The sequence below is a fragment of the Pyrgilauda ruficollis genome, unplaced genomic scaffold, assembly GCF_017590135.1.
Source record: "Pyrgilauda ruficollis isolate IOZ18807 unplaced genomic scaffold, ASM1759013v1 scaffold81, whole genome shotgun sequence".
NCBI classification, from domain to species: domain Eukaryota; kingdom Metazoa; phylum Chordata; class Aves; order Passeriformes; family Passeridae; genus Pyrgilauda; species Pyrgilauda ruficollis.
The window spans coordinates 1,109,417-1,252,720 of NW_024530044.1; the positions used below are offsets into that span (position 1 = coordinate 1,109,417).

Consider the following 143,304-nt stretch of genomic DNA (forward strand, 5'->3'; position numbering starts at 1 on the left):
ACCCAGACAGTTCAACTGAAACACTTGGAGATACATCAGACCATAATCACACTGCAATTACACAGCAATTTAGGTGTAGAGATGACTGCTTTTACAATTCCCTGCAAAAGAAGAAGGAATTGGCAATAATTCTTCTTCTGAAACAGCAAACCATCTTTTCTTTCTGGCAAGCAGCTGAATTATTAATGTTTGTAAAGTATGTCAAGATCTATCAATAGAAAGTGTACCAGGAACAGAAAACACATCACCACCCATGTGTTACAGAGACCTCCCTTAACTTCACTCCTTTGAAATCCAGCTTGAATTAACAGCTACATAAAACTTTGATGTAAAGCAAATAATTGTTCTGCTTAAAATACAAGCTGGTTTTGTGCTTTGAAGATGTGTGGCAGTAAAGAGAGGGAAGTCACAAATTATTTCCATGGGAAACATATGACTCCACTGCACTCCTATCATTGCTCAGACATCTACTCCTGGGTCTTCTGATTACACTGTGAAAGGATGTGAAACCTCAGAAGTATTATTTCTTGTATATTTTTACATGTCATGAGCACAATGAATCTGCTTGCTCCCAGGGGCAAATCATAGAGCATGCTTATTGCTAAAATCAGAAAGATCAAAACCTGAGTTTAGTGCAATTAAAATAGACTATTTACAGCAAAGGTTTCCTTTTTGAAGGAACTTCCCTTCTAAAATATGAAATTTTTTTGCAATTGTAGAGTATATGCTTACACGAGGTTGCACCTTTATGCACAGTGCATTTATTGTTTGGGTACTAAAGTGCAAAAGCTGATCAAGCATAACCCATTTCCCTCTGAACATGTAGGTCTTCACCAGAGAGAACCACCAGACTCACCTGAGAAACCCACATTCCCTGTTTGCAGAAGCAAAGCACAGGTATTTTCAGGAGTAATAAAAAAAAATTGCATTTCTGATGCTGTAGTAAAACAAATTGAGTGAAAAATAACTTCCATACACCAAAAGGCAGAGAAAATGCCTAAATTTAGCAGATGACAGGTAAGAAAATTTGTTCTTACAGCTCTGTAGGCAAACAGAATAGGATTTTACATACCTCACTGGATTTTTGTGCTGTTCTAGTTCATTTTACACCACTCACCTCTCAAAGTGTCCAAACATCTTTGCAACATCTTCTTGCTCAGAGCCTCTTGGCAATCCACAGCCATTCCACAGTTGCTGCCTGCCATCCCTGCCTTTCTGGCAAGCGTCTGCATCATGTAAAAATTACTTTTGGCCCAAAATACCATTTCTACAAAATCAATTTTTAATCAAAGTTTCATTTGAGAATCCCTTCTTATCCTAGAATCTGAAGTTACTTGAAACTAATATTATTAATATATTTATGACTCATTAAATATTGACCTTCCCTTTTAAGTTGGTCTGGTTTAATTTTTAAGGTTCTCTTAGGAAAAAGAGTGATTCCTCTGAAAGAGTGCAAACAAGAGGTAGGGGTTCATTCTAGACTACACGCAAGGTGAAAGAGTGCATTGGTTCTTTTCAAGGACAAAAATAGAGATCATGTGAGGAATGTGCCAACTTTCCATAAATAGCCAATGGACAGCAGTTCAAGTTCCTAATTGCATTTCTGTTTTTCCAAGGACAGGGGAAAGAGAAGGATTTCAAGGAAATGAAACTCTCCAAGTACAAGTATCAGCATAATTATGTTTGCAATGTCTGAAAAACATGAGTTTTTCTTTCTAAGGACAGAAAGAACATGTTCTAACAAGTAACCCTGAGGTAAAGGGCACCAGATGGATTTTCTGGTTCACTCAGAATTGATGTTTTGGAGTTGAAAGATCCTCACATAAAAGGCACAGTAGACTCTCCTGATGCTGGATGGGCACTGGAGCAGGCTGTTCAATGGCTAATGCAGACTTGCTATTCCCAACCTTGGAAAAAGCAGATGAATCTGCTCTCCAGCATCATCTTCCTTATCAGTGGCTGCATGGAAGATATTTATTTCATGGCTGAAGCTCATTGTGTAAATTAAGCATTGACCTGGCACACTGCAGATGGTGTTTTACATTGCTGACCTCATAACCACATCTTTTCAATGTGCACAGAAATGTTTTAGTGGGCCCTGCATCTCTCTTTAAGGAAGTATTTCCACTACTTTGTCAGTAAATTAGTATTCAAAGCCTAACGAAGTATAGTCAAGACCACTGATTTTCTTTCAAAATTAGCTTAAGCTTTTCCAGTCATAGTCACTAAGACAGGACTGAGCCTGTGTCACACTGTGTTTAGAGGTGCAGTGTGCCAGGGAGGATGGGGGGGAAATGGGGATGGTGTGGGCAGGAGCTCTGAGACATTTCTTAACAAACCCCTTTAAAGTGCTACCTCTTATGTGGAAATTCAGGGGAGAAAAAAGCTCAAGCTTGGATATCAAGATAAAGATGTCCAGCAGGTCTGAATTTCAAAGTAACCTTTAAAGGTGGCTGACTCCCAGTTCACAGAGGGCCTTTGTATTCACTCTTTTTGAGGGCAGGACAGCTGAAATTTCTACCTTGATAGTAGTTTTTAGGTAGAAGTTACCAGAATCCAACAATTTTCTGTTGTTTTTCTGCAAAGGATGACGAAAAACAACAATTTGTTCTCAAAACATGAGAGCTTCTTTTACAGTATTGGTTATTACAGAAAATTTTTCTTGTGTCCACTCCTACACATCAGCCAGTGAACAGGACCCAGACTGTTTAGAAAACTTAGATTTTTCACTTGCAGTCTCTCAAATTGTGCAGCTTTCCTGGCTTTTGTTTAACTCAGGAAACAGAGCCAATAAGGAGCACTGTTACAGGCAAATGGAGAATTCATCATTTGAGTTGGAGTGCCACAAAGCTTAAATCATTCTAGTGATTGAAAATAAACTTCTAGAAAAGAAACTTGAACTTGCAACAAATATTAAAATCCTAGCAAGCAGATTATAACTATTTTACCTCAAAGCAACAAATTGCTTCCTACTTAAGGTGATACTTTATTGTGTTCTGTAAGAGCAGTTTTGTGACATGATAATAAGAATTCAGGTTTGTGATACTTAATGCAATTCAAAATATGTATTAGTGGTAATAAACCTGTCTGAGAATAGAAAGCACACATTTCCTGATCCTGTGAGAACTTGTAATCTGCAGTCAGAAAAGTGGACTGTTACTCTGTGCTCAGCTGTAATTGTCATTCTGATAAAACTTTACCAGTAAGACACACAAGGATTTTAGTTCCTTCTCACACCTAAAGGTAATAGTCCATACAGGGAATCTGTATAAAGTGCTTGATGCAATAGTTTAAAATGAAAGTTTACTTGAAAAAAAATCAAGCTTTAGGCCTCAAATCAATAGACTTACCACGTTTGCAGTGTTCAACCTTTAAGTTTATATACTTCTCATTCTAATAATAAACATTTTCAGAATCCAAAAATGAAGTCAAGTGGTAAAGGCAATATTTTTTTAATCTTTGAAATGCTGGATGATCATGTACAAATTTTTCCCCATGTTCATTAAACACTGTTTAACGTGTTTACACCACATCCAAGTGAAGGGATTTCAGTGCTTACACCAAAGGGTGTTTGATTTTGCAGGCATCCAGAACCACTGGCATGTACAGTTTGAGTAACAGGATGTTCCACACTGAAGAATAAAGCTAAAGCAGGTAAAAGCAAGGCACATCTCCATCCAGAAGCACAGTGTGTGTTGGTAAGGGACTTTCTTACAAGGAGATTAAAAAGGCTGTCACCACTCAGGAATTTCCTGAGCACCTTTGCTAAAAGAATCTGAAACCACTGCAAGATACTGTAAAATAATTACTTTTATCAGTGTTTCTGTATAATTGAAGGACCTGTTTGAAGTGTTTGAAGCTTCCAGACAAATTTCAATGCTTAAAGAATTTCTCAAGGGGCAAACACAGCAGTTTTGACAGCACAGTTGTAGTTTTTTTCCCCCATTAAAAAAAAGATTTGGATACAATGTCAAATGTCCTCCATCAGCTTCTCAGAGCCTAAAGCAGGGAGATGTTCAGCACAGCTGTGGCAGAGCTCCAGCAGTGGTAGGAGGAAAGCTTTGTCCTGCCTGCCAAGAATGTCAGGGAGGAGATGGAGAGCAGCGAGCTGAACTTTGCCTTACATAGTAGCTGACAAGGCCAGAGGTCTGCACAGCTTTCATATTTTCATTTGGCTTTACTTGCTTACAGAACTGCTAGCTCTGTGGGAATCCAGGGGAAAAAAGCTTTCATTGTAAGTAACTAATTCATACAGTGCTAAGCCTGTAGTCAGAGGTCAGCTTTCACTCTGGTACCCAGCTACTACAGAATTCTTTTAACATACCTTCTCAAAAAGACTTCCCACACACACCACATATTGCCTGACAGGGTGGATTTATTCATCTCTTAACCTAAAGAGCCCTGATTTGTCAGAAACACACAAGAGAAAACCTCACATGACATGTCCCATATTTGTATTTCACTGGTGAAGTTTTTTAATCTTGCTCATGAACAGCTAAGGGAACATGGGAGCCCCCAAACCTTCAACAGCCATTTTCTTTTTATCTTTACCAAAGGGCAACTTATGTATTCTTAGAAGAGTTTTATTTTGTTAAAAAATTTCTTGATTTGTTGCTATTCTGGTGCCTTGATGTGACATAACACTCATTCTTTCCATTTCGTTTTCATAAATCTTTTACCCCTCTAAAATACAAATGAGTGGGCTGGGGCTATTGCAGTAAGGAAGTTTTGGTGGGAATTTGGTTTAAATTACAGAACAGCTTCAAACAAAATACACAGATTTTCCTCTTCACTGTAGTAAAGAGAAACAAGCAACTAAGTTGCCTGGGGTCTGACATTTCATAACATTTTAATGTTCTGCTTTGCAGAGTTACTCTTGATTAGAGATAACTTTGTATAAGGCTCAGTATTTTGTCTTTCCCAAAAATACATTTTGGAGCATGTGTTCTTTTGTTGTTAATTTTTGTTGGTTTTGCCAACATCTAAGTGCTTGAGACTGACTAGACCCATGTGTTTGGGATGTTTTTCACCTAGCCAAAAGTCTCTTTTCCCCCAGCTCAGTCACTGAATCAATATCTTGTTCTGACTAATGGACACTTCACATTAGTTCCAGATCATGGACTGAAGCTGCAAAGGCATTTTGGTGCCTGACTCCCACGTGAACAACAGGAATCCCTCCCTCCACTGAGACCTGTGCTGATTATTTTTCACCTTTTCAGCGAGCACTGCACTATCAGGTCAGATTCTTTCCACCTCTCATTCCCAGCCCCTCCCTGCAGAGGAAATACCATGAAATGTTTTTCCACAGGAACATGTTTGATTTCACAGATCCTGGAAGTTGCCCACACAGGCTCTTTTCCTCTCTATGCCCCAAGGAATGGGGTGAACATGCCAAGGGGCATCAGATTGTTTTACCCTGTTGCCTGAAAACTGTGAAGGAACCGGGAAAGCTGAGTTATGGAACAAGCAGGCTTCTGTAGCAAGGAGGCCAAAGGGTTTTCCCACAGTGCAACACCAAATCAGGATTCTTCCCAGGGATGGTCCTTCACATGCTATGAGCCAGTGACCACTGAGATGGCAAAGTTAGTAAAACGAATGTGGTTCAGAATTGACCCTGCCATGGTTATATTTCATGGATTTCAGGTATCTTTAATTCAAATTAAACATCTAACAAGAATTAAAGTTTGTTAAAGAGTGCCACAGATAATTCTATACAGCAGGAACACCTTTAGTATCCATTTGACTGAGTTCTCTCACTATATTGTATAACCCAATGTTTTCCCATACTGACTCATGAGTGATGCATTAATGGAATTACTATATCACCACAGATAAAGGAAGAAAGGAAAACCATTACTAAGAAACATGTGATACCATGAGTCTTAAAATACTCTTGAGATAGGTCTGAACTACTTGCTGGCTAAGAAACTGCTGAATCATGCCCTCAGACTCATACCAAAAATAGCATTGCATTTGGCAAAGCACATACAAGCTATGAATGTTCCCTATTGTTCCAACCTGCTGATTAGCTGCTAGTCACGAAGGATGATAAAGCATTCTCTTATCTTTTCTGTCTCCTTAAGAGAATAGCAAATATGTTTTCTCTTACAGTAGTTCTCCCTTTCACAATATCAGCTTTTAACAGAAAGTTCCCAAAACCTTTTCAAAGCATTCTGTGACCTCTCTGCATTTAACACACCTCAGAACAGGTGTGCCTTCTTACCTAGAATTGATGGGTAGCAGATGTCACTCATCTCCCAGCTGTGAGACTCCTCCCTGATGAGACTGATTTTCTCAGTACATGATCTGTAAGTTATTTCTTAGAACTAAGGGGAGAAAAGAACATTTCTTGGTCATTTAAAGACTGCATTAATATGAGGAAAGTGATTCTCTCTGAGATCTAGGAAAAAGTGACTGCTTAATGCCCTTAATGAGGAGGGAAGGGTTTTAAAAAGTTGAGTTGAAAAGCTCCAGCTGGAGTTAATTATGTTCTCTAAGAGGCTTTGGAATTACTGTGTTTCCTGGCCTTCAGCATCACCTAGGTGAAAGGACAGACAAGAGCTGCCTTCTGAGCTTCTCTGTGTGCCTCATCACCTCTCCCTTATTCCTGCTGGCCTGGTGTGACAGAGCCCTAGACTGAAGTCCTGGGTTTATCAGCAGCAAGGGTGCAGTGCAGGCTGCTGGGCTGGACTTGGACACGTCTGTCTGAGGTGGCTGGACACCCCTCTTCCAGCAGCACAAGTGCCACCCTGTTTCCTGCCCCTGTGCCAGTGTGCAGGGTCCCTCACTGTGGCCCCTGCTGCCAGCCTCACCCTGGGACTGCTAAGGATAGGGATAGAGAGAAGGGAAGGAATAAGTCAGGCAGAGCAGCCTCTCATCAGAAGTGCCAGGGGATAGGCAACGCAAAATTGTAGAGGGCAGAATAAGAAGGGAAGAAATATTTTCTCAGTTTGAGAGTGCTACTTCCCACCTCCCTGGCTGACTTAACCTCTCCACAGTGGCTGACTACCATCCACGTAGTATCTGTTACCAAAAACATCTTGGTGTTTTTAAGAAAAACAGAAATTGTATTACCCTTTAAGGCCATCCACGTAGTATCTGATTATTTCCAACATCTTGGTGTTTTTAAGAAAAACAGAAATTGTATTACCCTTTAAGCATCTGCTCTGTTACCTTTACCCAAGACTTTGGGTATCACATAAAGAAATGTTCTCATGCCTTTTTTAATACAGGAAGGGTAAGAAAAACATCTGTGGTGCCAGAGTGACTTGAAGTTGCAGCTCTTGCATTTTATCTGTAACTTACCTAACATTATGTAAATTTTCTTGCAAATAAAATCCGTCTTTGAAAAGCAAAATAATCTCTAAGTAGGAATAGTGGGTGGCCCAGCTCACAATAGTGGGAGGGCAGTTCACTCAGAAAGCAGAGGGTGGTGTTTCCAGAGTTTCCTTTACGGAACTGGATCTTGCGGCAGGCTGGGCACATGGGGTCTGCTGAAGAGACAGGCTGAGTTAATTTGCTGCTTTAGCAAAGCTGCTGTATTCACATGGCATAGGGGGTTATAGGTACTCTGTGCCACATATTTCTGCTATACAGAATGAACCCTCAACACATGATAATCACAGTTAACTTGGTGCTATGTATTTCTCACAAGTTCATGAGTAACTCATTGAACTCTTCAGCACAGCTCTAACTAGGTAATTCCTCTTAGTCTCTGCTTGACAGGGTGCTCTTTCTGCTGAAATCCCCAAACACATTTTGCTTTGTGATCTTAGTCTTTTAGATTTCAACAGCAAGTAACTGAGATGTTCATAATCCAGAAAGGGTGATGCCCTGCAGTCACTGAGCCTGAGACACAACCAACCTGTAACAATTAGCTTTCAGTCAGTGTCAGTAGGATGGTACACAACTCTCTCAGTCCAGGTGACTTCAGAGGCAGCAGGAGGATCTAGAGGCAATTTACTGCAGGGGACCAAGTGACGCTTCAGAATAAGGGACCAGGGAAAGATGGGAATGTTCATGGAATAAATTGAAGGTCTGAAGGGTGCAGCGATTTAAATGACTAAAGGAGAGGTAATCCCATGAAACCAGTAATCCTTAATCTGCAGCATGTCCTGTGTCACACACTCCTGCTGGGCTGCTGCACTTCCTTCTTCCTTTTATCATCCCAGGCTCCCATGCCTCTCTTTTTATCAGTCTTACTTTGCTTCTCTGTGAAACCCAGCCAGAACTGTCTTGCTCACTTCAAACTAATGCTTGTACTTCAGCCTCCAGGACTGGCTTACTTTCCCCATCCTGTTGGTTTGTGATTGTAGCCAAACTTCTAGCATAATTTGTTTAGCATGATGTAACTTAAGAATCACTGAGTCATCCTCAAGCACATCTAATAATGCCTTGTATCACTTCCTCAGGATGATCTTGAGAAACTGGTCTTTCCCTCTTTATTAACAGTGTTATTCACAGATGTAAGCAAAGTTAGCTGAATAAAAATGCACTGTAGGAATTAATACAGTACAATTGATACTGACTGAAGGGAGGTACTGAAATGAGATATTCCTCACTATTTTGTTTCTTAAACTTTTACCCAGTAACAGTCTTCACAAGCAGTAATATATAATTACTAAATAATTTTTAATATATCTAACAAGAAGCAGGAAAGCATACTAACATCCTCCAATTCTGAAGTATTTGCAAGGAGGATTAGAATTTTAATTTTTTGTTATTGATTTTGTCTTTTAATAAAGAGAAATAGAAGACCAAAATGGTAGTAATCATTTTCAGACTATGTATTTTTGTTAATTCAGTACAACATTTGCTTGTTGTCTTCTCCCAATGTGAATGTTCTTGGAATTTGTAATAGTGTACGGAGATCTCCATAGAATTACCTCAAGTAATGCTGAAGTATGATCCCAAGCAATGCTGCACACCTTAAGTGAACTACAGAAATAAACGTTGCTGTTGCCTTGGCCACCATGTTTGACACTAGGTCACAAGGGTAGTCCATGAAAACCACTGGGAACCCTGCTGGGTGCCCCCAGTTGGCTGCCCTCTTTATCCCTCTTTTCTGGTGTTAAATTTGTCACTGAATACAAAAAGTTATCTTCAGCAAATACGTGACGCACTGGAAATGTACAGACTGAGAAATCAGCACCTATCCTGAGCACACAGGCACAGCCTCCATGGTGTGGAGCTCTGTGGATGTGGAGGAATGTGGCGAGGGTTGAGGAGAATGCTGACCTGTGCTTCAAATCCTTTGTGACATTTGGGAGGATTTGCCAGAAAGTGCTGAGGTTACTCACGTGATCTTCTAGCACTTCTGTTTCCATGCTCTGACACTGATCTAATCTCTGTCCTCTGGGACCAAGTGGGAAATGCCAACTAGACAGTGGAGGCAACATGAAAAAGAAGTACAAAATCAGCCTGAAGTTACAGCTTTCTGCCAAACATCCAGCTGTCAGCCTTGGTCTCTTCTCTTTGCTCTGTTCCATTTAGATAAGACAGCATTTAGATTTTATCACAGCTAAAGAGATAAAACAAAACTATATATTCCTATATAGCCCTGAACTTCAACTGGTAATCTGTACTAAAAATCCAAGTAAATAAGCCATGTTACCGTTTCCTTACTGAAAATTTATCCCCTGTTAGCAAAGCAGAACTGGATAAGAATTCATTATTTGTAGAGGGAGAAAATACCTAAGCAATCACCTTAAGAAAAGGATAATCTCTCTTCTTTTCTAACATGGTTGCCTTTGGTGTGAAACCAAAGACTAAGCTTCCTCAGGTCTGATTCTGCTATTCACAAAGGCTGTTCCTCCTTGTGTCCACAGTCATAAAAAAATAAAGAAAATAGAGGAAACAAACAGTGGGAAAACAGTTTCTTTTCTCTCTTTTGGCTAAGATGAGCCTAATGACACACGTTCAGGGAAAGGACTTGAAGGTGATGAGATGTATTTTGTTCTTTTGTAGCTACTGTGAATTTTGCATGGAGGCTATTGGCATCTGCCAGCATCAGGCACTAATCAGAACAAAAAAAAAAAAAAAAAAAAGGAAACAAAAAAGCCAAAGCATGACTCTACTTCTTTGACAACTGAAAATCCCTGACAAGGCTATCCTTGGATAGAAAAGACATTAAAATTATAGTTAAAGCTCCTTTATGGATGCAAGACAAAAATGGCTTTACAGTAAGATATAAGAGAAACATTGTCTTAAAATGAAGTAAATAGAGGCTTCCCAACACATACAAAGTTTCTCAGTATTCCAGAGGGGGAAGAAACTTTTCAAAAGACATTCAGGAGTTGTTCTTATACAAAACCTTTCTCCCTGGAGAAGCATTTAATTTTTTTTTTTTTTTTAACATTCCTTTGATGGGTATACACTACCAGAGCTATTCTGTGTGTCTCCCTCCAAGAGCTCTTTGTATTCCAAGAGCCTCACTGTGTGCAGGGGCTGTAGGAGAGTTTCATGCCATCCATTCACTCCACAGATACCTTGAGATTATGCTCAGGGTATCTGTGGAGTGAAAATTGTGAAATTTGCAGTGGGTTTGTGCAAAGCAGCCGTGTCTGTGCTTAGACAGCCCCTAAGGAAGCTCCACAGCCTGGATGGGGATCTTGGTGTCTCTTTGGTCCCCAGCTGTGTCACAGTTTGCTCCCATCAGGCATGGCTAAACAATGCCAAGTTCAGTACAGGATGACAGGGAATAGTATATTGCAGTCAAGCAAATAAAGCCAAAACTGTCCTAAAGAATGGATTCTTTCTCTTGATTGGTTATCTTTAGAAGATAAATGGACTGCATCACACCTCATACTGTAAACAGTAACTTGGACTGGCCTTACACCAATAGCAGCTGAACAAATATTTCTAACATGGACTTCTCCTCCTCCCTCTTTCCCAGCTGGACAGACCACATATTTGTATAACTCCCTGTCAGCTCTTACATGTGATGTGGTCTGCCAGTGGAAGGAAGCTCACAGAAATTAAGGAATTCACACATGTCATTTACTTTTTCAGCTGCCTGAGAACCAAACTGTGCTTTTCTAGAAGCTAGCCCAAAAAATACACTATCCCAATTCTCCAAGAGCTGCAGCTCTTACCTAAGTCAGCAGGATATCAACAGCTAAAGGAGCCCAAAGAAGGAGGCTGGACAGGAGATGTACACATCAAATACTGGCAGGCTCTGCACAGGAATATTATGTGAACATTCTGAGAAACAGTGAAGATTTGCTGTATTAGCGCTTGTGGTAATTGTGAAGTTTTGACAGTACTAAAAAAATGCCTTTGAATTCTTGAAAAGTTTCCCAAACATTTTACTAAACCTGCAGAAGTACTTTCAATAGCAAATCCAGAAATTGCTTATAAACTGAAGGCAAACAGTAAGAATAGTCCACTGCCTCAGCAGCAGTACTAGAGGAAACACTGAACTGCGAGAACTGCAGAAATGCATCACATGCAATTGGATAAAAACAGAGCTGGGGAAAAATGGTACCAGCTCTTGAAGATTCAGGACTGCAAACACCACACCTTGCAGAGTTTCAAGTATGCTGCAATCTGACTTGGCTAATGCTCATCTTCTTGAGCAAGATTACTCATTATTTCCATCCTCTTTTACACAGGCAGGTATGGTTAGCACTTCACCTCAGTCTCTAAATGTCCTGAATTATTTCACTCATTTCACAGAATTACCGGATGGGTAAGGTTGGGACCCCTAGAAGTCACTTGGTCCAGCCTCCTTGCTCAAGCAGGGCTCCCCAGAGTGCTTTACTCAGCACTTCCCAGAGCTCTGACTGCAGCTGTTACACTGTTCTGGCTTCTCTTTGGTTATCACTGCTATTCAAGACAGATACAAAGGAAAAATTGGATGCAAGTCTCCATTTTTTTCAATTTCAAAGAGAACAGCATCCTGTATGATTCAACTAATGAAGCATGCATGCTACAGATCACATTTCCATTTATTTTTCACATGTACCTATGTTTTCTCTTTGTTATGCTATAACCTCACTATTACTTTCTACAACAGGGGACACTGTAGGCATTCCCTACCCAGTATTTGGGGAGTCAGTTTGTTGTGCCTAAATGTAGAGCCTTGCACTGAATTTCATCTTATTTTTTTCTGCACTACTACATCAGTTTGTTACAGCATACTGTTGGCAATAGACATACTGACATTTCAGACAGGACATATTTTTACCCACTTTTTTCCAAGGACACAGAACTTACTCAATCACACTGCTCTCTGCCACCTCCTTCACTTCCTGACAAACAGCTTTTGAACCACTTGGTTAATTCCATCCAAATGTGATGAAAGAGAAAGGTCTCAAAGTCTGACTTCAGCAGGTAGGCAGAGCAGAAGCCTGGGACTGTTTGGGTTCCCCAAGGTCTTTGGCAGAGCACAGGCCTGGCAGGTGCTGTTTGTCCTGTCAGCTGGTCCATCCCTCCCCCGGAGCGCTCACGGGCCCCGCGCACACGTGGCAGTGCCCAGGATGGGAGCACGGACCCGCTCTGCTCTGTGTGACTGCCTAGAGTGGGAGCACGGACCCGCTCTGCTCTGTGTGACTGCCCAGGGTGGGAGCACGGACCCGCTCTGCTCTGTGTGACTGCCCAGGATGGGAGCACGGACCCGCTCTGCTCTGTGTGACTGCCCAGGATGGGAGCACGGGCTCCGCTCTGCTCTGACTCCCCAGGATCAGGATGGGAGTACGGCTCCGCTCTGCTCTGACTCCCCAGGATCAGGATGGGAGCACGGCTCCGCTCTGCTCTGTGTCACTCCCCAGGATGGGAGCACGGACCCGCTCTGCTCTGCCCACAGACCAGGGGAGGGGCAGCGCTGCGGGACCACCTCGCGGAAGGGACAGGATGACACAAGGCAGGGGCAGGAGCTACAGCTACTGCAGCTGGCACGGGGCAGGAACGCACAGAGAGAGAAACAAACTCACGGTTCGCTGGTGGTGCTGCTCAAGGCAGGACTCACCCTCAGACTCGAGTCCGGTGGCACTGGGAATATCCTGTTATATTGTCTCCCTCCCTCCTGACATGAACAATCACTTACCATGAAAAAGTTGGGATATTTTCTGAGCCACTCTTTAACACACGTTTTGCTGTTGTGGGTGGAGTTTTTTGATCTTAATGGGTTATGCTTAGATATCTACTGTACATTCTCTTTCCCTTATCAGCCAAACAAAGGGACTCAGATTTCGTAAATGTAACTAACTTCCCTTACATTTTATACAAAGGATTAAGAACTCTTACCTCTGCATGTGTGAAAACAGATTGCTCCATCACCCTATACCAAGCATGCTTCCCTTGTGACCACAAGAGAAATAAAGTTTAACTAGAAAGAAATATACCCTATACCAAGAGTAAAATGCACACAGTTGCATGCTTCCCTTGTGACCACAAGAGAAATAAAGTTTAACTAGAAAGAAATATTGACCCACACAAGGACAAGCTGAAGTATTTTTAAAAGCATTATTGAGCAGCCTGCACTTTGTCCATACTGCCTGCAAGCCTTTAAGCAAATATCCTTGTTCAGTTTTTTTGCCTTTCAGAGAAGCAAAATGGTGTCTTTTTAAAAGCAGAAGCTGAAGGCATAGTCTTATTCCAGGAATAAACTACTTTTTATTATACCATTAAGTTAAAGCACCCACAAGCAGAAAAGAGAATGTGTAACTACAGAGGGCAAGACAAAACAGAACTATTACTCTAACACTTACTACTAACTTCTCTAATACTAAGTAGTTGAGAAGGACATGAATGCAGAGTAGAGCACAATATGTTCCTGGAGAATCTGAAAGTAAGCCAGCCTTGAGGCAGACAGACAGGCACTACAACCTCCAGAGTGCTAGATTCAGAAAAGCTACACCCACTAGTTGCACTCTTCCCTAGCAGAAACAGTCTTTACTCTGATTCCTAGGACATCCACCACGTATGTTACAGAAGCAAATACACAAGGGACGGTAGTATTTTAAAATTACTAGATATGAACCTACTTACTCCTTTGGAATTTCTGAGTTAGATTTCTCAACAAATAAACAAAACAGTTTAAAATGAAGGGTCTGAGTTCACTGTTTTTCATTGAAGAAGATTCAACTTTCATACCCCATTACCAGTGCTCACTTTATGAAAACGCTTTTGAAAACAAAAGCAGTTAAATATTTCAGAGAAAAATACAATACAGAATGCACAATATACCTTGCCCTCCACAGGGAGGGCTGACATCTCAACTACCTGGTGAGCCAAGTAGTGCAACAAGCAAACAAACAGTGGTAGGTATCTCCAATCATTTTACCTTTGGTTGCTGAGAAGTGAATTCCTCAGGGGCTTAAACTCAGAACTTTGCAAAATGTTTACAACTGAGTGGAAAAAAAAAACCCACAAAAAAAAAGCAGTGAAACCATCAAATAGTAAATTGTGAAGGGACTTCTTCAGTATAAAGAAATACATTCTTTACCTATTAATTACACAATATCATTCACAAATATTTTTCTCTGTACTTTTATATTTACATGGGTGGATATGTATACCTACATTTTCAAATCAGTATTCTAACACTTGTCAAAACTTTAAGTGGCAGTGAAGAAGGCAAACAACCATAGAGGTCTGTTTCTAGGAAAATCTTAGTTCAAAGAGGAATGAGTTCAGAGAGCTCCTAGTGAACCAATGCAACATCCTTGTAAAGGTCAATCCTTTGTGCATACATATCCTAAATACACAAAGCCAGAAGCAGTCCTATAGGAAACATCCTGGTTTTAGTATTCAAAAGTACTTGACTACTAAAACTAAACTTTGACCACGCCTATCCCCAGAGCTCTCACCTATAGGTTGCTGCTACAGAAGGCCATCATCCCAAGTTCAGTATGGTAAAGATACATGGCAAAGTAAAATAATTTGCTTTCTGTTGCTCAGCAGGCCAAGACACAAAACTTTTATATTGCCAAATGCAAGATCCAAGCTGAGGTTGCAAGAACTTCATCTATTTACTTAGCACTGTGGACAGTAAATAAAAATCAATTCACCAAAGAGTAACAAGATAATTGAAAGATTTTGACATTTGTTATTTACTTCCTCCTCAATACTCTTTGTTTGTGCTTCATGGCAGTTTCAGCCCATCATACAAAAAAAGCTTTCTACAAAGGATCCATATTAAGTGTAGCATACCCAGATACCCACAAACTGAAAAATACAAGACAAATAAGTTTTTATGCAAATTTATTAATTAGCTTTAACAACAGTAATACATAAATCAATACTATGTCCAGCATAAGGTTGTATAATAAAATATTCTGGTAAGATTGATTTCTAGCGCGTACATTTTTAAGGGCAGTTTTCATCCAATTTGGACATTTTATTTAAAAAAATAAATAAATACAAGGCCAAGAATGCTTACTTAATGAAAGTCCTGCTAAGTAAGACTTCAGGCTCCACACTGCTTCAAAGCACTACCGAGTACAGGTGTGTGCACACATCTTGGACTCACACACAAATAGGCTGTGCTCAAGCAGCATACATTTTTTTGACATCCAATGCAGACCAATACACACAAGTTTTCTAATTTAAACCTCCTTGTTCCTCTTCAAACTAGCATTCACTTTTCTATTTTAGGATTGTCTTGCCTTCCAGCTGTGATGTGCACATATGAATCCTAACCACATCATGTTTACCAAATTCAAAGCTCCAGTCCTCTCCTAATAGTACTGCACTATCTAGTGGAACTATTTATGAAACAAATTGCTGCTCAAATTAAACAAGACTAAATTGTTCTTGGAGAAAGGGAAAAAAAAGCCTCTGGAAACAGGCAGGAACATGGCATGCTCCCAGCTCTATTTATCACGTTTTTGGAGCTTTCTAGACTTGAGAAATACATCCTCTCTGGGATGGCTGGTGCTTAGTGCTACAGCATTACATTTTAGGCACCCTGGGTTCTGTGCACTGCAGACAGCACAAAAAAAAAAAAGCTGCATTTTCAGCTTTGTTTCCCTGATGGCCAATGAGTACAAGGTATACAGTGGCATTCAGATGTTTTTCAAAGTGCAGTGTAGAGGCATTCACTGACATTTGGACTACATTTATTTATATTTAACGGTATTAAAATCTGGTCCCAATTTAAATTATATACACATGAGAAAATATATTTGGCAAATCAGAGCTATTTTAGTTACGAGTGTAATTATCATATACCACATAAAGCTATCCTTTGGACATATTTACTCTACAAATCTAGATAAGCTTGTTTTATTTGTCTTCTGACAAATTCTGCTGATGGCAAAATTCCCTTAAGTTACACTCAGGATTGAGTCACAAATTTTAAACCTACTCTAAATTACATATTTTACTTTATTATATCAAAACAAAACCCAAATGCTTGGTCAAAGTATAAACACTTATAAACCTAGTGAAAACATCCCTGAGAAGCTTTCAGCAACATAGTAATTATTAGGTTTGGTCCGTTAGAGGAGAAAAATCATTACATCCAGTTATTGAAAACTATGGGCTACAAGTGCATTGGTTTTATACTGGATTCCCAGTCATTCCATTTCACACCTCTTACAAAACATTGTATCTGAGACTAAAGCCACTAGAGGTTCTTTACATACTTCGATGGATAATGTAATTGTTACAAAATTTGTGATGACTGGCCTTGACTCAGCCCTGGTGTAACGCCTTTAATTTCAATGGAGTTCACACACTTACATTCCAGGGTTGAGTCTGGCAACATATATGACTGTCAAGGACAGTACCTAAAATTAAAAAAACCCTTAAAAGTTACAGAGGATACTTTTGACAAGTTGCTGACATTGTTTTCACATACTACTTATTCTGCAAACAAATATTTTACCAGTAATTAAATTTAGAAGTCAGACTGCCAAGCCATAAGAAAACTCAGAACACCACCAGGTTCAACTCTACTGAGAAAGCAAAGTGTGTAGCTTCCACAAAAGTGCACATCGGGTTAATGACTATGGAAGTACTGTGTTAGTACACATGCAGGGTAAAAAAAACCCAACAAAACTAACAAAAAAAAATGCAAGAACTTATTGAACAGAGGGGATGTATCACTTTCATTGCTCTGAAGTTGCTTTTGAGGGCCTCTCAATCCATCATCTCATTGGTTTAGCAGTATTTTAGAACGAAGTCAAAATTCACATACACATCAGATAAATGCAAGTAATCCACCTTTTGCATGAAATATTAACTATTTCTAAATGCAATTGTTTTTAGAAACCCCATTGAAGTCTGATATATTGGAAAATTAGCTAAAGCTGCTTGTACTCTGAGGCAAAAACTAAGTTAGCACTAGAATTTATCTTTCTGTACCAGTACTCCTGACCTTAGCACTTTCTGCTACATTAAACCCGAGCAAACCTGCCATTTGCAATTTAAAAGCCATGCTTTGTAATATTACATCACTAGCTTCTGTTAAATGAGGCTGTTTTACTCTAAGAAGTGCAACAAAAGTGTAATACAATATCTTGTACCTAACAGTATTCTAATTTGTAAGGAAACATGCAAAAAACCTGCAAAGGTGTTTCCATAAAGTTAAACCAAAACATAAAATACTATAAAGGTTTTGGGGAAAAAAGTCTGTTTATTAGAAGAATCCAAAAAGGATCATAGAATATTGTGAGTTAGAGGGGACCCACAAGGACCATCAAAGTCCAGTGTTTAGAGAGGATGTTTATACCAGTTTAAGAATAAAGGTGAGCAGAACTGCTCATGGTAATGGAATATTGGAGAAAAACTCCAAACAATCAAATACTGTATAAAAAGTGATTCTGAAGTAACTAAAAAGAAGGACAAGACTACATTTTACTCAATGGACACAAGAATTATTCAAAATACATGGTAAATTGAGTATGTATAATCACTTAACCACACTGTGGGGGCCAGCCATGGAACTTGAACAGTATTTTTTGTGATCAAACACCAGACTTGTGGGGAACCTTTGATACTGCAGCTGTCAAGAACCATCCAGGTTATCCTCTGCCAAACAGGAAACATTTACAGGGTCACTGCAAGATGAATTTTCTCTCATGGGCTTACCCAAAGAGCTAAGTTATGCATTCAACTCTAGAGAAACACCTCAAACAGGGTCATAAAAGGAAGCATATGTGCTTAACCATGGTATTTGTGAAGCAAAGTTAGTAAAGAGAAGTGGATCCTTTCAGACAGTAGATGTATTACCAGGTGGTGAACTGTCAGGGGCTGTTTTGGGATCAGGAGTGTGACAAACAAAAAGTTGTTTTCCCAAGCTTTTTTGGGCAAATCTGAAGTACATTATGTGGCCCATTGCAACAAAAGACACAGAAATAAGCACCAATAAGCCAAAAGCTTCAGGGTTTGGGGCCAAGATGACCATGATGAAGTGCAGCAAGTCAAGAAGATAATTCATGGAGTTTTGGACACCGTTTATGATGCCTCTTTCAGATTCTATGACGTTTTCTTGGAGTAACTGTGTGACAGTCAAATCAAAGGACCAAAGGCCTATGGAGAGAGAAAACAGTTATCCATACTGCTGGGCTTCCCATGGCAAACACATCACTGGCATAATTCAATTCATCCTTCCAAGCACTCACTTCTGCCAAAAATGCTCAGCATAAGACATCCTCTTGTTGACTAGAACTCATTTCACACTCACAGTGAAGAGCAATTTACATTCCTTTTACAAAAAATTTCACTAAACAATACATAAATTAACTTGACACATGAAGTTGCCCATCACATCCTATTTCATCATGACTATTGAGCCAATGTTTTACTCATCCTTTCCTTGTTTAAATAGCTGGCTTACAGCAATTTAGAGTGTATTCATGCTAGGTGCAATCACTAAAGTTCTGCACAAAAAACCACCAAACATCTTTTAAACTATGCAGAATACACAATAATTTCAGATGTGTGACATTGACTTCCATACTGGTTTAGTCTATTCATGACTCAGCTTTAAAAGCTTATCTTGCAAAAAAACTTAATACATGTGAATTAAGTATTTTATTCCTCCAGAATTCAGCAAAAACTGGAGAAATTAAAGAATGATTCTACAGATGACCATTGCTGTTCATTACATTTCTATATTTGACTGTCTATTCTGTTGACAGATACTAATATTATGCTAACCAACAATACCTCAAAAACTTAAGCTGTCATCCAAATCAAAGCTTCCCTTCTAAACACCAAGACAATTTAAATAAATTGATTAATTTAGTAAACTCTGAAATGTGAAGGTTTTCACAGCAGATGTGTTTGGTGCTGTTTCCTAGTAACAAGTGGTTTCATTTGGTTGGGTTGTGAACAAAAATAATTTAGAGATAAGCTTTCCAAAAAATACATTACAATCATCTCCAAATGTGGTAACTTTTCTCCTATTAGTGACATAAAATATACATGGAGTTAGCACTGCAGTCTTTGTACTAGTGATATTATTGCAGGATGATTTCATTTTTATGTGAAGTACAATCAACTAGCCCCAGAAACAAGATGGAACATTCCAATTATTGCCTCTACTTCTAAAATCAATTGTATTTAATTGACAGGCACGGTAACTAATTTTTTTAGACTTAAAAGCAGATATTAAACCAAATTGTAATAGAGATGTAATACTTACCAACTCTAGCAGCAATGACTCCTGCAAACAGGAGACTAACAGAGATTAAAGGCACGGGCTCAGGACTCATCTCTGGGTCACTGTTAGCAGGAGCAATAGACCCGTTTAACAAGTTGGGCATTCCAGTTGCAAAAATCATTTCAGGTTCTGGAGATGCTATAGTAGGCAATGGCTCATTTTCAAACAGCCTGGCACTGATGTCAGCAAATGGAGAAACAGTCAAATCCATAGGACTTCCAGGCATAAATACAGAGATGGCACATAAGATCAGACAAGCAAACTGAGCAACTCCAGAAATAAGGCCCGTGCGAATGAGGCCACATTTGCGCCGAAGCCAAGTGAAAGCTACTGTTCCCAGGATTCCAGTGACTGCTGAGGCACCCATGAGGAGGCTTAGCACAGAGCCACTCAGTCCCTGAGTGTATGCATAGCCTGTAGTGATACAATCGAATCCCAGGACAGTCATATAGAGAAATGCAAGGCCCATGCCCGCAAGGAATACTGGCTGGTTGTAGTACGCAACCCATCCGTCCCGGAAGGTTATGAAAGGTTCAGCAATCCGGGCAGCGCAGCCGACTTCCTTCTCCTGCTGGGGCTCAAAGCCAGCTACATCTTTCTCAATAATTAACTGCACTCCTTCAGCAGGCTTCATGTCACTCTCTGTAAACAGAAATGCAGCTGTCAGATACACTCCTGCCTGCAAAATCACAGTGTAAAGCAACAGATGATTGTTTGCCATAAGCTCGCTAGTGCAGACGTGCATCAGTCAAACTCCACTGCCAAGCTCTCTTAATTACCTAAATTAAAAGCACTTAAAGCACTCTTAAATCCTACCTGGGGAGTAAGATCAAGTAAAGTTTATCCCTATCAGTTTAATTAATTAAACAGTGATAGGAAAAAGCACTGCCCGTTTCTAGACTTGCTCCAGCTCCACAGAGAAATTATTTGCTTAACGAATGCTAGCGTGAGTTGGCATTTTAATACAGCTTTGTATGCTTAAAAGCACTGACTGAAAAAAGGGCATACTTAAACATCTGTCAGTATCTCATGTCAAGGCTGAAGCCTGTCCAGAGTCAAAAGCTTTCAAAGCTTGACTTAGAGAAACCCCAAACAAACCAAAAACCTATGCATTTCTACAAGTCCATTCATACTGCAATAAAGGAAAAAGGCACTTCCACTGATCATAAACAAAAATCCAAAAATTACAGCGCTATTTACTCTAGTAAGGAGGATAGAAATTCCACAAATGTCTGGGTGACTGAGCAGTGCTTTTACACTATTAAGTTCCAAACTAACTCCACATACAGCAAGTGAGACGCATGAAGCACTTCAGCAACTTTTAAAAGCAGAAGTCTTCTAACAAAATCAGAATACTGCAACAGCAAAGATTAGTAAGTGTTTCCTACATATTGACACTGGCTAAATGCTTCATTCCTCAGAAGGATTTAAGAGCCGGTTCCAAAGCTGGGGAGCATTCTACACTCTATTGTTCTCCGATACTCAACTGCCATCGGCCTGGTCCAACAGCTTACTGGAACAGCTGTTACCACCATGGATCTGATGGCTGGGAGGATAGATCACTTCAGTAGTTTTAATAGCAGCTTTCTAACACCATATATTGAGACAAGATTGTTTGTTAGCATTTAAACAAAACCCAGGAATTCTTCATATTTCAAAAAAACCCTAAAACACCCAATAACAAAACCCAAACAAAAACCCATCACCTATGTTACAGCTGGGGGCCCATAACATGAGCTTTCAGTAGTATTCATATACTGCTGCCTTAAAAATGGGGAAATACTTGAGCTTAGTATTTCAGCACCTGACATTTCTACTACTTCACAATAAAAAGTCTGCTTCTGAATTTAAATTTTTGATACTGAGTCTATCTAAAGTAACTTTAATATCAATTTTAGTGTTACTTATAGTAATAGCCATAGTCATCTACACTGCAAATCCCACTTGTACTGCTTGGCCAAGGAAGCAGAGCTCAAGGCCAAAAGTGTTCATTTTTTTCTCCACCATTTCCTGGAGCATGTAAAAATCATACCATCATGCCAGAATAGAAGTATGACCATCTATTCTAGAATCTCCTGAAAGCCTGTTAGTACTGTGTGTAAGCAGAGATGAGTTAGCAAGGAGTAGTCTTACAGAGGCTGTAGACACTACAGAGCCAAGGGCCTAGTCCAGCTTATCAGCTATAGTATAGATGGACAGGAGTATTCCTGATGATCAGCCTGAAGTTACAAGACAGACTTACTCTAAGGGGTTAACAAAGATAAGACAATTCATTGTTTGTCTGCATTTTATGGAATTCCTCAAAAAGCTGCACAAAGTGGTGTTGCTTAGATTAGAGTCTGTGGTATCTATACCCCAAACCTGAAATCTGCAAGCTAGGAGTAGAAAGCTATTTAGCCTCAAAGCAGTGCCTGTGAAAGACAAAAGTCAACACTTGGCTTGACTGATGCAATGAACATACAGTGAATTTGAACAGTTACATTTATGTGTTTTCAATACCTTTCTTTACATTCAGCTGTTTCAGTTCTGATGCTTCCACTTTTGCAGATTTGTGAGCCAGAGTAGGGGTTTTCTGATAAACCTTCCAGAGCAGCAGATATTCCACACACATTGACATCAGGTTCCAGCCAGAAATGAATCCACAGCCAATCATGGGGGAGCCAAATGTCATTATCTGACCAACAGCCATTGGGGCCAAGATATTGGTCAGCTGATCAATTCTTCTTATTGTGGCATTCATATCTGTCAGAAATTATTTGATGATGAAATGACTGGTGAACACTTACAGTGAAATATTCATTGACATAACTGAATTGCACATGTATGAAGGTAAAGCTACAAGTCTTGCTCCTGCAATTGCAACTGGTTCCAGAATTAACCAGAGGGACCTTCAGACTGTTTCAATATTTAAGTTCACTGCAATCAACCAAGGTGTTTGTAAGCCAAAACCCTACTCCTGCCAGTTTTGCCTGCATAAGGTCTCCCAGGTTTAGCACGCTGGGTTTACAGTGGCAGCATAGTCCTGTTCATTGTGAGATCAGGTAAAACTGCTCATCATGAGATCACTTTTACACAGCACTGACACTGTGGACTCTGAGCTCTAGCCCTGTAACACTCAAAGCTAGCATGCACAGCTTCAGGAATCTCAGAAGGTGGAAATGTTTCTTGGGAAGATCATAATCTATCTCCCAGCATTGGAACACATATTTCTTAGCCTCCTCCATTCATTTCTAATAACTGGTGGCCAAAGAACCACTGTGATAGCAGCAGAACTTTGAAATGGCTTTTACATTTCCTTGTGAAGTCACACTGGTTGATGGCAGCTGTAGGCATCCTTAGATCTTACTGAGCAAAGTCCTCACTCCTTTCTGGTCCTTTGATGTTTACAGTCAAAACAAGCAACCCATTCTCAGCACAAATGCATCTTTCATTTGCTGCTAGGGAATGCCTCACCCTCAATCTTATCTACTTTACTGTCATTAAACCATCTGGGTTCCTGTAAGCTTCCAATTAATAGTGCCATTCTTCCACTCCTACAAATTGCTAGGCAGTGGTTTCACACATGAGGCCCTTTCAGAGTCCTACTGTAAAACTAGAGCTTGTGAAGGCCAAGTGAAATTCTACATCAGTATGAAACTGCTTTATTGAATCTGCAGAGAATTTGTCCTCAAAGAAACATTTGGATTACTCAATTTCAAAGTCAATTCAATGTTAACCTAGTTAACCCTCAGCCAAATAGTTAAGTGAGATACTTGCATAATATTTGGCTTTAAAAATTCCAACCAACTAACTTTTTTTTTTTTGGGTTGAGCTATAATTCCACTCAGAAAAGGTACAAAGAATGAGTAGGAAAACTAATCAAGGGCAACAAAGGAGAAGTTAATTTTTTATTTCCCTATTTCACTGACTTGTATAACTAAGATTTCTTTTTGAGGAGAGGAAACAATGCAAAGATGAACAACAGTATTTGCTGCAAAGTCAGTGTCAGCACTTAACGTAAAAAAAATAAAATTAAGAAGTTTCAATAGTCTCCAGGTTACAGCATGGTTACACTGAAAACAAGCCTGTTCAGCCTGGAAGGGATGCTTCAGATAAATCTGTTGAACAAAGGTGCTTAATCCAGTGGTTGTTTTTATACTCAATCAAGTCATAAGAAAGCTCTTGCCTGATTTCTCAGTACAAATTGTAAGTGGTCATACAATTGTGCCTGAGCTCATTAAGCAGTCAAGAGGCAGGACTGACTCCCAGGCAGCAGCCCTCTGCAGGTGTGGTCTGTACTTTATCTCCTGTGTCTATGTAGGACAGGGATGGGGGAGATGATTTGCTGAGTAAGATCTGACACAACAACAAAGTTTTAATAGTTCTCATTAACCTAAGACTTTTACAGATAGCTGCTATTTTTCTACCTGTGATTCACATGTGTGAAGAAAGTTCACCTGTATTGCTGCTCTACAAAAGGCATGACCTAGAAAGGCACTGCAAGGTCAAAATAAATGACTGAGGACAATTTGTAGACTGGGAAATAAAAGTATGACACTTAATGCATCTAAGAATTAGCCTTTCCTGGATGAAATGGGTAAATAACATTCGTTCATTGGAGATGAACATCAAGTAAAACTCTGGAATACAGGATTGAAATTTCCAAAAGGACTCTGAACTTCACGGGCAATACAGGCAGCTTTATACAAAATTAGAGTCCAGAAGCTGAAATGCTGTCTAAGCCTGAAGGTATCTCAACTATAGAGGTGAGCTATAGAGGTCTGGGTAATGTTAAACTGCTCTGTGCCTTGTTTGCAGTTCAGTATCCGTTCCTCTATCTGAGAGGGCTTAAGTCCCCTTATGGGGTTGATTCATACAACCATGAGCCCATACAGCCTGACCAAACTCATCACAAAAAATGCTGCTTCCCACACTCTGTTACAATCAGAGGAGCAGCACAGCCAAAGACTGTTATACACCCTTAGGTGTAACTTGGCTCATGCATCCTCAGTGAGAGTCCCAATCTCTCACATCCGAGAAGTCTCATGACTACCAAGCCGCAATAGGATATAAATGGAAATTAATTCTCTCTCCTTGTAGTACCAATGCCACTGTCCAAGTGCAGAGCACAGGGGGAGAAGCAAAAAAATAATCTTTTGCCTAGGAAGTATTTTGTCTGTAGTCTATGCTCAAAAGTACCCACTGTCAAAAGAAAGCAGAGCTTCCAATTCCAACAGAGGGAAAGTTCACAGCTCTGAGTTAGACATCTAATGCTAGAGAAATGCAATGTTTCAAATGTGCCTGTATGCACAGTATTACCTAGTGGCAATTTCCTAATATACCTACTTAACTGTTCTGGACTCCATTCTCATGCATCTTTCTTTGATCCCTATGAGAGGAGCCCAGTTATGCAAGAGTTCTCTCCGTTTCATTCCAGGGACCTAAAAATAAAGTATTGCAACACTTGGCTTGTTCAGCAAGACTAGTTTTCCTAACAGAGCTTCAGCAGGACTAAGAGGAGGGCAAAACAAGTTTGGGGATGCCTAACTGAATTGTAATCACAACAGTAATTTGTGATCTCAGCAGCTGTAGTCCAGAGCAAGGAAGAGCAAAACAAAGGCTGCCATTTTACTTGACGTTTTCTCATAATATCTGGAATTCAAAGATGCACTGATCTCTGTAAAACTCTAGTCTTAAAACAAAAATAAAATCAAGCTTGGAAAGTAAGACATGCAAAGTATTATAAAGGCAATATATTTCACCTGCCAGTTTGCTTCTGTCTTCCCCTGCAACCACAACAATCCAGTCCCTCTGAATTGTGATCGCTGTGGCAGTGCTGGCCAAATTGGCAATATTTGCTATTGTGATAACCAGGATATAGCACAATGTCTAGAGAGATGAGGGGAAAGAGTTATAATGTGAGAAAACTGATGGACAACTCCACTTTCTACACAAGCAGAAAAGACTTCTATATTTGATTCCATACATTTCAGCATTATTCTTCACAAAACAAGATCAAGTCTACAATTCCTGGCAGAAAACAATCATCATCTCTATTTACCTAACAAGTGCAGTTCATTTGCCAGTTTTGGCTCCCAGAAACGTCTGTACAGATTAAAGAATTAAAGATTAAGATAAAAATTCATCCATCTCCCATGCCTCCCAAAGTTTCTTCACAAATTAATTTCTTATTAACAAGCTGAAGCACTCACAAGAAGCCATCCGTGGTATAATGTCAAGAGCTGTGTCTTAAACAAGAAGATAATCATCAGGATAACACCACACAGGATGACAGATGAATTCTGCACAATCAAGGATGTCTGAGCCACTGTTTTAAACCAAACAGAGAGCAACAGTTATGAAGATAAAAATGAGCTAACCATAGCTTTAAGGTGGACATAATTAAGGGACACACAGATTAAATATCCTTGTTTCCCTACTCTCCCCCAAAGCATTAAGTGGCAAAAGTATACTTTACAGTAGAATCTGAGTCTTCCATTGTCTTAGAGAAACAAACTAATGTCTCATGTAACATTGTAGCTCTTGATTTACACTCAGAGTAGGTCTTCTCTCAATCTAAGTCCCTGTTTAAATGTTGACAGTATGTTTCAAGTAGCAAAAACCTAGCTCAAGCCTCTAAAATTCATCTCCAACCTACCATGGAAGGAATACTATTTTGAAAATTTTTGCAAAGTAAAAAATCATTTGAAGAACTTGATCCCATTTTATTTTTAAAACAGACTAAGGCATATATACAATATGCTTAATGCAAATGCAGTGTGTTTAAACTTAAGTGAAAGGTTTTTGTATCCAGACAAAAGACAACAAAAATACAAGTGTATATTAATGTTTTAATGTAAATAGGATTTGGTTTGTAGGCCTTAAAGTTACAGTTTTTACCTTTAGTGTTTCCATACATCTCTACACATCACAGGGGTTTAGCCTGAGTAACAAACATATCATGACTTAAAACTGTTTTCCTCTTGCCTTTGAGAGTATCTCTGTATAACCGTCACCACTCTGAAACCATCTGCCCCTCTTAGAAGAGATGAGCAAGCCCCATTCTCATATTGGGCTCTGTCAGCTTCACCTTTTTAACATGAATTTGGAAGGTAAATAACCTGCTCTAGGCATCTAACCTTTGAGCCTGGAGTTCTTGTCCACCCAGTCTCCAATAAGGGCTCCCAGGAGAAGCACTGATCCCGCCACAACCAGGCCATAGACCGCAGTCAGGAGCAAGCTGTTTCCATAAAGTTCAACCAGGAACACAGACACAGCAAAATGCCACATACGATCTCCCTTAAGAGTAAGAGAACATACACAACATTACTGGTTGCTCTTTAGAGGTACACAGGTTCACTATTTTACTAAAGCTCTGTCAAAAGTCTGGACTAAAATAGAGGTTTGTCACATGTACAGAGGTGGTGAGGGGTTTCTGTAGTTGTTGGTTTCTTAGGAGGTTCATTGATTGATACATCCTGTCACCATTCATTTTTTCCCAGTGTCATTAAGATCATCTATCCTAATCAAGTGGATCATTACAGTTTGTAATACCACAAATCCAAAAACCCAAGATATTTTCTATTAGTATATTACTGGACAAAGTCTGTCACCAGCCACATCCAACAAGCTTCAAAAAGCTTACACAAATTCTCCAGCACGGATCAAATATTAACAGATTTACCATCACTACTTAAATAACTTTTCAAGGCAGCAGCTTGCTCTTAGATGATCAAAGCTTAACTGCAGCTTTACAACACAAGAGTGAGTCAAGTGGAAACAAGCCATCATACAATTCAGGACAGATATAGGTAAATGTTAACTGAAGTTTCTAAAAATCAATGGACTTCAGCTGTTTTTAGTGTTCAGCACTGGCATATTACTCAGAGGAGTTAGAATAGCATAGCTCATTTAACCTGTTGTAAACTCACAGCTGTTCAGCCTATTGCTAATTTAACCTAGTGCTTAAAATAAAACACATTCACATCCTGATAACCACTTGCTACGGGTACAAAAAGGATGCCCAAATTGTTAAACACATCCAAGTGAAGTCATTTTCATTCTATTCAAAACATTCTTAGGTTTGCTAATAAATACATGGAGGTTTTTTTGTCACATCTCACTTAACTTTTGAACATATTGCAGCATTACATGACAGAAAATCCTTTCTGTAATCAGTAAAAAAAACCAGATGAATAGAAATCATTCATACCATTCTGGGGCACACAGGTTGTTTAATAAGGGTCCCTAACATTAGTCTCCTACAAACCAAACATGAAACTGTTTTCTTCTGTTGCCTTATCTTAAGCAAATAGTTGCTATGTGATACAGCAAAGAGTACAAATTTCTAAGGACCTCAAATATTCAGAAGGGCTGGAGGAGGTGTAACATAAAAGAACTTTTAAAAATAAAAGCCAGCCAAATCTAACTTACCATGTAACACAGCAATCAAAAGCTACAAAAAAAACATACTATTTGGAGGGTCAAAATAACTGCAAAGTGTGATTAGCCCTCAGTATAGTACAGACACAAAAAGCACTTGCCTTTTAAAGTTATTTGAGTTCACTGGAGTTTTCTGCAAACATTGTAACATGTAAACTTTGATACTTGTTTCCTTAAACACAGGCTGAAAAAAATTATACTCCAATCATGGAAAGAAAAAGTCCATGTTTTCAAATAAAAACCCCAGGGTATTTTGTATCTTTTTTTAACTAAATCCAATGACAAATGCTACTGTAAGCATGATCATCTTGTGTCTCCTCTTATATATTATAAACAATTTTTCACTTAAGAGACACCTAAAACCTTCTATACATATGTTCCACTTACATTCCGTGGTTAGTTAGTAGAAATATACATAAAATATCCTAGCAATGAATCCACAGGCATATAATTCCCTAATTCCAGCTTTCACTTAATATGACCTGAGATGCTACTTTATAAAATTTGACTTAAAATACATGCAGGTGAATTAACCCAGATAACTGTTTATTCAGCTAGAAAAACGATCTGAAAAATACTTTTATATTAAGTTTGGGTTTTTTCTTTACGCACAGATGTTTCAGTTACTGGAGTGTGACAAAATGAAGGCATTTCTTTAAAAAAACCCTATGTATATGCAAGTCAGTGCCAGTCACTACTGTTGGAGTGAAAAACTGAATCTCACTTCAAACTCATGGAAAGGTTCCTCTGACTCCAGAGACATCATGGTTTTGCTGTACACTTATCTGAGCACCTGTGAACACTGTTCAACTTTATCCAACACATTTACCCAGAGTATTTTAATCAGGTCAACCCACAGAGAAAATTTTTGGGGAAACCACAGCTGTTACAACCAGAAAGTATGATTTTCTTTCAAGAATTAAAAATCATAAAGAATAGATAAAGGAGAAGAACAATATTAGTGAGTTGCAGAGCTTTGTAGCAGGTATGTAATTTCAAGCTAAGAGCTACTGAAATCTGAACAGCAAATATTGTTTTCAGAAACAGGCAGATCCTTGATTACATACACTTAGTCCCACCTTAAAATGTCTCAAAATGTAGTGTTTTGAAAACTTGTAAATAGCTACAGCTGTTCAGCATCACTATCCTTTTAAAGACAGCTCTTCCCCTTCTGTAATTATAACTGCCCTTATAATTACCTTATACTGAATGTATACAATCCATGTCAGAACCGAAGCCAACAAGTTGAGGAATAGCCAGGCTACCACCTACTGACAGCCTCCTGAGGGGCACAGATAAGGCTGGGAAGTTGCAATCAGCTGAACTCCTGGCAAACATTAGGCCTGACACCAACAAGGTGAAGCCAGTTCCACACTGCTCCCTCTGTATTGCTGAGGATAGACAGCAACAGCACAAGGTCTGAGACTCCAGTGCAGTATTGCTGGCCAGACTATTAAGATCCCTGAGGCCAGGCACACATTCAAATACTTGACTGAGCAAGGGCCCAACAGAGTCTAGACTTTGTTGAAGTCTGAACATTTCTGGAGATATAACATGTTTAATAATTTACAGCTTCTCTTGGCATTTGGGAATGGCATAGTAACACAAACATAATCAGCTCTCAATTACAGCAAAACCCCATTTCTCTTGGGTTTTGTGTTGTATACAGAGCCATTCTAAAACAAAGATGATCTATTACTTCGTGCTCCGAAGAGTCCGGTATTCTGCTTCTGGTAGCAAAAACCTGCACATTACAGGAACACCAAAGCTTAGGAGATACAAAAGGTGAAGTCCCACACTCAGTTCTGTCAAAATAAGCTAATGCAGAATAACTTCTGTTATTTGAGCAGATTTGGTTGCTGGTTTTTTTTGAGTCAAGCTTTTCAGCACAAAACCCAACAGGACCTGACCAGGTTACATTAATATTGCTAAAGAGACACCTTGTAGTCTATCTAACTCTGCTTTGCCACCTTCAGTCAGGGCCTCAGAACAAGCCCCCCGCAGAGCTGTGAAGCACTCACTGGTCAGAGAGGAGTAAGCAGGGCTGGCCAAATTGCCAGTGAGGCACTTTGTGAGCATGACTGACAAAAACTGTGGCAGGCAATAAGCCCTGACCTCTGAAAGAGCTGTTTGGCTTGCTGCTTTTTAATACTGAAAACTGCCATAATATTGCATTTGTTTAAACAAACATTTGATACCACTCAGAGACTTCTTTCATTAAGAGAAATATCAGTACAACCTTTCAGGTTAGCGAAAGCAAGAAGCCCCAGAGTCAGGCATGCGCTGTTGTAACTGGAGATCAGCCATTTGTTCAACACATACATCAAACCAACCCCAATGTTCCAACACACAGAACACAGAAAGTGGGGGGAACCTTCCATTTATTTTTGAACCAAGCCATTGTATGGAGACTTAAGATTGTGTTAAAATACACACATATTCTTAATTTTATTCTGTGGAACAGAATCAGACTATTTTTAGTGCACATCTTAAGGTAGCTTCTTTTTAGTATTCTTTAAGTGAGTAAATCTGGTATAGTAAGTTATATTAGCACAGAAGGCAACCATTTCAGGAGGCAAGTGATTTTACACAGGCCAACACCCGATGCTGTCAACAAGTTAGCGAGTGAGCGGCAGTATTGAGTTCATTGTAAACACTGAGCATTTCCCATTAGTAAATATGAGTCCTTTACATAAAATGCTGCAATGGGCTGTCTCTCATTCTGCTCCTCTATAAGGAGTCTCACTAGGTCTATAGTTATTAAAAAACATTAAAAGGTCAGAACCAGTCCCACCAAAAATTTGGGACTTTTGGGACTGCACTACTCTGCACTAAAACTAAACATACTGCAACACATCTTGTAAAGATTTTGAACTCTTAACAGCAAGGTGTTGTAACAAGACCTCTACGGTGGTGGGCTAATTTGTAAAGACTTTTGCAAAGCATCAATAAAGCTCAGGTAAATCATAGCCAGATTAATAAAATCCTGCTTCTACCAGGCCAGTATTTTACTTACCCAAGTGGACAGTGCATGTCCAAGATAAAGAAGAAACTTTGCAGACGTAAAATAGGCAATCACAGATCCTAAATGAGAAATAAGAAACAGATGCTAAAGCAAATGCGGCCACATCCACCGCATTTCGGTACAGCAGGCACAGCTCGCGGCCGTGGACACCGTTCTGAGAGCGGAGGCGCCACCGGGACACGGTGCGATTTGGTGCCCCCCACCCGCGGGCAGCCCCGCCCGGTCACCCGCGCCCGGGAGCCGCTCGGGAGGCGGCCCGTCCGCACTGACCGCCGCGCCGCCGGCCCTCCGGCTCCGCTGCCCGCGCCATGCCGGCCCGCTCCGCCGCTGCCCGCTGCCGAGAGAAGAGGGGGGACACGCGGCTTCGCTCCGTGTTGCCTTCCCCGACTTAGCTAGCACTGTAGCTGAAGTCGGAAAGCCTTGGCCTTATGCGCCGCGGGCGGCGGGGACGCTCCGCCGCGGAGGGGCCGAGCGCCGCTCGACGCCCGGCTCGGTGCTCTGGGCCGCCGAAAGCGTCGGGCTGGGAAGCGGCGGCGCAGCGCCTTTTGTACGCGGCGGCGGCACCGCCTCCGCCCGGCCCGCCCCGGGGGCGGCCCCGGCCCCGCCACCGCCGGTGCCCGGCGGAGCAGGAGGGGCTCCCGGGCGGGCAGCGCCTGGTGCCCCGGCCTCGGCTCCCGGGCACCGCGGGTGGCACCCCGGCAACCGTGAGCCCGGCTTTCCGTGCCGCGGGCTCCTAGTGCTGCCTCTGGCTCGGCTCTCTGCTGTTGTCTTTTTGTTTTCTGGCATCTTAAAAAACGTGACGCCTTGAATATGCACATTCAAGAAGCTGGGGTTGTAAGAGAAGCGCCAAGCCCCTCAATCCTGCGGTTGAAACACTGCCAAGGACAGTGCTCTCAGTTCTGAGCTTCCAAGAAAAAAAAACCTAAACAGGGTACCAAAATTTAAGCTATTTAATTGAAATAGATTTTCTATTCTAATGAAGATGTAGATTTGACCTAGTTGCTGCTGACTCAGGCTCTCTGCTTCGGATGAAGCATCCCAGTTCCTACCATACTTTTTTTGCACACTATGTGACCTACTTTGGTCTTGACCACCACAAAAATCCTGCATGTTTATATAAATTAAGAAACAGTCAAAATGTCAAATGGTCAAATAAGCTAGATCTTTTTCATGATACTATGAAAATATTTAAGAATTATCTGTCCTTGTGCGGCTGAAATCATAATGATTGTTCTTGGCTGCCAGAGCTGAGATTATATTTTCCTTCTGTAATACTGTGAAGTTCTCTCCTCTGTGTGTAAAATTGCTTTTGGTTTGGATTGTGGGTTTTTTTGTTCGGATTTTTTTTTTGGTTGGTTGGTTAGTTTTTTTCCCCCCAAGTATATAGGCCACCCCAGAAGCAAATGCCTGACATAACAGACCAATAACCTGTCCTGGTGTTGCTACTCCTGTGATCTTGTTCAAAGTATTCTTACATTAATTAGATGACTTTCTATGCATGAATCATGGATTATACTTTGCATAATGGGAACTATACCTTGGGAAAAAATAATTCAGAAATAAAATTCAATATAAACATAGGAAGCCTAAAATTGCTATTTTAATGGGATTGGTTATCTTAGGTGAGTTAAGTGTTTCTTCTTATGATATATTCCTTAAAATTTTGCAGAAAATATTTTCTCAGATTGGCATCAAAAGCAGAGTAAATTTTCTTGATGGTTTTTCTTATACAGCCTTACTGCTTAAACTGTAACTCTTCTTTACTAACAGCTAAAAAGATAATTACTTTTCCTAAACCTTAACAATTTCAGTATTATCCCATGTTAAATAAAAGCCCTACAGCATATCAAAACTGATATTTAGTGGTTTTAATTCTCTTAACTGTCAGTTCTTGCACTTCTACTGACAAGGGCAGTGTATTCCACAGGTAGACACAGAGATGAACTCGGGTCTAAGCCCGGGCTGTTACTTGTATCTCAGCAGGAAGGCAGCACAATCTGGAGGAGCTCAGTGTGACAGATGCCTGCCCTGCTCCATTGCAGACTATCCCATTGGACTCACATCTTTTCCAGCCCTGTCTCTGGTGGCACTTGTGGCCACTGCTGTGGTTTGGTTGCTGGATTGATGGGGTCTGATCTGGTCTGTCAGGTACATAATGCATACATACATATATGTGATACAGCAACAGTTCATCCAGAAACACTTACCAGCACAGTACTGCTGGTTAGACCTTTTTTTGTTACTAGACAACAATGTGCTCTCTAGTTTCTAGTTCTCTAGAATTAGAGTTTAAATAATCATTTCTGATTGTTAGCTGAACTTTCTACAAGGGCATTGGATTATATAGGTGAAATCATCATCTCGGCAATATTTTTTACTGGTAATTAATTGGGTTTGGGTGATATTTAAGCTATGCCAAGAGACAAAGAAAACATGGACAGCATCCTTTGGTTTCTGTATGTCTCTGGGATTTCTTGCATGGAAGAATGTGTGCCCTGTCCAGTAGGACACAGAGTGAGCACAGTGTGAGTCTGGAATGCTGCTCTAGGGGATGTCAGGGGAGGCTGCATCATGTGTGCAGTGAGGTCAGCCTGTCCTCAGTGCACAGGGGGTGATGCACAGGACTGCACGGTGCAGATAAACCCTGCAGCTTGTCCACTGCAGGTCACACGAGTCCCAGCCACACCAGAGTCACACACACAATGACACAGGGTACTTGCTGCCAGCAGGCACCAGCCAGAATGTCTTACATCCACAGGCATGTATTTTATACCCTTTTCTAACAATTTCCCTGCTGAATGTCAAGAGGAGTTAGACATATAGCTAAAAGGCCATGGCTGATTTGTGAGGTGTTTCCAAAAGCAGGGGAGTTGGCAGGTAGGGGAAATTGATAGTTTTTCTCCAAAATTTGACACCACTTTGCTGATGATCTTCCCAACATGCTTATTAAAGTAAGTCTGTGCTCAGGTTTTTTTCTCTTACAATACTGATGTCCAGCGTAATACAATAGCTTCAGCACTTTGATTTTTACATCTAAGATGCTGCTAAAAAAAGCCTCAAATATTTTATAAATACTTCACTAAATCCAAATTTTATCAGATTGCTTTGTGAAGCCCCTGTAAGCATATTTTTAAAGATGCAGGTCTTTTTTCAGGTTGACTGGCTCAGTGGAGTCTTTTCACAACACTTACAGATTTCTGATGTATTTAGGATGTTTAATAGCTGAAAGTTGTACAAGAGGAGTTGCCAGTTTTACTTGGTACACCCCCAACTCAGCAGTCTTGCAGCAACAATTTACACAATGGCACGGCACATCAGCCATGAATTTGAGACCAGGCCTGACTAATGGTCACTGGCAGAACGAGCATGGGCATTTGAATTAACAAGACATATTTATGTTATAGCCTTCCTAGCTATAGTTTTTTTCAGTGGATAAATTCCACAAGCTTTCTTAAAAATATATTAGTAATATAATTTCTCTAGTTATTATTTGAATGAAGAAATATAAAAACTAAACTAGTTTTAAGATTTTTAAAGGTTCTGATTTAAATTTTAAAAATTCATTCAAAAGGCATTCTTCAAAGTATTTCTAATATGACAGCTGTCTAGAACAAAAAACCCTCATATTTAATTTTTCTGGCAACAAGGGCAACAATTAAACTATAAGATGTAAACAACTGAAAATATTTTCATTATTGGTAAGTGCATAACTATGATGTCAGTAATAGTCAAAGATACACTTCCAGGAAAGACACAGCTTAAAAAATAAGAGAGGATGTATTTTGGCTTTAAACAACTGCCCACATCAGTGGCAGCTTCTTTAAGCAGTGTGCTTGTAATAGAGCTGCTGAATGTAGAACAATAGCAATTTTACCAAATAATACTCACAATTGTCATCATGGTTTAACCAAAGAGGCATGAATCACAGTGAGAGACCTCATGCACACTTGGATCTTACACTCAGCTGAGAGGTTTCATGAAGTTTAATTATCATGCTGTTGCCATTCTTCATTAAGACACACCTCTTGGTGTGCAAAGTGGTTTTTTATTCATTCAGCTCACACAAAGCCAAGCAAAACTGCAAAGAATATATATAATCTGTGTCTTTTGAAGGGTGAAGCTCAGAAGGCTCTACTGCACTGCCCCCTGCTATGACTTAGGCATGGGAAGCTGTGGCTCTGCTGCTCATAACCCCACGCATTCTACTCCCATCTCTGTATCAGCTGACACTCCAAGTTTGCAATGCTCTTGCACAGGGAAACAAGCAGAGGTGGGATAGAAAAGTCTGCCAGGTTTTACTCCAGACTTGTTCATGTCACTTACATGTTAGCAGTTTGAACATCTATACCAACTAATGGTCATTAACTAAGCATCTACTCCTTCCCACTTTCTCTAGGATCCACAGTGAGATGCTCTTATGGGATCAGTTTCATTCGGACTTCAAAGCTCCTGTCTCTCAGGGCTAGATGACAGATCAGTTGTTTTAACCTCAAACAATCATTATTTTCAGGACCAGAGCTAGACTCCTGTGACAAACTCTTGAGAGAAAACCATCCAGAACCTCCAGCAAATTCAGAATTCAGAGGGTTGTTTGGAGAAGCTAGAGTTATCTAGCTTATACACAACTCTAGCTCAGGGAGCTGAACCAGCTCTGTGTTCACATAAGCAAGCAAAACGTTTGTAACTGATAAGTGATAGCCTGACTAGTGACCAAAACAACTTAAAATCATACCTTATGTGTTATGCCATATGTTATAGGGCAACTGGTTTCAAGAAGAGACTCCTTTTGTCCAATCCTTCCCAATCATAAGAAAACCCTGTACCCTAAACTCAAATAAAGAAAACATCTTGTACCAAATGAGAAAAAAGTAATTAAAAGAAAAGAAGTCACCACATCTACTTAGGGACAAGTGTATGTTTTGCACCCAAATGTCAAGAGTAACATTTCTGCAAAGTGCCTATATCATACTGCACATTCACTCTCAAGAGAGGGAATTCTTTACTTGAACTGGAACACTGTGTTGAGGAAGGGACTGAAATGAGTCTGGAGGGTAAGATAACAGCCTATCTGCAATTCAAGCTCATTTGGTTTGTTTTCTTCATTAAAACTTACTGCAGTTTGTCTCCTATCGGGTGTCATTGTTCTCTTACTAAACAATAAAAGGATGCTTAATAAACAGTATTTTGTTTCCTGTGTGTATTTTAGTATGCAATATTAAAAAGCTGGGATTTGTTATTTTTCCCATGGCCTTCTAATACCTATGAATTTTGCCTTTATTCCTTAATTCATTGTTAAGGAATTTTGATACATACGATAAAATCAAATATGAAAGCAAGTCAAACAGCATTTGTATCCCTTAAAAAAAACCAAACTCTTAGAAGTAAAAGGTATCCTTCTCTTAAATAACTCATGTTGGAGGTTATGGTTGGCCTCTTTAAGACAGTCAGATTTTGATATTCCTGTTCACCTTTCTGCAATGTTTTATTCAGATTCTATGCCAAGAAAATACTTAAAAACACATTTTTAACTTCGGGCACATGTTTAGTTCCCATTGATTTTAATGAAATAAATACCAAACAAAAACATTTCTAGATTTAAGACAGTGCTGAAAATCTTCTTGGAATAGAAGTGAATCAGGGAATACAAGTTTCTTTTGACCTGCCACTAGCTTGAACGGAACAACCTGTAGTATCAGTGATCCCACAGCAGGAAAAGGGAAGAGCTTCAGTTGCACTATCAATTTCTGTTTCTGGGTGTCTCCAGAACAGTCTTTATAAAAACATGTTTGTCTTTGGAGACCAAGATACAGTTATGTTCAAACCAGCCACAACTTGAAAGCAATTTTTTGAAGGTAAAGCACAAAGTACAAGATGTACTTAGAATGACGTGGTGAAGTAAGCATATGCCAACAAACAAAATCATTTATTTGAACTGTTCTGGAGTTATGCAAATAACATGCACCTCAACATCCATCAGTTGTGTAGCCATCAATCTTGCAGGTAGAGCCCTTCACCCATATACAGCAACCTGTGTGAGCAGGGCTCTGCACTGGGGCATGACACTGAGCCAAATCCATCTTTAGTAAAACCTGCAGAAATGAGTCTGACACACAGTTCTGAGTACCAGAAAAAACTCATACTACCACCTGCCTGTATTTGATGTTAGACAGTGATTAACTAAGTTGCCATATCTTATTAAGAATAATAAGCCAATCTTTTTCCCTTTGCAATGTCATTACCATAACCCTTTGATGTTAGTGCTATATTGATTATTTACAATAATAATGACAACATAATAATCTAGTACTTAGTCATCATTCTACAATTACTTAGCCTTCAATTCTCATAAATCCTAACCTTAGCTTTCAAAGAACAGTTTACCCATCAGACTCAATCAGATACCTTCTTGTCACTGATGGCATATGCCTTCACTAACGCAGCAAACTTCAGCTTACAGCCAGGGAAAGCTGTTCCCACGAAAAACTTTGTCCACCTTCAGGCTATTTTCTTTAAGGGTGGCAAGCATAATAATCAATTTTAAAATTTTTAAAAACCCCAAAGCCTGAAAAATTCAGTTTGTTCTGAATGTCTTTTATAAGGGCTCTAATAAGAACATTCATATTAATATTGTTTTGTTAAGTTTCTAACTAATCTGAAGTGAAAGTTAAGACAATACCACAGCAAGCACTCTCTCTGTTTCATTTATGACACCCAGCGCTTGAATCATATTCTGGAGATACTGCCAGGGAGACCCTGCAACGTCCAAAATGGAATGTGGAATCTACTAGCAGAAATATATTTATGTAGTGTGCTCAGGGACAGGACATAAGCTCCTCTGCCTCAGAAAGTTTTTCAAAACCTTTGGCCCCAGAGGAGGTTTTAGTCCTCAGTTTCAGCTCTGTGCAAACACTGTTCTAGCAGAGCTGGAAACATGGCTTACCTGTTTCTGCAGAGCTCTTATTTTTTAAAATATCTTAAGCACAAATCTATTCAGTACCCTTAATCAGCTAACAAGAAAACACACATATGACTGATAACTTGCTGTTATCTAATACTTCTCCACCCTATTATTATGGCTAGCACTCCCAAATGGATGAAATGATCATTAATAAATTAAAGGAACTGATATGGTAAGTTACCAACATCATAGGGTCCTGGTCATATGAAGCCTGGCACGTGAGCCTTGAGGTAAGAAAAATCCTTTCCTGACATAGTAATGTCAGGAAAAAGGGAAAATATTTTCAAACAGCTTAAAACAGCTGGAGAAAGAAAAAAATCTGAAGAAGACTGTATATTACTGCTACTGCAAAGAGCAGATGTATAATAGCTAAATTCTTAAACTACACCATGTGGGTTCACACAGAGAAAACATAAAACAATGGCATGATCAAAGTATTTCAAATTGTCTCAATACAGTACATTGGGTTTTTTTTTCTGACTTCAGCTGGGGCTGAGGGAAGGCTCTTGCTTCACTGCAGAAGAGGTTGACTTAAGTTGCTTTTCAAGGTAAATTTCAAGAAGTCTTTTAAATCTATGGGCTGCTCACTAATTATGTCTTCAGTCCTTTAAAACACATAACTGCCTATTACTGTATTTAGTAGAAATACTCAAACATTAATTATGCACGTGCTTCCAAGTGTTTTCAGGATGAGAATCCATGCCAAAGTCAATTAAGTATAGGGCTCCAAAGTGGTTGGGAAATTATAAAGGATAAACAGGCAGAGGATGTTTCTTAAGTGAAGGTGCAATTCTAGATGTCAGACATGGTCAGAAGTATTGTTGTGATGTGTTTAACCTTGCGAGCAAACAGAAGAGTTGTTGTAACCTATAATTATGAGAGACAACGTTGTCACAATTAAACCTCTAACTAATGTCTATTTACACAATATTCACATCCATCCTGAGGAGCACAGGTTTTTCATTTGTGAATTCCTTTCTTCTGTAGTCTTTCTGTTTTGACCACATTCTTATTGCCAGCAATCGATTTCATACCTCCCCTTGCAAAACAAGTGTTTTGTTTATGCTTTGTCCATAACAAGTTTCAAGACAGTGATTAATTTAGATGAAAAACTTCACAGTGACTACATGTTATGTAGGGTCAAAATAAGTTGCCAAACAGAGGCATCTAACTCAAGAGATCATGTGAAAGTAAAACATCCAAATGGCAACTACAACATAGATCCTGTAAGAGAACTGAGCTCTAAGGTGTATTAATTGAGTGGCAGACAGGATAGCCTCTGTCATCTCAGATGGTAAAAGATGTCTAAACTTAGAAAAACAGATCAAATTCCTACTCTATAATAACCTTACTGAGGTTTTTGTAACTTCAGGACAGCACGTGTTTATTATTAGTATGGCAAACTTTTGTCTTTTCTCAGAGGACTTTGCCAATCTTTCTACACTGAGACTCAGCAGCACTTTTGCACTAGGTTTTACAGCAGCTACAGGGAACAACATAGGTTCAAGGGAGATTGAGAGACAACTTCAGTTTTCCCAAATCTACTTCAGTCTTTGTGTCCATCATGTTCCAGTGGAAACCCGTCCACACAACCATTTGAAACACTATCACGTGGTAGCAATTTCTATGGTCTGAGTTTGGCCAACTGTCTCCAGGATGATACCTTGGAGCCAAGAGCACCTTTGGATGGACTCTTAGTGGGGAACCTGATTGGTTTTTAGGAGGCAGTCTGAAAGAAGAAAATGAGGCCTCTACAATATATGAGCTTCTGCTCTAGCAGTGAATTGTAACTGGATAAGGTACTGACCAAGAAGGTAAGAATCATCCCAAATTGTCCAAGAGAACATGCCTGTCTTCACAGTCATTACTCCTTAGATAGTTAAAGACATGGCTGTAGGCTGTGGAAATCACTGTTTGGAATAAAATAGTTGAGATCCTTAACATTTTCTATAGGAACGTAGACTTGGAGATTTATAGAAAACCATCAAAATAAGTTTTTCATTAATTGATTCAAGACATGAGATCCATTCTTGTGATTTTTTAGGTACAGCCATTTAATTAGAAAAATTACATCATTATGGTCTCATATGTCAAATTAATGAATGTAAGATTCAGTCAATTCAAGGTTTATTACTTTCTCTAAAATGCACAGTCCAAGGATAGGGCATAAGGGGGCATTTACTTAAGTAGGAAGGATGAGGGAAGAAAGAAAAATGAAAACTGTACCTGCCAATTTGCACATGATCTGATCTCCAGTGAGGCCTGCAGGAAGCAGAAGGCAAACGGGAAGAAAGCCAGCAAAACAAAAAAAATCAAATCTTTGGCACACAGGAAGACAAGACCACGAAAGAGACTAAAGGCAGCGAGTGACCAAGAGCGCGGGTGCCGGGCCCTTCTGGATTTTGATCTTAGATTCCGTGCTGACTCACCACGCGGCCAACCAATGGCTCCACCTTCGTGTTTCAGTTTCTCCTAGGAAGGCTGCTATTTATCTATTAGCCTTACGGACTGCTGTAAAGATCATTAATAAATGTTTGGAAAGTACTTTGAAGATGAAAGGCCAAATTCACAGCAGGAGGGCATTGAGCTGATTTGTTCATTCCGTTGCATCAAGAACAGTCTATGCTTAGGGAAAGCAAGCAAGAAATTGCCATTTGTTATTGGCATCTACTCCCTTCTCTACCTATTTTCACCTATTATTATACTCTGTGTTTAGTTAATGTTTGATTCAAGTAAATCATATGGGTACAACTATTTATCAGCTGATCATGTGCCCAACTGATCAGATTAGATTCCAAGTGTAAATAATATACAGGGGACTGTCGATTAGCATATATATGACAAATATATTTAGCATTGATCATCAGCTCTCTGAAATTAGGACCATTTTTAAGAGTTTTTTCCTACCTTAGCATCAAACTAAACTGTTGTTTGTTAAAATTTTGTATTACTAAATATATTCATAAAAATCACCACAATCTGACTTTCCCTAACAGTTCCTCTGCTCAAGACTGAAGTCTTTCAGGAAGGCAAAACAGTCTTATCTGTTAGGCCACTAGTGTTTTATGGGTGCCATAAATCAACGGCAATTTCCATCCAATTTAATATGCCTGTCTTTTCTGTGAGTCTACTTAAGGTTTTGTGTGTCAGGTTTTATAGATTCAACTATCTATGAAATCACAACTTGACCTAATTTGGTAGTGTTGCGTAACAGAAGAAAGCTCACTTGAGAAAACTCATTAGCCATCCTGAAATAAAGTTAATTTCTAAATTATTCAAACAAATTATTTCATAAATATTTTGAACTATATTTTTAGTTTGTTGAAAATTAAGATTTGCTGTGTTTGGTCAGGTATTGCCACTGACTAAAGTATACTATCCTGATCTAATATAAGAATAGAAAATCAGTTTTTCAGTGTGAATTAGTACATGAAATACCAGATATGCCACATTAATTAAGTGACTAGTCCACTTCTGTTTCTGCTCTACATAATCAGTGAATAAGCCATATTTTTAATTCTAAGAAGAACTAGAAAGCCTGATGAAAGGCCAAAATATTATTAAATTCTGAGACAAAGTTTACTTCTATAGCTTAATACATTTGTAGTTCAAGGCAAGCCAGTGAAAAATAATTTTACATCTCTGCAAGATGTTCAGATGGGAACACAACCAAGGACACATAAAGATTTTGTAAAAAAACTACAGCAAGTTGTACTTATTTAACAAAAAATAACAGCTAGTTTAAAAAAATACAGGCTGCATCTCCAAACTATAGAACACAATTGCTACTTTTGAAGAACAGCACATATAACATGGCTTGAGAAGTTGCAGAAAGTGACATTGCATCTAAATCTTCACATGTGAACATGAAAGAAAAACAAGAATATTTTTGTGGCTTAACTGGCTTAACTGAAAGCTGGATGGAAGCACTGATAATTCACTGCTTGCTTTCTCCCTGCTGATACCAAAATGAAATTATATAGCAGTGTGCTAACCAGTAATCCCAGTAATCTTGGATTCCTCTACCTGGGGGTCTTGTCACTGATGCAGGGGGTGTCTATAATGCTGTCTCTCTCTCCAATCTGGCACCATGGAGTTGAGCAGCAGCTACAGAGCCTGCCTAGGGAAATAGGGTACAGGCTCAGAAAGCTCATGGTAAGGTTTATACTGCCAAACCTACTGGTACCAATGCTGAACTCATGCTGCACAAGCTCCCAACCCCAGGAAAAACGTATCAATAGCTTGTCATACTTTCCTTTAAGTTTTAGCAGCAGCTCAGTGTCTGCAGAGTGAGAATCCACTGATCAGCCTACTTTTTGTTCTATCACAAGGGGGTTTTTGTGTCTTTCCAAACAAGTGCATTTTTTGTCTTAATTCCCTGTGCTATAAAAAGAGGGAGATTTTCTGAAGTCTTCTAAAATTTGTGGATGAGTAGTGTCCTGCACAGTAAATTCAGAGCACTGCCATATGCAGGCATGTCTAGTTTGATGTCCTCCAATTTTCTCATCTATAGAATGATGATTATTCTATGTATCACTAAGATGTTGAATTAATGAGTGTCAGTCAAGTATTCTGAAAACTTGAAAATGGAGACAGCACTCAACTAGTTTGCTAATTAGTTCCACCACATGCATACTTCATGAAGTTTAACTCTGCAGAGAGGCCAGGGAGCAGGAGCCAGGGAACAGTGATGTTATGGTGAGCAGGGTGATATTAAATTAATGACCATTATAAGCAGATGATACTTTATCAACTGACTAATATTGGCTATTTGTTGGGAATTGGTTTTACAGAAAATATGTAATTCAATTTACAGATCTATTGTACTAAAAATGAGCTCCTCCCTCAGTGTACCAGTCAAGTTCCTTTGTGGCAGAATGCTGAGCCCTTCTTAAAATTCAAGCAAGAAAAAAAAAAGTTTGCAGGCAGTCTGGGCAGTTTGCAGGATTGACATGTCATGATTTGTCACACTGGTAACACCTAAAACATATGTTTGCACACTGTCCAGAGTATTGGCTGCTCCTCAGGACACAGAGCACATGGACAAAGTATTGGGGCTACCACTGTATTTTTCCTGACCTGGTGGGTCAGTGTATATATATATATATATATAGTAACCAAAAAACTACTGACCAGCTAATATCCTGTGTGTCTGACCTCACTGTAGTTCCCCAAGGAAAAAAGATTCTTGTGTAATGAGTAAAGAGGCGCTAAGTTTAGTCAGACATCACTTTCCCTGAAGGTTCTTCAGAGCCCTCTCCCCACTGCATGTATTGCAGGCGTTTGCTGTGTGCTTTCTCATATGCAACAGCTTTTTGGTGGGCAATCTGCACAGGGATTGTGGGATGAAGTGCAGCTGTTAGAGCAGTGACTGTGCGGTCATACAGCAAAGCTCATAGCTGCAGGATCAGAGGGGACAATAGGGAATGTGGAGTGAGTAACAGTAACATCTGAAATGCAAGATGCAAGCCATTTATTTTAGGTATTAGAAAAACATGGAAATTAAAGAATGGCTGGAGCAGAACAATGGAAGTGGCTTCACTGACCAGGTCGAAGCAAGCAGTGTGATAAAAGCATGAAAGGAAGAAAAACAGATTAATTGATCTCACTAGTATTGTCAGCATGGAAGAAGTAAGGAATTGAATTTCAGTAGTTAAGCATGCAGAAGACAATAAGGTATACTGCAAATAAAATGCATATGGTACACACTGTCCTTGTTCTCTCTCTTCACTATAACTTCACAGCAGTCAAACAGAATTTTTGTTGCAGCCTTGGGGCCAATTGATAAGTATAATCTTTGTATTGGAGTCCGTGGCAGATCAGTAAATAAGGGAAATGGGGTTTAACTAGCATTCCACACAGGTCATCTCACAGAAGCAGGAGATGTGAGCAGGCTCATTGGAAAGAGGGGTCATGGATTAAAGGAAGATCTTGCTGGTAAACATTAGGCTACACTGTGGCAGGTTTTGTGGACCTTGTGAGATGCTAGACCCTTTCAAGCTTTTCATTATCTCAAAAAAATTTCAATACTAGGACAATTCATATTGGAAAAGAGCTCGGAAGGTCTCTTCCCGATTCTGCTGCCAAGCAAAGTCAGCTATGAGATCAGGTTGCTCAAAGCTTTATCCAGTTCCAAGGCTGGAGACTGCAAAATCTCCCTGAACAACCTGTTCCACTGCTTCTCTGTCATCATCTGCATCTTCTTTTATCTCATCTGAGAAATTAATTAATGCTTCTAGTTGCCAAATATCACCTATATCTGTTCCTGGTTCGTCCAATAGTGGCACCTTGGAATTTTTTATTCTGCTAAGGAGGCAAAACTATCTGTTTTGGTGGGTTTTTTTGTTTTTTTGTTTTTTTTTTTTTTTTTCACTGTTCATACAGTATGGACTGTGACATTGTGAGGAAAATAAGAGCCAAGGAAGATGATGCTGTGCTAAAAACTTAACCCCTCACCTTTGTTCAAGGAATGATAAAGCATTAGAGGATGGCCATGTTATGAACAGTCTCACAGTTGGTGTATTTAAATTCTGTAGGCTAAAAGGCTCTAGTGCAGTGCTTTTAGGAGAACCACCTGACTTCTGTACAAGCTGAAAACATTCTCACTGTCATCAGAACAAAGATTTCAGTCCCCAGGAATGTTTTGTGAAAAAAAAGAAGCAGCTGTACAAGCATTCCTGCCAAAATAATCAACAAAACATAACTATCAGTAATTGGAGTACATGGCTGTATATTTTGCACCCTGAGAACCACAGGGAATCAAAATGAGAGCAACAGCTGTGGAAGAAGGCATTAAATCATAAGGGAAATAGAAAAGGACAGCAAGACACTCCATGATAAAGATTTTTATTAATTTTGAGGTATGTCTTTGTGCCCTCTGAGACGGAGGTCAGGCTGCTCATCACCTCAGCAAATTAAAAATCAGCAACGTCATTTGGGTTCCAAACCAAACAATGATAAATGTTCTTCCCACACCTATGCTCAAGGTGTGGCACTCTGATCTTTCATCAAATCTCTGTTTGCAGGAAAACAGCTTGCTAGATAAAGATACTGCCTAGCAAGAGCCTTTCACAATGATCACTCTACATCTGGCCAGGTTACCCAGGAAATTTCCTCCAATGAATAATCCTTCCTGTCTGAAGTTGGCATGTTTTGTATAATTCTGCAGACACTGCAGGGTGCTCAAGGACAGAATATTGGCCTGATTACACCACACTCCCTCCTCAGACATAATGCAGAATTTTCAGTCAGGATGTTGCAGCTGTTCCACCGCTGTGCATCGCAGTGTTATGCAACAATTAAGGCCAGGAAATGGAGATTACTTCATACCTAGTGCAGAGTGGGTGATGACTTTTAAATATCCTCAGAAGTACAGTTTTATTTTACAATTAAACAATAAGCAAATAAACACACGAAGCAACGGCACTGAAGTCAAGCAGGAAGTATCTTAATGACTTTCAAATATGAAGAACTGAAAGTACAGTCTAACATCAAATCACAGTAACACGTGGAACATGAATTAACCAGAGCTAACTGAGTTTACCAGAAATATTTCACCTATTGGATCATACAGAAGATGCTCCACAGGCAGTGAGAGCTACTTGATCCAAACACACAGTACACTGATGAAAAACAAACCATAAAGAATTAAACAATAAAATGCTGCTAAATAATTTTGCTATGCATGAGCTCTGTTCTGAAAAATCAGAATTTGACAGATATATAATAAATAAACCCTTTCAAAAATACCTATTTACTAGATACAGATATATTGCAAAAATCTTACTTTTAAAGATGAAATAGTTAGAAAAACCATGAAAAATTAATTGTGTTAATGTCTAAGCAGAATGCCCTGCAGTTGTATCTCAGGAAAACTCTAGTAAATGCTAGAAAAAAATGGATAAACAATGGAAAAACAATGTTCCAATGCTAAAAAGCAAATGTAACAAACCTCAGGGAATCCAGTTATTTTTAATTAGTCATGCTAATTAGCACAGTGAAAGCCTCAAAAGTGAAGATGATAACCAAAGCTTAGCATTGCCAGCTGCCTGTCTTCTGACACAAGACAGCTGAGACTATACTGGCATTTGTGCAATTGCCTGAATACTGAACAGCCAGCAGTAGTGAGCACAGTGCAAGATACTCTGCCTTTTTGCTGTTGCTGTTCACTTCTTAACAGGAACATTTGATCCTGCAGTATAAGAACTATCAGATTCACCTAAGTTCCTGACATTCTGGCCTGACCTGCAACAGCCGGTACTACACACACAATTACAGGAGACTTAGGGACTTAAATTAATTCCCTTCCAGCAATTATTGAAGCATGAGATTTGATTCTGCTTATTTATCTGTACTCTATGACAAAAAAATACTATTAGTGCTCAGAAAATTAGTGTATTTAAAAAATCAGCATTTTAAAACTAGGAATTTCTGTGGCATTACATTTCATCAACCATGGGTGACATAAATATTTTCAGTTCTAAATATATTAAAACCCCACCACTCAGTGTTTTTTGTGTTATAAAATTAAATTTAAAAGAGACAACAATCTCTACTATTTGGATGTCTCTTTCAACCATTTTTCCAGTTCTGACAGAGTTGTAAATAATTCTCCCACATGTCAAACACACAGTATCAGTGAAGTGTCAGATCAGAAAGATAACTACTGTCAACACTGTTAGCAAACATCTTGCCAATTATCTAGCAAGTATTTCCTCATTTTTGTGCTGCAGAGGGTTAGATATGCAGGCAGAATAGATGGTGCAACCTGTCATTAGAAGCTTTGCTGGGAAGAGGCTGAATACTACAAACCTTCTCTTCCTCCACTTCCCTATCTACATGTTGGAACACAAAACCTTTACCCTCAGTCTCCTCAGCTTTGTCCTCAGCATCAGAATATGAGACACACTCAAACTCTGCAAAGGCTAGAAACTGAATTGTTCAGTAACTAGAGTGAAGTGTTCAGCTTTCTTCATCAGCTACGTGCATGATGCAGCCTGGCCAAAGAAAAATACCTTCAGTCTGAAAATCTACAAGCAGCTTGAGCACTGACTATACTGTCAAGATAATATATTGAGGCATACATTTAGTACCGAATATGCTTGCCAGGATACATACTAAGATATCCTGCATGGTTTTGGAGTGGAGTAGTGCCTGAAAGAAAATAGAAAGCTGCAGTGGTATCAGATGCATATTTAGGTCTGATTTATTACATGTGAAATTTCCTCCTTTGCAGTTCTGTTTGTAGGAATTTTAATTTTGTCCAAGTGTTAACTCACCTGAGTTTAGGTTTTAATGACTTCTGTAAACTTGAAAAAATATTATTTGAGTTATCCATGATGACTTAAAAATCCTTTTCAAAACAGCATCTGGCATCCTCAAAGGTCATCAAGCCCAAGACAGAATTGTGTATCAGCAGGCAAGGCAGATCAGATGTGGAGCAAGAACACCATCTCTTAAGGTATAAAGCTATTTAAAATTCTTTGTGGGTTTTTTTTTATTGTTTGCAGGGGTTTTTAAGTGCTTAATATCATCTAACTTCCATATTTGCCCTTATTTGACAACACAAATACATATGAAACATAGAATTCTACAATATAAAGAAATGCTACTAACAATAAATAGAATATCTAGGATTATTTAATACAGTAGGTTTATGTGCATATATATAAACTTGTATTTCTGTATTCACAAACTTCCACAGTTAAATTTATATAGATGAGACCTGAAATTTGACTAAATCTAATGAAAATCCTCCAGCAGCAAGATGTTCAAGACTCTGCTGCTTAAATTCCCTGCAAGGAGAATGCAATAACCCAAATAGTTCTTCACCACCTAAACCATTATCTACAATTATCTACAAGAGAAAAGCAGCAGAATTTAGCTTTGCAGAGTGCTATTCATTTAAACAAGTAAGATGCAGATCACATATCCAGGTTCTTCTATAATAAGATGATAATGACTTTATTACAGTTTAAAATACTAAATACTAGAGTAAACAAAAAACAATCCTTTTTTATCATTCTTACTCAGAACAAGAAATGCATTGCATTTCCCAGTGTCATCTCTGAAGAAAATTTTCCAATTTTTCAGCTATTCAAATAATATATTTTATTCTCCAGGGTGTTAGTTGTTTTATTAAAAAGAAAAAGGCAGAGCACTGATGGAGGAAGCATACAGTCTGCTGGAGTCTAGTTTAGTGCATGATTGAAAATAAGCCTGGCAAAGTCTCCTGGCAACACTTTGTGGAAAACACAGTAAACAAATAAGTGTAAGTTACATTAACAGTAACTGAATGCTAAAGCCTTCATTTCTTAGCCAAAGTACTTCCAATGCCTCTATGTGCAGCTGAGGAGCTGTTGCATCCATTTCAGTAGCAAACAATATAGGCTGTATGCAGTGGACATACTATACAGAGGATTAAAAGTCTATTAAATACTTCAGATAAAAAGCAAAATTAAAAAAAAAAGAGCGATTATTGTCTTCCTCTGATTTTAAAGAGATCATGACCTCCTTCTAGTTAATACCATTTTTAATCAGATACCTTAATGTAATCTCTGCAGTAGCTGTGTAAGTAATAGGGTAAATCTGATAGTTGCAAGGACTGTGGGGCCTTTTCAGGAGGTGTTGGCCAAACCTGCTCTGCTTTAATTGTGCTGATTACTGTATAAATTCTAGAACAGTTGTATCAGATTTATTTATCACTTTAACTCTGCTTACCATTAAGCCAAGCACAGCTTGTGACATCACTGTTTAGGGGCTCAGGGTTTTTTCCTACTGGGACAGAGAACTCAAGAACCCCTGCAATCAAATCTTAACCATACTCTGTGTTTAAAAGTTGCTTTAAATTTTTAATTGTCTTTTGAGCTCTGAACACTGCCCATAAGAGGATTGGACCAATGCATTATCTCCTGGATAATAATTTTTCAAGATTTCATTGAAGGTGGAAAGAGCAGAGGAGTCTAAGAAGATACAAAGGAAGTAAAAAATAGTTGCCTGTTTTCCCTTCTTGAGGGAGGACTTTCATCCTTTTGGACTGGACTGGAATAATTCCAGAAATGAATGTTCCTTCATTACAATTTATTGTCATGCCTCTCTGTTCTGGTCTGGAGAGAATCAAATGTAGTCACATCTTGCCCATGTTGCTAGCAATTTTACCACTTTGCTAATGGCCACTCCAAATTTTCCTCCTTTATGCCATGTAAACTGATGCTGACAGGACTGTCACTTCAGCCTACTGAGACCTCTAAGCAACCTACAAGTAAAATTTGGCAAAGCTTGTTTATTCTAAATTCAGTATTTTTATTTCTGACTTTCACTGCTAACCAAGGTCACTACTTCTCAGTAAGTCTGTCAAGTTACACTGATACTGTCATATTTATAACCTTGTAAAAAGGTTTTAAAAGTTTGCTTTAACAGTATTAACTGAACTTACATTGTGTGTAGGCTGAGATATTAATTTCCAAGCATCTAGTGCTAGTTTGGGGTTGTTTTGTTTTCCAGACAGCTACTGTACTGATTTCTGGAGTGTTAAATACCAGCACCTTTCTTTAAAGAAATGTCAGATTATTAATAAAAACGATGTTACTCAGATGCTCAATGTTACAAAATTGTATGATTTATATAGGCTACCTCTCTCACGTGTGATAATGTATGTCAGTAGCAGAAAGACCTTAATTCTATTACCTAAATTGCAGTTAAATTCAGAGTCATGGGCAAGGTTTCACTAAATATTCAACAAATAAAATACATACCAGGAATTATGCAATGATACCTCTCCCTCCCTTGTGGTTATTCTTGCTCCAAATGATGAATTAACATTTTAAAAATCAGCACCGAAAATACCAGGCATGCAGAGAGCATTACTGCATTTTAAGTAACTGTAGCAGATACAGATATGGCAAACATTCAAAGCCTATCAGCATTTTCCTTGCTGGTTTCTCTGTTCTAGTGACTCCACCTTGAAAGAGAAGGAAATCTTTTGAGGGCTATTAACACTACCTAAAACTTGAGATTCTTACACCTCACAGTAGTGAGGCACCTTTCAGCCTGCCCTTTTGTACAGCCATAGGCCCTTCTTCCTTAATTGCAACAGCTGCAGTTACTCCAAAAACTGTGTTAAAGTGGGAAACAGTATAGGATCAGTGATGGTGTTTCACAGGAGAGTATTTGGGGAAAACAGTTATATCTCAGTGATGTTTAGACTTTAATAAGATGATAATCATTGTAAAGCTTAAGGCACAGCAACTTGCAAACAGGGAATTTTGCCTTTTTAAATTTTATGACAACGTGACAAATAGAAATGTTTTGTTCTGTGATAACCCAAAATAAATGTTTCACAAACTCTTTTCTGTGAGCTTTTCTGTCAGAGGTCGCCAAGCTGTAATTCTTAGTCTGCTGCCCCATGAGAACTTGATCAGAATATTTTCTTTCCAGCTACTGAGATGAAAGGTCTAGGTTGCCAAGCAAGGATGGAGGTTTAAAGCAGTCAATATAAAAACTGTGATAAAATTAAAGTAGATACTCATTTGTCATTCAGTGCAGTGAATATTTCTGCCATGAGTAGCTTTCTGACTGTGACTTCATAAAGCAAAACCAGCCCAATTTTGAATATGGAAATAGTAATTTAAACATGGAAATACTAATGTTCATAAGTGGAACATGAATAAAAGCCAGGACCTCCAAGTTCTGCTTCTCACACTGCCAACTCACACAGCTTTGGCTTAGATTTCCTCTCTGTATTCACTGATCTCAGTCAGGCATTTTGAGTTCTAAGGACCTGAAAGCACTATGGTGAACAAGTACAACCCTCAAGACTGAAAGTTCTACTAAGGCTTCGGTTTCTTTGGATCCCAGGTTGTTTTGCCATGTGTGCAGGCACCAAAACTTCTGATTTGTACCAAAACTTCTATTAGAGAGAAGAAAAATAAAAACAAAACAGGAGAGGAATAAGGACAGTGGGTGATGGCATAAATGGGAGGGCCTCAGCACAGCCTAAGACAGAAATAATGCAGTTTTAAAATAAATGAAGCCCAACAGGCTGTTTGATAACACGGCCTCTGGCGCATTAGAATTTGAAAACTTTAGTGTTTCCTTTCAAGTAACTCCTATCTCCAAACCTGGAAAAAAAGAATCTCTCTAGTGGCTCTATTTGCCCAGTGGTAGGAGCGAAGTCCAAATGTATGTGACAGTAAGAACAAAGGCACAAAAAGCACATGAGAGCTACACATTTAATAACATAACCTAGGCAAGATCCTAATCCAACTGGGCATCTTAGAGCAAACATCCTTACCTTCCCTCTTGCCTCAGAGAGCCTAACAAAGGTATTATGCATTTCCCCCTTTCTCCAGCCTGCTCAGACATGTTCTGTTCTGTTCTACCCAAGCTCTCACTTAGGTGTCTGTTGTGTGCCTATGGAACGTGCTTTATGGAGCTGTAACCTATCTCAGCCAAAATTACCAATCTCCTGATTCCAGGAGACCCATATCATGGGAGCGAAAGGAGGCTGCCTCTTCCATGCCTTCAGCCCATCCTGCTCAGGCCTGCCTACTCCTCCAAAACAATCTAATCTCTGGGTTTTATCTTCCAGAAAATATCAGTTGTATGTAGTATTGAACACAGTACTTACTGTCATGGAGGCACTCCCAACAGGAAAGAGAAGCAAGGCCATAATTATCCCTCCAGTCTTCTCCAGACTTCCTAAGCAGCTTCCAAAAAGCAGACTTACTGGGCAGTAAGTCTTCACTTGAGTGACTTCTTGACTCTTCACTCAGAGTTTTTGGTGCAGTTCTCTTCTCCTTTTCTCATTAGGCAGAAATATTAGCACTAATTTGATTTTATATCAAGATGCCCAATCCAAGATAATCCAAATGAGGTCTATCCAAAGTTCCTGAGCAGTTTTAAGCCTCTCATATGCCTGCTCTTTGGTGGCACCAACAGAAGAGTTTCCAGCATCCAGGCACCAGGCTCCCATCTTCATACTGCAAACAAAATGTTTGTTTTGTAAGACACAGCACTTGATTTTTTAAGATCCCTGAACATTCTACTGCTCAAAATGTGCATCTGGGACTCTGATACCGTATTCAAAGTAGTTACTGCAGTAAACCTGTGCTTTGGTTATTCAGAGCATGTGAGGGACTGCCCTGAAACAGACAAACCCAAATCTTCTAGTTCTGCATTTCTAAGTTAAACTAGCACTAACATGAACTTAACTCTCTTCTAAAGTCTAACAAAGTGCACAACAAATTGTTCTGCACTAAGGAAGGAAAAATAATGAAAATTAAAGGTCAAACTGTCTTCTCAACTACAGCAACATAAGACCTTGAGAAAGGCTCTCATTAGAGCTACTTCAGTTTTACACTCAAGAACAGAGTGAACTTGGAAAAGTCTATTTTTAAATCCTCTCTTACTTAAATCATCAGATGAAAGACTGCTAGGAGTATTTTACAAATAAGCTGTTCAGCACTTTTAGAAGCTTTGAGGTAAGCAATCAGATTGTAAAAACTAATGAGAGTGATGATAGTTCTCAGCTATTTTGACAATAGCCTTAAAATCTTCCATGTGAAGGTGATGAAATTCTGCTTTTAATTAGAAAATCAATTATAAAAAGCCCAGTAATAATACTTGTTAACTACACAGAATTTTTGTGCAAACAAGTCCTGAGATTGCTTTAACAGTGTGTCAGAAGTGCTGAAAAAGCTGACTGTACTTCAAGACCATAAAAGTGTTCAGATTTCTTGTTTTACTTGCAGTGACAGAACTTTTTAAGTAGAATGATTATAGGCTTTGCAAGGTTTCTTGTGTCATTGATAATCTAAGTACTTAACCTAAGGAAACAAACCACAACTTTGCCTAGATTCCAATGTATATATCCAGATCCTTGTCTGTGTAAATTAACCTAACTCCCTTCAAATCCTGATGTCTCAGACAAATTAGCAGAAGGATTACCATAAAGCAAACTCAACGAATTTCAACAATTTAAATTTTCTTAGATCAGTATAAATTAGCAAATTATTAAAATGTAGGTTCACCTGTGAAATTAACACAGAGATTGATGCTACATCTCAGAATCTACTTATGTGGATTATGACGATAGAATATCTGAATAAAAAACAACGCAGGATCAGAACTGAGGATGTTCCAAAACAGACAAAAACCGACATAAATGCAATACCCTCTGACTGTGCTCTCCCCTTTTAGAGACCTCATCCACCTGTCTAACATGGCTGGCCCCGCTCTTTCCTTGACTGTCTCTGAGCAGCCAGCACAGTTTCAGCTTGCTCCCTTGTGGCCAACATTAGAGCTACAATAGTCCTGGCGCCATTCCCCTCCAAGGACCTCTGTGGCCCGTTCTTCTAAAGCATGACGAGTTTCCTCAGAGTACAGTCACTTCCAGCTGACCCTCAGACTGGAACCCACAACTGATCATGATGGCTTAACATGTTTCCAAGCATCAGCTGAGAGATACAGAACTGAGTACATGTGGATTTCCAGCCCACAGCAAAAACCAGGGAAACTCTGAGGCTGCTAAACCTCCAAGGCAGTATCAGCCTTACCCTGTGCTTCTCACAACTGGAAAATTCTCTGACACAAATGTACTGCCAACATCACGAACAGAAGTCTTCAAGACTTGACAGTGTTGTCACAAGGATGGCCTCACCTCTTCAGTGTGGTTTTAACAGCAGCATTTTGGAGCTTCAGCTTGGTTATTTAAAGGTTACTGTTCTGGCCATGCATTTGCTAACAGGTTATGACAACTTCAAAGATTTTCTGGTTTCAGTAACTATTTCTGGTTTTTAGCTGTTTACATGACTTGTTGGGTAATTTGTGCTATTTTTTATATTTTTAAAGATGTCAGATATTGAAAAGGTGAGGGCTTTAAAAGACTGAAGTACTCTTTGATACTTTATTAACATTGTGTCAGGCATTATTAACATCCAGAAATAGTTTTATGCTAGTAAAAGAAAAATAGTTTAGAGCACCAGAGGTGGCACAAGTGCACAGACACAAGCAGAATGACCAGAGATGTGTCACTGAATGACATTTCCCAGTTAGCTGCCAGCCAGATGAGCTCTAAGTGCCCTCCCCAGCTCTCAGGAATAAAAGTGCAGGCACACTGCAACACCAGAACTGCAGCAGCCCTGAAAGGAGCTTGAATGGAGACGGCACTGCCCTGCACAGGGAGTGAAAAGGTGCCAACCTTCTCCTTTGCTGAGCTGCAAACACAGCACCTCTTATTGTGGGTATCACTGTAATTTCAGGAGTGATCTTGTCACAGGAATTCATTCATTTTAAAAGGAACTGTTGAAAGCCCACGCCATATCGGTAGAAGAATCATCAGTTTGCGGTAAGACCAGAAGTTAAAACCATTCCACATTTGCTATTATGCCTCAAAACCATTATCATCACTCTTCTGAAACAGTCAATAACACTGAGTGATGGGGTTTTGATTAATAAACATTAACTGCATTTATTACTGAACATGAAAGGGATAATCAGTACAGGAATTATACTTTGACTACTGGGTTACTTGATCATCAACCTTTGTAACATATGAAGAACAAATAAAACCTGGGCAGGAGAGGGTTGGGAGTTACTCAGATTAAACACATTACTCACCAGAACAACAGTGACAAACTACAAAGCACACTGAGCAATAGCACCAAAGCTGATCTGTGTGACCCAGATATGTGTATTTCTTCTAGAAGTCAAAGGACAAGCCCCAGAACCACTCCAACCCCTGGGCAACAACTCCCCAGCAGCTTCAGCTGCTGTGCTTTGGGACTGCCGGAATCACAGCAGCACTGGGCACTGCTGAGAAAACAGATCAGCTCCCTCACCTGTCCCTCCACACAGCCCCACAGGCAGCCATGGTGGGGCAGGGCTGGAGGCACAAGTGTGTGCTTAAAGGCAGAGGGAAGAGCAAGGCTGACCTTTCAGGCAAGTGTAACCTCAGTTTCTCTCTCTGTTAAAAGCAAATAAGCACAACTTTTGCAAGTGTATTGCCAAATATTCTTATAGCCAAATTGTCTTTCTTCATCCTTGTGCTAGGAGCCAAAATCCTTGTTCTTCCTATGGTGCTGACAAAAATTTTGATCAACGTCACAGACATTCCAGCCAAGCTCATGGATACAAGCAAGGTGCAATCTTGCTCACAAACTCTAAGAATTAACAAAATATTTAATATGTATGATTATGTGAGATTAAATCAAAAAAAGTCAACACTCCTGCCTCTCTTACTAAAGTTGCAAAAATTTCAAATGGTTCATGAAGATTTGAACTATATTTGCATTGCAGTCAGTATCACAAGTGGGATAGAAATCTCATAAAATCCTACAACTGAGCAATTGGTAGCAGTCTGTAAGTTTGGATTACTCTTGAGTGTTGAGAATAATTATACATTATACATTATATTATATGATGTTTAAAAAGAAGGAAAGGGATAAAAATGAGACAATTATGCATTTATTAAGACAGGTAGACATATGCATCACTGTGACATACCTATAGTAGAATGGAAGAGACAAAGAAATGTTAAGATAATCTTAGGTGGATGGTCTTAAACATCCATCTTGTACAATAATAAAATCATAGAATCTTGGAATGCTTTGGGTAGGAAGGGACCTTAAAGATTATCTTGTTTCAACGCCCTGCCATGGGCAGGGACTAGACCAGGTGTCTCAGAGCCCTGTGCAAGCTGGCCTTGAACACTTGCAAGGATGGAGCTGCCACAGGTTCTCTGGGCAACCCGTGTGAGTGCCTCACATCCTCCGGGGAAGCAATTTCCATCAAGTATCTAACCTAAACCTGCCCTCGGTCAGTTTGAGTCCATTCCCCTTTGTCCTGTCACTACATGGCCCTCTAAAAACTCCCTCTCTATCTTTCTTGTAGAAACATGTCCTAATAATGGACACAAGGACATATGGACATATGACCCTAATGTCTGTAAATAGTGTATGATTCATAAACTCTTCTGGAGTACCTTTAAGCAAACCGCTCAAAGGGGCTTGAGAGCCCGACAGCAGCCCGGGATCACACCACACCAAGCCGACATAGTCCACAAAGAGCACAATTTCCAAGCCTCATTCCAAACATCTTCTCCACCTTGGGCCGGTCCCGATGCCCTGCCGGCTCCCAGGATTGCAGTCCCGCCTTCCCCCGGCCGGGGGCGCGAGCCCCCCTCAGGATTCGCGCCTCCCGGCGCGCGCCCCGGCGCGTGCTCGGCCGCGCCTGCTGATTGGCGCCCCGTCAGGCGCGCGCTCGGCCGCGCCTGCTGATTGGTGGTGTTCTGCGCGGCCCCGCCTGGTGGCGCATGCGCTCTGGCGCGATTGGTTTGGGCGGCTGTGTGTCGGAAGCGGGGCTGTGGCCGCTGTCGGGTGGCAGCGCCCCGTGCCCGCCGCGGCCATGTCGGGCCGCCCGCCGCGGCAGGAGGATGGGGAGAGCGCGGCGCTGCGCCACAAGGAGGAGCTGAGCCGCCGGGTGAGCGGAGGCGGCCCCGCGGGGCCCTGTGCCGGGCTCCGGGCCGAGGCGCGGGTGGCCCCGGAGCCTGTCACCGGGAGCGCGAGCATCGTGAGGAAGAGGAGGGCGGGTGCTGTCAGGGACCGGGGCTCCGTGCCCGGGGCTGCGCCCTCGGAGCCTGAGAGCGGCCTGCGTTTAGCGAGCCCGTGTTGCCTCGCTGATAGCTCCCTTGTCAGATTGGTATTTTGGGTCTTACCGCTTCAAATTGAGCGTGAAATGACAAGTGAGACGCGGTGAGGTTTTCCTCACAGAGTATCTTGAGTTTCAAGAGACGTCCAATGGTCGAGTCTAACTCCCGCGCTGCGCAGGACACCCCAAGAATCACTCCGTGTGCCTGAGCACGTTATCCAAAAGCTGCTTGAGCTCTGTAAGGCTGGTGCTGTGACCACTTTCCCTGGGGAGTTCAATGCCTAATCACCCTCTGGGTGAAGAACCTTTTCCTGGTATCCAATCTAAACATCTCCTGACCCAGCTCTAGGCCGTTTCCTGTGGTACTGTCACTGCTCACCAGGGAGAAGAGATCAGTGTTTGCCCCTCCACTTCCCCTCCTAAGGAACTTGTAGAATGCTGTGAGATCTCCCCTCAGTCTTCTCCAGGCTGCACAAACCAAGTACCCTCACCTGCTTCTCTTTCTAGTACCTAGTTCAGCTTTATGTGTCCAAAATGTCCCAAGAAATTTCAGCCATAGAGGCTGGTGCTCCTCATTTATCCGCTCCCTCTTCCCTGGTGCCCACAGCTTTGTTCAGTATGCAATCTGCCAAGCCCTGTGGAACTTTCACCCCAAAAAACCTCATAGCAACCTGCCAGTATTCCAACAGGGCCTACAGGGAAGCGAGAGAAGGGGCTGTTTGTCAGGAGCTGTAATGATAGGACAAGGAGTAATGTATACAAACTGAAAGAGGGCAGATTTGGGTTAGATAGTAGGCAGAAATGCTTTGCTGTGAGAATGGTGAGGCACTCACATGTTGCCCTGAGCAGCTGCGGATGCCCCAGCCCTGGAAGTGTTCAAGGCCAGGTTGGATAAAGCCTGCAGCAGCCAGGTCTAGTGGGATATGTCCCTGCGCATGGCAGGGGGCAGGTTGGGACTAGATGATCTTTAAAGTCCCTTGCAACCCCTTAACATTATGTGATTATATTAAAAAAACAGTTCTGCAGGGCCACGTATAGAGACAGTGATGGTTTTGATTGCCTGGAAGCTGCAAAGCTGGGACATCACAGAGCTACAGCTTGTCACTTCTGTTGTGCCTAAGTGGCTGGTTTAGTCCCTAGCAGAGGATGGCTCTGCTGCTTTGCCTTGTTGGTGTGTAGATACAAGAGATTGATGGAGCTGCTGGAAAAGTTGCACTTTCAGTGTGGCCAGATTCAGTTTGGCTGACCTCACTCTGTGGCAGCTTCCTACTGTTGCACCAGTTCCAGGAGACACAAAGGAAGAGCAGGGAAACCCATGTTGTTTGCTTCTAAGAAAAAACAGTGTACCCTCTGGACAGATTTTTTTTCAGATTTTGGCTTTTGCAACAGTCCTTCTGATAACTTATCAGCGTTCACAGCTGCCATTGTAAAAGAAAATGGGAATATCTGCCACATCTGTCAGTGCAGAACAGAGTCGTAAATCCCACTAAGGAAGTTAATGTAAAAATCCAGAGCAATAGAAAGGCTCCCATTGCTCCTAATACAGTTCTAGAGTATTAGAGTATTTGGATTTCATTAATTTCATTTTGAATCTGGAGCATACCTGTGATTATAAAGTGTATTCTTGATATTATGCTATTTTTTACAAGTTATTTGATGTTGTATTACTTGTGTACATGTTCTCTTCTAAGGGGGAAAAAGCGTGCTCTCTGATTATAAATATCTATAGCTACTCTGGCTTCCCAGAGGCTTTTGATGGGAGGAGAAATACCAATGCATGCAAAATAGGTGTTTCTAGAGAAATTAAGTATGTAATTTTTATACTTTCTCTGTCTTCAGTGCTTCATGTGGAGAACAGCAACTATACATGCATGTTGCTGTCTTAAAGTATCTGTAGACATGCTCACCACTGGGATTATAACATGTCTTGTTTTTATTATTAAATTCAAATGAATCTTTTGTCTTTCAGATTAAAGAGCAGAAGGTTGTAGTTGATGAGCTTTCTAATTTGAAGAAGAACCGGGTAAGGTTTTACAAATTTGCTTTTAACTATTTCATTTTAGCAGAGAAATAAACATAGAGACAAGAAGGGCAACAAAATCAGAGCATGCTATCTTTAATTTGTTGTAATCCAGATTTTAATAAACATGTGGTCTGCTGTGCTCAGAATAATTTGTCTTACAAATTATTTGATTATGTATACTTGGGCAGTGTTGGGGTTTTTTGGGGTTTTTATGTTTTATTTGTGTTATTTCATTAAGATGTTTGAGTTGATCACAAGGGTTCATGATGTATTCTTACTTTTTCTGTGCATTTGTTTAAAATAGGAATGTGATCTCTTGTGGATGAGGAAAAGAGAAATTCAGAATTGTCTTAGGTTGAGCATTAAATGCTTTTGATGGTACAGCATTAGAATGCTGATGTTCACAGGGCAGAACTTACCCCTTCAGTTTTATACCAGGAGTGTCTCTTTGGACCCACACCAGCTTCTGCTGCAGTGTGGTTCCAGAATCTGCTGCTTTGACTTCATACAGTGTGGGTTTTGTTTTACAGAAAGTTTATAAGCAGCAACCCAACAGCAACATATTCTTCCTTGCAGACCGGACAGAAATGCTGTCTCAGTGCAAAAGTAAGTTTGCAGTGTAAAAGTATCTCAGATAGTTAATGTTTAAAAGCTGTATTTGTAGCTGATTTCAAAGGTATATTAAAATGAGAAAATTTCAGCTGTGTCCAATGCAAAGTAATAGGAGAATGGATAATAGAGGTGATGATGGAACAAGCATTAGAAGAGTATAAATTTAGAAGTATAAATTTCATTTTCTGGAGTGAATAATTGCTGATTCTCTTTGCTTTGCTTTGGGTTAATACCATTGCCATTTTTATTGTGAGTTCCCTTTTCTTACTACAAATGTTGAAGTCATACTGATTATATAGGCAGGAGTTGGCCATTCCCCTATTGCACTGTGGCTTTCTTCTGAAAAATCATCTTTGTATAATCAAAGAGGAATATGCTACAGCAAGCTTATATAGCTTGTGTTAGTAATGATGGAACACAAACTAGCTCTTTGCTTAATTAATGTTTTATGTTTATCACTTTAATTGAACAAGTGGCTGGAATTAGTAATTCTGTAGATAAACACTTAAACTTACCTACGCATAAACTTTCCTGTTCATGAAACTGATTATTTGTGTAATTTTCTCTTACACAGACACATTAGATGAATTAAAGAAGGAGCATCAGGAGCTGGAAAATTCCGAAAAGACTAAAATCAAGAAGTAGTTGATGTGAATTCCCCGTTGCAATGTGTGGTATTTGCTGTATTGTTACCTTGTGCAGCCAGCGTGCGATTCATCATTTCCTCAGTGAAGACATCCTCTGCCATCTGAGAAGAAGAGGACCAGACAGTAGCCAACAGTTGATAAAAACTGTGCCTGATCTCTCTTATGAATGTCTGTTTTCAGGCCATGTACTTCACTTGAGGGGACTGGTGACTCCTCAGCCTCTGGAAGATGCCAGTAACAATGTTTTTCTTTGGAATGGAGAAATTTTCAGTGGAGTGCATGTAGGAAACCTAGAGAATGACACTGAAGTAATGTTTCATCATCTGGCTTTATGCAGCAGTGAAATGGACATTTTGTCACTCTTCTCATCACTTCAGGGTCCCTGGTCTTTTATTTATTATGAAGCACCCAGACACAGTTTATGGTTTGGCAGAGATTACTTTGGTCGTCGTAGTTTGCTTTGGCAGTTCAGTAATGAGGTTGACAGTGCTTTCTGCCTCACATCTGTAAGTGGTTGTTCTGAATCAGGCAACCAATGGCAAGAAGTCCCAGCATCTGGAATTTTCAAAATTGATCTCAAAGCTTGTGCAGCAACTAAGTCTTTGTCTTTAACATTGTTTCCATGGAAGTACTGCTGCAGAGAGAAAGCAGTAGAAGAGACATGCATTAATGTTCTTGACCAAATGTCAAAAGATTTACCAAACCACGTGCATCTCGTGGTGAATGAATCAAAGCTGTGTCTTAGAGCACCAGTTATCCCCTTAAATAAAACGGTTTCTAAAGCCTCAGGTGCATGTCCAGGCTCTAATTTTAGCAACATTAACTGTGTGGTTTCTGTAGAAACCCTTCAAGAATTTCTTGCAGAGGAGCACAAGAAAAAATTAGCCTGTCAGTTTATTGGTGTTTTAAATGAAGCAGTCAAGAGACGAGTTCTGTGTCTCTTTAGAGATCCAGATCAGATAACAAGTGAAGTTCCAAGCATGTCCCATAAGAAAGCACATATTGCAGTGCTCTTTTCTGGTGGCATTGATTCTATGGTTATTGCAGCCCTGGCTGATAAACATGTGCCTTTGGAAGAACCAATTGATCTTCTTAATGTAGCTTTCATGATGAAAGAGCAAGCTAAGCACAGGGGTACCACTAAAAGACATCCTGGCCATGAAGTCCAGCTTGATTTGCTTTGTCCTCAAGAAAGCTGTCAAGATCTTGCTGCTGACCCTGGTATTCATTCATCTTGCTTTGATGTTCCTGACAGAATCACTGGTAGGGCAGGACTGAAGGAATTAAAAGCCATTAACCCTTCAAGAACCTGGAACTTTGTGGAAATTAATGTTACACTAGAGGAATTGAAAAAAATGAGAAAACAGCGTATTAATTATTTAATCTATCCACTGGATACAGTCTTGGATGACAGCATTGGCTGTGCAATTTGGTTTGCTTCCAGGGGAGAGGGCTTCATTAGTAACCAAGGAGAACTGAAACCATATAAAAGTCCTGCAAAGGTACTGTTTTGTTTTGTTTTCTGCCTAGTGTTTGACTTCTGAATGTAAAAACAGTTTTGTTGATTTAGAAACCAGCTGGGATTTTTGCTATTCTATTCATAAGGCTTCTGAAATTCAGTGTCAGAATGTAGAATATTCTATAATTATAATATTTGTGTGATTCTAGAGTAAAAAAATCACAGTCAATTCTTTTGCCATGTAATATGCATGGCTTTTCAGTGAACTTGGATATGCAATAATATCCAATGGAAACAAATAACCACCATCTATCATTTTTTATTCTGATTTCTCACATCTCTGTTCCTGATGGTTTGTGTAGGGAAGAAGGAAATGTTTAATTTCAGCTGTTGAAGGCACAGTAATGGGTCAGATGTAATAGTGTTTTTTCTCTTGATAAAACATTTTACTGTACTTTACTGGGTAGTGTAAGCCATTTTTACTTTGAGTAAAGTAGTTGTTACTAACTAACTCAGTAGCTGGTAAATGAATAGTACTCTGGGTGTACATTCAGGTAACTACAACATATGACACAGTCTTTGGCAATAATTTTTAAAGGCTTGTGTTTAACAAATGCTGCTTATTATAGAAAGTAACAAAGACATTCTTCAAATATAGTGATGTATTCGTGATACACATGGCATTGTTTTGATGCGTTTTCCTTGCTCCACTACCAAGGTTTGTGTGTACTTTAAGGTCTGATCATTTAAGTTAAGTTACCAGTGACTGTGCTGGGAATTGTTTGTAAATGTGTAAGGCACAGCCCATTCTGATAGCTAATATCTTTAGAAGATGTGTATTTGTTTTCCTTGCTCCACTAGCAATGTTTGTGTGTACTTTAAGGTCTGATAATTTAAGTTACCAGTGACTGTACTGGGAATTGTTTCAGGCTTTGTAAATGTGTAAGGCACAGCCCATTCTGATAGCTAATATCTTTAGAAGATGTGTATTAAAATTTTTCTCCTTAAGATGTAGTTAAACCTTTAAGGTCTGTTTCATATTAACTTGCATAGATACTAAGAGTTCTTATATTCTGTTTCCTCAGGTTGTGCTTACTGGAATTGGAGCAGATGAGCAGCTTGCTGGGTATTCTCGACATCGTGTTTGCTTTACAAAAGATGGTTTAGAGGGTCTTAATAAAGAGCTTGAAATGGAGTTAGGGCGCATTTCTTCTCGAAATCTTGGTAGAGATGACAGGATCATCGGTGATCATGGAAAAGAAGCCAGGTATTACTGTTTTAACACAGAGCAAAACTGGTTTTGCTGGTTAGATGTAGTTTTTTAACACCCCTAAAAATTCTTAATTGAAAATTCTATATGTTTTACTGTCTCTAGTTTTATTGTCTCTATTGTCTCTAGTTCTGCTGCAGTTTTGTTAATGTGTACTGTGTTCTGCAGTTTTTGGTTTTGTTTTTTAAAAAAGTGGTCAGTAGTATATTGTGGAAGAGTTTACTTAAGGAAATTTAGCAACTTGATTTCCATCTCAAAGTTTTAAGAAGCAACAGATGTTGAAATAGGCAAATTCTAGCTGGTTCTATCTTTTTAAGCTAAACAGTCTTTTGCACAACTTTGAAGTGTTCTGGTATGGACCTTTGGGGAGTGTCTCTGGAGAATAACAGGAGCTGTGTATTCCTATCCCTGCAGTAAAGCATAGTCAACATCCACCACATTTCCTGGCTGTTAAGTCTGAAGAGTTGAAGAATCATTTTATTTGTGCCTACTTCCTCTACAACTTGAAAAAAATTCCTTAGGTGTTGTCCAGGAGCAGAGGCCACTCAGGTGCATGAAAGGTTTTCTCATGTGACCTTGTGCCGGTATTTTTCCAAATCTGTTCTTAGTTGCATGTTTTCAGTTCAGCACAAGAAACAGTTGCAGTGGTGGATGTGCAGTGCTCCTTAACCATGCACATGATTAGGTATGAAAGCCTGAAATTCAGAATGATACCAGCATTTGGTGTGTAAATCTTTTTGTTTCGAAGTTACACTGTAGTTTCACACGGTCTTTGCATGTGGTTAAGGGGAAAACCAAGATTATTCCTATGGAATTTTTAAAGGGTCTTTCCCCACGTAAATCTCTCTTTCAGGTTTCCTTTTCTTGATGAAGATGTTGTCTCATTCCTCAATTCTCTGCCTGTCTCAGAAAAAGCTGATTTGACTTTACCTCGAGGAATCGGCGAGAAATTGATTCTGCGCCTTGCAGCCAAGGAGCTGGGCCTGACAGCCTCAACTGTTTTGCCAAAAAGGGCAGTACAGTTCGGATCTCGGATTGCAAAGCTGGAGAGCAACAGTGAAAAAGCATCTGACACATGTAGCAGGCTGAAGTTACTTTCAGTAGATGAATTATAGAGCTGTATCTGGAGATGTTGCATTTATTCTATACACAGAGTCAGTAAATCAAATTTTCTTAGAATTTTTGGTCTGGGATTTTTTACACACTTGGGCATAATTATTAATAATCAGAGTTGTACATGAACTCACTATGAATGCATTCTACTCTTTTAAATTTGTTTTAATACTGAGAATGCTTAATTTGGAATAGTAACCAGAATCACTTTGGTGATAACAACACAGCATTTGTTCCTCTGATAGATGATTTTCAACGCTTGTAATCCAAGTATTGACCCTAACCATAACAGCATTGAAACAGTTTTTATTGATCTATTTATTTTATTAAGTTACTTTTTAAGATGCCAAACATCGTATCTCTTTTAATTTTGGCACCTTGATGGAATCTTCTTCAACTCTTTTTGAAATATCAATTCCCAGGGGAGCTCTAGAAAACAAAATTATGTATTTGTTAAAAATGAACATCGTCAGTGCCATATCACACAGATGTACAGCTTCACAGACCTTTTTTTACAATTAGCACAAGAGTCAAAATATTTCAGTACATTCCCTGCCCTTCTAAGACTTGTGACCATTAAAATAGGCTGTACCTGGAAATATCTTTACAATGAAGAAAGATTTGCATTTGTAGCCATTCCAAACTCTAGAAACAGAGTTGTGATTTCAAAGCCATCTTCTGGGCCTGTTTTTGTATTCAGATTCTGATTTTAGTTGATAATTCATTTTAGGTCCTGCTGATGAATACAAAACACTAGAGATTCACAGGTAACTCCTATGATAATCTTAAATAATGCATTGTCTACAGCAAATAAAACTTAAGTTTTTTATTCACTGAAATATATACAGCAAATTATTTTTGAAGTAGCGTATTTTATAATTTTTCATGTGAAAACTGTAATACAATTTTTATTTTTGTATTGAAACCATCCAAGTCTGTTTTTCTGGAAAGGGAAAAAAAACTGAAAAAAAATCCAAAGTTTAAGACTAGATGGTACTTTTGAGATATCCACATTTTGTTTGGCCTTAAGCCTAACATCTACACAATCATGGCAGGAAAACACATAGAACTGTTATGATGTATGATAAATTAAGTTTCTGAGCCAAAACGAATATAAATGGTCATTTGTATTTAAAACTGCCTTGGAAGGTAACTTCTAAAATTTCTATGTGCTGCAGAGAGACTCCTCAGCAGCTTGTGCCTCTTTTTCACGTGACCTGCTCCCCTTTCACAGCCCGCAGTGAGGACAGAGACTGGGAATGAGCAGTGCCTTACCTTGGCTCGTAGCGGATGCCAGCAGCACTGTCAAGGACCCCCAGCCCTGCACGTAACCTCTCAATGCCATTCCTGAGCAACAAAGCAGTTACATAAAAACCTGCGTCACAACTCTGCGTACCCACACATCGTTCAATCAGCACAAAAAGAGCTTCCTGACTCTCATGTCAACTTTGCTTGTGCTCCTGTAATATGTGTTAAAGAGAAACAACTCTTACCATGCAATCATAACGCCATTGTCAGTGCAGAGCCTTGGAGGAGGACACAGTAAAGCAAAATTATTTGCATCTGCCAGATTCTGTAGAACTTTTCGGTAATACTGATTACTTGCAACTCCTCCTGATACAACCTGACAGCATTTCAAAAAGGAAAAAAGGCATTAACTCAAAAGTACTTATGGGTCACACACAACTAGCATCATGTTTAGAAAAGGGTTATCAGTTGATATTCTGAAGACAGCAATAAATGCTGCATTTAAGATTAAAACATACCAGAAAAGAGTATGCTAAGGGAGCTTATTATGCAAAAAGACATTCCTGAAGCACATCTGTCTAATGGAAGGTGTCCCTGCCCATGGCAGGAGGGTTGGAACTGGATAATTTTAAGGTCTTTTCCAAGCTAAACCAGTCTATGGTTCTACTGTAACTAAAACAGCCATCAAGTACTGGACAGCACAAGGGCAAGTTGTTATGGAAGGTTAGATTAGATGGTTAGAAAATCTCTAGCTTAAAACCCAGCCAAATATTTATTATGACCGTTACTTTAATATTGTTGGTATTTTAACAATGTAATACATACTGAGATCTTGTCAAAGGTAGCATGTACAACAAGGCATCTGCATCTTCAAATGATGTTATAGAGTCAGATATAAAAAGGGAAAAAAAAGCATACCCACCAAAGTGGCATTTTTTGATGGTAATATGCTGTTTTTGATGCAGAAGAGCATGGCTCGGTACGTCCTCTGGATAATATGAACAGCCACTGCGTGCTGTACAGCAGCAGCAACATCCTTAACACAGGACAGGATCTCACCTTCCTGAATACCTATAAAAGTATATCATCAAAGGGGGCTCCTGAGTGTAGGTCATCAACAGCTCAGTTTGTATCTGACTGCCTAAAAATACCTTCTTCTTTTTCTTTCTGTACAATGGCATTATAGACAAGGTTTTGAAGGCCGGCGAAAGAGAAGTCGCAGTTCCGATACTGCTGCATGGGCAGTCGGAGGGTGAGCAGTTCCTGGTTCCCAGACTGAGCCAAGTGCTCTATGGCCTTCCCCCCAGCCATGCTGTGGCACTCTGGGTGTTTTCTTAGGGACAGTCTTCGTGCCACCTAAGGAGATGACAAACAACAGACTTGGAATCAGTTCCTCCTGGAACGGCATCACTGTACTGCAGTCCATGGAGTAAAATGTGACACCAAAATATCCAATTCAATGTGAAATTACAAACAGGGCATGGTAAGGGTAAGACATAACATCAGCCCAGCAGGGAATTTTTTTTCTTGGAGTATTTAGAAATGCAGTTCTACAACAATCTGGGCAAACAAGGTTCAACAAATTTTGCAGGAAATATTAATTACTCCATTTTTAAGCTACAGGAAACATATCGTTTGTCATAGTGTATTACCGGATAGACAGAAACAAAACTGGTTTCAACTTTTCAAAATCCCCTTTATGATTCCATGCTCTCCCCCCATTTTTTAATTAATAAGCACAAATACTGTTTAAAAACAGTGCTGAGAACAAAGCCATAAGTGAACAATTTTACAAACTGTACTCAGGGACCCAGAAAACTTAAGATTGTCAAGGCCAAACCATGCTTTTCAAACTCCAAAAGCTAAAATTAGTTAAGAAATGCTTTAACACGCATTATTTTAAACCTGACAGCATAATAATACCTCTGTAAAATACCTCTATACAACTTCTTTGTATAATCAGTGTCAATGAAACACCCAACACCAGTTTTGGTTATGTTGCCTATTTGCTAAAATATAATTAATGTGCATATGTTACAATTGATGCTTTGTGTACATTTTTAACAGTCTTTCATTCCTTAAATCTACAGCATTTCAAAACAGAAAAAGAGTTACATAAAACTTGTATCGCATTGAATTGCTGTTCTCAGGCTGATGACATTACTACCATTATGTAGTATAAATGCAATAAAAAGAAGAGGACAACTAAAGAAAGGTAAGGAAAGGAAACATTACCTTATCCAGCATGTCACCCGGTGCGATGTCAATGGACTGTCCAAGCAGGAGGAAATCTGAAACTCCCTGTGCTACTGCCAAGAGACAGTGGCCTCCAGAGATTAGGAGAACTAAGAAGGGAAATTCCAGGGGATGCGTGAGCCTGATGGTCAGTGCGTGAGCCTCCATGTGATGGATGGGGATGAAGGGCTTCTGGTGCCTGCTGACCAAGCTGCGGCTGTACTGCAGCCCCACGCCCAGGCTCAGAGCGAGCCCGGGTTTCACTGTGGTCGCCACAGCCGCAAGCTCGGCCACAGAAACACCACTGGCACTGAGGGCCTCTTGAACCACTTGGTCGATGTTTTCTCTGTGAAGCTGCTGTGCCACCACGGGAATTATTCCTCCTGATCTAGTAAAACCAAGGAATTGCAATGCATGGGTAGTTTGTAACAGATAGAATGCCATAAAAATAGTTTTCAGGCACCTCTTAACCTTGTTGTATCCTGCCTGTTTCCTTAGTGCATTCTCAAATGCCTTGTTTAGTGTCAAGGGCACTGAAGGGAGCGTAATTATCAGTGGAAGGCCAGAAAAAGATGCAACTTGCCTTTTTTTGGTACAGATGCTTTTTAAATGTATCTCAACACTGTTCCAAAACAATGTAACTTAATATTCACAACCCCTCACTTGTCAGCTGATGTTCTTAAACCACCAATGCTTATATTTGATTTTCCTTTTTAAAAGTCAAGACATTTGGTAATTTTAACAGTAGCAATGATTTCATCTTTTATTCAAGCCAGAGAAGTAATCTGTCTCTCTTCGAAAGAAAATACTGGAGAAAACTTGTTAAATACATTTATTTCCTCCCCCTTAGTACTATCTCAGGCAGTATGTGTTGAGGCCAAAGTGATACATCTTCACACCTACCCACCATTTACTGAGTTTTATGGGGCAGGGAAGACTTTTATATGGGTGATACTATAAGTAACAATAACAGCAAAATCGTTATTAAAGCAGAAGCCTTGAGAGAAGTCTGTTCTTACTGTAAATGAACTTCCTTCTGACAGTGCAGTGCTTCTCCCAGAATACAGCCAGCTTCATCCACCACAGCAGCTCCAGTGTCGTCACAGCTCGTCTCTATTCCCAAGACCAGCCTGTGAAAACGCTGCTTCCCAGAGTGAGCAGAGCTGTTCCTCAGCCACGCAGCTCGCCCGTGCTTCACTGACTGCAAAACGCTTTTGGCAATGCTGTTCATTGTTTATAATCTACCTGGTGGTTATGTCTTGAAAAGAACGGTATAGTTTATTATTAGTGGAGGGTTTTCAAGCACGTGCTCTGCTCTGATTTTCTGAAGGGCTTTTAAAGTCATGAATGGCCACACACGACATTTAAAACCCTAACCAAAAACAGCTGGGAGGCAACGTCCTGTTTTACCTGAATTACGTGTGAAGACAGTTCCTCAGTGCGCTTGGTGGCGGTGCTCTCGCAGCCCTAAGGGAGGTCCCAGCCCGCCTGTGGCCCGCAGCAGGAGCGCTGCCGTGCGGGCAGGGCAGAGCAGGGCAAGCCTGGCCGCTCCGCCGCGCCACGGGCTCGGCCCCGCTCCGCGGATCCTCCGGCCGCGGGCAGGGGGAGCTGCGGCCGGAACCCCCCGGTCCCGCCCCGCCCCGCCCGAGTCGCGGGGCACTCGCGTCGTCCCCGTGTCGCGATCTGCCGCTACCCCCGGCTCTCGGCCGCCCCGTCCCGGGCCCGGCTCCGCCCCGCCGGGGACGCGGGCGGTGCTCCGGGCCGGCGCAGCCGCCGTGCCGAGAGCGGGCACTCCTCCGCAAGCCCCAGGCACCGCGGCCCCCGGACACCAAGTTCGGGCCGTGTCTTGCAGTCCCTGCCCCTCGACAGCGACTGTCAAAGCCTTGGGATGTCCATTATTTAAAAATCAGCCAGTTACCGCTTTCTATGCAAGCAACAAACAGAACTAATTACGCCCAATTGCTAAAAAAAAAATCGTAACTCATTGCCCTTTTCTTAATGGCATCTTTATCGATAAAGGGAATAGCCAGAAAATTGCTGTTGAAAAAAAATAAGTACACCACTGTAGGCTTGTCTTTTGATATTTTTAATTTTTTTTTTTCCAGCTCACTGGCTGCCACTGCAACCAAGATGTAAATCAAGTCTTAAATGGAGTCTTCCGTTAAATCTGAGCTGGTTTGGGCTGGCAGACACACAGCAGACTTCAGAATTCATCCTTTTTTCCACGACAGAGAAATAAGTGCTCAGAGCAGCAGATGTACCTCCTTCACTCTATTTCCAGAGCTGATAATATACAAATTACCCCATACTACACAGTACCCCTAAAACACAGCATTCCTCCACATTTCCAAGACATGCAAGTTATCTATACCTTTTTCTGCAAAAGCATAGTTAGTCCATGTGATTTGCCTACTCACCTACTTCTAGTTCAGCTTCTATTCTAGCTTACAACCTACACAGCTTCTGTGTTCAGACACTTGCTCTGTAACAGAACACCTTCTGCGACAGCAGCAAACCTTTCCCCACCACCTCACAGGCTTCTCAGCTACTGAAAAATAACCCATCAGTGAATATCAGATAAAACAGTCAAAAATTCACACCTAAAAAGAAACTGCAATTTTTCAGGATGTCCCACTTACACATAGAAAAGTCAGTATCCTGGTAAGCAAAATGAAATAAACACAACAGTGGCAACTTGCAAAAGCGTTCATAAACGGAGCTCTTGAGTTGATATGGAACTCCCCTGAGCTGGCAGTTAAGGACTTTGTTCAGTTATTGTGACCAAAAAAAAATATTTAAAAATAAATCACAAGAACAGAGAAGGCAGGAATTATACCATCAATTTATGCTGGCTGTCACAGTACTTACTGTGGGACAAACTTTTACAAAAACAAGCACAACCACTTACAATCCATTACAGCAGAAACTACCTAATTTCTCTTAATCTAAGAATGTGGCCTCACCAGTCCTTGGCATCGAGGATTCTGGATTTATATGTAAAGTTACCAGCTGCATTATGGATGATGGGTATTTGTGAAACTCTGCTCTGCATTTCAGCTGTTGCTTGAACCTTCCTTACAAGCCACTTGCATCAGCCACACGTACAGTCTTAGTGGGGATTAGGCTTTAGAGCTGGGCCTGCCCAGTTCTTCATGAAAATCTTCCACACATTTCCAATGCACATTGAAGTATCTGAAGGCATCTTCTTACAAAGTCGATTTTCATCCCAGACAATGCTGCAGGTAGCAGGAATTGTATCTCACACGTAAAAGCATCTCTCCCCAGCTATGATGAGCTACTCAGCACAGCAGACTACTCGTTTCCTTCACCTGGGGAGCAGCAGTAGCCATGTCAGGGGCAGCCAGTGTTGAACCTTCTGCTCAGTATTTATTGATGCCAAAGATTCGAACCCCATGCAACTGTGGCAGCTTGGGGATAAGCACGGTCAGGAGAGAGGCTGTGTTGAGGATAAAGTGTGTGGGATCATACTTTGTATAGAAACTCGTCAGGAAGTAACTGCAGGAGAAAAGGGAGCAAGCTTAGCTGGTGGCAGCCTTGTCTAAACACATACAAAGCATAGTTGAAAGAAGTGCTTTAGTGATTAGTAAGATTTTACTGGTTAACATCTGCATCTGTATTAAACATCTCACCTGAGGCTCTAGAGTATCTACAGCAAAAATATGGTCTAAGTCTCTTCTTCCCATACCCCCCCAAGGTGCTAAAAAGCAACTCTTAGTTTTTCTTCCAGCACTTCTCCCCACCCTGAGGAGTTATATGTATTTTCTCAGTTTCTGTCCTTTATGAGCCAACTTTCTAAACATCATGCAGGATCTTCCCTCCCCTCTCACTCTGCCATATAAGTGGACACATAAATTTTCTTCAGGGACAAACAAAAGAAAGACTTTTAGAGTTGGATATTAAATATGTATCTGATTTTTCTTAGTTACACAACCACACTTTTGTCAACTGAGACAGGTGTATAGAATTCCTACACCATTTGCATAGTGTAAATAGAAGACAATATGTATAAAGCAAAACTGACACTAAATCCCATCCACTGAGGGGTGACACATTTCTAGCTCACAAGTTGCAAAATGGTTAATAAATGCGGTCACAAAAGCAATTAGTTTAGATTTTCAATATTTATGACTTCACAATCTCTTAAAGAAATTCAAGAGTTAACAGTAAGTTTTCTACACAACACTTCCTAATCTTAAAACCTGCCCCATTAATAACTGTTTACAAACTTTGACTTCAGTATGTGGAGTGTCAAAAGCAGAAGACTGTTGATTACATAGCCTGTAAATAAATACTCCCTACAGCTGTGATGTAGAAATAAACAAACAAACAAGAAAAAAAGACAGAAAATGCTTTTAGACTGTAAATTGCAACCCATTATGTTGCAGCTTTTGAAATAATGGCTTTATGTGTCAATTTATCTATAACACAGTTTTGAACTCACAGAATTATAGGAGAGATTGTGAAGAACTTCCTTGAAGATGTGAATTGTACTCCATAATCCAGTTGTTCCCAGTGTGTTAGTAGCCTAGCTTTCCCCTGATCAGGTGTTTCAAAAGGAGTTCCCTTTACTGCATGCAAAAACACATACATTCCCTGGGGAAAACAAAAAGTGAATATAGAGGCACTTTTAGTAATATTTTAAAATAATTGTTACAGTGTTCAATGCATTATAAAATTAAAAAAATAATAAAAAAAAATTGAGTGAATTCTCACCCAGAAGAGCTGCTAGCCTGTAATGACAAATTATTGAAGAGGAAGGAAGAGACAAGAAGTGATTTGCCTGAGACTGTGCAGAGTCAGAATTAAAGCCCAAGTCTGAGTGACATCCAATCCACTCCCTTGCCATCTACACTAGCAGGCAAAAGTTCCTTGAATTCAACAGAATTTTAACAAGCACTGTAACAAGTGTGGGGCTGATGATTTGTATCACCACCTTCCTAGCATGTAGTAGATTAACAGAGTGTGAGTAGGGTGTGCATAAAGCAAAAAACTACCTGCAAACACTGACAATATCACACCAATTCCTGACAGCTTTCTCAGCCCCTTACCAGCTTCAAATCCTTAGAAACTGACTAAGCATTCTGCTGAATACCATCTGTCCACCTCTTTGCTGCTTCTCCTTAAACATGCTGGACTTTCCTTGTGACTGTTCCTGTTTGATGGGAACATGCCATATATGGTTTGTTCTGAAAGACCAATTTGGGCCTCTTGGTTTCAAACAGGAGAGTACACCTTCTTCCAGTTTTAAAGAACACTTGTTTTCTATCAAAGAGAGCACACCAACTCCAGGAAAGAGTCTCTATGAGACAATATCAAAGATTTCCTTCTCTTTCTATGCACATACAAAAATTTTCATAAGAAAGCTTTATATAGAAAAAAAAATCACATTTCTTCCAAATTCTTGTAATGGAGGTGAAATCTCAGCAAATCACTTCATGTCTCCTTCCACTCTTTTTTGGAACAGCCTCCAGACCAGAGCCCTGTGAACCTAGGACAATTGACTTGTTTAATTAATTTTTTGATTCATGACGTTTGCAGTGTCTATTTTAATAACCATAAAGACACTTTTAGGACAGATCCAAATGCTTACTCCACATTTTATTTCCCAGTGGTACTTGCAGAAAGAACAATCAAAAATGCTTTCAAGGTTAGCTAAGAGTTTTCCATTAGTGGAAATCCAAGATTTTTTTTTTTTTTTTGTCAAACCATTTCAGGATTTGTTTCCAAAAGAAGTGCCATTTAAATTCTGAAATATCCAACAGTGCAATTTATACTCATCTTCTTGTGTTCCACTACAAAACTACTTGCCAGTGCATGCTCTCATCCCTGTTGTCATTACAGCTACTTGCAATGAGTTCAGTAAGGCATGTGGGAAATATTTAGTAATACTTGTCTCTGCCAACATCTTCTGAAGTCAGACATGTCTGATGCTGTCAAAGATAACACACAAAACGCTCTAATGACAGTTACAATTCCACCAGTAGTTTTAAACCTATCTACAAAACCAAAAAGCTCAAATGAAAATTAAAACTTTACATTCAAGAGGGTAATTACCCATCCTCAGTCAACTATCATTTTCCTACATACGGAAGGAGCTATCTTTTTGTCAAGTCTTCTTTGCAGGCAATGTTAGAAAGCTGAGCTAGCAAACCTCAAGTATGATCTAAATTGCTGGGTTATGTCCCTCTTTGCTCTAAGCATGGCAGGACCAATATAGATAGCTGCACTGCTTTAAGTGGTTACAGGAAAATGATAGTATCCTGGGGAGAGGAGCAGAAAGCAGCTCACAAAATCTTTTGCATACAAAAGTCATCATGCAAGTCACAACCCACTGAATAACAAATGGTTTCAGGGCTGAGGTCAAAGTAGTTCAGTTTTTCCCACTGCTTTCAAGCGAGATTTCTCTAATGTCCTGTATGGTGACAACATTGTATGCTGAAGTCACTCTGAGTTATGTAGCTTGGCCAGCATTAAAACTAGAAGAAATAGAAGACAAGCATTTCTCTTAAAGAAAATAGGTAGGCTGCTAAAATTAAACATTTTGGGATACTAAATGTTAGATTTATGTGGAAAAATTAGTAGATAGTGTCCAAGAATTAAAAATGTGGTAGTTTATAGATTCAACACAGCTCCCTTTCACAGAGCACTGTTAAAGTTGGTTAGCATGATGATTTTATGTCTGCAACCTTCCAGCCTAATGAAACGCCATTTAAAAGAATACATAACTACATAAAGAATATTTCATGTCTTTCATGGTTAAACTGAAAGTGGCTGTGTGTCACTCCTCCTCCCCAAAACAGCCAATCCTTTGTGGACAGGCCAAGGAGAGGTGGTGTTTTGGATAGCAGGATTTCATTGTCCATACAAACTGGCTACTTTCCTCTTCCCTTGCTACTGAAAATAAATACTTATGAACAACCACTATTCAAATGCTGCTCCAAGAGAGGGTACTCACCAGGTTGTGAATGACATTTGTTAAAGTCCAGGCGACAGGGACACTAAAGAAGGGAATGCTGAGCAGGACAATGTGCAGCATGCCGACTCCCAGCGCGTATGTCAGCCACATTCCACGGCTGTTCATCACTCGAGTGTTGGGATTTACCTCGCTGTGGGCAACTCCTACGTTCATTTTTACCCTATAAAACAGATCTGTTTCAAGACTGAGACCGCTGTTACAGAGGAGTACTTAACATATGCGATTTTCAAATCTGGGAAAAAGCTGCTTTAAAGAAGCAGGTCTGGAGAGAACACAGCGCATAAAGCAGGATGTACCTCAAGATCTTTAAGCTATGGTTTATAGAGAAATCAGTACAAAGGGACAGTTGGCAACCATTTGTTTAAAACAAGTCTGAACAAATAAAACTCACAAGCCTGCTACAGAAGGGATATTTAAAAAAAACAGTAAGCTGTGATGTCAGAAGCTAAAGTTGCAAAGCTGTAAGAAACCAAGCTAATAACTTTTATCCTCTGTATTAAGTTTCGCCATCCATGACAATATCCAAAGCTCTTTTCCACTTCCCACATCAGACAATCTTCCTCCTCTTTCTTGTTCATGTAATGGTTAGTGAAGAATTCTGCATACACCAACTGCACAGCCATCTACTTCTAGAAAGAGCAATGAAGGAGTAATGTACGCCTCTTTTTCTTGAAGCAAGTGCAGATTTCCTCCACTCCCCATCTATTAGTTTCCAGACAGATATTTTCACCTTCTACATCTGGCTGAAATTTGAGAAAAGGTTCAAAAGTTTTCTAAGTAACAGACACATGCAGAGATACACAGGATAATTTCACATGCTGATATAACCAGGAAATTGACAGAATTTATCTACAGTGCCACTCTCGTCCTATTGCAGTAAAATTTGTAATGATAATTTGAGAAAAACCCTAAACTATTGCTTATTTCAAACTCACATGATCTCTGTGACTACAGATATTCATTTATGGGAGAAGGATGAAGTGGATTTTTTAGCAATCATCTGAATCAGAATACAAAAGCACTGTTTAACCACCAAAAGCAAGCTTGGTTTCAGTAGGAAGTTTGTTTCTCACACTTACTTAGGTATAGAGTATAAAATAAATACAAAACACCCGAATATTCTGCAGTACGAACAGCAGTAGACTAAAAACGCTACACTGAACCTGAACCCGAACCGGGGCACTGCCGACCTTACCCAGTACCTGTGGCAAAGCATTCCAAGCCGTGCACTTGCAGGGCACACATTACCTGCGACGGGCGACGCGAGGCTGTTCCTCTCTCCCCGGGATGCAGCACCCGCCGAGCCAGCACCTAGACAGACATCTTGACGTGACCCACCATCCCTTCCCATTCCACGCCACGATGCCAGCCCGCTCCGAGGGGCAGCTCGCTGCACCGCCGCGTTTCCTCTGCCATCCCTGCTCCCCTGCCGGCCCCGCTCCTCTGCCGCCGCCCCGGCCCCGCCGCTGCCACAGGCCGCCCGTGCCCGTGGCCTTCTCCCCGGCCCCGGCGCGCAGGCGGCCCCGGCCGCCCGTCCCTCCGCCCCCCGCCGCGGCCCCACCTTTCCGCAGCCCCGCGGCCGCCGAGGAGCCGGAGCGGAGCGTCGGGCGCCGGCCGCAGGTAGAGCCCGCGGTGCCCGTGGGCAGGGCCGGTCTGGAGGAGAGCGGAGGGGCCGGGCCGGGCCGTCCGCACCGCCCACGGGCGCGGGGCGGGCGCGCAGGTAGCGCAGCCGCGGGGCGGGAACGGGAACGGGAACGGGAGGGAAGCGCCGCCGCCTCGCTGAGGCCGCGCCGGGGCCCGGGCGCCGCTTCCCGCGGGCGGCTGGGCCGGGGCGGCCCTGGGCAGAGGCCGGGCAGGCCCCGGGGAGCGGCGCCCCGCCTCTCGTAGCGAGAACCGGGAACTGCGGACGGCTCTGTGGTTTGGGGTAAACTAGAGGGCCCGTAGGGTTTATCTGCAGCTTTTCGCCCGTTTTTTCGTCTCGTAAACCGAAGAAATGCCTCAGTGCGTGCTGAGGGAGGGCCCCTGAGAAAGGCGGTGCTCGGAGGCGGGGTTCTTGGTGTGGCTCCAGACGTCTTTGGGGCCGGAACCGTGAAATTTAGGGAGATTTTATTCCCGGTTTAGCTGAGGATGTGTAGAACCGCAGTTGTTGGCATGTCGGACTTGCTGAAGAGGGTTAGGTCAGTGATGGAACTCCCACGCAGAAAATGCTGCGCTTTGCCACAGAGCACAGCTGCAACGCCTCTGGTCCGTGAAGAGTCACAGTAGTAAGGTGGCTTGAGCTGGGATGCGTCTCTTAGCTAAAAGGCATCGTGGGCTGGGTGCCTTTCCATGGGTAAGACGTCCCAGAGGCCCCTTTGTACCTCCCAAGAGGTGTTCCCGAGATGTGGCCAGCATTGCGTCCCTCAGCTGGGGCCCAGAGCAGGGGACTCCACATGGCCAGGAGCTGATTCCTCTCCCAAGCTGCCTGCATCAGTAACACCTCATAGAAAATTTGTCTTTGAGGTCTGCAGCGGTTCTGTTCTAACATCCTCCCATATCTTAGTCAGTGTCTTTTGATGGAGAGAAATCCAGCTCCCATCTGATTTACTCCCATGAGTAAATCATGAAGCACTTGACACAGGAGTCCCGTACAGTGCGTGAATGCCTCAAAACCTGCCTCTCTGAACACGTGTATATTATATTAATATCTTCACCTTTTCTCCTGCTCCTCTTGTTTTCCAGTTGGTGGAAAAACCATTCATCGGATCCTTTCACCACATTTGAAAGGCAAACTCCCTTTGCAATGTAAATAACAATAATAAAGACAAACCCCCTTTGTAGCTGTTCCTAGAAAAGTTTCAGTGCTGCTTGTACTTCATAGCACTGTACTTCCTCCCCCTGCCCCCCCCAACCAAAGCCAAGTAACCACATTTTTACTTTGTCTTTTATGTTTAAAGAGTAGCTGTCTTTGGAAGGATGTTGAGGCAGAGAAATGTCCTGTAATTGTTGTATCAGCTGCATACACCCTGCAGGGCAGTGGTGCTTAGGGGTGTTGGCTGCAATCCCTCACCAGGACCTAGCTGTGTCAGGAGGAAATCTGTGCTTGTTCCATTCCTCCACGTGTGCTTATATCCTTGGGACAGGTGCTGAGTGTGCACTCTGTGTTCCTCAGCAGATACCTTGATCTGAATCAATGAGAATGCCAGGACTGTTTGCCTTTCAGTGTAAAGAGCATTATATAACATAAACCAGAGAGGAGAAGAAACCTGTCTGAACCATCCCCCTGCCTCTCTCATATGCATATAAAACTGTGGTTGAATTCTTTTGTGATAAGCTACAAGGATCAGCAAAATAGTTTTCCTGGGGCTTGGCTGTTTGTGTTAATGTAGGTACTTAAACAGAAATGCATGCTAAAATTCACAGATCAGTGTACAGTCTCTTCATGGGAGAGTGTCTCTATAATATAGCAATAATTTTATAACCCTTGATATTTCCAATAATTAAAAAAAGAAATCTCCACTGGTTTATAAGGCATCTTCATTTTCAAGTGAGTGATAGACATAGAAGTAAAATGAACTGCCTGAGGGCACATAGTACATCAGATCAGAGAGGCAAAACTCTAATGGAGAAATTTTTGGGGTTTGGTTTTTATTTTTGCCAGAAGATCCCATTGCTATTGAATATGGCTTTTCCTCAGCACCAGTGTTTTCCTCAGCACCAGTTGCCTTCCTATTTCTCTCCCAACACCTGTTGAGGAAGCTGGGTTCTACTGTGACTTGAAAATTTCACTTTCCAGCCATAATCCTGTGTTTTTCTACATTTCAGAGTTCCTGTGAAACAGTTTCTTAGAAATGTGTAATTGTAGTGTTCCTTTTACATTCTTTTCCTGTTATTTTTCTGTGCAGCTGAATCTTTCCACCATGAAACAGCTGCCTGGAGAGACAATTCGGCTCCTTTCAAGTTCTCAGGTGATTACTTCAGTTGTCAGCGTGGTGAAGGAGCTGATAGAAAATTCCTTGGATGCCAGTGCTACAGGCATTGATATTAAACTGGTAAGTCTTTCTCTCAGAAAGAATTTGATGTAAAATTAGATGCCAAGAAAATTGTTCCTCTGCAAATGTGGTTTTTAGGCTGTTGTGATTTGGGGAATGGCAATGATTATTATATAATTATATGTATATATTTTTATCTCAAGTAAAAATGGTACAAAATTAGTTTCCATTTGTGTTTTTGAGGCTCTGCTCTGAAACAGTAAGGCATATTTGTGCTTCTGAGTGTATCGTGGGGAAAAAAAGCTGTCAGCTTTCTTAATCTTCCTTTTCCCACTTAAAATTTGTTTTCTGACTAATAGCCTGTTTTAAATGTTTTAAAAGTTGTTGGACTTAGGTTTGCTGTTAGGCTGACATATTTAATTCTCATTACAAAGTATTGTAGGAAAGGTGAAAATGGAGACAGTGGAAAAGGTTGATGGCCATTCAAAACAAAATATGTTTTTGTAATACAAATCACCACCCTATCTCTAATTAGCATGGTGAACTCTGGCTATTTCTAACTCTTTATAAGCTGTTCAAAAAAGTTGACATGTCATTCAGGGATAGTTTCTGACAGTTGAAAATACTACTTTTAATAAAGAATTTGACTTTTTTTTCCCAACAAATTGGTTGAAATGGATAACTGGTCAGTTCCTCTTGCTGTCCTATGTCTGCTTTTGCAGTGTTTTGTCAGCAGCTGTATAGTAGCAGTGACTCCTGCTGCTGTATCCTGTGTAAATGTATGTATTCAGAATTGGATCCAATTTCCTTTCTGCAAATAACAGTGAATGCGTAGGATATTTCTCCTGCTTAGTAAGAAAGAACTGTTGCTATATCCTGTGTACATGTATGTATTCAGAATTGTATCCAATTTCCTTTCTGCAAATAACAGTGAATGCGTAGGATATTCTTGAATTAAATCTTAGACAAAATGCTCTTAACTAGGAGGGCAGTTCAGTTTCTCCGTGTTTATTTGACCATGTCTGCTATATTTTCTGAATGACTCTAGAGATGTTCCATCTGAGAATGCTTTCCTGTAGATGCCTAGGAACACGTTTGTTACTGCTTTGAGTGAGCTGAAGATGTTCTCTCTTTGCTATGGTCTCTCATAATCTCTGTCTTCTCAATATTTAGATTGCAGAGTGTCTTGCTTCTTGAGTAACTCCAAAGTGTGTAGTGTGTACACAGTTGTGGGGGTAAAGGGTATTGGGATCAGATCCTGGGAGCTGATCAGTAACTGCAAGAAGTGAACAGAAAGGTTTTGGAATGTTCCAGAATGGTTGGAACAAACCTTGCAGAAGAGAGAGCCCTCTAACTAGTGTGGGTTTCGCAGCACAGTAACCAGCTTGTCCCAAATCAGTGAAAAAGAGCATTTTTAACCATTTTCAGTGCATGAGTCATCTGCACTACTCTTGCATACTTGTGTCAGTCCAGCCCAATCCAAAACACTGTAGTTCCAAACAAACAAACATGGCTTTATGCATGTTGTCAGCAATTAAAAGAAATGTGATGATTGTTCTTCTGTGGGTAATAGGGGAGAAGAGAAAACCTGCACTCTGTACAACTCTAGACAGTAATATTGTAAAACAATGGATTTTTTTTCTGGTATTTTTAATGGGATATTAAAATAACTCTGACCATGTAATAGAGGTCAATGACCACATTAATTCTGGATTAGTTCAGAAGCATAACAGAGAAGAGAAACTTTGAAATTACATTTTACAGCTTGATGGGTTTTGCCTGAAATTGCAGCATTTTCATTGTTTTAATCTTTTTCAGATGGAATAGGAGGACATAATTTATCCAATTTGCCTGAACAAAGATAACAGTTCCTTTCTGACAGACAGACAGGAATTAACCTGAAGATGGAATGGGTTTGAGATAAGAGTCATGGCAGTGGTGAAGTGTAGTGGGAAGCTTTGGCCGGTGTTTCAGTCTTGATTGGCCATAGGTGATGTTATTTGGCATCTTTGCACTGTGTACCAAAGCTGAATCATACTGATTGGCATCAGTGAACTGGCAGAGCAACTGAAACATTTCATGGGCTCATAACCTTGGTAAGATTCAGCTCATGAAGGAAGGTGTTACAAAATACAAAGGTTAAGCATATTTACATAATATTTACATAAAACACGCACAAGTAAAATTTAATAAGATTAGAAGAGAAAGAATCATTTATGTAACATTTTGATTCAAGATAAATCTCACTTTTCTTAAACAACCAACTGGTCAGAAAGTAAAAATTAGAATGGCAAATAGGGGTTCATTGTAAAATTCTCAAACCTTTCATTAGCACATACAGCAGCAGGGTAGAGGGTTTCCTGCCTCTATTTCCTTATGTGTTTTTGTGCTCAGTTGAGGTGTATTGCTTAGTTCTGTTTTGCTGCCCAGTAGGAAGTTGACTCAAACATGAGCAAAAGCATGGTTTTTCACCAGAAGACAGCTTTTGCACCATTCATTAAACCAGAAAGGGAAATGTACCCATATTTCTGTTGTTTTTTGTGTATTGTGGTTCTGAGCCTACCTCTGAGGCTTTTGATGTTTCCTAAATCAGATTATGTGTGAATGCAGACAGTTTCTTTAGATACCTTTCTTTTGTTTTTGATTGCATCCTTTTTTATTACTTCAAGAAATAACCTTGTGAGTGCATTATATTTTATATATATATATAATTTTTCTTAACTGTTTTCAGGATAGGCCCAGGTAGGACAGCAAAGTCTGCTCTGTTTAATCAACCTGCTTTCAACCTGCTTTAATCAACCACCGCATGCTCTGTCCAGCATCAGTGATGGGAGCCACTGTTTTAAGATAATTTTTCTTAGCAAAACTAGTTGTAAGGTCATCTAGATGTATTACACACTACAGCACATTCTTGGTGTGTTGCATCACAATCTTTTCAAAGAGCCAATCTTGCTTCTGTGGAAGAAGCTTAGTTAGTGATCCTGCAGCTCTGATTACTTTCTCCTCCTTTCTTGTGGTTCCTCCTGGTGCTGCTCACTTGTGCAGACTGTAATGTAGCTAGAAAGAATAATTTTTTCCTGCACTTGTTTAAGATGTTACAGAACCTAAATTTCATCTTTTATTTAACTGTTGTAAATGAAACCCAGATGGGTTTCAGAATTTTACCCTATTTATGCTGGTGCTTACTGGAATGACATATTTAAACTGGAATTCAGTAAAATATGCATTGCATGTATGTAGAGCTAAATCACAAAAATTGAACTTTGCTTCCCTGAAGGTTGTTTTAAAAGAGCCTCTGGGAACCTTTACTTCTTTTTGTAAAATAGTGTATATCTTTACAAGCTTTTTATTACTCTTACAATTCATGTCTTGCCCCACATTAGAATTTCAGCTTCTGTGTATTGAACTTGGAATCAATCAAAACTGAAACTGAAAATGGTGTGAAGTGAGGGTCTACTGAATTCACTGGATGCAGAGCTGCATTCAAGTGATTTAAAAAAAATTGATACCAAGTAGGTAAGAGAGGTGAAGAAACAAAAAAAATCTTCAGCTTTCCAGTTATAGGTTTCCTTTTGAGCTTATATTTTGCTGTTTCTGAATCACAGGAGATAAATTATGTTATTTAATTAGAGAAACCATCGCTGTTATCCTAATATGGTGTATTTTTCCTTTTCTTTTTTTTCCTTAAACAAATACATTTAATGGTTGCCAGTTCCTCCAAACAAGTAAAACTTCTGCTTCTCTATGGATAGATAGAAGCTGTAACTTTATCTGCTTCAAAATTACATCTTAATTAATTCGGTTGTTTTGCTGCTCCTTTGTGTTTTGTTCTTTTTTTAGGAGAATTACGGGTTTAGCAAAATAGAAGTAAGAGACAATGGCAGTGGAATCAAGGTTGATGATGTCCCAGTTATGGCAGTTAAACACTACACCTCAAAAATCAGCTCTTCTGAGGACCTTGAAAGGCTGACAACGTACGGTTTCCGTGGGGAAGCTTTGGGATCGATTTGCAGCATATCAGAAGTGAGCACTTGCAATAAATGTGTAGCATTTGTGTTATGATATCTGTTGCCTGTGTTGATGGAAGTTTTATTCTGTGCAAAGAGTTTACATGTTTCAGCGACTTGCCAGGAATATGCTTGTGTATGCTGCTTTTCTCCCTAGCCCCAGAAGCCATGTCATACAAATTTCTTGTTTGTGTCAGTCCTGCCTTTCTGTCACACAGGTCACACAGTGCTCTGTTTATTTTGCTCAGTCATAAGAGGTAACAGACAGATTGTGTTGTATTCTCTTTCCTTTTGTGTCAGGGAGTATCATGTCAAAGAGGATGGCTGACTTTGCTACTTGAATTAGGGTAGACCAAGAAAGGAGCAGCAGGTGATGGCCAGGAGAAGTAATTTCAGGGGACTGATGGCCCACATAGCCACCATTCCAGTAATGATTTCTGCCTTGTTATCTAGCTGATCAGCAGTCATGGGATCTTGCTGGGCTCCTTATTGCTCTTTGACATGTATGTGACTGCAATTGCACAAACTTTGTCCCTGTGAGTAAACAGGAACCTGCTACCTGACCTGTCTGAGTCTGAGCCATATGTTTGTATTAAGAGGATTGGCAGTGTACTGACATTTGCTACTTAACTTGTTGGCTAAAAGTAAATACGTTTGCTCAAAACAATCTGAAAAGTGTTCAGGCTGATAAAGGCACAGCATCTGCCAGGTCTCTTGTGCTCTCCCTTTCTGAATTCATGCTGCACCAAGGTCAAGTTTTAGGTGCAAGTCTGCCGAGGATTAGATCATGCAGGAAGATACCAATGCCTGTCTGGTTGGAACCATCAGCTGTTGAGGTCAGGAGAGATGATGGTACAGCTTCACTCCTTGGTACCTTGGGCTGCATTCACCTTGCACTAAGCAGGAGTGGGTCTCCATGTGTATTTGCATGGAGATTTCCAAAGATGCTTTCAAAAGTGTTGGTGTTTTGATAGATGATGACAGACCTCAATCATTGGTTCCTTCTAATGAGCTCTCAGAGCAGAATGCCATCTGTTCAGAGCTTCTAATCAGCTCTGTGGTACGTTTCGTAAGAGATGGGAGGTGGCCTGAGTGTATGAAGTGCTTTAATAAGTATTACTCCTTGTATCAGTAATTATGTTAATTAACACTCCTGGCATTAATTGTGTTCTGCCTACCCAAACTGCCCCCTGAAATTTCAGTTTAAAGGTACTTTGCTATTGGCCCTTAAGTAGGTCTGCAATACTGTAATTCCCAGTTAATCAATTATTGTTTTTCTCTCCAGGGGCATGACTGAATGCTGAATGATTCATGAGAGACACTAAAATAAACCAAAATATCCTGAAACTCTGTATGTGTGTTAAACTTTGTCTTGCAGGTGATTAAAGGGCAGTGGTTCTGTTATTCACAATGTTGGTAAATGAACTCTGATTTATGACTGCTCTTGCTAAAGCAATCTGTGAATTACCTTAACAGCTTACAAAACTTGCTGTGACTGATTGCCAGATATGTTTAGGTGTGGAAAGAAAATATATTGTTTGTTTGAGAGTAGTCTTTAAGTTAATGGAATCTTAAATGAATTTAAGTTGTCGTAGTGTATTTGTCTCACAGAGGGTAAAAATGCAGAACTGTCAATTGATAAAGTTTATTTAATCTGTGCTAGAATAGAAAATAGAGCAGTGTGTGTTGTAGGTAGCAGGAATTGCTGTGCTTTGTGAATCAGCATGATAGAAATGCTTTTAGTTCAATGGCAGGAAACATGCAGAATAATGCTGAATGTTTCTGTGCCTGTAAGAAATACCTGTTCAAGAAAAATTTTATAAACTAATTTAATGTAATTGTGGTGACTAAAGTAACAGAGTGGTGTGGTGAGTGTGGTAGCAAAGTTTATCTAAGCTGATTCTGAACTTTGTCTATCCCTGATTAACGTAGGCTTTTTTTACATCACTCTCTTCAGGTTTTGGTCACAACAAAGACAGCTGCAGATGATTTCAGCATTCAGTATGCTCTGGATAGCAATGGACGTGTAACCTCTAAAAAGCCTTCCCATCTTGGGCAAGGTAGGCTATCACTGTTCTGGTGTTGCAAGGTTACAGGTGTATTTTGTGTTTCTCTGAGGCTCTAGCTGATTTAAGTACCCAACAGTTGAAATACCTGTTGGGTACTTAAAGGCTGAGTATGAAATCTTTGCAGCTGTAAACGTTTCTTGCCTTGTGTCTGTCAGCTGAGAATGTGTTGTCATAGTGTAAGAAATGATACGTCTTGGAAGTTGTTCTAGATTGTAATTATAAACTAGTTTCTCCTTCTCTGACTCACTTCTTCAAGCTGACAGTGGAAATAAAACCTGTAAAAATTAAATGCTCCAAGTCTGTATAAGTATATGAGAGATTTCTTCAGGACCAAAGTAAGTATGTAGCAAAATCCTTGCTTAAAGGAGGAAGAGCTGCCCTGCTGCCATACATAGGAATTGCTGGAAGCAGAGTGGCTGTAGGACCAGGCAAAGTCACAGTTCTTTCTAACCTGCAGGAAGGGTGTGTACCTAATTTTTACTATGGGTTCTTTTTAAGATTTAGCCTGTATAGTGTTTTCCACAGCCAGAACACCTGCAGGTTGCAATGCCTTGTCTTTCATTGAAATGGTTGAGTTCTCTGACATATCTAATGCTTTGCAATATCCTTATGGGCTAGGAATTTATGTGTTTATGTTGGTAGATGAATATTCCTCCTCCTGCTGTGTACTGTACCTTGAGCAGAGGTATTTGGCTTCAGGTACTACCCTAAAGCAAGTGCTTGTGAAGGCCCTTAATGAAGCACAATGTTCCTTTGCCTCCAGATATGTGTGATTAGATTCTAGTCTGTTAATTAATTATTTTGCTAATGAAGGCTAACTTATGCATTGAGACAATCTTCAGCTTTATTTAGTGCTGGTGGTTGCTATTGTTAGTGTGTAGGAAAGAAAGCTTAATGCTGCATTCATAACTCTAAATAAAGAAGAATCAAAAGTCTTGAGATGCCTTTTTGGGGGAAATGACTGCTAATTTTGGTATGTTTCTTCTCATGCTAATAACCTGATTTAGTGCAGCAGCATACAAACGTGTATGTTTATGTAAAAATAATTTCCTCAATATCCCGTCAGTGATTTGCTTTCAGTGTAATTTCTACTTTATTTTTTATCACCTTCTTGCAGGTACTACAGTAACAGTCCTAAATTTGTTTAAGAATCTTCCTGTAAGAAAGCAGTTTTACTCAACAAATAGAAAATGTAAGGAAGAACTGAAAAAAGTCCAAGATCTACTGACAGCGTATGGTATCATAAAGCCAGACCTGAGGATCACATTAACACATAATAAGGTAATAATGAGGGTTTTTTTTCTTTCAGCTGTCTTAAGGATCAGTTTCTGATGAATCCATGCAATTCATGTAATACTTATACAAAGTCTTTGATTCTTAAAATTTTTCTTTCATCGTAGCTTTGTTTTGGACTTCCACTTACTTTCTCCTTTCGTAGGTGAATATTTATAATGGCTACAGATTTTGATGTTAAGCTCCTAAAACTCAGGCTCAGGTATTTTTGGTCTCTTGTAAGAGATGCCTGGCTAGATATGTGAAGTATAAAAATTATTTTACATGCTAGTGGTTAATAAAGATGGTGGTGATGTTTTGCAAACAAAGTGAGACCTTATGAGATCGCAGGGCCTGATAAAGAGTTAACCAAAGCCACCTGAAAGAACTTGCAAAACTTACTATTTTAGACAGTCTACCTGGATAGAAGCTATAGTTCATACAGGCAGCATACTGTATTCTGAGTCATAAGAGCTCAGTACATAACCATGGTTTTATTTTAAAAGGCTGGAAAGTTCAAAACAATTTGTGTTGTTGGTGTAAGAGCAGTAACATGTTATAACAAGAACATTTAGTTGAGCTAGTTGCTCTTGATTAAACTTGGGAGGATGAATGCAGAGGTTACTTGGAGATTACTTCAACTTCACTGCATGCTGAATGGTAATTCTACATCACAGCTACAGAAATGACATGTTGAGCAGTTCATCTTAGCCTGACCCAAATTTAACATAACAGATTTCATTGGCTGTACCCTGGCTTTTTACACCTCTGAGGGAGAGGCTGTGCTAATGAGCTTCCAAGTTGCCACAAAGTAGAGAGTGACATCTCGTGGCCAGATCCCTCAGTAAGTCTGTTTCTGTTCTAAAATAATGCTGTTTGTTGATATTTGTCATACTCATTGAGACTTGATCGGTTACCCCATCAATCAAACATTCACGCTTCAGTTCCTTTGCAGTGGGAGTAGGAAAAGGCACTGTGTGCTTTTCTGAAATGACACGAGATTTCCCTTCCTCTTCTGGACTCGTTTAACATGCTTTGATTGTATTTATGTATGTATTTTTAAATATCACTGTGTAGATACTGTAAAAATCTAAAGCTGGCTACAGAATTAGTATTTCAAGGCTGAGAAAGAGTAGCTACTTGTAGTCTTACTTCATTGAGATCACTGAGAATTTGAAACCAGACATCTTGGCAGGGTCTGCCTCCAAGACTGTATTGAGCTCCTTGACATATCTACCAGTGATTCACAATACTGATGGTGGTCAATAAAACTAATTTTGTCGTCTTGGTGGTTTATTTTTGCCTTCTTCAGCAAGTCACAAATGCTATTTTCTTCATAATATTTTGATTTCATCCCTTTGATCAGACTAATGAGTATCTTGGGATGTTTTTTTCTCTGCTTATTATAATACAGTGGCAGTAAGGTCCAAGAAGGTGATTACCTGTATTTTTCCCAACACTTCCTGCAGAAAGGGTGTGGAGGGTGGCATGATAGTTGCCATTGCACATTGGTTTTTTTTTTGAACCTCACTTATTAGCTTCAGAGGTACATTCTTCAATACCTAATTTTAGGAATTATATGAATGGGTAAAAAAGTTTAATTCATTGTAATGGTAAAAATGATGCTGGTTTTTTTGTATTTTTCATTTTGCACTGTCAGTCTTTTGTTTGTTTAATTTATTTTTTAAAAAGAGGAAAATAAGCGAGAAAGTGCTCAAACATTTCATCACAAGAGGTCGCTCAGTAGCCATTGCTGAGACAGTAAAATTTAAGGCCTAAGTAGACAGAAAGTATAGTCTGTCTCTGTGCATGTGGAGATGCTTTAAAATAGTCTGAAAGTTAAAAACTGAACTGAACTTCATAAAATTTCTATTCAGATTCCTGTCTTTCTACTGCCGTTGGCATTCTGTGCAAAATAAAAAGTTACCTGTTGTATCACATCTTTTAAAATATTTGAAATTCTGCTTTTCCAGTGTGTAGCAACTTGCGCTAGGTCAATGGTGAATTTGTTTTACCTTATCACAGAATGTGAATATTCTTTATTTCTTTTGCCTTTATATGCTAAATATTGTTGTCATTACAATAGCTAATTTGGATCAGGAAAGTGTTTTTTCCATATAGACACTAGAGAATATTTGTGCTATAGTAATACTCTGCTGAATAGTGTTCTGGGTGATTTTATTTGTTTGTGTGTTAGTTATATTTTTGTTAGAAATGTACTAGGAGAAAGAATCAACTTCTTAGAATAGCTTTTTTTTTTTTTATGTAGCTCATAGATAATGTGTTCATTTAAAAGACAAATTGTATATGCAGTTATTCAGAGGACTTCTTAGAATCCCAAATTCTTGAGGCTGAACCAGTACTTTGTGTTGCAATGGAAGATAATACACGTTGAGGTACAATCAGGTTCCTGGGCTTAAAAGGGCAAGAAGATAGCAGAGATGAGCTATTACAGGCGGAGACAAGGAAAGATGAATTGAAAAACTAGAAAGGATAGTAAGTGAAAAAAGTGTAAATAAAAATGTATTTCAAGGAAGTTTTCTAAATAAATTACAAAACCAATACTTTTTTTTTTAAAAAGCCACACAAGAAAACAAAACTAAAAACAACCCTCCCCCGGAAAAACCAAATCCCCCAGTTTTTAAAGTCTTGTATTTTATATGAAGTTGAAGGAGAATGGTAGGTTGGATGGGGTTTGAGCAGCTGGTCTTGAGAAACATGCCCATGGCTGGGGAGTTGGAACCAGATGATCTGCAAGGTCCCTGTCAACCCAAACCATTCTGTGAGTCTGTGAAAGCATAGCCCTGGCTTTACTGGGGAAGAATGTAGTAAGGCTGAAGCTGCCATAAAGTATCTGAGGTTAGACATCTGAAAATGGTTGCCTGATGAATTCCAGCAGAAACTTATTTTGGCAAGTCAGGGCTCTTACTGAGCTGTTGAAGTATAGATGGTTTTAGGATGTATGCTACATTGCATGTTGAATTTCCACCATGTCTGAGTTTTTTCAAAAGGTGGTGTCATGCTTTTGAATGAAATTTCCACAATTTTTTTCTTCTTCCTACATTTTATGTCTGTGTTAGTTTGGAAAATATTGATTGCTGTTAAGTGTGGTTCTTCACAGAGGAGAAATCAGATGATTGTTTGATTTCTCTTCCAGCCTTTGGTTGATTTTTAGTGGGTAAGAAAATAGATACTCTCTATTCCTCCTCAGATTTATTTATTGTGGACTCTCCATCAGTGACTTTCCAAGATAGGAAACACTCAATTGCTCTTTCTGCTCAGAATGTTTTGTTTGTATTAGCAATAAATAATGAATCACTTTGCAGATCAACCCTTGAGGTACTATTGCTATTTTGACAACTTGGATTAGCTAGTGCTCTTTCTTTTTATGAAGGTTTATCCTGCCAAGACATTCTTTGAATACTGATAATGTTGATCCTCTTGCCAGTATGGTTATGTTAGAAAGAGGTATTTTTCTTCTTTCATCACCATGTTCCTTGAAAGCATATTGAATAATGAGACAACCAAATGGAAATAATTTACATGAGTATTCAGCAAGTTTATTTAAAGTTAATGTTATCTGAAGGCGTGTTAAGAACATTTCAAAGTCAGCTACTGCTTAAACTGCCTCAAACCTTTCAGCCCCAAATGCTGTGTTCTAGCAACCTGTGAGCTCTGGCTTTGTTTTACCCAAGGTGGTAAAACACAGCTTTTAGTAGTTCCAGCTCTTCTCTAGAACTGCAGTTTTCACACTCTGCTCTGTTTAATACCAGTAGCCCTCAGCTGAGTCACTATAAACCACTGATGTTGAAGAAATAGAAGGGTATTTCATCAGTGTTTTGTAAGACTGTTGATATGGAATGCTTTAATTCTGTTTCAGTTGCCTTTATTCCACAAATGCCAAAATGAGCGAGGGTATCCAGTAACTATACCTATTTTAACAATATTAGATATAGTAGATCCAAAAAAAAATTCAGCAACAGATGGTTCACATGGTGCCTATCAGCAGGTCATACTGTGCACAAGTGGTCCCGTGTCTTCTGCAGAGTACGGATGGGCCATAAGTAGGCTCAGTAAATTTTCCAATTCCTGTTGAGGAAAGCTTGGCATAAGTGAATTTTTTTTCCAGTGTTTTTCACACATAACATTTGAAGCTTGGTCACACGCAGTTCTGCCTAAAATTGTTTCTTGTTTGTTTCTTAAGAAAGTCATGAGTCAGAACTTGCAGATGCAAAGTCCATTTGAAAAGTCTTGTAGTAACTGTGGGTAGTAGTCTTCCCCAAAACCTCTTTCATTGGTGGTGTTGACTTAAAGGATGCCATCTTTATCTTTTCTTTACAGTAAGTCTCCTCTATTTTCCAAAGTTGCATAATCTTAGCCAACAGTTTTTATGAGATAATCCAAATCCAGGATTTTTTTCTGTGTCCCTGTCTTTGTAATAAGTGTGGATTTTTTGAGATCGAGTGTGTTAGGGTAAATTTACCATTTTTAATAATGTCAATACAATTTGCATTCATTCATTGTGCTTCCAGACTCTGCTGTAGCTGCATGTTGAAAATAAATCTGAATTGAGCAGAAATAGCAGCACATAAACTCTGTCTTGAGTTGGAAAGGCTACTCTGTTTAATGTAATGATGATGAATTAAATCCCTCCCTAATCTGTGTGTCTTAAAATATATGAAGAGGAATTACGATTAAGAATCTGCAGTGCTCTGCAGCCAACATGCTTCCATTCTAACCTGGAATACAGCTCAGTCTTTGCTTCTATTTGTTGTTCAGTGGCTTTGCTGAGAAAGCCAAACAGAGAGTTAATTATGGTGTTTTTTTGTGCTGAGGACACCTGTCCACTAGGAAATGCGCTGAGACCCTCAACTCAATTTACATCAGCCAGAGAACAGCTGCCAGATGGTAACTACTTTTGGTCACTACCAACCTGGTTGAATTTGAACTGGTGACCCAGAGGTGAAATGCTTTATATCCTATTACTAATTCCTTGAGGTTTCCAGTTTCTCATCCATCACTTTTTACAAATGACAGCACAGTATATGTCAAAAATCTCAAAACAATTACTGTTTCACATATGCAGCGTGTGTTGCAGAATCTGAGATGTGCCTTCGCAAGGCTTTTGCACTCACACTATCGGCTTAAAAAGGTAAATGGAAAAAAGGATGTTTCTAAAGCTACATTTTCCCTCTTCTTTAGCAATGTACTTTGTCACTGTTATATATGTTATTTTTGTTAACTGCTGTTTTACAAAAGGCTTTTAAACCTCCCTTTGTTTAAATAGAATTCACTGTGATGTACGTTTTCTGAATCACAGTTTTAGATTGGAAAGTGGGTTTTGACAGTAGTTTGATTGTTTAGGAGGCTTTATTTATTTATTCTTTCCTCCCGCTAGGGAAATGGAATTAATAGAATCTTAGAATATCTTGAGTTGGAAGGGACCCACAGGGTCCCCAAGAATCCCACCATGTGCCTGAGAGTGTTGTGCAGATACTTCTGGAACTCTGTCATGCTTGGTGCTGTGACCACTGCCATGGAGAGTCTTTCAATGCCCAACCACCCTCTCAGGGAAAGAACCTTTTCATAGAACCTGAGAATCATTAAGGTTGGAAAAGACCTCCAAGAGCATCAGGTCCAGCCTTTGACCAAATACCACCATGCCCACTAAACCATATTGTGAAGTGCCACATCTGCTCAGTGTTTGAACATGCCCAGGGACAGGGACTCTACCACTTTCCAGGGGAGCCTGTTCCAATACCTAATCACTTGCAGTGAAGAAATTTTTCATAACACCTAACCTGGACCTCCCTGGTGCACCTTGAGGCCATTTCCCCTTGTCTTGTTGCTGCTTGCATGGGAGAAGAGCCTGACCTCTACCTGGCTATGACTTCCTGTGAGGTAGTGAGCAATAAGATCACTTCTGAGCCTCCTCTTCTCCAGGCTAAACACCCCAGCTCCCTCAGGCTCTCCTCATCACACTTGTGTTCTAGCTTCTCTGGACACACTCCAGCACCTCCATGTCTTTTTTGTAATGAGGGGCCCAAGAGTGCACAGAGAACATGGGGTGTGGCCTCACCAGTGCTGAGTACAGAAAGACAATCGCTGCCCTGGTCCTGCTGGCTACACTGTTCCTGACAGAGGGCAGCATGCCATTGGTCTTCTTGGCTGGCTTATGTTCAGCTGCAGTCAACCAGCACCCCCAGGTCCTTTTCCAGTAGGCACTTTAATAGCCATTCTTCCCCCAGCCTGTAGTGCTGCAGGGGGTTCTTGTGATCCAAGTTCAAGACCTGGCACTTCATCTGGGGCCACCATTGGCCTGGGCCCATCAATTCAGCCAGTTCAGATAACTCTGCAGAGCCTTTCTGCCCTCCAGCAGATCAGCACTCCCACCCAACTTGATGTTGCCTGCAAACTGGCTGAAAGTGCACTCAGTCCCCTTCTCCAGATAATTGGAAAAGATGTTAAACAACTCTGGCCCTGATACTGAGCCCTGGAGAACACCAGTAGTGACCAGCTGCCAACTGCATTTCATTCATTCACCACCACTCTCTGGGCTTGGCCATCCAGACAGAGTGCATCCAAAAAGATTGCGCCTGTCCAAGCCATGGGCTTTCAGTTTCTCCAGGAGAATGTGGGAGACTGTGTCCAGGATTTTACTGAAGTTAAGGTTACATTGCAGCCTTCCCCTCATCCACTAGGTGGGTTACCTGGTCATAAGAGATCAGGTTCTCTGAACACCCATGGCTGAACATGTGTGATTAAAGCAATCAAAAAAGCATATGACTCTCAGTAGTCTTTGGAATTCTTGAAAGGCTTTGAAGACACGTGTTACCAGATGAAGATCCTTGCTTCCTTGTATCTGTTAGCTCCTCTCCTAACTTCCAAATCCAAGCATTTCTCCACTGTCATGCTCAAGAAAGTCTTTTTGTTGAGAGAGTGCTCTCATGTCATGAAAGGGAAATCTAAGGAATACACTGGAATTTGTAGAATGAACAGTGATATGGAACATGACTGTCTTTCAACAAATCCCCTTGATAGCTCTAATATGCAGTGCCATGGGATAGACAGGTATGTAGCTGCATCTGATGAGGGGAAAAATGGTGCTTTGAGTTTCTGTGCTGCATATCTCCACTGGTAATTGTCCCAGCATCACATAAAAATGGAGGGGGCAACTGATTCCTTAGGGATGAATATAAAATATCTAGGAAAATAGTTGATTAGTTGCTTAATATTTTTATAAGCTAAATTGAAACATTTTTGTGATTTCTGTTTTCAAGGGAAGTTTATGTAAGGGTTTTCTTTTGTTAAGGTAACTTACCACTGGTTTTAAAACAGGACACCAGTTAAGGCGTGGAGCTGAAAAACAGCAGCGCTTTTCAAGGCTGGCATTCTAAAGAATGTGGTGAGGACTTCACATTGATCAGTTTTGATTTTAGCAGATGGGTTTTCTTCCACTGCAGAGAACGTGCCAGACCTTGGAACTGGGTCTCTGTGCATCATTAAGATGAAGAGGTTATAGATACAGTATTGGAGGATGTGGTTTTGTTTCCCTTGGGCTCAATTCAGTCTTGGGATATTGCTGCCTAGTTGTGTTCCTGTTTGTGTACTCTCTTAACAGGTAGACAGCAATGCTTCCAATTGAAACCTAATAAGGTTTTAAGTCAAGAAACTAAGGAACATGCTGGCCCAAACAGTTATCTGCAGTGAGATCTCAGATGCCAGGGTGATATGATTTTTGAAGCATGTAGCACAAAACTAGAGAGACTGTGAAATGCAGTTTTCTTTTAAAGAGCTAACTCAAGTTACACTACCAGCCCACAGCTCATGTACGACTGCTTGCTCAACTGGACTTTTACACCCCCAAACCTTATTACAGGGTGAGTAACATGACTGTCATGAAATAAGGAAAATAGGTGTGGTTTGGGTACTCAAAGTCTACTTTAAGTGCACTGCCATTATGTAGTAATAAGGTAAACGGAATGAGTCTGTTTAATTCATAGCATCATAATTGTGCTGAAGTAGCCACAGCTGGAAACAGCATCTGGTCCCAGCTCTCATTAAGATTTTCCTTTTATCTGGGATTGCAAATCACTGTAGCTGCTGGTAGAAATTCTAAAATACAAAGGATAGTTAGGGATGCAGAGCAACTGCTTTTTTTTTCATCTGTTCTTCCTTGGGGTCTTTGAAGAAACAAATCCTGAGCAGCTCTTAATTCTCTTTCTAGTCCTGTATAGCAGGGACCCCAGTGGGAAGAGGTTGCACGCTCTTTCTCCACACTTTACACATTTTTCAAGGAATCCTCCTGCACTACACGTGTTCATCCTGAAATAACAGCTGCCTAGTCTCTGTGTGTGTGGAGTCATACAATCATTTATGTTGGAGTGTACATTGTCACCCTCCACAAAAGTATGCCTGTGTCCTAGGGCTGCATGGGGTGGAGGAATAGGTACACACAAACGCACACATCATTATCCTCTGCATATGTGCAATAGATTTTATATGCATTAGGACATTTTGTAAGATCTGGATCGTGCAATCCCCTTCAATGAAACAGAGAGGTGGAATATATTTGGCTAGCTCTTGCAGAATCTAAGATGGGCTATATGTAATAATATATCTTTGAGTAGGCTGTTTCTGCAGCGTCATCATACTGACTAGAGTCAGATTCTTCCTTGGCTCATCCTAGACACCCGCTTTATATGACCTAGAAAAAAAAATATGGAGGGTGTGTAAGAGGGGTGTATTTTTAGCTAAACTAAAGGGTATAAGCAAGGTTAAAAAAATAGGGTAATGCAGAACCTCATGGCAACACTTTCCAAAATAAATGAAATGGAACAGGCATTGTTTCTCTGATTTTATTAGTGCCTGTTGATACATCTGGGGAATATAGAAAAATAATTTTCTGTAAATTACCATCTCTTGCTATGTTTTTGCTTCATAATGTTTAGTCAGGGCTAGAAATGAATACACGCTCTATTCTGTCTTTATATAGTATAGAAATTTAGGAGTTGTGTGGCCTCTTTAGTTTGTGGCTTTAATTTAACCTACAGTGGTAACTATTTCCTAAAATTCTGTCTTTAGTACTGAACATCTGGTGAATATATGACTATTTAAAAAACTAATCTGAGCCTATTACAGTATCTACTTTTAGCAAGTTTGTATTTAATAAATTCTCATTTTCCACAGCTTTGTTAAAACCACCTTAATCAAATGATCTTTTCAAAGATCTGAGTATCAGCCATTCTAGCAGGTCAAGCTGTGTAATAACCTTGTATTAATCAGCAGCTAAGATTTATATCTGTACCTGCAGCATCACACTAGGATACCCGAAAATAAACAGCATGATGTTTATATTAGTCATGTAACAAGTGTCTTTCTCAGTTTGGTCACATGCATTTAATTTAAAATACATCCAGTAAAGAAAAAAATCACTTGGCACTTTCTGTTTCCATTTTAAGTAATCAATTTTAAAATAGAAGCAGTACAGGATATGTTTTATAAGAGGAGCTATAAAGAAGAGGACAGATTCTTTCATCACTCCAGAATGTCTTTGAGGAGGCTTAGAGCAGGTGTAGAGGAGAGAGGCTGAGGCAGCCCTGGGCTGTCCTTCACCTCTGCCGGCTCTGGAGCATGGGGGGACTCCCTGCCAGAGCTGTGGACACCCAAGCCGTGGCTCTCCTTACTCGTTTCTCCTTCTCCCCTTTTTCTGTTTGCTGCCTCCTCAGTGTAGATTGTGTGTTGTTTGAGGGGTTCACCTCACTGTAGAATAACCAGGCTGTGATCCAGCATGTGCAAAGGGCTGTCAGGCTGCTCTCTATGAGATGAATTACATTCAGGCAGGACTAAAAAGCCCCACTTCAAAAATGCTGCAGAATGTAGTAGAACTGGAAAAGTAAAGATTTGGGAAATAGTTTAGGGTCAACAGTCTCAAAGCTTTACAATTCCACCTGTCCTGTAGGAAGGGAATATCGTGTTCCAGGAGAACTGTGTTCTTCTGTGGCATTCACCCCTGAAGGCCAGCAAATATTCCACTGGACAGGTGGAATTTTAAGGCTATGTATAGCATTTCTTGAGATGGGTGCTTGTGTATTTTTTGCTCTCTCACCATCCTTTCACTTAACAGCCTGTACTTGAATACTGTGAACTCATTTTGAATTTATTGGACACCTGGTACCTACTGAAAGTATAAATTTCAGCAGCACTGTAACATCCAATTTAAAATACAACATGCTGCATTATTTTTCCTTTTGTATTTAAAGGAAAACATTGAACACACTCAGGCAACTAACAGTGACAAAAATGAAGTGGACCTGAGTGTAGCAGTCTCAGTTGCCTAGAAGCAGAAAACCAACCAAGGATAATGTTTTTGTTTTTGATACACATCAAAGAAAGTCAGCAGATTCAGAATTAAATTTGTGACTATTTGGCATAGGACTACTCATTAGTGATAGACAAAATTTCACCTCCCAAAAGTAAGTAATACCTTCTGTATGCATAAGTGGACTTGACAAGTAACTTCTGTTGCAAGTTGCAGTTCATATTGCCTTACTGCATTTATTAAGTCTTTGTAATTACATTTCAAGACATGTAGCTAATACAGCAGTTGGTCCTTCACCCTTCTAACTTGTAAAAGTTTTCATTAGACAAATAACTGTTTTCCTAATATATAGTTCCTTAGAAACTGCTTTTCTTTCTGAATGGCAGACTTATCATAGACCTAGAGTATCCATGTGAGAGCTATGGATGGACAGCTAATAACCTGATTTCTGTTGAAACAACATCTTTGCTATAAGTAACTTATGCATTGCAGTGCCCACCTTCAGATATTGACCAGCCTGTGAAAGACCTGTCGTAAACCCTCACTTTAACTGCTCAGGAAAAGCACAAATCCCACTGCTGTATATCTAAGAGGAGAAGTAATATTTGTATTGACTTGGTTTTAACAGTTGCCCTCAGGTACAGAAGTCCAGAATAGCCACAAAACATGCATGAATACAAGCTTTGCTTAGTTTTCCAATTGCTGTGTGTCTAAATAAGTAATGCAGTATGAGAACACGTGTCAAAAGGTACCATATCGAGTCTGTTAACACTGGAAGTTGTGATTTTCAGAGGGTCAAGGTACAGAATGTTACATATACAGTGTGTGTGCAGTTGCATATGCATGTTCATAGACATGACATGAGTTCAACAAATATAATGTCAAAAATTTGACTCTGTGCCATTTGTTTCAGGCAGTTATTTGGCAGAAGACCAGGGTATCAGATCACAAAATGGCCTGTATGTCAGTTCTGGGAACAGCCATTATGAGCAGTATGGTACCTTTTCAACACTGCTGCGAATATCCTGAGGTGAGTTTTAACTTCCTTCTCCCAAATTCACTTCAGGTCTGTCAATGAAGAGAGCTAAAGAAATACTCAAAAGAAAGAGACTTCAAAAAAGAAGGTGTGTTTCCAGATTGACATCTGATTAATGCATTTGATTCTATTACTGTCCTCTCCATAAAATTAATTGGTTTGGTGATTGAAAATCCACTCCAAGAATCACCTCGTCAGGACTCATGTGGCACTGATCAAATGGCAGTAAAAACAGTTGTGATGACAAATGCAGAATTGCTGATTGCTCAGAGCTGTCTCAGTTGGGATTCCTGGCCCACAGGCAGGTTGTGCTCTCATTAATATCTAAGCATTTAGATGGTTCTCATCTTCATGGCCTCTTAGCCTTGTACTCTGAAGAGTATTCCCTCAATTTCAGTGGGGGCACCTGAGCAGTGAAAGAAACACATACTTAGAAGGGCAAGTTATGCAAAACTTCCACCAAACCTGTGTTTCAACTAAACACTTTCTGGTTTTCAAAAAATTCTGTGTTCTTGGCTTCTTTTTCCCCTTCTGATAATGAGCGAATTCCCCATGATACCCTCCTTTGTCTAATGTTTTCAAAAAAATTTTACTCTACTTCCATTTTTGTTGGAGAAATTTTTTATTAAAGGGGCATCTTGCTACCTTGGAACCTTCTAAGCTGCATTTTCCTGTATCACATAGTAATACCTTGACAGGACGACATGAATCACTGTAAAGTCACAATGGCTCTTAGACAACTTACCAATGCTGCATTCAGCATGGTGCTTAATATTATTCAGACTTTAAAGTCTCACTGTTTATATATGCAGTTTAATAGCATTATTCAGACTTAAATCTTGAGTTTGCCCGAGTGCTTTTATACATGCAGTAGAATGAGGGGGAACAAAGCAAAGTCACTTCTTGTACTTTACAAAGTTTTAGTTGTTTATGTCTGAACTGAGCATCCAGAGCTATTCTTACCTGAATGTCGCTTGGATGTGCCCCCAGGACAAGTGCAGAGGGCTCCAAAGGGAAGATAAGGGGGTATTTAGAAGGGACTAGCTTGGAGGAGGCACTTAGGTTCTCACATTACTTCTCTGCTATATCGTGAGGCATCCATATTCCTTGAATAGAAGTTGGGGAACATTCCATCTCTCTCTCTGTCTCTAAATAGTGTGTAAAATACCATGTGCATCATTTATAGGTGTAGAAGTGATCCATGCATAATGTTGACGTTCAGAAACTGGACATTTCTAAACTAGGCAGCCAAACACTATGGACTGACAGACTGAAGTTGCGTGTGTAATCATTTTTTCCTCCCTTGTGTGCAGGTATTGGAGCAGGTATTTAAGGGCAAGGCATACACTGCTTTTTTCCTTCCCATTCAGTCTGTCTCTCGTTTGCTACACAGACCAGAGGGCAGCTCTTTCATTCTTTTAACTCCTATTTCATTGTGTAGCTTCATGCTCCTTTGCTGCAAAGTCTACTCTGAAGACAAAACTAATCTTGCTGTTCCTTACTGCAGAGTTTAAAACTTCAACAAGTGATCCAGGGATTTTAAATTCTTGCCTTCTTGAAAACATCTCCATTATGGGCACTGAATGAAACAGGAACACATTTCAAATTAGCTTTGAAGCATGCAAACTCAGGAGCTATGTGTAAAATAAAAATAAACCCAAGAAAATAAAGAACCAAAACAACTTTTTAAACTTTTCAGATTCCCAGTCTTGTAAATGGATATAGATTCATTTGGGCTGAAAACTTTCAGACAGAAGATTTCCCTAGTGTCGTCTTTTCCTATGAAGGTTAAGTTTAGCAGCTATATGTGCCACTGGGAGAAAGATAAGTATAAAAGAAAGGCATTCTTCTGTCCACCTGTCACAGATATATTTTAATGCTTATAGAAGTTGTGGTTTTTATTATAGTGTTAATTTTGAAAACAGTTGATCTAGTATGAAATCAAAGTTTCATTAATATTTTCCAGTCTCTGTAATTTTGTCTTCATACTTCATACACTTTCATATATGAAAATTCTACTAAGACTAGTTTTATAAATTGTAGATAACTTTTAATGAGCATACTGATATTCTACATGGCTGTAAATAGTAACAGCAGTCAGCCATTTCTAAATCTGGCAACTTGTTAAATGAGTTATTTAGAGACTTTCAGTTTTGCTTTAATGTTTTCTGTATATAAAAATATTGTTGGAAGTGAATGACTTGTACAAATATTTGTGAATTGGAAAAAGAGCTTGAAGCGCAGAGAAGGAACATTGAGGGAGGATGTGCTAAAGTTGCAGAATAAAATCTCAAAGTGCTGCATGTTGTTTTCTGATAATCATCCAACAGATACTTGACACCTCTTTAATTTGACCAGTGGTGTTTGGTTCTTTGCGACGTTGCTGACCAGAACACGCCAGCTTTAGCACAGAATGCTTGGTACAAGGTCAAGAGGGAATAAGGGAGCACATGAGCAGATAGCTGCGTGACGTAGATGAATGGGAAGGATAGGCCAAGTCCCATGGATCTTAAATTCCATTTCAAATGCATGATAATTTGGATTTTAGCAAATACAAGGGGTTCTGCCAAAAGCACAGCTTATGAGGACTCATTTCTGTGTTCAGTGATCCACCCTGCTACCAGAACATTTTCCAGACTTTCTCATATCTCCAAAATCCTTATGCTACCCCAGTGTTCTTTCACCTGTTAGTTTGGGCAGGTGTAGAAGGGCAATGTGTGGGGCAGGATGTGGGCTGCCCAGGATGTCAGTTTTTGCATGCTGCTGTTCCTGGCTTTTGAAAAGTTACAATTGCCTTTTCTTCAGTAATGTCATTATCTTGAGGCTGTTCTCTCCAAACAGCTGTCAGTTATCACAGGAATTGTGGAAATACATCTTTGGGATTTCTACTTCTTTATCAGATTGATTTGAAATCCATCCAACGGTTTCAAAGTTCCTTAGTGAGGGAGAGGGGGAAGAGATGGGACAAGCAGCACAAGTCATTGGCCTTATTTTGACCTGAAAAACCTGTTAAAAGAATCTCAGCAGAAAAATCTTAAAACTTGGAGTTCATGTTAGGTACACAAATCATGTGCTGTTTCCAAGGCTCCCTGGCAGTGCTGTGCTCACAGGTTCTGCTGCAGCCTGTGAATCGTGGGTGCTCAGCACTCTTGAGAGTCAGATGATTTGGATACAGGTGGCGTAGGTAAATTTAGGTGCCCTGAATAAATGCCCTGTGACAGGCTATTTAAGGTGCTCTGTACATAGAGAAGGAGGGATTGTGTGTTTTGGGCTTTCCCTGTAGGGGTGGGTTACTGCTGCCCTGGCCAGGTTGGGCAGCACTCTGTGCCTTTGGCTTGGACAGGGCTTAGGTTGGCAACCCCACGGTCAGCGAGCCAAGAGCTGCTGGCCTGGCTCTCCACAGCCTCAGCTCCAGGCAGCATCCTGCTGCAACTGGCCGTCCAGATGGGAAATATGTCAATAAACTGATCAAGGGAAATAGATACAAACCCATCTTTCTCAGCCCATTTTTTTTTCTCTAACTGCCTTTGTCTTTGTATGTTGTAGCTGTTGAGAAGCAGTGCATACATTTGAATGACTTGGACTCCTGTACAATTTTGTTTTACTATCTCACCTTTATAAAAAAAAACATTTTGGGTTCTTTAAAGGACTTTTGCACTGTATTTGTTTTATCATTGCAGATAAATCTTTCTGGATTTCTCCCAAAAGCTGAGTCAGACACTTCTTTGACAAGCCTTTCAAGTTCAGAAAGGAGTTTCATTTTTATAAATAATCGTCCAGTTCTTCAAAAAGAAATACTGAAGGTAACATCCTCTAGCTTTTAATTCAAGCAATAGAAATGTTATTTCTTTGAGGACGGAGGCACCTAAGCAATCTATAACTTTTTTTCCCCCATGCAATAGTTTAGAGTATTACAGATGAAAATACTAGCATTTACAACAGAAAGCCCTTCCACAAGCCTGACACTGCTGGTGCCTCAGTTCTATTCCATTTGCTGCAGTCAGACCACAGAGCTGGAGGTTGTATTTTTGGCTGTTTAGCAAAATTAATTTCAGGTGCTCTATGCAAGACACCAGAATAGCTGAGTCTTTGTATTAGCCTGTAGAAATCACTGTGCAATTTCCCGTAAGGGAAATTTATCTAGTTTGTTGTAAGAGAATTCCTCTGTAAAATAGTTTTGATTTTGACCACTTCCAGCTGTGGGCTTATCAAGCAAGCACCCATGCTTTCCCTTTAATTTTGTGTGTGCATTGGGTAGAAATGAAAGTGATAGTGCAGCAGCATTGGCTACAGCTAGGCATCATGTAGGCAGAATTTGATACTCTTGGGTTTCTCTCACTACTGAACCTTGCAGCACTTCACTTGGAGCAGCCTTGCTGTCCTAATCCTTGTCATCACCAGGAAAGAAAATCATGCTCATGCCAAAGTGTTCCTGCAGGTTTTAAAGTGGACACAACGATAGTTTTCAATTGGCAGGCAAAGCTTTGTATATGTAAACCCTGAACTTATGTTGGTATGTTAAATGCTGAATAAAGGTAATCCATCTCCATGTATTTATTATTTGATGTGCCTGGCTCTTCTGGGAGTTCAAAGCTTACTTTGAATCCCATGACAGTGATGGCTCCTTAACGAGAGCAGGGAAGCCTGGATTCAAGGTGGGATTCAGCACACAAAGTAAAAATACAGTGCCCTGCATGAAAAATAGGCTATATGTCACATTACCTCCATGCAGTAAAGGCATGGAGACCACCAGGAACTGGCCTTTTGGTGATTATTCTGGCATACGTGAATATGAGGACCTTTTAAGCATTTCTTTAACTTGAAAAACCAACAAAACCAGCAAACCAGTTAAGCTTTTATAATGTCAGATTTTGTTTCTGTGTGTTTTTGTCTATTTTACTGCCTTTACTGACATCTCTTTATTACATCTATGTCTAGTTAATTCGACAATACTACAGTCAGGTGACACAAAAAGACTGTACTCGTTTATATCCTGTTTTCTTTTTGAGTATTACTGTACCTGCCTCTGCTGTGGATGTGAATATAACACCTGATAAAACTCAAGTTTTGCTGCATTATAAGGTAATTAAGGTTTGTTCTGTTTCTGAGTCGTCCGTCCTTATATAAGCATGACAAGGGCCTTGGGACTACCAGAATGTTCAAACATAAACACTGTCACGGAGGTTTTGGGGTTTTTTTAGTTACATGACAGCTTGCCTTTGTCAGAGCACTGTTTTGATCAAAAAGTACTGAACAGGCTGGCTGGAGGATTGTTCAAAATTAGTTTCCCAGTTCATTTAAAAGGTTTTGATGCTGTCACATATATGCGTGTACCACTTTGGTTTCAGATGGCTTTACAGTGAGAGCAGCTAAGTGGAATTATGTTATGTGGCCCTGTATATGCTTAACTTCATATTTAAACCAAGTAATCACTATTTAAACACCACCATTAAGGTGAGAGTAGGCAGGAGGGGAGTTGATTTCTCATCAAAGTACTATTTTGTCATTATGCGTATATATTATCAATGACATCAATTAAGTGCCACGAAAATTAGAAGGGTTTCATTGGTGGTTATTAATGTGCATATTCAAAGTGAATATAGGTAGTCACACCGGTATGTTAATCCTCTTATTCATAAAAACCTTTTGTATTTGTCTGTGTTATTCTTGTAAATGTCCTGCCTGTTAAAGGTCACTTGTATGAAAATTAATACAGCATTTTTACATTTGATCTACTTTTCCTTTGGCATTAGAAAAAGGGTTGGAGTTTCTTTTCTCTCTTTTCTTTTTCTTTTTTTAAAATTTATTTCTATTTTTTGGGGTTTGGCTTTTTTATCTTGCTCATTTCCGTCACTTGGTGCAAAGTTGAATTGGAAACATGGACCATGAAAGTAACTACACAAGCACATCCACATGAAATTGGATGTTGCTGGTGCACCTGTTTTGGCTGTAAACTTCTAACTCCATGTAAGGTAGGAATAACTTTACATGATACTGGTTTAAGAAGTCAAACCCCCCTGGTTTAAGAAGTTATAAAGAAAACATTTAATTGCCTTTGTGATATCAGAGTAAACTAATGAAGCAGAATACATGTCACAAAATATTTGAATCTGAAAGTGTCCAGTTCAGAATCTTTCGGAATGTGTGAACAACTGACATGCAATGATCTGCCCAAATTTGTCTAAAGATTATTCCAAGTACGAGCACTTTGCATATTGTTCCATATTCTTGGTATCTGGCAGTTACATTTTCAGGTGCACTTGTGTGTATGTATTTTCTTTTTTTTTTTTTCCAGGAATCTGTCTTACTTGCAGTTGAAAATGTGTTGAAATCACTGTATGGGCCACTACCTGCTGCAGTCCCTGGTGAAAGTAATAAAACAGATGTTATCTCAGAAGACATGTTTGTTCACAGAACAGACCAAACAGATGTGGCTGTTAATGAGATGGGACCATCTGGAAATGATGAGCTACATGCTCATACTTCATTCCTTTCACTCAGCAGTGATGTGCAAAACTGTCAAGCAGGAAAAAACGCAGAGATCTGCTTAAATCATCAGACATTTAGTGGTGATAATGTACACAGTTGCCTGGACAAAAGAGAGGTTTCTAAGAGTGATGCCTTTCCAGACAGTTCCTTAAATTTATTGTGTGAGGAGGAACAGAATGGACAGCATGTGGCTGATATTCAAAGTAATAGTGTTCCTGTGGACTGCGAGTCTAAAAAAGCCAATGAGCATCTTTTGAGTTCTGATAATATTGACAAAATAGATAAAAATGAGGAAGTCTTAGTCCCTAGGGGCTTGCCTGAGATCTCTGCTGATAGCTGGAGTATGGGAAGTGCATTTAAAGATATTCTGGGAGACAAGCTGGAACCTGTTAAAATCTTGATTCCTGAAGTTAGAGGGACAACTAATAAGCAAAATGAATACACTGGTGAAAAAAGCAGTGAACAACAAAGCTCAAATCAAAGCATAAAGAAAAAAAATGTGATAAGTGAAAAATTTGGACATGTGACAGCTTATGACTTAATTAATAGCAAAATAATAAAGAAACCAAAGTCTGCATTTGAATTTTTCACACATGAGTGTCGTCCAAAATTGATAGATGATAATCCAAAGACCAGCATGAATGACATCCTGCTGACAATTGAAGAGCAATGGAAGAATTTGAATGAAGAGGAAAAACAGAAGTAAGTTCAGTCTGTGTCTTGCTTCTGAATCTGGAAGCTACCAAAGAGTCACTTGTAATAAATTTTAAAAAAATGTGACATTCCAGTTATTTATGAAAAAATATATAATGAATTTTGACTTCTGAAGATTAGAATTGGTATTGTTTCACGTCAGAGTTGTTGTGTTTTGCCGTGTGCAGTTGTGCACTGCAGATTGGAATTACTCCTTCTGCCACTGTGCTGTGCAGCAGTTGGATTGGGGACAGCGGTAGTTAGGGACAGTTCTGCTGAGCAGTTATTTAAGATAACAGGCAAGAAATTGACTGTTTGAATCCTACAAACTTCTAAGGGCAGCCTTTGCAGTATCACTCCCAATGCACTGTCCTTGAAAACCAGCACGGTGATGGATGAGGCACTGTAGAGTTCTTCAGAGGTTTTTCAGCTTTTATTATTATAAAGTGAGAATTATTTTTTAGGAACTTTGGTAGTCGAACACTGGGTGAATTCCATTCCTCTAAATTTCATTTGTATCCCAACCTAGGCTGCCTCAGAATTGTATTTGCAAAACCCAGTCAAATGACACAAGGAATTACTTTTTCCCCTAACCAGCTGTTCCATTGCTGGTTCAGAGACTATAGCACAGTCTAAATTTTAATGTTTCAAACAAGACACAAGTCTCTTCCTGGATTACAATCTGTATAATTAAATCCATATTTTTCTAAAATGAATTGTCACTGAGTTTTTGAAATCCATCTGCAAGAAAAGGAAATATTTTAATAAGACATCTGCATTGTTCTGAATGTTAGCTGTATCAGATTTAAGTGAAACCTTTTCACCCAGCTTCTGGTTTACCTAATTTAAAGTTTACTATGCAAGCAAATGCATGCCATGATCACAAACCTATATATGTGAGAAAGTGTTTTGTCCATCTCTGCATAAGCAGAAATATTAATGTAATAGTAGAAATCTACTCCAATTATATTCATGCTTTTAATGAAATGAAACAAAAGGTTCTGCCAGCTGTTTCAGAAAATTTTAATTTGCTCTGCTTTAGCTTTTGAGATTTCATGGTTGCTTTCCTGGTACAACTGTTATGTTAAAGAGTGTGCCTACAGATTAACTTTGCATTAGTTCAGGATGGAGACCTCACTGGTAATCAAGTTTTCCTTATATGTAGGACTGAATGCAATATATTACACACAGTGTATATATACTTTCCTTATACGTAGGATTGAATCCCATGGCTGTTGAAGGAAATGAAGAATTCACCACTAGTTGTATCTACAGATACCAGCTTTCGTTTACCTTTCCACATTTATGATCTTAAAATTGCCTCAGAGAATAGCAAATAGGAGGAGATACACAGACAACTTTTCCTGCAGAGCAGAAATCCAGAAGGACTTGTGGCAGAGAACATAAGTCTTGCCTCCAGGTACTCTGGATAAATTGGGCCACCTAGAGGTAACAACAAATGTAAATACATCAGGGCAGCCGAGTGCCACAGCTCTACTTCATGCATCCTTGCTGGCACAACCCCACATTTCCTGGGCTCCAGTCCTTCATCCTTCTGTGATAAAGTCCTGCCTTGTGCAATGGGTGTGCATGGTTTCAGCATCTCTGTTTCTCTCCGTGGCCCCTCCATCGGGTCTCAATTAATTTAAATCCCTTTTGGGAGTAGTACAAGCACCAGATGTCTTGTAGTGACACAGGATGGCCTTTTCAAAACAAGCCAGCATTTATTACACAACCGGAATGTCAAATGTTATGGTCTTTAGGTTATAATAGAGGAGGAAAGCTCCATGCATGTCCATGCTGGCAGCATCACATATCTCCCTGCTTTGCAAAGGATTTCATTCCTTGCAGTCACTCGGCTCTTTCTTAATACAGCTTGCATGTGTTTCTGGCCTTCATGTTTCCTGCATATCAGGCTCAGGTAGGAGTGGGAAAAATCCTTCCAAGTGCCATAACAGTGGCAGGAGTAGTTACCCTGAAGGTGTAGGAAAGGTTCAAAGTTACACACATTGTCATGGGACTAACAAATCACCTTGTCAGCACTCTGCAGTAATTCTTCATGAGTAGATTTGTACCTTGGGAGAAATATTTTTTCAGGTAGCATGGTCTTTGCTGTCAGAGTTTGCAACAAATACTCAGATTCAGATTATTTGTCTTATAAGGGCTGAGAGACATATATTAAAAGGGGATTTTTAGTATGCTTATTATTTTGTTTGGGTTTATGTTGCAAGGGGGAAAGAATCTATCATTGGTCCATTTTTCTAGTTAAACCAAAGCTGCCTTTGAAACTAGACTTTGTTCTACTTTTCCACTCTCTGCTTACATCTAGTTTTGCAAATTTTCTTGGCTTTAGGTTTTGTAGTGTTAGAAAAAGATCCCGAATTTGCAGTGTTAATTCACAAAGCAGAGAAATGCTGTTCTTGTAGCACTTGTTGATTATATGTTCCTCTGTGGAATAATTTTCAGAAAGGCAAAGGTGTTCCCTCATAGTTTGTAAATCTGCAGTTTTTCTTTGATTCTGGGCAAATCGCTGATATTGATGTGTATGAATTTGGAAGATGCTCACAATCAAAATTTGTAAGATTAGAATTTTTCTGGTGGTAGCCTAAACTGACAGGCAAGTTGGACTTTGTTTGGAAGTGCTTTCATTTTGGATTATCAGTCATCACTAAAGGCTCAATTCTCCTACACTTAAATATTTTCCTGTATTACAGTTAGGTCTGTTCAAAACAAAGTATTTATTGATCTGGTCAAAGCTGTAAATGAATTTGAGATTAAAAAAAAATTCTGTTCAAGTGATTTCATCCATTCATTTTAAAAGTAGCAGATGTTTTTTATCTTAATGTTTGCTCCATATTTTCTAGGACGTGATTTATTGCAAGAAACTATTTAAGCTGACTTTTTTAGTTAACTAAATATTGGTACCATATGTGAATGCTAGCACATCATAATTAATTGCAAATGGTGACCCTTTTGTTGACCTTAATTTTCCAGCGTGCATACACATAATTGAATCAAACTGTTCCAGCAAGTAGCAATAAATAAATATGACCAGCTAAAATACTTATTTTCAATACTAACATATGATAGTACTACTTTTTTTTTGGTTTTGTTTTAATTGAAGATTAGACTGGTTTGAATTACCTTCTAGAATTCAGACTATCAAATATGGGCAAAAAGAGGCAGTTCAGCAAATCGCAACCTTTGCTTTCAGAAAAGTAAAATTCATAAGCAGTAGACAAGCATAAACCTGGGACCTATAAAAGTTTAGTTATCTCACTGACATTTATAAACTCATTAAGAATCCATTCATGTTGTAGAGGTTTAGTATGTAGTAATGTTTTAACCATTTAGACATCATTTAGGAGTAGTTTTTTATTGACTGTTTTTGAAAAATCTGTAAGATTGATTATTACTTACATATATATCCTCTACTCTTACACTTCATATGGCTAATTTTAGGCCATTTGAAATCATATAGGCTTTTAAGTAAGTAATACCTGGGGCTTGGGAAATTATTCAAGCTCCAAAGTCCTGCCAGGCCCCATGGCCTCCCCTGGAAGGCTGTAGAGTTCCAGAAGCTCAAACTGCTTTGTGAATTGAGCTGGATGTGCCTGTGACAAAAAACTCCTTCCGAAACACTATATTTGATTGCGAATTAAACAAGGGACTGAGGTGAAAAGAACCTTGCTGTAGATCTTTATATTGTGCACTCTATTCCTTGCAGTAATAGTTCCTCCCCCTTACAGTAATTGAGGTTTTGCTGGCTGTCTTGATGAAGGAAAATTTCCAGCTTTTGTTCAAGATGTGATGTAAGAGAGGCACAGTCACCATCTCCATTGCAGTGGGCAGCATGTTGATGTGGGTGCTTGAATGGACCATGGATGTGGTTCTTGGCTCTTGAAATGATGACCTTTCCTTCTGCTTTAGTGTGTTAGGGGTTGGGGTCTGGAGCTTTTTATCTGCTGATGCTACTGGTTTGTTTTCTCCTTTAAGTTATGAAATAAAAGCCACTAAGGACCAGGAACGGTACAACAGAGAGGTCAAGAAAGCCAATGCACAGCCGTTGCACCGACCAGCAAAGGAGGCAGAAAAACACAAACCCAAGCTGAAGAGTTCTGTGTCTGACCAGCAGAAGCTTGACAAGATATTTCATAACCAGATTGAAAAGAAGGGGAAACTGGAACAGCCTGTGAAAATTGTGACAGTGCCTTTTTCTCTGAGTTCCTGTAGACGTCACCTTCAGAGGCAAGAGAGAAACGTTTCAGATGAACATGAACTTTTCCTGATCCGTCGCCAGAGTTTTCCTGATGTCTGGATACTTGCTTCTGAAAAAAATGTCAAGTTGCTGAATCCATATAGACTGGAAGAGGCCCTGCTGTGTAAGAGATTATTGGTGAACCATAAGCTTCCAGTAGAGAAACTGGACAATCCAATTGTGTTAACAGACAGGTATAGTACTATTGAGCAAAAATGTGTATGTTACTTGAAACACCAGATGGTAATTATTTACAGTAAAACTCTGGCAAGGCCCTGTTTGCTAATGCTGTGCTTATTTGTGCACTCATTTATCTATTAAAACAGAGTTTTGGTTTTTATACATTGATCTTGAAGTACTGAGCACATTTGGTCTTATTCTAGTGGAAATAAAATTTTGACCAGTTTCATTGGTAGTGCAGCAAATACAAATTTCCTCCCCTGGAAGAAAATTAAATGCTCCACATTGTCACAGCTTCACTTCAGCTGACTTTCCTCCAAGAAAATCAGCTGATAGAATTATTATTGCTGTATGCCTAAGCTTGGTCCCTTCACTAAGATAAGTGAATAGTTCTCATTTTATTCCTTTAAACCATTGCTTTTCCAAAATACTTTATAAAATCTTGGTGACTCCTTATCACTTAATACCTTTTTCTGTGGTTTTTGCACACTTGTAATTTTCACATAAGGGATGTTGGTTTTTAACACTTTGGGGATTTTTTTTTCCAGTCTTATTGGTGGATCTCAGTATATGGCTGCTCTTTATAAAATGCAGAAGAATTACCAGAGTTTCCGTGGATCAGGTTATTTGTCAGATCCAAGGCTTGTAGCAAATGGATTCCAGATAAAAGTGATAGAAGGTATGATGGTTTTAAAATCTATTAGTTGCATTGGAGCTTGCTTCCTATGATTTAATGATGTAAATTATTGTTAATGTGGATCATGTTATTCTGCATCACCTTGTCTTTTAAAGCACTAGCATTCTGTTTCCTTAACATTGAGATTTTATTTCTTGGCAAAGAATGTAATCTTCCACATGGAACACTGAGTATTGGAAACTGATGACTGAAGAGAAGACTTTAATAGTATTTCAAAGAATGCTCTGAAATGTATGTTTTCCTCACTTCTTTCTTCTTTTCTCAAAATGCTCAATGCCCATATCCTTAATTGCCATTCTGATATAATTTAGATTAAACTGATAGGAATTCCTCAGCCCAGGCACCTTCTGCAAGTATGTGCTTTAGCTGACCTAATCCTGTACTGCTGAGAAATTGAGGTAGTTCAGTAAGGAGCTGGATCCTGGTTAATGACATACTTTTCTATTAAAATTGTAACCCAGAGCCCAAAGGGGCCAGCAAAGAGATGGTCAAAGGATCACCACACCTTTTCTCGGAGTTTGATCTGAATACATTTTGAAGGATTATATTTTCAGTACCTCTGTTGATCACAGAAAAATGCATTTTATATAAGACTTTTTTACTTTATCAAGAAAGCTCAAAGGTCTTTACATCTTTCTGAAGAATGCTTTCTAGGGATGCATTGGAAACACAGGGGTGACCCAGTGGAAGTTCTGCAGGTCACGAATTCTATAGCAGAATTCCAAGAAAAGCAAGCGTCTTTGGGGGTAGCACCTAGCTGACAGCTCAGGGAAAAGATTGGCCATAAGAGCTGTTAGAAATGCTATAGCTTTGTGTGTTACAGATCCCCACATATGTACAGTGATGACAGATGTACTGTAACATATGGGATCTTTTAAGGGTAGATACAAAAAAGGGATGTAGACCAACTCCTTCACTCAGAGGCTGGCTCTTGTGAAGAACAGAGCCAAAGCTGTTTTCCTTACTGGATCATGCACAGCAAAAACAGAGAAACTTCCTTCTGACTGACTAAATCTCTGCATAAATACTAACATTTTAGTAGAAGAGGTGTTGATATTAATCTTGATAATAATCATGGAGTGAATGATTAGGAAAATAATGCATGTACTGTAAGAGGCTGCTCTTACGTGGTTTACTCAGACAAGCAAATCAAAAGCTGAGGAGGTCTGTGATGGGTCCTTAGGCAAGTATGGGAGAGAGGGATTGTGGCTTAGCACTTTTGCTCACCAACCTTTTTTTTTTTTAACTTACTGATATTCTAAGTTTGCTCAAAATCTAATTAATTTTGGTTTCTAGACGTGAATAAATTGAATGTGAAAATTTGAAGACAAATCATTTTTCATGAGTCTTGTCAGTCATCTTTATAAGCTTCTGCTGATGACATTATAGCAGTTACAGCCTTTTTAAATAAATGAGCATGGCACTGTAGATTAAGGTAGAAACAGCAGCAAACAAATGGAATTTCTTTCTTACCGGCTTTTTTCCAACTGACCCAAGGATTTCTTCTTAATCAGTTCCTCCTCTTTTTCTTAAACTTGCCCCTGTAATACACTATCTTCTACAAATACTTATTAGAGTTGATTTTTAGACACAAAGGTATTAATTTTTAACATTCCTAATGTGTCCTTCTCCGGGAATTTCACTATGAAGTTTAAGGTTATTTAATTCATGGATTCTTGTATAATCTTTACAGAAAGGGACCTGCATACCAGGAGTGATTTGTCCCCCTCAGACCTGAATATTCTGTAGGATCTCTCAGCTCTGAAAGAACCAGTTTGTTTCATAAAACATCTTTCACAATCCTATAGAAACATTGCTTTTTTTCACTGTCTGTATTCAGTGTCTGTTTTTGTGGGGATTTTGAAATTCAGACACATCCTGAAAGAGAGACATCCTGATATTGTTGAACTAGAATTTCCTTCAGAAAAGTTACGTTTCTTCAGGATATATTGTCAGGTTTTTGGTCCAGAGGTTCCTGCTTTGCATGGTGGATGATGCTTGCTGTGGAGAGGTCCTGGAGTGGAAATGTGCCATTAACCCATGGTAACTGGAGAGTTTCTCCTTAGCAGCATCCATAGGAGCACACCAAAATCCCATTCTCTGTGCATACATTTGTAACTAATTTTTTCCTAACTTTTTGGATTAATTGGATCAGTCCTTGTATTTGCTGTTTCTCAGCTGAACTGAACTATGAGCTCTTTCTCTCTGTCAGGGTCATATTCAGCAGCAGCATATTCAGAATTCTGTGTTTTCCTCTGGGTTTTCAGCCCTGATATGGTCATAACAGATACTCCTTTCTGTCTGCTGATTGATTTCTCATTAATAAACACTTACTAGCACTTGTTAATATGCATGGCTTCCTTTTTCATCCTGAGTGAAGAGTTTTATTTTCTGTAGTAGAAAGTTTACTTTCTCTGCCAGAGAGATCCTCTTATGTCTCAAATAAATTTGCTGATTGATTAATTGATTGATTTCTTAAGATTTGAATTTCAATCTGCAAGTGGTATTTCTAGTAATTCCTTTTTGCAAAATAACAAGCCTTTCTGTTGATCTATGCAAATAAGTCTGTGATGCCATCATAGCTCTAAGATACCTCCCAAAACAAGAGCAAAGGAAATTTAGCTGCTCCAATTTGCCATTCAGAAGTTTTAGTCATAGAAGAGGCTTTCCTTGACCTGTGGTTGTTTCTTAAGAGGACTGTCAGTTTAGTAGGTTACACTGATTATGTGTTCAAATCTCTACAGTTACTCTTCTACCAAATAAGAGAAGGACCCAGAGTATTGTTGCTCATTACCATGTATTAAGTCTACTCGTAATACCCAGATGCTAATTTGGAACACTGGACCTCTTGTCTTTGGTATTGTGCACCCCACTTGGACAGTTTCCTAGATGACTATGGATGCCTTAAGTTTTAGCTTTCATATTTTTCAGATTCTGTACTGCCTTAGTGTGTAACTCTGAACTTCAATATAAAGTGTGAGCAAGTTCTCCTCACAGTTTAGTCAGACTAAACAATCCTTTTCCAGCCTGAGAACCAAGGACACCACTGCAGCTTTGGGCCCAAAAAGTACGAACAACAGTGAACTGAGGAGAGCAATCTGGGAGGATGGGACTTCATACCTGAAGCTGTAATTGGACAAATAACCCCAATATGTAAATGGATCAAAACTTATAAAAGTGTGAATACTCATGACTGGTCATCTATCTTGGGTCCATCTTGGGTAGAGGCACAGCCAGGCTCTTGTACTGCCCAAGGTGTATCCTTTGAAGGTCTTTTAATAAATTCCTACTTTATTCCTTTAACACTGTCTAGCCTCTTCCAGGTAGCCTCTCTATGCATCACTATAATGATTTAAATTTAAATATAGGACCGTAGGTTTATTCCTTATTTCCTTGTGGTGTTGGCGTGTTTTGCAGACTGACTGCTTATTTATTAAAAAAAAAGCCCTGAGCAGCTGCCTTAATTTGGAAGGTGACCAGTAATTCCTGTGTTGCATTAGGTTTGCATCTCAACTGATGTTTTTTAAAAATGCTTCTTTGCAGTTCAGAATCTTAGGTTCTGGTAACCTGTGGCACAGAGGGATTTTTAGTGGAGATTTTCATTCTTATGGTTTCTTACATGAAAAACAACCCACCCAGAAAATATTAATTTTTCCTTATTTGGGTGACATGTTAGGGGCAGTGTCATCCATAGGATAAAAAATTACTCATTCATTAATCTTGCATTAATCTTGGGATTAATACTCAGAAATTGAATCTTATTTCTTTGCAGTGCTTGGAATTCATAGAAATACAGCTCTGTTCTTTAATGGCCAATACACATTAGCTAGTGGGGTGGTTCTGATCTTCATTTACTTTCATAATTTACCAGGAGTCTTTCTCACAGGCCTTGCTCTGAACCCCATGGCACCATGTGGCACTTGGTACACTACTCCTGGTAGGTTTTTGAAAGGTCTAATTAGCTGTTGACTTCCTGAAAAGAACTCAGTTCCACATGAGTTTTGTTCTTGTTCTGCCATTTTGGTGGGAAAACTCCTTAAATGTCTGTATTTTCACAAATGCACCTTTGGATGTTAATTTTTGCAAGAGTGTGGGAGTTGAAGGCCTTGCTTGCCTGTTGTTTCATTTGAGGATAAGTCTGCCTCTTGATTATGTTCTTGCTAGAAGACAGAAAGGAAATCTACCTTTACTCTCTTCAGAGACTCTATATGACTGCAGCCAGAGTTGTTCTGAGTATCCTAGATTTTAGAAGTGTCCCATCTGCCTCATGTTTTTGGTAGGCTAAGGTCTTTGTATTGTCTCCCTGTTTCTCTTAATATTAACTGCTCATCAGTCTAAGGAGTTTTCAACTAGATTTTTCTCTGGATAGCTCACAGTGAAAAACATGTTGTGAAATAGCCAAGAAAATACTTCTTGCTGTCAGTGTGTCAGTTAAGCAAAATCAATGGTTTCTTTGTGGAATGTGCCAGTTGTTGTAATTTGCAAAGCTGTGACGCTGAGCTCCAGTCTGTCTTCCACTGCCCTCCCACCCCCTCATGTTCTGGCCTTACTGAGGCTTCAAGTGATGCTACCTTTGGGAGAGCAGTCTGTTTGCTTTTACTTAATAAAGCAAATTACTTAATACTCAGTGTTCTGGGACCTGCCAGGCATTTGTTTGCTCACAGTGACCCCTACGTGCAGGGAACACTTCAAGAAGTAAGATGGATTACTTTCTGTCCAGTTCTCCTTAAGATGTGTTTATTATATGTGCCTTCACTGCACATCTGTCTGTTTGCCTTTGGGAAAGGCCTAGAGAGAGATGGGAATTCTTGGCTGGAGAGGAACTGAGACCAAGGAACACACCTTAGCTGGTATTGTATCAATGCTGGGTCTTGGGCCATGCTCCAAGGCAGGCTTTTAGGGTAAATTTGTCTGCCCCATGTAGTCAGCATGAGTATGTCCAAAGAATGTGCTTATAAGGCCTCAAAGAGCAGTAATAGGTAAATAACCCATTGTTCTTGGTGATACAGACTGCTTCAGCTCTTGTAACCCACCAGTGGAAAACCATGCTGCAATTTAATTTCAGTTTGATTTTGACCATAGACTGGGAGATAGTGTTATGGTGTCACCTAATCCAGGTGGCAGCTGGAAGGGAGCAGTTTTTCCTGGCCATCAAGAAGGAATTATCCAAAGATGATTGTAAATGCTTTGTTTGGAAGGAGAAAGGGGAAATTTGTAACAATGAGAAATCCACATTTTTACTCATTTGAAAGCTAGTTTATTTGTTCATGGAAACACTTTCCTTGGAAGTTGCAAAGTATTTCAGAGAAACTACTATGGCAACTGTTTGAGAACTGCTGTTTGAATACTCAAAAATCCTAATATATATTTTGTCAAAAATTTACAAGTACACTGAGGCTTGGACATCTGCTTATATCATCAAGTGTTGCCAATATCAGAGTTCCTGCAGAGGCTTGCAGATAAATACTTGTTAATCAGCATGCAGTGGGGCTACTTTGCAGTTTAAAGAATGTTAGCAGAAAAGGAGAGTGACACACAAACAGAAATACCAAAGAAATAAACCTCCCTTAGCCAGGGTTTGTATTGTTTGTTCTTATGTTAAACTTTCAAGTCCACTTTGACTTTCAGATGGAAGAGGAAAATGGTGAAGTCAAATCTGGCTGTCAAAATTTGCAGATGGAACAATGGCTATTGGTGAAGCTGAGGAGTATATGAGGAAATGTTTTGCAAATTCAGAACCTCACTGTCATAACTTTAAAAGGAAGCACAGGAAATACATGTTTTTAAACTGAATGTCTAAATACCTGAAACTTTAAAAATTTTGTGTCCTGTCTTGGGCAGCAAATAGAGGGCTAATTATTAAAAGGTTTTCAAATAGACTAAGTCTTAATTTTAGAGAGAAAGCAGCATAATCAAATGGTCTGGAATAGTTCCTCAAATCTAATCTGTAATTAAATCAAAAATAAGACAAAAATTAAAAGAAAAGAGCTGAAGGAGATATTAAAAAGAGATTTTATCTTTTCCTCCTGTTCCTTACTGACAGGCTTGCCCATGGGGAAATATTCACATAGAGTACATCATCTTTTCTCACCTTTATATCTGGGAAACTTTCATATAATTTAACATTTTGCTTTAAGCTGAATCTGAATACAGGCTTTACAGTATTATATAAAAATATGTCTCTGCTTCCTGGCTGCAATTAGGGAAAAGCAGCTTGAAAAAGAGAAGGAAGACAATGCTGGGTGAAAAATGAAATAAAGTTTCAGATGTAAAGCAGTGTTTAATACATAGCTGGAAGAAGGTTATGTGATTTTTGGGGGGAGGGGGTATGAGGGGCTGTTCCCTATATCAGATTCCCACTGGTCAAAGTATCTCATGCCATGAAGCTTAAAAAGGCCCAAGAGCATTATTTACCCAGTGACACACCCATATTTAGGGAAAGTTTCAACCTGCACAGTTATCCTGATCATCTTATTTAGTGACTGTCAGATAGTGCCTGGACATGGATAACTTGGCTTCATTCTACCAGCTCATGAAAGTGCATCATGCTGACTTATGATGTATATATATTTTCTCTCACTTCTGAAATATTTCATGTTTTTGTTTGGATTACGATCAGGAATTATCTCTTCTGAGAGTTTGGAGCAATCTATTTGTCTCCAGCTCTTCTGACTTTACAGAAACCATTTATGGCTTGAGCTGAAGGTAATTTATCCTACCTGGACCATTACATGAGAGTGGGTTTATTTTCATTAGTAATTCAGTTTTTCTATGTCTGTGTCAAAGTTTATACTTGCTAGACTTGTAGGGGTGGAAAAGGGAAGGTAGCTGTGCAGGTTGGGCTGAGGTTTCTGTGCACACAACATGAATGAGAGGATAGTCTGAATATGTGAGCCTGGCCACCAGAGAACTTGCTTCTAACTGGCAGTGGAAAAAGTTGCTGTACCAGAACAACTTCAATAAATTTTTCTTTCCTGAAGTGTGAACAAGAAGGGAAATCATACAGACCTCAACGCTTGAATAGATACTCTGTTAGAAAGGCTGTTTAATTTTTTATTCATCATTCCTACTCAGAGTGTTACTTGCTCCAGCAGTGGTACCATATGAATGATAATATAAAGTTAGTCACAGAGCCTCTATAGTTTTATGGGTTTGAATTTTTCCTCAGATGTGGTAGGAGAAAAAACTGCTTTTTATTTCAGTAGAATCCAAATTTATTATGATAACATTTGAACTCTACAGATGTTTAAACCACTTACATAGGAAATAGTGCCAACACTGTTTTAATTTTTTTCAAACTAAATTGTGTTTTATTGCTAGCTTCAACTTTTAATTTTATGTATGTTTAATTAAAGTCACAGAAGCTTTAATTAAAGCTGTGCTCAATACTAGGAATGTTGCAAATGTTTTAAGCATTAAACAGTGCCAGCTAGGATTTGGATTAATGTAAGCTGAGACATTTGTGATGTGAATAAACACACATCATCATAATGAAACATTGTGCAAATAAATGCTTTTCATTCCAAGGGAGGAACAAAAAAGTTTCCTAATTGTGTTGGACTAAAGTACTAAATTACTTTGCATCAGTTTAATTTTCTGTGAATTGCTATAGAATAGAAATCAAAGCAGTGCATGAATTACTGTTTTGTTTTTGTATTTTCAGGTGTTTCGGCTACAGAAAGTCATCTGGAAATAGAAGGGATGGCAAATTGTCTGCCATATTATGGAATTTCTGATTTGAAAGAAATTCTGAATGCAATAGTTAACAGAAATGCAAAGGAAGTATATGAATGTAGACCTCTCAAAGTGATAAATTACTTGGAGGTGAGACAGAAGCTTTCTTTTAGTATTAGCCAGATAAACTTGTAATAATTCCTGAAAGAGCTTGAAAATCTTTCTTCAGCTTTGTGTTTTAATTAATTCCATTGTGTTCTAAACAGAAGTTACTCTTGAAAAAGAGAGTCCTCTATCCTCTCTGGGTTGTGTATTCCTTACCAAAATATTTCCATCAGATATACCCAAAAACAGTCACCCAGTGTGATATAACACATGCCAAAAGGTGATTTTCACAAAGTGTTTCCACTGTAAGACACTTTCCAAGCTGGAAAGGCATTTCTCCATATTAGGATACAAAACTGCTACAGAATGGCAGTAACTCCTGTTAATGTTTTCTGTACAAATAAATAAATTGTGCATCCAGAGACAATAATGGCATGAAGTTTCAGAGATAACTAATAGATGTGGTACTAGTTAAAGCTGGAGTAACCAACAGCAATAGTAATCACTTCCTGTCTAGTTGTTTCACTAATTCTCTTCAATTCCAATTCTCTTCAAAAAGGTTACCAAAGTATATGTAAAGTCTCTTTTTGCTTGGGCATTTATAAGATACCTTCCTGAATTGGGTTACTTCAAACTGGGACCTAGGCACATACTTACACAGGGTATGAGTTTCATCTTTTAAGCATTATTACGCAAATCTTTCCCTGTCTTGTGAGGGTGATGAGCTGCCTTTGCAGCAAGTGATTCTGTTATGTACTACTGAACCACTCTCATGCACTCAGGAAAGAAGCTTAAAGAAGGGATAAGTTCAGTGGTGAGACAGCAATGGTTTGTAAAAAACCCCAGATAACTATAAAAGCTGTTATTCAGAAATAAGCACTGAATTTTTTGACCATTCTGGGAGTGCCATTCATTGTCATGTTCAGAATCACAACTTTAATCATTCATTTCATGTTTAAGCAGGCAGCATGTCTGCAGCTTTTGCTGTCTGTAGATGGATGCAGAAGAAAGCACAGGTTGAAGCAGCAGCCTTACAGGGTATTAAACAGTCCACAGTGATCCTTTTTCCATTTGGAGGAGTGGGAGAAAATCTCAGACAAAGAAAATGAGATGATTTAGATGAAATAATTATGAATGGTGCTCAGGTTTGTACAGTATGAAGGGAGGCTGTATGCCACATACATTTCTGTCTAGGTAACGTGACTTAAGTAGAGAAGTCAGTGGCAGGAAGACCCATCTTGGAGGAGGAAACAAAACTTTTTCAAGTTCCTTAGTTGTTTGAGGGTGGGTGCTTTAAGCAGTCACTTCTGCTTTCTAGTGTTAAGTAAATGCAATAAACCATAGTACATACAAATTAATCTATGAAGTTTTGCTGTAGTATTTTTCAAATTGTACTTACTGACTGCTTGAATTAATTTATGATACTTCTAAAGTTTGTGGTGTGAAATGTGTCTTGTGAACTGGTAAACATGTACAGCTGATGCTGGTGACAAGAGGAAATAAGAAACACAAAGCATCTTGCAAAAAGTAGGCTAAAAGACATAACCAGGGGGCTGACTGTGCATGCCTCCATTTTAAAAATGTCATGAACTGACCAGTAAGAAATGGTTAAAGGTATATTTAGATTTCTGAAATTTGGAATATTTAGCAGCAGAGAAGGATGACCTTTAAACAGTGAGATTTTAATTCCTGTTTTCTGGTAGCCACAGGCTGATGTGCTAAAAAGTGGTACTTTAAAAACTATTGGGGTTTTGATTTTGTTTTTCCTTTCCACAGGGAGAAGCAGTACGTTTAGCTCGGCAGCTGCCCTTACATTTGTCAAAAGAAGATGTGCAAAACACAATTTACAGGATGAAGCAACAGCTTGGAAAGGAAAATAAAGGCTGCGTTCATGGTCGTCCTTTTTTTCATCACTTAACAGATATTCCAGAAGTTGACAAGCACAACTCCATGGAAATTATTCAGTAAATGGAACATTTTGTTTGGGGTCATACTTCTCTTGCTTAATTTTGATCACTACTATGTAATTTCAGTATGTTTTGTGCAAAATTTTTGTTTAATGACTTTTCATTGTTACATGTTCACCTCCTAAAGACTTCATTTAAATAAAAATGCTATTTGAAAACAGAAAAAAACACTGTAGAAAAACAACTCACCACTATTTTTTTAAAAAATTTATTAAAGAAATGTTCTCAACTGGTTTCCTCCTTCTCTTATTGCCGCAGGTTTAAGAAATACCAGTATGTCAGAATTCTTTAGATGTGAAGTGGTTAGAAGTTGCTTTCAACAGAGCATGGCAAAATTTATTATACTAAGGACTTCAGCTGTTAATATTCAAAGGAATGCCAGATAGCTGTAAGTATTTGAGTATGGCATTGCCATATGCAGTTATTATAGTTAGATTTCTGTGGTGTTGTATTTCTATTTGGAAATTCTTAGCTCATGTAAATGAGTATTGACAGTCCAAGTGTCCAATCTCCAAAAATTCTACACTTACAGAAGTGTGGTTCTTAAAAGTACAGTACAAAAGTTTAAAAACTTCACATCAAGAAGTTCCCTTGAAGCATAATGGATGTGAGTCACAGGAGCACAGGTTGGCACTGAAATCAGGTGCTCATGGAAGTTTATTGGTGTAGCAGTGCTGTACACAAATTGTTTGGGGGTGGGAAACATAAACTGTCCTCCCTCAGGGAGAATGTGGCATAACTGGGGCATAGTCTGCTATATAGAGAGCTACTGATTTTGGTAAACTGGTTCATTCTCTTTCTACCAGAACACAATGTTTACTCCTCTATTTCAAGTAGTGGCCTACTTCTGTAAACCTACCCCCCTAGGCCTTCTGTGCACAGCAGATGCCTTGTCTCTGGAAGAGTGTGTTTTAAAAGTTTCAAGCTCACCTGAAAATTCCTGTTTATTCCCAGCTGTTGTTTGCAAACCTTGGCACTATGAAAATGTGGTGGTAGAACCTAGCTTTGTAGTGTTTCTGTGGCTGCTAGGTAAATGGTTGAAGGTTGCTGAAAGGCCCAAGTGCAAGTTAGTTTGTGGACAGGAGTGTTGGACCAGACAAGCAAATGTAGTGTTTGAATGTGTAAATCACTGATGCTGAACTGGTGAGCTAATTTAAGAAATCACATCACAGCCATACATCACAACATGTAAATTCTGACCTGAAAGGCAATGATTATCAATTCTAACCTGAAAGGTAAGGATTATCTTTTTCACAGAGCCTGTTGCAACAGAGCAAGAGGTAATTGTTTTAAACCAAAGGAGGATTGATCTATGTAAGAAGGAAGTTTTTTACAATGAGGGTGGTAAGGCACTAGAACAGGTTACCCAGACACACAGTAGATGACCCATCTGTGGAAGAACTCAAGGTCCCGTGGGATGGGGCTTTAGGCAACTCGATCTAGTGAAGATGTCCCTGCTCACTGCAGGGGACCTTTATGATTATTTCTTTATGCCATTAAAGTAAGTTTGTCCTTTTCATAAAGAGCAAGGATAATCAGAGGACACAAGCAGGAGATCTTTCCAAGCTTAAGGGTAGCAAGGTACAAAATGAGAATGTCACTTGCAAACTGGACACTTGGCTCTAAATGTCACTCAGTGCAGAAGATGTGAATTTTTAGAATCGAAGTGAGAAGGTGGATGGAGATAGAGAAAGGAGACGTGACCCTTGGCTCTGGTGGGGAAACAGGATCCCAGCCTTGCATGGGATACAGAAGGTTATAGTTTGTTTATTTTTATTCTTGTTGGAATACAAATTCTGAGAGTTTAGAGAGGTGCCATTACAGTGAGAAAAGCCAGAAGCAAGCTGCAGAATGGAAGTTTATCTCCTGACTAAGGTTGTTGGAAATTAAATTAATGTGTGCACCACTTTTATTCAGTTTGGAGTATAATATACAGTATTTAATGAGATTAATAATTGCTGCTTCTTTTCCAAAGGTAAGATAGCTATATCCTAATTATACTGAAGCCAGTATGAGTATCTTTTGTAACACTTGAGTCTACATCAAGAGGACAAGTGTTAATTGGTATTTAGGCCCTAGACTGAGGACAAAACACGATTGGCAAATGGTATTCACAGGTGCCAGGGTTTAGTTGCTATGGAAGCAAATTAGCATCAGGATTTTAAGTGCAGGTGCAGCAGGTTAAGCAATTGTGAGCTGGGGCTTCCCTCCTTTACTTGCTGTGTTTGCTGGACACTACACCTCAGAGCTGCTCTGGAGTTCTTCCTTAGGTACGTGTACATACAGTTTGCTTTCTGTCTCTGGGGGATGTTGTGTGGCTGGGTGCCAGCAGTGACTGCTGGAGCACGGCTTTGGAGCTGTAAGTCTGGGTGTCTCCTCACCACAGTTTTCATGGTTGGGACTGCAAGCTGAAATTGGGAGTTATGTTGTTGTTCTGCTGATGGGAGATGGCTTTACATAGGACAGAGTGGAGGTCTCTCCTTTTATTCAGTGTGAACAAAAAGAAATGTTACTTTCTGTTTGTAGAGATGTTCTCGCTGATGCCATTTTGTTCTTTGTTTAAATAATAGAAATACCCCAGTTCTAGGTTTCTAAGTTGGAAGAAGATAAATGGTGTGCCTGAGGTAGCAGTTCTGGAGAAGGGCTTCTGCCATTGCACCATCACGGGGTGCTACACAATGAACCAACCCCACGAAGCTCTCGGGGAAGCGCACAAAGGCTGCCTTTGCCTGCAGTCAGTCCGTCCCCAGCTCCACAGGCAGTTTGTTTAAAAGGAAGAAGAAAACCTGAAATGTGTAACGTTGGGTGGAGTTGCCTATTGCCGTACTTGACCTCTTCCCACGGAGGAAGTGCTGCGAAGTGGGGCGTGGTGGGTGCGTGTCCCAGGGCCAGCGAGTGGCAGCCACCTCCTCGTCCCCCACGAGTGGCCGGGCTGGGGCACTCCAGGGACTTCCCGTATTTGCGCTGCCCTCTGCTGGCATTTCGGATTTGTACAATTTGGACTTAAATTGAGGTCTGGGGCTGACCATGGATGAGCATCATTCTTTCCTTCCTTCGCGTCCCCGGCAGGTCAAAGCAATATCGCTTTCCTTGCTCCTCGTGATGTGTGTGCTTGTTTTCCTAAAACACGCCTAGGGCAGGTAGCAGTGCTCCCTAGGGGAGGGTCAGGAGCTTTCCAGACTCATAGGAAAACTTCTAAAGCCTTTTGCTTGTACGTAGCCTTGCATTTTGCAAAGGATCGTTTGTATCATTGGTTGGGGCAGGTTTGGTTCTGGTAGTGTGTTTGCAGATCAGGTGTCCCCTTCACCCACATTCTGAGAAGTTGCACATTCCTGTAATGGGAAACAGCTGAATATAAATTTGACTTTATAAATAGAGGAAAGTCTCACTGAAAAAACAATTCTTTTTCCTTGCAGATAGATATGGGTATGAACATGAAATTGAGGTAGCACCTTTTACATGTGTCTTTTCTGGATGTAGTAGGAATCTTATTAAAGAAGTTTCTGTTTCAGTTAACCAGTGTGTGTGTGAAGGAGTTTGGACGATTTCTTGTTTGTTTTTTTTCCCTTCATCATGAATAGTACAGTTCAGAGAACTATAGCAAAACCAGAGGAACATTGATGTTATTTCATGAGCACCCAGCAGTCATTGGCAACAGTAAAATTTGGAGTTTGGGATTTGTTAGAATGGATTCTGCTCTATTTCCATATTCTGATATGGAATATTTTAAATACCTATCAATAGGAGCAATATTCCCAAGCACTTTATTTAGTTATACAAGCAAACATTCCCTAGTCTCAAGGTTTTCATTCCTTTTTTTTCTTCTGCAAACTTACTAGTATTACTTTAATGAAAGTTAACTTTAGCAAACAACTTTTTAGGTTTTTGAAAGGGTTGTAATGTTTGGTCTTCAGAGTTTGTTTTATCTTCTATAAAGCAGGTCAGGTTTTTGGTTTTGTATTGAAGTTTGGTTTCTTTTGCTAAATAAACTTATAATTCTGAATTTATTTTTTGGCTGCAATAGAGTATTGAAGGGTTTTTGAGAATTTTGTTTCATTTGTACCCAGCATTTAACAGGATGGGTTAGCAATTGTAAGAAACTTCAGGTACATCCATTTAATTTTGCAAATGGAAGGCTACCAGAACTTGCTTTTATTTTTTTTCCCCTCTCTCTGTAAGTATGGAGTATCATATCTGAAATTATGGAGAGTATAAATGTGGAAATGTTAAATCTTTTGTTAATGGCTTCGAATTAAGCACACATTGTTGCAGATGATTTGGAGGACTTATTTAAAGTAAATATACAATTTCAAGCTCAATTATCATTCATAGTTTAACCGAGCATAGTGAGATATTCAGCCTGTGAATTTGATACAGTGTTACTTCATAATTACGATGCTTTTTTACAGTAAATTTGATATAGAACAGTTGCTAAAGGAAAGCTGCTGAACAGTGTGACCAACCATTTTATGGGACACATCTGGTGCATTAGTTCAGGATGTGCAGTGCAGGAGAACAGAGCCTTTTGCCCAAAAGGAGAAGGAAGCTAACTCCACATGTATACGTTTTGGGGACATGCAGAGAGGTTAAACAATTACGAGTTAATTGTGTAAGCTAATAGGAGGGGTGTTTGTAATGTCATTTCAGAATAGCTAAGGAGGAAACAGAGGAGAATTATTGTTTTAAAATCTCAAATGAATGGTTTACACCTGTTAATGTTACATTTAGAACAGCTGTTTCTTTTATTATCAGTAAACAGATGCAGAAAGTAATGGAATGTTTTAAAGCAATATATTAATCCTCTCTTCCACTACTGAGTATTCTCATAATGTCATGATTAAATATTAACTGTACTGCTGCTGTCATCTGCAGTTAAAGAATATTTACTTACTTTTTTAATCTTTTTATCTGAAGTTGTAAATGTTTATCCAAAGTTATTGTAGTCTTTCATCAGCCCAGCCTAAATGTTTTTTCACATCAGTAATTTTATTTAATTTCATTGGACTGAGCTACTCTGTCAAAGTTTTGGTTTTATTCAAGGGTTATTTCTGTATTTGAAATTTCAGCTAAAATGAAACAAGCTATATTTATAAGGGGTGGGGTGGGAGAATTGCTCTGAAGGGCCAAATCTAGTACATATTTTATATTAATTCCTTGTGAAGTTGATTATATGTGGAGCTTTCCCAGAGTGTACTCAGGTTAAGCACTGCAGTTGGAATAGTACCAGTTAGGTGGTACAGGAGAGGTGTTTTTTTTTTTTTTTTGGGTTGTGTGAAAATAGTTTTAGTTCATTTATTTTCAAATGTGTTGTGCTGCCTCAGTTTTAAAGAGAAGCTATGAATCTGAAAGTCTCTTGGAAAGAAATACCTAAAAACTGCAGACACAGTGTCGTGTACTTAGAAAACAAAACCAAAACAAGTATTCCAAAATGTTTACAAACTAACGCCTAAACTGACCTGAAGTTTCCTAAAAACCTCTAGTGTCCACTAGATGCTCAGAGGTGACAGTAGGAGTTCTTCAAGTGGAAAATGCATGTCTTAATCTTGGAATTGCAGTGTGTGTGAGTGTTGTGAAGCGTGCAGCGCTGCAGTGACCCAGCGCGCGGTGGTGGAGCATTGCTAAGTGACCCTCGAAGAACGGAAGCGCAGCAGATTCATGCTGTATGACTTGTTTGGCAGATTAGTTTTCAGGAAATGCACAGACCAACGAATATGGCAGCTGCATTATTAAAAATACTGTATTCGAGCCCAGGTCAAATTGTTCATTCATGCACGGAGTAACTCAGCATTAATTGAATCATTGCATTTTTGACATATTTTAGATCACTGATGTTTTTTGCTTCAGCACTTGAAATGCCTGATAAATTACTATATTCACAAGGGGCAAGCATTTTGACAGAGGAATGCTTTATAAAGCGTTTATGTGTGAGTGTTTGCTCATCAGGTCATTCATTGCAGTAATGAGAATGCATTGGTAGAACTAAGATTCTGTGTTAATTCTAATGTCAGGCAGTCTAATTTTGGAGGATTTCAAGATGCTTAGGTAAAAATGTCTAAAATTATACAAAATAATTAAAAGGGAATGTCTTCCTTACTTCTTAGTAGCTTGATACTTCTTATATTAGATAAATTAGAGATATTCCTGATGAAGGGAAAGAGTTTATTTTCTCAATTAAAAAAACAAAAGTGGGGAGTAGGGATAAACCCTCTCATGTCCATTAAGTAAATTTAAGACTCCTGTCGTCTCACTGCAGTAGAATGGAAAGGAAAAATCTTTGTGAAATAATTTCAGTTTTTCATATAAATTAGTTTTTGAAAGGCTAATAATTCCAACCTGTGAGGAGCAAATCTAGGTGTGATTCTTGTTAGACTTTGCTAAAACAGACTAGTGGTAAATAGATTATTTCAAAGGAATGTTTTGTTGGAGGTCTATTCTTCCCTTAAGCAGACAGAGTAGAAATATTATTTAGTCAGTTAACATTTCTGATGCTCCCTGATACCTTAGGTGTGTATAATTTAGAACAGGAACCATTTAATAGTCACTAAGACAAACTATAGAAAACTGTTCCCTCATCAGAGGAATTCACTCAGTTACTTCTCCCACAAGAGAGTTACAGAACCTTTCCCTGAGGCTTCACACTGAGCTTCAAAATGCCATTTTCCAAAAGTGGTTGTCCCAGATCCCATTGCCATTTAGGAGAGCCATGTCTTCTATGCTTTATTTACAATGACCTTTGAGCAACTGAAAATGCTGCCAGCTCCTTTAGAAAGTGTGGCTTTAAAATTTCAATTTTGATCTATGTTTGTAAATGAGCAACTGTGATTATGCATCAAGTGTAACAGGAGTTATGGATACTGACCTTTTACAATAATAGTGTTTAATACTCTTAGTGAGCTTCCCTGTAGAATCTGAAAATGCTTAATAGTACACCAGCCACTTGTAGGTTATGGAAATTATAGAAACAGCTCAGTCAGCCATGAGAGTGATACAGAGTTTACAAGAGTGAAGGCTCCAAATGCTGCAATTCAGATGTACATTTGTATTTTTACTAGGATGAGCATGAACCTAATGTTTAATGGGTGTGTGTAGTTCATTCTTGCCTGATTGCAAACTTCTTGTGGAGTTCTCAATATAATTTTTTTCTATTAATCCAAGTCATCAGAAGTTATGCATCTTTTCACTGTTGTTGTGTCTTGCATCTTCTGAGTTTATTTAGATGCTCCATAGCAACAAGGCATTGTTAAATTGTTTAATTATGTCAAGTAATGAAGGTTTCAAACACCATGAGATTTTTTTTTATTTTATTTTTTTAAGCCTGTGTGGATGCAGAACTAATAAAAATCAAGTAAATTTTAAGAAAGGTTTGAATGACAAAATACAGTGCAATAACTCTCTTGCCAGTTTTCTTCTGGTTACCAGTCTAAGTCTTTTAACTCTAGCTCAGAAATCTGGAGCAAGTATTTTGGCATTGCAGTTTGTTGTAAGGAAGATTTAATAGCTTGTTATGTCCTATTTCTATAAACAGAAGTCATTTAGAGTTCAACAGATATATTTAGAATCAGCATTTGTGCTGGTAGTTACAAGCTGAATAAAATAATCTTTGAAAAGCTCAATATGCAGAAGGGAATATTCAGGTTCAAATTTACCTCACAACACATTCTCTTTTAGGAGACTTAGGGATTTTCACAAATAGGAACCTACAAAACTGAGTATCACACTTATTACTTTGTTTTAAATCTTTTTAATAATGAGGTTTTGTTGTGTGCAAATGTTCATAGTTTTAAGAGAACTATGTGGCTACTGCTGTTCAAGAGGTCAGGTCCTGTACTCTTTACTCTGGCAAAATTCCCTAACCTTCAGAGAGGGACATATCCCTGTCTCAGGGAGTAGAGAGTAAGGCCCAATAAAATGGACAGCCAGCAGCTTTGGAGAGGTCACCTCTACTCTCAGCTGGTTTGGGACAGAATATTAATACAAGTTTACTCTGAGTGATTTGTAATCTAACCTCTGATTTGGTGACTTCAAGGTATGCGTGATAACTGAGAAACATATGCAAAGTCAGTTTAAGAGATGAGTTTTATAGCAAATAGTAAATTAAAACCATAGTGACCTTTTAGTCTTGCTGATCATGTGCAGAAGGATGTTCATGTGGTGCCCTGTACTAATCACAGTAACAGGGCTCTTGCTCAGAGAGCAGCAGGCACAAGCACTACTCTTGTGTATTTGTTCTACTACATTTTTAATTGAAAAACATTTTGCAATTAAAATGTTATACCTTGATGCAATTTTTGCATATTCTGTTCTGGAGAAGATAGCACTTCTTTTCTTATGAAAAAGGTTTTTACTTAGTGGTGCAAATAATCATCAATGCCCTAGTTCAAATTTCAGTTGCTGTCCTGATTGCTGGCTCTGGCCATGTTTGATACAAAGTCTAATAATTTTTATTATAAATTTTTTATTAGAACAATTCTTGTATAAATTTTGCTAGACACTCCAGGAGCTTGAAAACTACTAATTAAAAGCATCTTAGATATTTAATTTAAGTATCCTTTGCTTCCTGTATTTTAACACAGTAATAACTGCTGTAGTTTATTTTATATCGAGTGTCCATGCTTTCAGCATCACAAAAAATTGCATCCAATCATATGATCACCCCATCCTTAAAGAAGTGTCTTGCAAGGATGGGTTTGCAAACAACAAAAACCTTCATTTTCTCTTCTTATATCTAAGCAGGTAGTTTTTCAGTTTTTATCATGTTTGAATTCTGATTGCTGCAATAAGCCTCAGAGAAGCCTTCATGTAGGTGTATTTTTTTAAATGTCAGTGCTGAAGAGAGAGAAAACAGTACTTTTTCCCCCCATGTTTTCATTCTTTACCATGTTGCTAGCTGTTCACCCAAGTGTCAGAGGAGTGAAGTTTTGTGCACAAATGATCCTTATGATGCCCCTTTGTCCCCTCATCAAACTGGAGCATTGGGAAGAGGACTGGCAGTGTGGCTGGCTCTTGGCATATTGGGTAGCTGAACACACTGATGAGAGTTTCCCCATTTTAACTACATGGGAACTCTACTTTAGGGGGAAATTATATGCTGGTACCAAATGATCTATATGATGTGCAACACAAAAGTTTTCCTGTTTTGTGGGGATTTCTATGACATGACCTGTGGGCTAACTGAAGAAAACATCACTGGGAAAGTGCTCCATATACAGATACAAGTGCTCCTATTGATACATTATTTTTCTAAGATTTTGCTGAGTAAAGCTCTTTCCATACATAAGCATTTTGGCCATCTGCAACTGCTTGTCAGTGAGGCTGGTTTGAGAACACTAGCTGTAATTGTAACCTCAGGAATGTGTGACCAGCTCGCGGCCAGCTGTGCATGCCCTGACTTTTCCCAGGTGTTAAGATACATGGCCACTTTTGTTCCCCTTAACCAATGGGGCAAAATACAGTCCTTGTTTTTCTGCACCTTGTATTAAGCCTAAGAACTGCTGGGTTTTGTTAGTTTTTCAATAGGTCATAGCAAACAACTACATGAAGTTGTCCGTGTTGTTTAATTATTGGGCATCTGTGACACAGTGTGCTGCATCTGTAGGATAGCATGTATTTTCAGAAATACAAAAAGGGTACTCAGTTCACCATGGCCTTGCTATAAATTAGCAGTGCTGACCCTGCAAATCACATAAGTGCTCCTTTTTTATTGTTGTTGCTTGGAAAAGATTTTACTTATGTTTTGATGGCATAGGTATTTCTAGAGTTTAAGCCTCTTGAGCCAGAGTGAGTTTTGATGCATTTTTCAGTTGATCTTATTTTAATGACCCATTTCATGTTCAGAGGAGCACTTAGCTGTTTGCTGCAAAGGAACCTAATTGGAACAACTGCTAAATCCAGCCTGGAGTTGTCTGCATAGAGTGTTCTGCATTTTGTAATTGCCTGTAATTAAGTAGAAAAGTACTTTGTTTGCTTGTGTAGCATTTACTATGTTCAAGGTGAGGCACAAATAGCTTGAAAGCAATGTGTATGCTCACAGGTCTCCTCCTTAGAGGTAGTGGGAGGGACAGCATTTCTAGTAATCATGAGGACAAAAATTACTCCATGGCCTTTGATACTTTAGTCAAGTAAAAAGTGAAAACATGAGATTAAATAATGTACGTGATAATTTGCATGGTGTGGTCATTATAAAGGGATAAATCCACGTCTCAAGTCACTGCTTTTTGCTCTTATTTGCCAACAAGCTGACATGATCTCTACATTGTAGATATGGAAAAGGAATTAGTTTTTAACTTAGAACAATTCTTTACATGGTCAAAGTTAACACATATCATCTGTAAAAGTAACCTACCTATTTATACCAGTTTCTATGTCCATGGAATGAACTCGGACCTCAGAACAGATTGTGCTCTGTAATACATTCTGAGCTCTTGAGTTACAAATTTCTGCCTTTTATGCACTTTCAAAGCTTGCACTTTTGGGTTTGGTCATCTTTGAACATAAGAAGGGGACACAGATTCTAAACCAGCACTGGAGTTTTTCTAAATGCTCAGAAGCCAGGGATGAGCACATGTGAAAAGTTTCATGTGCCTAAATACCTTCCAAAATCTAGTTCTTAGGGACTCAAAAGAGATCATGTCTTGAGACTCAATGAAAAATATTGGGCTCCTAAACAACCCTTGAGAAATATACCAGAGCTGATTGGCGAGGAGAAGAGGAGCACACCAATCCAGTGCTGAGACCTGTTTGAACATCAACACCTGTAGCAAGGCAAGTTCTCCCTTACAGCTGCAGGGATATGGAGCAACCTTGCATGATGGGCTTACAGAAAAGAGTGAAGGATGTGCTTTTTCAAAGGTTTTTCTGTATTTAAAAGTCCTGGTCTGTGAATCCTCTTAAAAAAGCAGGGGCTCTCCACTCTTGCCCAGGGCACACAGAGCTGATGAGTCTGGGATAAGACTGCATGATACAAATCACTCATGATTTGTGCCTCTGACTGACGTTCCTCCAGCGAGGACTCCCAGATATGTACCAGCATTGTGAGATTCCTGTAACCACTGGTCTTCGGTATTTCCTGTGAAACTTAAACCTAATGTTGGAAATCTGCATCAGCACTGAACTGTTCTGCCCTTTGTTTTCTGTTCGTCAAGGTGGCTTTTCTAATTAGCATAAATCACAAAGCTCCTGCAGCAGTAGTGTTGTCCATGTGATATACAGCATCTCTGCTGTGCCCAAGGAATATTTACAAGCCAAAGGGCTCTGCTTTGCTTGATTTGGAGAAGCCTCTTGTTTCTTCTTTCAGTTTCTCATTATAAGATAAAACAAATAAGGGGCTTTAAGAGAAAATAATGTAGAATACGATGATACTTTTATTATTAGCCATGTCTGAAGTGAACAAAATAAATCAGCTAAAGGCAAAGGAAATACAACCCTGGGGGCATTCAGAAGTTTAAAAACAATGAAGTAAAAAAATCTGCACTACATTACATCAGACTACAATAAAAAAGTTAAATTACTCTGAATTGTGTGTAATCTAGTTGAAAAATAAGACACTTCTGTGGGGTATGGATACATAATGTAAACTATTTCAAAGAGTATTTGTCAGTCTCTTGGAATTTGCTCCAAATGCTTTTCGTTCAATGGGAGTGAAAAGCCATGCTCCATTACAGCCTCACTTGATATTTTATTTTAGAGAAAGACGCTTGGAAGCAAGTCTACTTTGTTGGTTTTTTTTTTTAATTGCTTTAAGGTAACAGTGGCAAAAAAGTAAGATGAGTTGCATGCTTGTGTTTCTTTTACCTACTCATCTTTCTTATTTTGATTGTTGCCTTTTCTTTCACTTAAAAATGAAAATGTACATGCATCGGATATATTAGAAAAATTGATGACAACTGCTCCCTTCATTTAAGAAACTAACTGATCTGTACACATGCTTTATTTTCATGCTCTTTCTCAGAGGCTGATTTGTGAGAGGGAATAGGTGTTTCTGATGTTGTATTCCTAACCTGTATATCTTTATAATGTTTATTTATTGTTATACCATCTGAGATAATCTCGAGTGCTTTGTGTGTGAGGAGTTAGGACATTTTGGAGTAGGAAACTTTTTTTTTTTCCTCTATGGCTTTAAAAAGATCCATTAAGAACAGCTCTGATTCTCTGCACTTTTCATTCCTGTTGCCTTCTGCTGCATTTTCATGAAAAGTTGCAGCCTAAGTAGTATTAATCTGCTTAGTAGTTGGGTGGAAGCAGAGAACAGCTAGAAGTTGATTTTTCCCCGTTTCCTGCAGCGCACAAACCCAGTTGAGCGGAGCAGTTAGCCTTGCTCCTGAGGGCTAATATAAATTAAAGGTCCTGAGCACTAGGGGTTGTTAAAATTCTCAGAGGGCTCTTTATAAGATGTTAACCCCCGTGGTCTGGCCAGGCTCCAAACGGGGTAATTACATTCTTCCTACCTAAATTCCCCCTGCAATTGCAATTCGATGTGCTGGTATTCCTCACTTCCTCTCCTCTGCCGTGCCCCGTGGAACAGTTGTTGCATTTCATCCCAGAGGTACTTGCTTTCATTGACTGATGGAGTGATCTGTGTGTAGAGTCTATAAAGCATTTTAAGAGCCTTTTGGATGAAATGTAATTTATTATGCCTAATTTTATCATTTTTTAATTATCTCCTGTTTAAAATGAACTGGGTTAATCTGAGTCCTGAATGAGTGTGAACTGTGTGCAACAGATCTGGAATGAGAAAGCATCAACAACTGTTCTCGTTCCTCGTTGAACTTCTTCCCAGAATTTTTTTAGATAAAAAAGATAAAAGATCAAACTAAAAGTACAGGAAACCTTTCTAAAGGGTTCATTACAAAATAGGAAGAATATGAGCTATATAAAAAGGTTAATGTGACTTTTGTCTCATTTGAAGTGTATATATATATAGATATAACATTCCTCCTGCTTAGGCATTCTGTTGTAACCTTAAGAGCAGCAACTAAAAACTCATGTTCTAAAAGTTACTCTTTTTCTACCCCTTTTTTATATCAGAAAAGCTTTTTATTATAAAGGAACTGTAATTTTCATTAAGGTATTGCATCCTAATTGTAAGTAGACTCATATAAATTTAAGTCCTGCTTATAAGAAGAAAAATATGTAGCTAGCACTCAGTGTTTAACAAGATAGTGGGGAATATCTATATGTGCCAAATATACAGAGACTTCAGTTACATACTTCTCTAAATATGGGATTTGCATGTCAGATATGTGCAATGCAAATAGGGTAAACATCTTTCTGTTTAACACTGGTTTCTCTTCACTCTTGGGGTGTCTCGTACCAAGCTTAACTGTACTACATGGGAAACCTTTGTACAGATGCTAGCCTGAATGTGCTAAACTCTTCTTTCAAGAGGTCTCTTAGTCTGGTCTAACAGCCTAAAAGGTTGTTTATATCAGATATTTTTCTCCTAGAACATTGGCAGATAGAAACAAAAGAGCAGTGTTGATCCATGCTGTAATGTTCTCACTAATTAAGAGACATGCCTGAAGGTGAGTTGCTCCCCATGCTGCAGGGCAGGGTGAAGGTTTTGCAGGTGACGTTTCTGGTAGCACAAGAAATGTATTTCCAGTCCCAGATGTGAAAAAATCAATATATTAGCCTACACAAGTGAATGTGATGCACTCTCTGAACTCCTGAGGGGATTCTTTTTGTTGCCTTCTGAGTGAGGATGCTTGCAGATCTGCACTGACCCTGCAGCAGCCATTTTCTGGTGCTGCTGAGGAAGGTTAAAAAAGTAAAAACAGCCAATAAAGAAACTGAAAAACTCTTCTTTACATAAAAAAAAAAAATCTAAATACATCTCTAATACAATACAGAGTTTGAAGGCCTGAAGCTTCAAATGTCCTTGTGAGGTCTTCCATTGTGTTTTAGTGAAAAACTACACTATCACAAGCATATCTTTCTTTCTGATCTGCAATAAAAGCTGAAATAAATTTAAATATTTGGTACTAAATTTAGCCCAATGTGCTCTGTTGCTCGTTGCTTAGAAAGGAGCCTGCAATAACTATACAGCCAGATGTTCTTATGAGCCATACCTATATAATCCCATTCAGTGTGGCTTTAGTGGATTTTAACTTAGAGTAAGAAATTTAGTTCTCTTGCCTGTACTCTGTTCTGACATATTCTTATTTAAAAACAGATTGCCATTTAGAATGCAAATAAGCTATTTGTATAATGTTATTACTGTAACCAATGTGCTTTTCTAATTGCACTGTGTGATAGTAAATATTTGCATAAAATACAGCTGTGCTCTGAAGCATTTCTCTTATGATGCTTTCTAGTTGCTATTACCAGCACACTTTAAAAATACATTTAGTTTGTAAATATATTTCTTAAGGAAACTTATTATTTTTAGTTAGTTTGTGTAAATAAGTATAAATAGCTTTCTTCACACTGATGGTCTCCTGACAGGCACAAGAGCTCTGTACTTGCTCTTCACATCTACACTCACATGTCTTCACATCTTCTAAGCATCCTGAAGTGTTCATGTTATTTTATTTGTAAGAGCTTTGGCAAATCAGCTTTTGGCGTATCCTCTTATGTTTTATACTAGGTTCTGTTGCCAAGATGAGATACAAATTGCTGGAAACATTCATGCAGAAAAACAAATCCATGTATTTTAATACTTGAGGAACATTTAATTTATTGAATCATGTTTTTAGGTAGTCTGTTAGAATAAGGTGGCAGAGGCTTTATTTAGATGAAAGGTGACTCACAGCAGGATATTGCAGAGGTGCATAAACCATAATTTTGTGCATTTCTAGCTCTTTTATGTTTTGTATTTTTTTTCTTGTATGACATGTGCAACTGTTTCCATTAATTGAAGTATCAAATTTAATTTTTCATAATCTAATATCAAAAAACCAATTTAATAAATCAGTCTGTATTTTGAATTATTTTTAATCCTGATATTCATTCAGCAAATAGTCTCTGCTGTTTGTGCTTTGCCCCCCAACTATCACACTTTATTTTTCTCTGGTAAATTCTCTAGTTTGCTTTCTGTTGGATATTCCTGCTTCTTACATCCTCTTCCTCTGTAGAGAGGAATGTGCTCTTTTTTCTCCTACTCATCCATAACTTTTTCACTTCTGCTCTTTCCTTTTGTTACCCACAGCTGTCTGCATGTTCTTTTTAAACTCTCCATCTACAGCTTTGTTCCCCATAGCATTCTCTGGCCTAATTAACTTTAATTACAAATTCCTTTTTGTTGCACTCTAAATTCAGTTTTATAGCACTCAGTAAAAGCTTTCATATCCAGGGCTGAAGAAATAGGGTTGTTCCTATTTCACCCAGTCTCCTACCTATTTCTTCTCTATTTTTCTTTTTTTTTTTTCTTCATTGATACCATTTTCTCCTTTATCAACCTGTATCTTTAGAACTCCAAACTCAAATTTCCTTCTGTGGCTGTATTTAATTGAAGACACAGTTTGATAATTAAATATTCCAAAGTATGTTTAAAGATAAGTGAATTTGCGTTAAGGGGTTTTGGGTTTGTTTGGGGGATTTTGTTTGTTTTAATTTTGTTTTGTTTAGTTTGGTTTTTGGAAATAGTTTTCAGTACCAGTGTCCTAGTCATTGCAGGAAACATACTTGAAAATTTTCAGAAAAAGCATTAAAGTTAATTTTCTCAGAGCCCCAACCTCTTCATACTTAGGAGATTATGTAGTCTACCCAGAATAATAGATTATTATTGCAATTCATTAGAGTGAAACTGTAGCAGTATCTGTAGCTTCTCCAAAAATTCATCATCATTATGGGATGTTGTCTTTAATGACTGCTCTAAATTCCGTTTCTTTACAAGTATTTCGTTAACTTGGTTGTGGAGACAGGTGGATTTTTACACAAAAATTTTGTTGTGCTCTTGGGGAAACCAGCCATGCCAGTAATACTCACTTTAACTGAAATTGAGATGAATAATCTGAGGGTGACTTACTTAAGGTTTGAAACAGTTAACACTCTCTTAGGAGGAGATGAGGAGTAGATAAATGGTGAACAACTGGGAAGCTGGCTCTGAAGGACATGCTCGTGAATTTGGACACCGACTAATCTGTTTTGGCTGTTGATGGCATGGCAAATAACAGCCTAATGCAAAACCTTCCTGTTTCTTCCCACTCTGGAGTTTTAACTTTCCACTGAGGGCAAGCAGCGACCACGGGCCAAAGCCTTCACTGGCAGAAGTGGGAGCAGCAACCTCCCTCTCTCCCGTGTGGCTCTTCTGGCTCTTGTGCTGAGCAGTGCCCAGCAGAACACAGACTGGGGAGGTTTCCCCCCTCTTGGCCAGCCTGGAGTCAAACTGGGACCTCAGCTAAAGCACATGGCCTGGCAAGGGGTGTGGGCTACAGCCACGTGGCTCTTGTGTGGCCAGGAGCAAAACCAGACACCTGTAACTGTGTTAGGTTGTACCATCTTCCTTGTTTGCCTTGGCAGAGCTGCTGGCTCAGAAAATCACCTAAAGAGAATTGCTAATGTGGAGGTGCTGCCATTCAGGATTGTCTCCTGCTGTATTCCTGTTAACTTCTCCCACTGTTGAGTGCTGTCAGGTTTAGGGGTTGGGTGGCTGTTTTTGCTTTTGACTGTCTATGAAGATGATGAGCTGGCTAAATGACTTGATCAAAAAGCTCATTCACTCGAAAGAATATTATGGGCTGCTATTATGGGCTGCCTTGCCCTCAGGTCTGATCATCTCCTTAATGGTCCTGTTCTTGCCTTATTAGCACCCAATCCCTTTTTAGCACTGCGTACTCTTTTGGCTTTGTCCTATAGAGCATTTAAAGGAGATGTTCACTGAGGAGCTTCTCCTCTTCCATTCAGCCTGCTTTGGTGGTTCCCTCACCCTCTGCTCAGTGTAGGTACAGGACAGAGTCCATGCTGTCCTTGTCCTTTCCAGATGTTCCCAATTGCAGCTCTCTGGAAAGCCACAGCGCCATCAGTCTGGCAGCCTCTGGGGACTCTCACGTGTCTGTTGTGTCACTGGACTGAGAAACCCCTTACCCCTACTGGGAATTTTAAATCAGTGGAGTCTTCTATATGGCTATTGCCTCAAATCGAAGAGATACTACAGAAAGGATCTTGTGGAAAATATTTCATATCCTGTGTTGTGGTAAAATTTAGGTATGTTCGCAAGTTTCTAAGATAGTTTTAGGTGTTCAGTGTAACCAAATGATTTATCTTTCCCCCCCACCCTCTCAAAGCCCCTGTTTTATTCTGAACTATGCTAAATCTTGTTCTTGCTGTGTGGAAAGATTTTTGTGTTTCAGTGTAGAGAAAAATGAATTTTCATTTTTTCCTAGAACTTTTTCATACCCTCCATGTCTTTCGCCTACTTCATAAAAGTAGTAAGTTTTACCAATCCTGTCTTGATAAAGTCAGCCTTCATCTGTTTCAGGCTCTTCTAACTATATTAAGACTAGCTATCAAATAACAAGGAGCGTGTTAAAGTCCCGTTCCTCTGAGGCTCAGACAGTCCATGCTGCTTCTCTTCAGCAGTTCCTTGGAGTTTTTTGGGTGTTGCTGTTTAGAATCAGATTTATGCATGAAATTTTTACCTGTTGATGCAGAACTGTAGAAAGGATTTGTAGTCTGCTCTCTTCAGTCTTCAAATTGCACTGTTTTGTCTGAAGCTCAATGTGGAATGCCTTTGAGTCCCATAGATGAGCGTCTGTGGGGAATAAATTTCATTTTTGCTGCAACATGTACATACCTTCCAAGTAAATTTGTGTATATTTGCAATGATCATCTACCTCTGTCACCCACCCTGCCCCATCATCCCAATTAGGTGAAGAAAGAAGGGTTAAAAACTCTGAAGTCTAAAAAAAGTTTGTCTTGTTCAAAAAAAACTCGACTCATCAGCCAACCCTCCTGAAGTGCAGTTAAAGGTCTGCTACCCTTTTAAAGCAATAGGGAGGGCAAACAAGGTACAGTCACACTCAAAGGAATATTCATGCCAAGAAAATCTAATTGCAGACATCTAGCAAATGTGCAGTTCATACAGATCAGTGTAAGCAAAACATTTTCAAGACCTATTCCTCTATAAATAATTTATTTTTTTTTCTTAGCACTTCCCATAAGAACAGGAGATATTTTGACAAATTAAGGGAAAATAAATTGATGCTGACTGGAATTGATCAGAATCTTGGGGTGGTAAAATTCCTACATTTTCCTTATGGTCCAATTTGCTCCTTAAATAACCTCCCATCCTTTTTTTGTTTTAGTAATGATGTCAATATTTTGGACAAAGCTTATCAAAGGAACTCTATCAGTTTTAAATTTTCCCAGTAGTTCCTTACATCATATCATGGCTCCCAAATAACTAAATTTTGTCACCATGTTTGGTTTGTACTTTTGATTTCAATTCCTGAGTTGAGTAACTCTGTCAAAACAACTCAAGCCTGACTCAAACTTCTGGAGCAACTGTGATACTGCAAATGAGAAGAGGGATTGGTCTGTGTTAGTAGACCATCCTTTGCTTTTATGCCTGTACTTGCAATGATGCTTGTGTAAGTTACTGACACTGAGGAGTAAGATCAGAAGAAGCAGACAATCCTTAGGGATGAGGTTTCTGTTGGAAGGGGCAGCTGAGAGAAGTTTTATGTATGTTTGGTGTAGGTCAGCAGATGGGTGGCTTCAAAGATCTTCAAGGAAATGTTAAATGAATACATATTTGGGGTTCTTTGAATCACAGAAGATTGGGTTTGTATGGTCTTGGCAGTGTGGGTGCTGCAGTGTCCTACTCTGATTTGATTTGTGCTGAATTCAACTCACTTCCTCAAGTTGTGTCTGTTTTGCCTGTGATGGCAGTGGGTGAGTGATCTTTTCTTGCCCTTCAGATGGTGAACCTTTTATTATATTTTGTATTACATTCTGTCTTCTCTGTCCAGATGAGGAGGGGAGTGATAGAGCAGATTTGGTGGGCACCTGGCATCCAGCCAGGATCAACCCACCATGCTGATGCAGGAAAGCAAAATGGCAAGGGTTTTTGGGGGTTCTCTGTCATTGACAAAGTGAAGACCTAAGACATAAGAGGGTATTGAAGCAGGCATAAAGGAAAGTGAGTCTTGCATGAATGTATTTAATCAGATGTAGAGTCAAGGTAATGATAAATAATGCTTAAATACATTTGTAAACAGGTGCAAAACAGTCTTTTCCCCTGCCTGGAGATCTGTTATATGATAGCTTAATATTTCAGCTAGAACTACAGCTGAAAGGCAATGATATTGAGTGGTTTTCATTATCCATTCAGTGTGGTTGAAATGCTCTTTTCCCCTGCCTGGAGATCTGCCACTGTTACATGATAGCTTAATATTTCAGCTAGAACTACAGCTGAAAGGCAATGATATTGAGTGGTTTTCATTATCCATTCAGTGTGGTTGAAATGAATATAGCCATGTAAAATAATACTAGAATAAACTCATCAAACAGACTTTGCAAAACTGGAACTCTTTTTTTATTTTATTTTATTTTTTTTTTTTTGAAATAATGTGTATTTGGGGAAACCCCTCTAAAGAGCTCTGAGTTTCTGAATGAGTTTCCAGGTAATTTTTTTAAACCTGTTTAAAACTGAGCTACAACTATAAAAGTCCTTACCCCTGAATTTGTAGCTTCTGCTGCTCTTCCATGTGCCAAATGGAGTTTGGGAGTGGGTCACTCACCAGGGCAGTGTGGCAGCAGCTCATGGTTGTACTCTGGTATTGCTCTTATGGCACTGGGACTCTGGTGAAGATGCTGCATTAACTTGCAGCAGAGGTGCTGCCCTTAATATAGGGCAGATAGGGACAGTTGCTAGACTAAAGCTCATTATAAAATCAGCAATAATTTGTTTTCAAATTGAATTTCTTAGCTTCGCTGGGTTCATGCTAAAGGTGTTCAATTTTGGTGAGATCATCATGTTGACTTGGGTTTTTAGTTTTTTTGTACTTCCTTATGTTCAGAGCATCTATTTTTATGATTGAGCCTTATACAAACCTGCCCAGCAGAGATTGTAATATTCCTGAAGCTAGGAAAAAAGCAAGAAAACAAAAACATCACTGGCTAACTGAGGATTACAATTTTAAGTTCAGTATATCTTACATAAGCAAACTTGAACAGAACCACTTGGTTTAAACATCTAAGAGAGGTTCTTAATAATCAATATTTTTTCTAGCATTGGACTTTTGGACCTGAGGAACAGATGACTTTTCAAGTGCTAAATATATAATGCAGTTCAGCTTTCCACCCATGTTTTTAGTTCCTTAGCTGTTTCTAAATGTTTGGTTCAACATGTAACAATGTAAACAACTGAAATGTAAACATCATCTTTAGAGTGCAGGATATTATCTTGCCTTGTCTGAGGTGTGTTTCTGCTTGAATAGTAGAATGTCAGTCTGAGAAAGCAGGATATCAAAATACAACCAACCAATTATCCAGGTATTTAAAAAGCTGCACTTAATTTTGTAAAGCCAAACTTGTCAAAAAATCTTATGTTAATAACAGATAATTTATTACCTCAGAAAATCCGTTCTGTATCTTAAATAGGATTACCACTGGATTCAGGAGGATGAAAACCACTGTTGAAATGTATCAGATTATTCATGGCCCATAGGGGAACTGTGCACTATGGAAAACCAGGTGTCTCCTTTCATGAGGAAGGCTTCCCATTACAGGAATAGGATTCAGAAGGACACAGGGATCTTTGAAGAATTTTTCAAGTTTCTGCCTCTTACCCCTCTACGTGGTTTTCAACAAACTTTTGGAAGGATGAGGGAAAATTGTGTTTACTGGAGTTTTGTACTTACATAGCAGAATTGCATTCTCTTTCAAGTAAGTTTATTTTGGCAAGCTGCTTCTTTCTGCTGGTGATTTAAAAACTGATGTGGTTTGGTTTTTTTACTGTCACTTTCCCTATGCACAGAGTGTAGTGATAAATTTCTTCCAAGTTAACCATATTAAAATAATTTCAGTAGGTATTATGTGAAAAAAAGCTAAAAGCAGCAGATCACTGTTGAGTGCCTATCGGTGCTCAACATAAGACAAATTGTGTGTCTTTGTGGAAAGGCAAGAATTACCAAACACTGGGTGAAGGTCCTGAAAGAAGGCTAAGAAGCTGCCAACTGTCCAAAAACATGCCTGACTGCTGTTAGGGTAGGTCATGGTGGGTGATGGTGTGTTATCCATCCTTGTCCCATCAAGGAATGATTCATATTTGCTAGATATTCTTCCCTTTCTTCTCTATGTTACATTTCAAAGGAGTAATTCTTCCAGAATTAACATACACTTTGTACTAAAAACAAATGTCCACGTGCAGAGATTATTCTGGAATGGCTGTCTGGTAATGTTTTATACTGAAGAAGTGTTAGCAGTTTGTCTTCTTGATGAGTAGCACTAATTCTCTGCCACTGGGAAGTAACCAGCGATGGTGTTCTTGAAACAATGAGTTGGTTTTTTATCACCTGATAGGTTTTTAGCTCTAGGGATGAAAATTGAATTTCCAGTTGAATATAGTGTGGTAATCACCTGGTGACAAAGTGCTTCAGAGAAACTGAGAGATTGGAAAATGTCTGGTGCTCTGTGCTGTGAGATTAGGTGTCAACAGCATTCTTGTGAGGTGATGTGAAGTCTCCGAGGAAACACCCTGGCAGCTTTTTATCCAAATCACAGAGGAGTGTTCAGAAACAGCAAATCCTGGGGGAATCTTCACAGTGCTATGCTCAGAGTGGATGTATCACTTCAAGATACAGTACTGGGCTTGTCCCTGCCATTATTTATTTTAGGTTGCTTGTTTAGACCTTGGACTTCCACAGCTGGGGTCCCCATTGTGCACTGATACATTGGCTCTACAGAATAGTTTAGCTGTGGTAAGCTATAACGATGGTGGAGGGAGGAGGAAAAAATGGTTTAGAGTGTTTCAGTTTCCTACGGCTTTGGAAGTCAGTTCACCTCCTGGAATAGTACTTTCGAAAGCAAACTGTATTTCCATTACTAGTGTATTCTCACTGAAAGGCTTAAAATATTCTAAACTTGTCATTCAGTAGGAAATTTCTTTTCTTCTCAAAGGCATTTGGTGGTGTAGAATCCTTCTGCTGCAGGAGTGTGCACATTCAGTAAGGAGCCTAATTTAATTCTGGAGTATAGAGCTAGTCAAAGCTCCCAAATCGAATATGTGCTCTAAGTAGTACATATTAGGAGTTAAAGAAATGACTTAATATTTAGAATTTTCAATAATCTGAGTGTGTTGCATACCTGTGGTGGGTTTACCCTGGCTGGGTGCTGGGTGCCCACCAAATTTGCTCTATCCCTTCATCTGAATAGGGGAGAGAAAATATAAAAAGAGGCTCATGGGTTGGCATAAGGGTGGGGAGATCTCACTCACCTATTAGTCATGGGCAAAACAGACAGGACTTGAGGAAATGAGCTGAATTTATCACCAATCAAATCAGAATAGGGTAATGAGAAATGGAAACAAATCCTAAAAAACACCTTTCCCCTGCCCTCCCTTCTTCACAGTCTCAACTTCCCTCCCAGTTTTCTCTGCCTTTTCCCCCAGCAGTTCAGGGGGGTGAGCAATGAGGTTTGCAGCCAGTTCATCACATTACTCAGAGAAACATTGGGTGTATTACCTGAAAATGCAGGAAGATGACGCTGTTTGTGTCCCCCCAGTGTCACAGTCACCCCAAAAGAGCAAGTCTGGAGCATGTATTAGCTTCTAACCCACCTTTCACCATTCTGTGATCATGGTAGTTTTAAATGTTTTTATAATTTAGTCTTGAAGGTAGACTTTTGCATAGTTTTGGTTTAGGAGATAACTGGAAATTGAAGTGTGAATTAGGGTAACACAAAGGTTGGCTGCTTCAAATTTCTTAACTCTACTGATGGGATTAAGAACAGCTATTGTAGCCAGAAGTACATTTCCAGATCTCAGCATTTCATACTGGGTCTCCTGAAAAGAGGAATGGAAAAATCTTTCAGTGACTGTACCATTAGTGTAGGATTGTCCTAATTTAATTGTGAAGTCTTCAGCTGAATACAGAAACTCTTTTACACTTCAATTTTTCATTAAGGTTATTTTTGTTAGTTCTATCTTCTGATTGGTGGTGCATATTTGTATTTACAATACACATTTAGGGAGGATGGAGTTTCTGGATAAGTAATTTAAAATTATTATATAGATGTTGATTAATGTATCTATTATTTTTTGTTTTCAGTGGGGATATTATTATATTAACTACTCATAAATGAATTAATATTGTTAAATCATCTGTGCTTTGTTTTTTAAATTATGTTTCTGTTTCTTTGTATGGTACTTCATGTGGCTCTACTATGATTACTGCAAGCCATGAAATCTGCCTTTAGCATCTGGCAACAGTCTGGGGTTTTTGAGCAGTGGCATAGGAGACAACAGGGTATCCCTTTGTCAGAGTGCATATGTATCCCAGTCTGTGGCAGTCAGAGTTCATGCTCACAATGATATGAAAAATAGATTTTTAAAATACACAGCTAATGATGGTTTTGATTAAGGAGTAATCATTCTGCTGTATGAGAGACAGTTAGGGAAATAAATGAATTAATATTGTTTAATCATCTGTGTTTTTTTTTTTTTTTAATTATGTTTCTGTTTCTGTGTATGGTACTTCATGTGGCTCTACTATAATTACTACAAGCCATAAATATGACCATCTGGGCAGAGGGATAAAAAAAGAATTTTTCTGTGACTTGTTTTAGTAATAATGCCAATAATTCTTCCAATTATTCATGCTGGTCAAGCATTATTGGAAAAGGTTCAATATTTTTAAAAAATAATTAAAGAATGCAATTATTTTTACAAAAAAATTACATAACTTTCTTTATTGTCTGAAGTCCACACAGCTCACAGAGTTGGGGTGCTTGTTGGGAGTCTACTGATCTCCACCACTGAAGAATGGTGAAAGAAGATTTCAAAATTAATTGGAGCAAAGCATGAAAATATTCCTCCTCCACCCTGGTGAATGAGGCTGTGCCATTCTCCCATCACTCCAAGTACTAGCTAATTATTTATCCACATTAGGTAGTAGTACTTTATCAGGAGAGTTCTCCCATAGCTTGAGAGTGCATTCATCCAGAAGAAAAGAAATACAGAATTTAGAAGGCTTCCCCATGCTTTAAAAAAACCTAAGCAAAGAGAAATGTATTTCTCTATGGAATGCAAGTTTAAAGTGAGATGCTTCAGTGCAGTAGGAGAACCAGTGGAACAGGGGCTTTTCAAATCCAGTAATCCCTTTTCTGTCATCATTGCAGCAATAATGAAGAATATTGGCAATT

At 39.3% G+C, this 143,304-nt stretch overlaps 6 protein-coding genes across 12 annotated transcripts; 3 read left to right on the forward strand and 3 right to left on the reverse strand.

Moving 5' to 3' along the window:
• Positions 1–15,187: 15,187 nt before the first annotated feature.
• On the reverse strand, positions 15,188–31,569 carry SLC40A1 (solute carrier family 40 member 1). The gene is made up of 8 exons (XM_041487578.1): positions 31,329–31,569; positions 31,050–31,117; positions 26,731–26,890; positions 25,804–25,919; positions 25,354–25,480; positions 22,112–22,354; positions 19,595–20,254; positions 15,188–18,477 (listed from the first exon to the last, which is right to left on the reverse strand). The coding sequence occupies exons 1-8, from the start codon at positions 31,366–31,368 to the stop codon at positions 18,158–18,160; spliced, it is 1,734 nt and encodes a 577-aa protein (XP_041343512.1). The 5' UTR covers positions 31,369–31,569; the 3' UTR covers positions 15,188–18,157.
• A 24,775-nt stretch (positions 31,570–56,344) lies between these two features.
• Positions 56,345–60,008, forward strand: ASDURF (ASNSD1 upstream open reading frame). Its single transcript, XM_041487601.1, has 4 exons — positions 56,345–56,493; positions 58,631–58,684; positions 59,215–59,290; positions 59,871–60,008. The coding sequence occupies exons 1-4, from the start codon at positions 56,419–56,421 to the stop codon at positions 59,939–59,941; spliced, it is 276 nt and encodes a 91-aa protein (XP_041343535.1). The 5' UTR covers positions 56,345–56,418; the 3' UTR covers positions 59,942–60,008.
• Positions 59,964–63,851, forward strand: ASNSD1 (asparagine synthetase domain containing 1). Its single transcript, XM_041487597.1, has 3 exons — positions 59,964–61,445; positions 62,488–62,669; positions 63,526–63,851. The coding sequence occupies exons 1-3, from the start codon at positions 59,964–59,966 to the stop codon at positions 63,785–63,787; spliced, it is 1,926 nt and encodes a 641-aa protein (XP_041343531.1). The 3' UTR covers positions 63,788–63,851.
• Positions 63,852–64,088: 237 nt separating this feature from the next.
• Positions 64,089–68,998, reverse strand: OSGEPL1 (O-sialoglycoprotein endopeptidase like 1). 2 transcript variants are annotated; one of them, XM_041487598.1, is made up of 8 exons: positions 68,679–68,998; positions 68,288–68,526; positions 67,269–67,656; positions 66,185–66,389; positions 65,956–66,104; positions 65,279–65,409; positions 65,061–65,132; positions 64,089–64,214 (listed from the first exon to the last, which is right to left on the reverse strand). In XM_041487598.1, exons 2-8 carry the CDS (start codon positions 68,497–68,499, stop codon positions 64,124–64,126), a joined length of 1,248 nt encoding a protein of 415 aa, XP_041343532.1. In that variant the 5' UTR covers positions 68,500–68,526; positions 68,679–68,998; the 3' UTR covers positions 64,089–64,123. The 2 variants fall into 2 exon arrangements, with proteins under 2 accessions (XP_041343532.1, XP_041343533.1); XM_041487599.1 differs by having other exon boundaries at positions 68,288–68,534; positions 68,676–68,998.
• Positions 68,999–69,338: 340 nt separating this feature from the next.
• Positions 69,339–75,961, reverse strand: ORMDL1 (ORMDL sphingolipid biosynthesis regulator 1). The gene is made up of 5 exons (XM_041487585.1): positions 75,827–75,961; positions 75,514–75,576; positions 74,245–74,425; positions 71,731–71,882; positions 69,339–70,784 (listed from the first exon to the last, which is right to left on the reverse strand). The coding sequence occupies exons 3-5, from the start codon at positions 74,416–74,418 to the stop codon at positions 70,649–70,651; spliced, it is 462 nt and encodes a 153-aa protein (XP_041343519.1). The 5' UTR covers positions 74,419–74,425; positions 75,514–75,576; positions 75,827–75,961; the 3' UTR covers positions 69,339–70,648.
• PMS1 (PMS1 homolog 1, mismatch repair system component) lies at positions 75,856–119,233 on the forward strand. Of its 6 annotated transcripts, XM_041487581.1 has the most exons (14): positions 76,097–76,189; positions 76,987–77,049; positions 78,150–78,296; positions 82,077–82,259; positions 84,201–84,303; positions 85,430–85,593; positions 96,819–96,935; positions 100,622–100,744; positions 101,880–102,023; positions 103,237–104,132; positions 108,120–108,575; positions 109,110–109,240; positions 116,922–117,082; positions 118,814–119,233. In XM_041487581.1, exons 3-14 carry the CDS (start codon positions 78,165–78,167, stop codon positions 119,003–119,005), a joined length of 2,802 nt encoding a protein of 933 aa, XP_041343515.1. In that variant the 5' UTR covers positions 76,097–76,189; positions 76,987–77,049; positions 78,150–78,164; the 3' UTR covers positions 119,006–119,233. The 6 variants fall into 6 exon arrangements, with proteins under 6 accessions (XP_041343514.1, XP_041343517.1, XP_041343518.1 ...); XM_041487580.1 differs by lacking the exons at positions 76,097–76,189; positions 76,987–77,049 and adding an exon at positions 75,856–75,985; XM_041487583.1 differs by lacking the exons at positions 76,097–76,189; positions 76,987–77,049 and adding an exon at positions 75,871–75,979 and having other exon boundaries at positions 78,146–78,296.
• The last annotated feature ends 24,071 nt before the right edge of the window (positions 119,234–143,304 follow it).

Coding starts and splice junctions, on each gene's coding strand:
- SLC40A1 (XM_041487578.1), bottom strand. CDS start 31,368: ATGGCGCGGGCAGCGGAGCCGGAGGGCCGGCGGCGCGGCG. Junction 25,481..25,803: donor TATACCACGGATGGCTTCTT/GTGAGTGCTTCA, acceptor TCATCTCTCTAG/ACATTGTGCTATATCCTGGT. Junction 18,478..19,594: donor AGTCATTGCTGCTAGAGTTG/GTAAGTATTACA, acceptor CTCTCTCCATAG/GCCTTTGGTCCTTTGATTTG.
- ASDURF (XM_041487601.1), top strand. CDS start 56,419: ATGTCGGGCCGCCCGCCGCGGCAGGAGGATGGGGAGAGCGCGGCGCTG. Junction 56,494..58,630: donor AGGAGGAGCTGAGCCGCCGG/GTGAGCGGAGGC, acceptor TTTGTCTTTCAG/ATTAAAGAGCAGAAGGTTGT. Junction 59,291..59,870: donor AATGCTGTCTCAGTGCAAAA/GTAAGTTTGCAG, acceptor TCTCTTACACAG/ACACATTAGATGAATTAAAG.
- ASNSD1 (XM_041487597.1), top strand. CDS start 59,964: ATGTGTGGTATTTGCTGTATTGTTACCTTGTGCAGCCAGCGTGCGATT. Junction 61,446..62,487: donor CATATAAAAGTCCTGCAAAG/GTACTGTTTTGT, acceptor CTGTTTCCTCAG/GTTGTGCTTACTGGAATTGG. Junction 62,670..63,525: donor GATCATGGAAAAGAAGCCAG/GTATTACTGTTT, acceptor TCTCTCTTTCAG/GTTTCCTTTTCTTGATGAAG.
- OSGEPL1 (XM_041487598.1), bottom strand. CDS start 68,499: ATGAACAGCATTGCCAAAAGCGTTTTGCAGTCAGTGAAGCACGGGCGA. Junction 65,410..65,955: donor CATCAAAAAATGCCACTTTG/GTGGGTATGCTT, acceptor AAATGCTGTCAG/GTTGTATCAGGAGGAGTTGC. Junction 64,215..65,060: donor GGCATCCGCTACGAGCCAAG/GTAAGGCACTGC, acceptor TTTGTTTTCTAG/AGCTCCCCTGGGAATTGATA.
- ORMDL1 (XM_041487585.1), bottom strand. CDS start 74,418: ATGAACGTAGGAGTTGCCCACAGCGAGGTAAATCCCAACACTCGAGTG. Junction 71,883..74,244: donor CAAATGTCATTCACAACCTG/GTGAGTACCCTC, acceptor TGTTTTCCCCAG/GGAATGTATGTGTTTTTGCA. Junction 70,785..71,730: donor ACAATCTCTCCTATAATTCT/GTGAGTTCAAAA, acceptor TTTCTCCTGCAG/TTACTTCCTGACGAGTTTCT.
- PMS1 (XM_041487579.1), top strand. CDS start 76,550: ATGCGTCTCTTAGCTAAAAGGCATCGTGGGCTGGGTGCCTTTCCATGG. Junction 96,936..100,621: donor ACTGCTGCGAATATCCTGAG/GTGAGTTTTAAC, acceptor TTATCATTGCAG/ATAAATCTTTCTGGATTTCT. Junction 109,241..116,921: donor CCAGATAAAAGTGATAGAAG/GTATGATGGTTT, acceptor TTGTATTTTCAG/GTGTTTCGGCTACAGAAAGT.